At 34.8% G+C, this 144,179-nt stretch overlaps 9 protein-coding genes and 5 pseudogenes across 11 annotated transcripts; 5 read left to right on the top strand and 9 right to left on the bottom strand.

Annotated features, from left to right (window-relative positions):
• Nucleotides 1-25,396: 25,396 nt before the first annotated feature.
• On the bottom strand, nt 25,397-29,412 carry LOC120218825 (annotated as a pseudogene).
• A 7,652-nt stretch (nt 29,413-37,064) lies between these two features.
• On the top strand, nt 37,065-39,446 carry LOC120218815 (annotated as a pseudogene).
• A 3,539-nt stretch (nt 39,447-42,985) lies between these two features.
• On the bottom strand, nt 42,986-58,226 carry LOC120114424. Its single transcript, XM_039135354.1, has 11 exons — nt 58,078-58,226; nt 55,574-57,944; nt 54,575-54,704; nt 54,373-54,461; nt 53,953-54,191; nt 53,421-53,507; nt 53,094-53,193; nt 52,747-52,960; nt 52,096-52,665; nt 43,350-43,386; nt 42,986-43,286 (listed from the first exon to the last, which is right to left on the bottom strand). Exons 2-11 carry the CDS (start codon nt 57,821-57,823, stop codon nt 43,178-43,180), a joined length of 3,825 nt encoding a protein of 1,274 aa, XP_038991285.1. The 5' UTR covers nt 57,824-57,944; nt 58,078-58,226; the 3' UTR covers nt 42,986-43,177.
• A 3,653-nt stretch (nt 58,227-61,879) lies between these two features.
• Nucleotides 61,880-66,920, bottom strand: LOC120114417 (DEAD-box ATP-dependent RNA helicase 16-like). The gene is made up of 15 exons (XM_039135349.1): nt 66,569-66,920; nt 66,308-66,469; nt 66,069-66,158; nt 65,851-65,979; nt 65,468-65,568; nt 65,033-65,147; nt 64,712-64,843; nt 64,201-64,266; nt 63,815-63,994; nt 63,564-63,659; nt 62,826-62,957; nt 62,593-62,675; nt 62,445-62,482; nt 62,140-62,354; nt 61,880-62,043 (listed from the first exon to the last, which is right to left on the bottom strand). The coding sequence occupies exons 1-15, from the start codon at nt 66,782-66,784 to the stop codon at nt 61,957-61,959; spliced, it is 1,842 nt and encodes a 613-aa protein (XP_038991280.1). The 5' UTR covers nt 66,785-66,920; the 3' UTR covers nt 61,880-61,956.
• A 6,103-nt stretch (nt 66,921-73,023) lies between these two features.
• LOC120218809 lies at nt 73,024-73,958 on the bottom strand (annotated as a pseudogene).
• Nucleotides 73,959-74,009: 51 nt separating this feature from the next.
• On the bottom strand, nt 74,010-78,125 carry LOC120114406 (TVP38/TMEM64 family membrane protein slr0305-like). The gene is made up of 9 exons (XM_039135344.1): nt 77,751-78,125; nt 77,186-77,247; nt 76,905-76,959; nt 76,080-76,178; nt 75,794-75,880; nt 75,177-75,293; nt 74,981-75,073; nt 74,672-74,702; nt 74,010-74,377 (listed from the first exon to the last, which is right to left on the bottom strand). The coding sequence occupies exons 1-9, from the start codon at nt 77,844-77,846 to the stop codon at nt 74,187-74,189; spliced, it is 831 nt and encodes a 276-aa protein (XP_038991275.1). The 5' UTR covers nt 77,847-78,125; the 3' UTR covers nt 74,010-74,186.
• Nucleotides 78,126-80,032: 1,907 nt separating this feature from the next.
• LOC120114390 (vacuole membrane protein KMS1-like) lies at nt 80,033-84,962 on the bottom strand. Of its 2 annotated transcripts, XM_039135332.1 has the most exons (8): nt 84,579-84,962; nt 83,890-84,101; nt 83,192-83,270; nt 82,375-82,674; nt 81,517-81,674; nt 80,898-81,014; nt 80,470-80,649; nt 80,033-80,372 (listed from the first exon to the last, which is right to left on the bottom strand). In XM_039135332.1, the coding sequence occupies exons 1-8, from the start codon at nt 84,634-84,636 to the stop codon at nt 80,208-80,210; spliced, it is 1,269 nt and encodes a 422-aa protein (XP_038991263.1). In that variant the 5' UTR covers nt 84,637-84,962; the 3' UTR covers nt 80,033-80,207. The 2 variants fall into 2 exon arrangements, with proteins under 2 accessions (XP_038991263.1, XP_038991271.1); XM_039135340.1 differs by lacking the exon at nt 80,898-81,014.
• A 1,556-nt stretch (nt 84,963-86,518) lies between these two features.
• LOC120218800 lies at nt 86,519-87,139 on the bottom strand. The gene has a single exon (XM_039215699.1). The coding sequence runs from the start codon at nt 87,137-87,139 to the stop codon at nt 86,519-86,521; it is 621 nt and encodes a 206-aa protein (XP_039071630.1).
• Nucleotides 87,140-87,628: 489 nt separating this feature from the next.
• LOC120114380 (endo-1,3;1,4-beta-D-glucanase-like) lies at nt 87,629-91,002 on the bottom strand. Its single transcript, XM_039135322.1, has 7 exons — nt 90,835-91,002; nt 90,094-90,115; nt 89,203-89,329; nt 89,018-89,108; nt 88,759-88,848; nt 88,197-88,294; nt 87,629-87,810 (listed from the first exon to the last, which is right to left on the bottom strand). Exons 1-7 carry the CDS (start codon nt 90,980-90,982, stop codon nt 87,670-87,672), a joined length of 717 nt encoding a protein of 238 aa, XP_038991253.1. The 5' UTR covers nt 90,983-91,002; the 3' UTR covers nt 87,629-87,669.
• A 1,780-nt stretch (nt 91,003-92,782) lies between these two features.
• LOC120218793 lies at nt 92,783-96,286 on the top strand (annotated as a pseudogene).
• A 6,982-nt stretch (nt 96,287-103,268) lies between these two features.
• LOC120114370 (ribonucleoside-diphosphate reductase small chain A-like) lies at nt 103,269-108,287 on the top strand. The gene is made up of 9 exons (XM_039135312.1): nt 103,269-103,637; nt 104,562-104,722; nt 105,146-105,194; nt 105,650-105,776; nt 106,203-106,268; nt 106,397-106,513; nt 106,655-106,817; nt 107,321-107,391; nt 107,930-108,287. Exons 1-9 carry the CDS (start codon nt 103,466-103,468, stop codon nt 108,042-108,044), a joined length of 1,041 nt encoding a protein of 346 aa, XP_038991243.1. The 5' UTR covers nt 103,269-103,465; the 3' UTR covers nt 108,045-108,287.
• A 4,571-nt stretch (nt 108,288-112,858) lies between these two features.
• LOC120114362 lies at nt 112,859-122,045 on the top strand (annotated as a pseudogene).
• Nucleotides 122,046-130,873: 8,828 nt separating this feature from the next.
• On the top strand, nt 130,874-131,602 carry LOC120218784. Its single transcript, XM_039215677.1, has 2 exons — nt 130,874-130,967; nt 131,130-131,602. The coding sequence occupies exons 1-2, from the start codon at nt 130,874-130,876 to the stop codon at nt 131,600-131,602; spliced, it is 567 nt and encodes a 188-aa protein (XP_039071608.1).
• A 7,115-nt stretch (nt 131,603-138,717) lies between these two features.
• On the bottom strand, nt 138,718-143,456 carry LOC120114305 (stem-specific protein TSJT1-like). 2 transcript variants are annotated; one of them, XM_039135270.1, is made up of 6 exons: nt 143,403-143,456; nt 143,137-143,361; nt 139,817-140,057; nt 139,591-139,711; nt 139,400-139,509; nt 138,718-138,768 (listed from the first exon to the last, which is right to left on the bottom strand). In XM_039135270.1, exons 2-6 carry the CDS (start codon nt 143,337-143,339, stop codon nt 138,724-138,726), a joined length of 720 nt encoding a protein of 239 aa, XP_038991201.1. In that variant the 5' UTR covers nt 143,340-143,361; nt 143,403-143,456; the 3' UTR covers nt 138,718-138,723. The 2 variants fall into 2 exon arrangements, with proteins under 2 accessions (XP_038991201.1, XP_038991198.1); XM_039135267.1 differs by lacking the exon at nt 143,403-143,456 and having other exon boundaries at nt 143,137-143,395.
• Between the last annotated feature and the right edge of the window lie 723 nt (nt 143,457-144,179).

The raw sequence follows: 144,179 nt of genomic DNA, 5'->3' as shown, positions 1-144,179 counted from the left end.
TTACAATGATATATCCAAATTTAATTAGGCGTTACTGACGGGATACCATTTTAATTTAAAATCGTCAAAACAACTTTCCTGTAAGTTAAGAAAAGGCATTCTGATAATTTTAGATTAAAAGGGCATTACCCTTAATTCCGATTATGCGATTAGATCGAGTCATGCCCGTAAGGCCAACAGGCGTAAACGCTACAACTAAATATATATGTATTAACGACATGCTTGAAATAATATGTACATGCATACATTCAAAATAAATCTAAATTAGCTCTACAACATGCATGGAATATTGAACAAGTGGCTAAGATATAAAGAAATAAACAATGAGCTCTTTTCATAAATCTCATTTCCAAGTGCTGCAACCATAATATAACCAAACGCTATATAGGATCAAAATGCAAGTTTCTAAAACTGTGCATCTAATGTAAAAACAACAGAAAAATGGCCCCAACATGAATTTGGACTACCCCTTTTCCTAAAACGCACAGTTTTCCCCTCAGCTATCAAAACGCTACCGTTTTGGACATAAACGAAACGATGCCGTTCTGCGTTCTGTTATATGGTTATTAGGGTAAAATCTGAAACCCTAATCACTTCTCTTCAGCCAGACCAAACCAAGCCCCGCCGTTTTCCTTCTTCTCTCCCTCAAACTCTCTCCTAACCCTCGACGAAGCCCAAACAAAGCCTAGCCTCCACAGCCACCGTGGCCTCCACCGCCTAACGCTCCGATGAGGAGCCGCAGGCGTGAAACCTACCCGTAAACCTGAATCTCTCATGACAGAACCCAAAACCAAAGGGCTAAAACAACCCCCAACCCTCACCACCGAACCGCGCAACCACCGTGTGTTCGCCTCTGTCAGAGCCCCGATGAGACCGCAACCTCACAATCTCACTCTTCCCTCTCTACAGAACCAAAGTCTCACAAGCCCGAACCTAAACTCTACCGAGACCCCTCCTAAATCCCTGAAACACACCACATATCCAAGGTTAAAGGGAGTTACCTTAGGTGACTCTGGATGGCTTTTGGTTCCAGGCGACGAGGGTGAGTTTTCACTGACAGGGAAGGCAAAGGGTTTTCTCCCTTTTGTTTTACTCTTCTGGTTTCTTTTGGGTAATAGACTACACGGTGTGGTATGCTAATGGATCTCCTCTCCGTTTTTTGCTGGTTTTTCTGTTCCAATTTTTTTTTAAAATATTGATATTATTGCTTTTTTCTCTGAAAAAATATCTGAGGGTCAAACCCCTTACAAACATTTTGGTTCTGGTCTATATAGAACCAGATTTTACAATATTTTTGCTTTCTGATTTCTTTCAAAATCCCGTGTCTACTGCAATTTATCTTCGTTGACTTGGGTTTTGCTGCCTTGAAACTTGGTTTGAGTCTTCTGTCGTGTTTCTCTTGATATTGCAGGTTGTTAAGGTTCACGTGGGATGGTCGACCGTCGTAATTGGGTCCGGCGGGGCAACTTAGTGATCGAGATGGGTTGGCAGCAGAACGTGATCTCGACCGTTGGATGGGTCTAGATCCGAAGGTTGCGCTTCAAGGTGGCGGCTGAAGGGTCCTAAAACCCTAATGACTAAATATGCATACCGTTGGATCTCCCTGAATCCACGATCCTGATGCGCAACATTAGAGGGTTATGGAAACCTTATCAAAATTAGGGTTTCCCTTAGGCTTGGATCAGTTCTGGCCCCAAACGGGTCTTGGGTTGGGTTGGGAATGCTGGATCAAATGACCCTTTGTAATTTGGACCTGTAAAAATCAAAGACAATGTTTAGTGCATTTTTAATTGTTTAATTATTTACTTATTTTAGCCTATATCTATATATATATATTTAATTATATAATATCACACTTAATAATATTAATATAATAAACTCGAATTAACTTTGAATAAGACCCCGGACAAATTGAATATCACAGCTGCCCTCTTTGCTCATTGTCGTGTAACGAGAATAGAGCAAAGATCAATAGATGGACAATTTGTCTGGTCATGAAATATCAAAAGATTAATCCGTTTCACCGCAACTTCAGGATAGTGGGACTTGAAAAATATTCGGAAACGGTTCGCTCCCTCTTTTTAGGGAGCGGGAACTTGAAGAATCTTCATCAATCGTGTCTGCTCCCCCTTCCTTCAGAGAGTATAAGACTTGAACAATCTTCATCAATCGTGTCTGCTCCCTATTTCCTCAGAGAGTATAAGACCCAAACAATCTTCAACCAATCTTATCTGCTCCCTATTTCTTCAGAGAGTATAAGACCCGAACAATCTTCATCAATCGTGTCTACTCCCCATTCCTTCAGAGAGTATAAGACTCGAACAATCTTCATCAATCGTGTCTGCTCCCTATTTCTGCAGAGAGTATAAGACTCGAACAATCTTCAACAGTCGCGTCTGCTCCCTATTTCTTCAGAGAGTATAAGACTCGAACAATCTTCAACGATCGCTGGGAAACCTGTAAATATTTAAGTCATCATGCAATGTCATGATCCTATTCATGCCTAAAATGTATGCAAATGTGCAATTTAACACATTTTCTTCTTCGAAGGAACCTCATATCTTTTGATTTCAATAGAACTCGATTTCGTTTCGGGTACATAGCATTTGACCAGTTCACCCCAGCTAACACTCTCAATACCATATCTTTTGGCTCGACCAGACTTTGACTTCTTTCTTTCTTGAAACCTGCCGGTACACGTGACCAACTTCTCGATAAATGACAATTTCTTTGGGTCATCTATTAATGGCTAAGATTGTCTTTGAATTCCAAAGTTTTAGCTTTTCGCAACCATACAAGCTTATGGGTAAAACCATTGCTAGCTTCAGAATACATGCATTTCCAGAACCTTTTGCATAATATACAAATGATCTCATGTACCACAAGTTAAGCTATGCGTTTTAACTTTCTCAAAATTAGATGCTTGTAAAAGGGAAATTAAGAAGGGAAATATCTCTTTATTTATAAATGGCGAAGAATTTTTAGGCAACTACATGACAAACTTTTAATCGGAAAAGAACAAAAGGATAGGTGTCTTCAAATCAATACACAAATGTTTTTGAACTGGCATGCCGTCAGAATGACTCGAGTGTAGCTTCTGTCAAAAGGACCTCCAAAATGGTGATGACACCTAAGAGTGCGAAACCCTTTCTGGACCCCAAAATCTCCCATTATTGGATGCCATAAACCAATATTGAATCTCACGTGCATCAATTCCTCCTGGTTGTCCCCATCGAGACTCATTGATCTTTGGTCTCAACCCCAATGGCCGTTGTCGTTACCCATCAGGAGATCTTCCTACTCCCCAAAAACAATTCAGATCCTCCCATACACGAACTCTGAATTTAAACTCAAATCGCCCTTTGCGGGTTTTCGACTCGACCTCCTTTGGTTTCAAGACACCCTTTTTCGAGTTTTCATCTTGAACCCTCATTTTTTTCATTTTTTCATTCATTTTTTATTTTTTTATTTTTTTCATTTTTTCATTTTCACTCATTTTTTCTTCTTCTTTTTTCTTCAAGCAAAATACTTTCTTAACTGCGTCAGAATTCACTGGATGAGGTAATTCAGACCCATCCATCTCAGTTAAGACCAGAGCTCCCCCAGAGAAAGCTTTCTTGACAACATAGGGTCCTTCCCACTTGGGCATTTCCCTCGGAATCTTTTTGAATGGGCAATATCCTCCTGAGCACCAAATCTCCTTCGGATTTCTCGAGGCGAACTTTCTTATCATGTGCTTGTATCATCCGCTTCTGGTATATCTGACCGTGACAAATAGCCTTCAATCTCTTTTCTTCATCAGATTCAATTGGTCATATCTGGCCTGTACCCATTCTGCCTCATTTAGCTTCACCTCTGATAAAACCCGGAGCGAGGGAATTTCCACTTCAATAGGGAGGACAGCTTCCATCCCATAAACTAGAGAAAACGAGTTGCCCCAGTAGACGTACAGAAGTCTGATAGGCAAACAGAGCAAATGGCAACTTCTCATGCCAATCTTTATAAGTTTCAGTCATTTCTCTCTAAGCCTCTTAATGTTCTTATTAGCCGCCTCCACTGCCCTATTCATCTTTGGGCGATAAACGGAATTATGATGCTTTATTTTGAATTGCTCACATACAGATTTCATCATCTTGTTGTTTAAGTTCAACGCATTGCCAGAGATAATTCTCTCTGGTAAGACATATCTGCAGATGATTTCTTTCTTCAAGAACCTACATATCGTTGACTGGGTAACACTTGCATAGGAAGCTGCTTCTACCCACTTGGTGAAGTAATCTATTGCTACCAGAATGAAGCGATGACCATTTGACGCTTTTGGAAAAATTTGCCCAATAACATCCATGCCCCACATAGAAAACGACCACGGAGCTGTCATCACATGCAACGGATGAGGAGGGGTGTGCATTATATCCCCATAAATCTGACACTTGTGACACTTTCGGGCATAATTGATGCAATCAGTTTCCATAGTTGACCAATAATACCCAAATCTCATAATCTGTCTGGCCATTACATGCCCATTAGCATGGGTGCCACATATTCCTTCATGTCTTCTTCAAGAATCATTTTCACTTCTTTAGTGTCCACACACCTTAATAAGACCTGATCCATGCTTTTCTTATATAAGATCTCACCATTAAGCACATACCCTGCTGCCATTCTTCTAATGGTCCTTTTTCTCATTCTCAGTTGCCTGATCGGGGTAACTTTGATATCTTATATACTGGAAGATATCATAGTACCAAGGTCCTTCATCATCTTCTTCTTCAATTTTAAAGCAGTGGGCTGGATACTCATAAGCCTTCATCTCAATAGGCATCATATTTGAATGCTCGTTCATCTTAAAGGCTGCTGCCAAAGTAGCCAAGGCGTCCGCCATTTGATTTTCTTCTCTGGGGAGGTAATTGAAAGTCACTTCTTCAAATTCTTCAATAAGTCCCAGAACTAATTTACGATATTCCACAAGTTTGGGATCCTTGGTTTCCCACCTCTGAGCTGGTAAATTACCAAAGCTGAATCCCCATATACCCTCAGCATTTTTGCTTTGAGTTCAATAGCTGCTCTAAGACACATAACACAAGCCTCATATTCAGCCATATTGTTTGTACAATCAAAATTGAGCCGACTGGTAAAAGGATAATGCTCTTCACTTGGTGAGACCAAGATTGCCCCAATCCCATGCCCCAAGGCGTTTGAAGCACCATCAAAGTTCATCTTTCAGTATTTACCGGTGAGAGCAATTGTTTCTTCCTCCGAGATAGCCATTAAATCCTCATCCGGGAAATCGAAGTTCAACTGTTCATATTCTTCTGAAGCCCTACTCGCAATGAATTCTGCTATGGCGCTCCCTTTAACTGCCTTCTGGCTTACATACTGGATATCAAATTCGGACAACAGGATTTGCCAACGGGCTAACCTTCCAGACAATGCAGGTACCCCCATTAGATACTTTAAAGGGTCCAGCTTAGATATGAGCCAGGTAGTATGATACAACATATACTGTCTAAGTCTTCTGGTAGCCCACACTAAAGCGCAACACAATTTTTCAATTGGTGAGTATCTGGCCTCACACTCAGTGAACTTCTTACTGAGATAGTAGATAGCCCTCTCCCTCTTCTCAGTTTGATCATGTTGCCCCAACACACATCCCATTGAATTGTCATAAACGGACAAGTAAAGAATTAAAGGCTTTCCTGGGATAGGTGGTGCTAGGATCGGAGTATTCGAAAAATATCTCTTTACTGCCTCAAAAGCCTCTCGGCAATCTTCACTCCATTCTCCTGAATCATTCTTACGAAGAAGGCGGAATATGGGATCACATCTTTCGGTCAGCTGCGAGATAAACCGAGCGATGTAATTTAATCTCCCCAAAATCCTCGAACCTCTTTTTGCGTTCTTGGGGCTGGCAAATCTTGAATGGCTTTTACTTTATCGGGATCTATTTCGATTCCCTTTCGGCTCACTACGAATCCCAACAGTTTTCCCGATGTCACCTCAAAAGTACACTTATTTGGGTTAAGTTTTAGTTGGCACTTCTTTAATCTTTGAAAGAGCTTCCTCAAATTCTCGATATGTTCCTCCTCCGTCTTGGCTTTGACAATCATATCATCGACATAGACTTCAATTTCTTTATGCATCATGTCATGAAACAACGTCACCATGGCCCTCTGATAGGTTGCCCCTGCATTCTTTAATCCAAACGGCATGACTTTATAGCAAAACGTCCCCCACATAGTGACAAACGTTGTTTTCTCCATATCTTCAGGGTATATTTTAATTTGATTATAGCCGGAGAAACCATCCATAAATGAGAATAGGAATTTCCAGCAGTATTGTCCACTAACGTATCTATATGTGGTAAAGGAAAATTATCCTTTGGACTAGCTCTATTCAGATCTCTATAGTCGACACACATTCGTACCTTCCCATCATTCTTTGGCACTGGGACAATATTTGCTACCCACTCAGGATATTTGGCCACTGTGAGAAACCCAGCATCAAATTGTTTCTTCACTTCTTCTTTAATCTTGAGCAGCATCTCGGGTCTCATCCTTCTCAGTTTCTGTTGTACGGGCTTGCAATCAGGCTTTATTGGTAATTTATGGACAACCAATTCTGTATCCAGCCTGGCATGTCTCGTATGACAAGCAAATACATCCTTGAATTCTTGAAGTAATTCTATCAAGCTTTGCCTTCCTTCAGCAGACAGGGTGGTACCAATCTTTATTTCCTTTCTATCTCATCTGTACCCAGATTCAAGATCTCTGTCTCTTCGTGAGGCAGGATCTGCTCATCTTCCTGTTCCACCATCTTTAGTAATTCTGAGGGTGGTTCACATCCCTCATCATCATCACAACCTTCGATTTCCCCTTGACATATGGGCATCTCGAAATCAATCTCCGGGTCAGAGTCATTAGCATTCGTATTATTGATATCTGAGTTCCTGAAAGGATAACGAAAAAGAAGATATACATATATACATACATATATACATATATACATAGGGGAGAATCTTTTCCCATATAAACAAATAGAAAGAAATAATATATGCGTATATTCAAACAAAAATGCATGAGGAAATGTTTGCCATTTGGGAATTAACAAAACACATCTTTTATTGAAAGCAAGTAAAGACACACAACTTAACCCTTTACATCAAATCACCTACTGTCCCAGGGTATGAACAATAGGGAAGAGTTCTAGTGTATTACTCTGCAAAAGATTTGTAAACTACAGGCAATTCCTCTGCAGTCCAGTTGTTCAACACAAAGCCCGGTGGCGCAGGGTAGATGCCCATAGCTCTCATTTCTTTGAAATCCTCATCGGTTATGACATTAATGCCCAAGTCCTCCAAGGCATTCTCAACTATCACCTTACTGCTTTCCAAAGTCCCTTGAAACATATATCCTCCTGATACGAAAATGCTGCTCAATGGCGGGAATGTCATGGGCTCCCAGCTTGGGTCCTCACCAGTTAATCTTGCCTTTCTCAATTCCTGAATCTTCTTGATGCTTCTCAGTTTTTCTTTTAAAGTCGGCTGATACCCTAAACCAAACCTGTCTCTTTTAGTTACAGGGTATATTGGGCCCACCAGTCCTTGCAACCGATGTCCAAACCATTTGCCAGTTTTTGCTCCTCTTCCAAGAGTCAGCTTAAGCCCCATTTTGGTGCAGTTTGACAATCTAGGCTTCGGGATCTTCTTTCCTTCTGCCACAAACATGGCATTGACGTATTCCAACGATCTGAAAGAACATTCAACAGCTTGCTCTTCCACTTCAACGTATGGAGCAGTAGTAGAAACCGAAGCAATAATGTCTTCCTCATCATGAATGCATATAAGCCTCCCATCAATTGCAAATTTTATCCTTTGGTGCAACGTTGACGGAACCGCACCGGCCTGATGAATCCAGGGCCTTCCCAATAAACAGTTGTATGTAGGCATGATGTCCATCACAAGAAACTCCACTTCGTATATCGCCGGGCCAATAGTCAAAGGGATATCAATCTTGCCTAGAACTTCTCTCTTCGTTCCATCAAAAGCTCGAACCACACTTTGACAGCTTCTCATCAAGGTACTGTCCACTGGCAGTTTTTTCAGGGTCACCAAGGGCATCACATTTAACGCCGAACCGTTATCTATCAGTACTCTGGATAGAACATGCCCTTTGCACCTAACTGTGATGTGTAGAGCTTTATGATTTCCAATCATCCCAGAAGGGATCTCGTCCTCAGAAAAAGATAAAAAATTATCGGCCTGGATGTTGGCAACTAGTCGGTCCAGCTTTTCCGTGGGTATCTCCTTCGGGACAAAGGTTTGGTTTAAAACTTTTAATAGGGCGTTACGATGAGCCTCTGAACTCAGAAGAAGTGATATGATAGAAATACGGGCAGGCAGCTTGTGCATTTGCTCAACAATACTGTATTCATTATGTTTCAAAAATCTTAAAAATTCCATCGCTTCATTCTCCGTTACTGGCTCATTGACGATGGGTTCATCTTCTTTTATCTGCACATCGATACTTTTTCCTTTCCCGACAGCAATCTTCTTCTCAGGTTCTTTGTGATAACATCTACCACTCCTGGTCATGTGTCCCACTTCATCTACCTCTTCCTGTTGCTTTGCCACCTCTCCTATTTGACAAGTATATCTCCAGGGTACCTGTTTATTGTCTTTGTACGGGAACGGAGAGGGAGGTGTAATAATCACCTTTGGAGCTACCTTCTCAGCCACTCGATTCTTGGGAGTGATGACGAGGGGACAACTAGCACTATAGACCCCTTTGGATGATCCCTCAGAGGCGTAAACTTCCGCTTCTTCTTTCTCAGCCACTCGATTTCCTTACTATCCATCATCTCTTGTACCAGCCCCAAGAAATCAGAACACTGTTGCAGACTGTGTTTTGTGCAGTTATGGTAGTGGCACATCTCTTCATTGTTGAAATGTTCACATGGCAGATTAGTCTTTAATAGTCCTACCTTGACCATTTGGCACCACACCCAAGACATGGGTGACATCACCTCCCTAACATTTTTTACAGTCGTTCTTCCTTTCTCTTCAGCGACTGCATTAATCCCGGCACCTGCATGGTTTGGAAATGGATTCTGGGCTATGTTTGGCTGTTCACTGTCACCAAAATTGATGACGTTTCTTCTTCTCAGAGCTTGGACGACCTTTTTGAAAGCGGGACAATTTTCAATAGAATGTCCGGAAACCCCTACATGGTATTCGCACTTAGCACTAGCATCATACCACTTGGGATACGGGGGTTGTATAGGGTCCACATGATAAGGTGAGACTACATGTCGATCATATAATTCGTGGAATAACTCCTTATAAGTCATAGGAATCGGATCAAATTGAGGCCTCTCTCTCCTTGGATCTCTTGCCCCTTGCCTATTGTCAATTTGGGGTGATGCTACCGTTCCCTGTGGTCGGGACATTGTGATATTATGGGAATCATACTGCCTTATTTTGTTGACTTCGTTTTCCTTCTTCCTCATCGGCTGTTTCTTGCTGGAATCTCCTCCCTCAAGCTTCCCGCTTTTAATCGCCATTTCAATCATTTCTCCCGCCGTAACTATATCAGCAAAACTTCGAGAAGGATTACCAAAAAAATGTGAGAAAAATGGATCCTTCAAGGTATTAACAAAAAGTAGGTTCGTTTCCTCCTCTACCAACGGTGGGTGGACTTGTACTGCTACCTCTCTCCACCTCTGAGCATATTGTCTGAAACTTTCATTATGCTTCTTCTCCATTGCTTGCAGCACCATTCTGTTAGGCCTGACGTCCTTCACATGCTTATACTGGTCGAGAAAAGATTTGGCCAGGTCTTTCCATGTCCTGACATCAACTCTCCTTAGTTGATTATACCATCGCAATGCTGAGCCTACTAAGCTTTCCTGGAAACAGGGATCAACAGCTGGTCGTCCCCTACGTAACCAGTCATTTCCTGCAGAACATTGTGATATGGGCAGAAGGGCATTGGGTACCGTCGTATTTCTCGAAGTCAGGGTTTTGAACTTGGGAGGTAGGACCAGATCAGGAACTAAACTCAGTTCCTTAGCGTCGAGACCATACAAGCTGGTATCTTCTTTCATAGCTTGTACTTCATTTGCTAGCTGCTTATATTGCTCCTGCAACAACTTGTTTTCGCTCTTCTTTGCTTCTTCATAGAGGTCCGGGACCTGGTGATATGGGCTTTCTTCGGGATACGAACAAGATCCAGGTTGCGGATTAACTGCAATGCCGTCAGGATTTATGTGTACTTTGGTATGGATAGATGTTCCTTGGATATTCGGAGACTGTACCGGGGTGAACCCTGGAGGGTAAGTGGTTCTTCACTTGTTTGCTCATGGGCCTTTCCGTGCTCTGGATTTCTCCCTCCCAGCATATTTGCCAACTTAGACAATATCCTCTTGAGCCTTAAGCATATCTTCTTGCATTTTTCTCAGATCATCTTGCAACTGCAATGAGTTCTTTCTATTTGAGCAATCTTATCATCCATGGCCTTCCTTGTGTTATAGTGATGCTTGAAATTTCCCAGTATTCTGTAATGTATCCCTTATTGTTAATTTTAATGCTTTGAGGATGAATGCAAATTATGTAAAGTGTGATAAAAAATGCAACACAAAACTTAAATTGCAAATAAAATGCAAATGCATGCAGAAAGGCATTGATTCATAAGACGCGATCAGTCTTAGAACAACTTTCATTTAGGACAAAAGCATCATCTTTACAAGAAAAGTCCATTACAGAAATGGCCTAGCTCTCATGTTCAGCTCTACTATCTGATTGACAAGCCAATCGACCCCTCTCCTACACCTGATAGATTGGTATAGCTCTGGATGACTTTTGCTTGGAGGTCCATCTCTCCCAACTGCCTCGCACGCCGCTTAACTGATTCATGGTCTCTCGGATCACGTGATTCACGTTTGTCTTCCAGTCTCTAAAGTGATCGTTTGAGTTTTGCCATTGCAGTCTGGTGCCTTGGACGGTGCGCTCGAGACCAGCGATTTGTGTCTGGCAGCTTCGTAAGGCAGCCTCTAAATCATGAATCTTCTTTTGCAAAGTAGTGTTCTCCTCGAGGCTAACCCTTTGATCCACTGGGCAACGCTGACTGTTTTCTGCAGATAAGGAACTTTCAAGTTGCATAACGTAGGCACTGTACTCTTCATTCTTTGCCTTGGCTCGAGCTAACTCTTCCTCATGCCTTGATTCCATTTCATGAATCTCTTGATTGAGTACCTCTATCCGTTCGTTCTTTGCTCCGCACCTCTGTATCCAGAGGAATACTTCATCCTGTTTGCCTTGGAGCACACTCTCCCGATGTTGCCTTTCTAATTTTAGCTCTTCTTTGCTTTGCCTCTTCTCAGTTTCGAGCTCGTCGATTCTTTGCTTTCTAACCTAAAGTTCAAGTTGCATGTTATTTGCCTTCATTCTGAGTTCTTCAATATTAGCATGCAATTCTTCTTCTCGCTTCTTGCTCAAGGTGTACCTTTGTCTTAACTCTTTAGCCTCTGTCCTTTCGCTCTTCAGTGCCCTAACCCAGGACCTTCTCTCAGACTCAAGTTCTTGATTTCTTTTCTTCTTCTCTGTCTCTACTTCTCTGACTCGGTGCTCTCTCTCGGCTCTGACGTCTCTAACTCGACGATCCGTCTCAGCCCGGAGCTCTAACCGCCACTGCTCTGAAGTTCTCCCGAGGCCAGAAATTGCCCGTGCTCGACTCATTTTTTGGTAATCGCTCTGTAAACTAGTGAGATTGGCCTCCACTTCATCCTTTCTCTTGCGCATAAGCTCAAATTGTGTATTATAGAACCCCCTATCGATGTCCAACATGAAATTCTTTTGTCTAAGGGCCTCACACTATGCTTCCTTCCTGGCGATTTCCGCTTCGAATTCACTCTTTAGTATCTCCAACTTAGACGGTACGTATTTAAACTGTACTTCCAAAGGAATTGTTTGGTCACGATCCGCCATTGGAAGGATATCATTCTTTCGCACCGCCCTCCATGCCACGTAATCTGGTGTCAGCATGACCTCAGCTGCTATGAAATCAGTTCTAAAGGTTGACTTCCACGCCTCTGACATTGCACGAGCAGTCTTCTTGTAGTGATCTCCACAGTACACAAATTCAGATGCCTTCAGACCGGATGTAGCTGGGATGAATTGGCGTGCCCCAAATTGCCTCAGTACCATCAGTGGCGCATAACCTACTCCACCCCATAACCCTAATAGGGTTACCCAATCGGAATCCCCGCATTTGTACAACACATCCACAAAAGCTAACCAGGGGACACGCCACACTATATCATGCTCTTGTAAATTTCTGAAGAGTGAGACCCAATCCTTCCTGGTGAGATGCTCTGGCCACTCTTTAGTGAGGAAATCTTTTAAGGGTGAATAGGCCGTAGAAAACCGTCGACTATACTCTCGGTCAATTTTCCAGAAGTGACTGCGTATCCAAACAGTAAGCAACTGGACACACCCGGTGAAGCGGCTACTCTCAGCTCTTCTGCAACTGCTAAGTGCTCTGAATGTTTCAGCCAAAACTGTAGGAACAGGGTTTACCTTCCTTTCCAAACGCTCGAATAAATCGACCACTGCGGCTTCCACGTGATAAAGAACTTTCGGGAAAATCATCAAACCATAAATTCCCAAGGCGAACATCTCCATGCTCTTCTCGATATCGCTATGCTTGACAATGAGCTCCTTGAGGCATGACCAAGGGAAGCAATCGGACTCTCCCTTCTTTTGGATTCGATCAGCAACCCACTTCTCTCCCATCCCAGTAATCCTTGCGAGCTTGCTCTTAAAGGATTGTGTCCTTGAGGCTTTTGAGTAGATTCGATCCAAGTGTATCGTCTCGAAATGAAACAAGGAGGTGTATTCTTCTAACGTGGGAGTCATGTCTTCCTTGTTAAAAGTGAAGCAGCTATATGCGGGATTCCAAAACTGGACGAGAGCTTTGATTAGGGGTTCGTTTACTTTTACGTACAACAGAAGGGCGATGTCACCATACTTTTGCCAGAAAGAGTATTTCACACCAGAATTCCAACTTTCCCAAATTTCGCGTAACTCTTGCAAATCGTTTTGCTTTAGACTGACCGGAGCAACCTCTGGTAGTACTGATATGTAATCTTCAGTCAAACTGTCACCTTTCTTCCTCTGATTTTCCTCGGACCACGACCTCACTTCTGCGTTATCCACTTCCTTGTTATGAAAGCTCTTGTCCATTTTATGACCGCCTTATACTTTTATGACCACCTTGTGAATCAACACATTTCTTCATGAATGATGATGCAATGCAGCAGTAATAAATAAAACACAAAACACAAACAAAATAAAACTGTGTTAGTATACAATGAATAGTCGAAGAATACATAAACAACATGAAGATAGAAAATATATACATCTTAAACCTTATTCACATGATATCTACCCAACATGATATCTACCCAATCATGCTTTAGTAGATCCTACCCAACATGGTATCTACTCTCAGGTTTCGTTATTCATAAAAAATCCTAACCGCATGGTATCTAATTCACATGCCTGTTCGAAAAATAAACCTAACCACATGATCTCTAGTTCACATACTTTTTTGCAACAAATAAATTCGAGAGAAAAGTTAGAATGAGTTTCCCCTTTGTGTCTGCGGACAGAGATTCGACATAAAATGGGCAGAGTTTCAGTATTTCTAAAAGGGTCCTCGAATTGTCCTTTCCTGGTGCCACCTTGGGCTTGCCAGACCCTCGATCCTCGCCCATTATAGGCTTAAAACGGATCAAGTTCAATTTCGAGAGGATACATTTCCCTATGTCCATGCGAGGAAACTCAATGTTTCACTCGTAAACATAAGGCATGTACCCCAGAGGTTACTAGCTAAAGCCCATGCGGAGAAAAGTAATTTTCCTCACGTAAGCGTAGCTTTCACCCCTACCTAACGGGACAGAGCACAGTTAGAGTGCTCTAAATGTTAAAGGTTTACAGCAACAGTGGGGAAACTCATAATCCTTTGCCTCGATCCAAGAGAAACAATAGACTAAAGTGAAAGTCAGAAAACTGAAAACCATGTAGATCACACATTAGTACAACTATTTACTCATTAACCCAAATTACAAATTAAGATGCACACAAAATAATTCAAACAAATAAGGGATCAACAACCAAATCAAAGCGAACTTATAACTTTCGTTTGCAAAGACAATTAATTAATCGACTATAGGCCTGACTCTCTAAAAGTGTCCCCAGCGGAGTCGCCAAGCTGTCGAAACGATTTTTAAACGGCGGGGTGATTTTGGAAACCGCGTCATTTTTAATTATTTATCTTTTCAATCGAATTTTAATTAAAAACAATGCAATTTTAGAAAATCTCTCGTTTCGAGAAATTGGAAATTCCTTTACGGTCAAAATATATGGTTCGAGGAGTCGCCACCAATCTTTGATTAGGGTGTGATTGGGCACCCAAAAATGTTGTCATTTTAAATAAAAATTAATTTTAATTAAAACGACAAATTTACGGTCTACATTACCAAAATCCGAGTTCGGAAGTCGGTTACGTGTGGGGAAGGATTAGCACCCCCACAACGCCCTAAATCGGTACCTAGTCGATTAATTAATTTCTTTGCAACGAATTTCACAAGTTCAAATTTGATTTGATTAATGATCCCTTTAAACAACAAACATGCAAATTTGCAACATTCAAAGCAACAAAATAGATTTAATTTAAAATTACCAAGTCATTAGAAAGATAAAGAATATTCGATTATTTAAAAATATCGAGACCAGATCTTTAGTTCAGTTCTAACAACCTTTTCTCGAAAAGTTTAAATAGTCGAATATTTCTTTTTCTTTCGCTCCCAAATTTTACAATGATATATCCAAATTTAATTAGGCGTTACTGACGGGATACCATTTTAATTTAAAATCGTCAAAACAACTTTCATGTAAGTTAAGAAAAGCCATTCTGATAATTTTAGATTAAAAGGGCATTATTCTTAATTCCGATTATGCGATTAGATCGAGTCATGCCCGTGAGGCCAACAGGCGTAAACGCTACAACTAAATATATATGTACTAACGACATGCTTGAAATAATATGTACATGCATACATTCAAAATAAATCTAAATTAGCTCTACAAACATGCATGGAATATTGAACAAGTGGCTAAGATATAAAGAAAATAAACAATGAGCTCTTTTCATAAAATCTCATTTCCAAGTGCTGCAACCATAATATAACCAAAACGCTATATAGGATCAAAATGCAAGTTTCTAAAACTGTGCATCTAATGTAAAAACAACAGAAAAATGGCCCCAACATGAATTTGGACTATCATGAAAAACGCTGAAAATCATGCAACAAAATCAAAAGATAATAAAGTTCAGTATAGGGACCAAATCGGAATGAAACAAGGTTGGGATGGCCACGCCAGACATTAACCCCTTTTCCTAAAACGCACAGTTTTCCCCTCAGCTATCAAAACGCTACCGTTTTGGACATAAACGAAACAACGCCGTTCTGGCGTTCTGTTATATAGGTTATTAGGGTAAAATCTGAAACCCTAAATCACTTCTCTTCAGCCAGACCAAACCAAGCCCCGCCGTTTTCCTTCTTCTCTCCCTCAAACTCTCTCTTAACCCTCGACGAAGCCCAAACAAAGCCCTAGCCTCCACAGCCACCGTGGCCTCCACCGCCTAAACTCCGATGAGGAGCCACGCAGGCGTGAAACCTACCCCGTAAACCTTGAATCTCTCATGACAGAACCCAAAACCAAAGGGGCTAAAACAAACCCCCAACCCTCACCACCGAACCGCGCAACCACCGTGTGTTCGCCTCTGTCAGAGCCCCGATGGGAGACCGCAACCTCACAATCTCACTCTTCCCTCTCTACAGAACCAAAGTCTCACAAGCCCGAACCTAAACTCTACCGAGACCCCCTCCTAAATCCCTGAAACAGACCACATATCCAAGGTTAAATGGAGTTACCTTAGGTGACTCTGGATGGCTTTTGGTTCCAGGCGACGAGGGTGAGTTTCCACTGACAGGGAAGGTAAAGGGGTTTTCTCCCTTTTTGTTTTTACTCTCTGGTTTCTTCCGGTGGGTAATAGACTACACGGTTGTGGTATGCTAATGGATCTTCCTCTCCGTTTTTTGCTGGTTTTGCTGTTCCAATTTTTTTTTAAAATATTTGATATTTATTGCTTTTTCTTCTCTGGAAAAATATCTGAGGGTCCAACCCCTTACAACATTTTGGTTCTGGTCTATATAGAACCAGATTTTACAATATTTTTTGCTTTCTGATTTCTCTTTCAAAATCCCGTGAGTCTACTGCAAGTTTATCTTCGTTGACTTGGGTTTTGCTGCCTTGAAACTTGGTTCTGAGTCTTCTGTCGTGTTTCTCTTGATATTGCAGGTTGTTAAGGTTCACGTGGGATGGTCGACCGTCGTAATTGGGTCCAACGGGTGGAAACTTAGTGATCGAGATGGGTTGGCAGCAGAACGTGATCTGGACCGTTGGATGGGTCCAGATCCGAAGGTTGCGCTTCAAGGTGGCGGCTGAAGGGTCCTAAAACCCTAATGACTAAAGCATGCATACCGTTGGATCTCCCTGAATCCAACGACTCCTGATGCGCAACATTAGAGGGTTATGGAAACCTTATCAAAATTTAGGGTTTCCCTTAGGCTTGGATCAGTTCTGGCCCCAAACGGGTCTTGGGTTGGGTTGCTGGAATTGGATCAAATGACCCTTTGTAATTTGGGCCTGTAAAAATCAAAGACAATGTTTAGTGCATTTTTAATTGTTTAATTGTTTACTTATTAACTGCCTATATATATATATATATTAATAATTATATAATATCACACTTATAATAATATTAATAATAATAAACTCGAATTAACTTTGAATAAGACCCCGGACAAATTGAATATCTACAACTGCCGCAATAGGTTGGCCATTTAGTGGCGTTTTTAGGGGGAAACACCACCAAATATGCACTCCGTTAGTGGCATTTTGCCCCTAAAACGCCGTTAATCGAAACTGATTTTCAACATATCTTCTATTTGTATTACCCAAATTTAACCTTAACAATATCCAATAACCATCTTAAATTCATTACGATTCGAATTAAGTAATAATACATAAAAACATAAATAAATCAAAGTTTACAAACATCCAAGTTAAATATAATGTAGTTCAACATTTTTTAATAACATAAACAAAGCATTAACCTAGAAAACACCTAGTATGATGAAGTCATCATTTGATTCTGCTGCATCATATGCTACACAGCTTCAATTTTATTTTGAAGTTCTGCATATTTTTTTCTAAAATGTTGCTTCTCTCTCTGCTTCTCTCGATGCTCTCTTTGCTTCTGTCTCTGCTTCTCTCGCTTCAGCTTCAGCTTTCATTTGAGTAATTTTTCATCAAATTGACTCAATTGTTGTTTTAAATCAATTAAATTCTTGTTGAGAAGACTGACTGTGTGATGACATGTACTAAGACGAGTTGGATCCAAAATATTGTTGGAGTAACGAATGATCCCTGACAACGAACTCGACCATATCTTTCAGAACCAAAAACTTTAGCAATAACTGATTTTCAATCTCGTCCGCATTAATAGAAGCATGGGACGAAGACGTACCTTCATACTCTACCCTTTTATCGCTCAATTTTTCCTGATAATCAGTTAAGAATTTAGAACAAATTCAAACATTATTTAAAATAAAAATTCTACATTCTACTCGATAATAAAAAAAGTTCCAATAATATCCACATCAAGATGCAATGCATTACCCTTACTAACTACCCGCCTATCCGATGAATTAACGAAGAAGATCCTATGAGGATATCGAATTCCCTTTCAACATCTAAATTAATTTCAATCCCCGCCGTGTTTTTTCATACTTTCCGATGCGATCCGATCAACTTCTCTCTCTCTCCCGTTGTATTTTCAATTCAACACGCGCCTTCGATTCTGCAGGTCCAACGATCTTTTTCCTTCGTTGTTTTGTCTTCGTAGGATTAACAATTTTTGATTTGTTCAACGTCTATTGGGCTTTGAAAATAGTCTCTAAACTATAGAAGTTGAGAACAATAATGAAATTACAAAATTGAGTTTAAAAATCAAATTGGAAATGCAAAGAAAACATGGTGAAAGCGAGATAACAAGTTTATTTATTACATACATATTTTAGAGAGTTTTCATCCTTAATAATGTTTTTTGAAGAGTCGAATCGTATAAGAATGTACAAGTAAAACATTGTTTCATTGATGATAACACAACATAGAAATATTCACTATTTTCAACCGACTCGAAAACTAATCGGTCTGATATTAACTCGACTCGAAAATCAACTGACCTGGTATTGATCCGACTCGAAAAACAATCGATCCAATTATCACCCGACCCGAAAATTGACCCGACCTGAAAATTGACTCGACTCGACCCGACCCGATTTACCATACACCCGAACAAAATTAAACCATATCTTATACAACCTTATTTATCATACAACATACAGACTTTGCTATGTCAACATTTCATCCTACTTGACTCTCTTAAGTTAGTTTTGTGTTAATTGTTAGTTAACTAATAGTTGTCATCTAAAAGTGCTTATTTTGGGGGGAAATAAAATGTTATGGATAAAATAATTCAAAATAATATGGATTAAAATGGCTATTTGTTTAAACATTAAGGTTAAATTTGATTAGAACGATTTTGATGATAATATTCTTGAGACTTCCATGTTTACTTTCTTGGAGAAATAAATACTGGTTCTCTTATTCATGTTCTAAAAAGGGTTTATCACTATAAATTTATAGAGTGATGCTAAAAGAAAATTATCAAAAAGGTTCAAAGAAGATCGAACAAAAAATCAAATCTTCAATTGATATCGAATTTGATCTCTAAATAAACTCGATCCCTTTCCCTTGTGACGATTATGATTATGATGATAATGATACTGATAATAGTATCAAATCTTCGATTGATATCGAATTTGAGGGGTCGAATTATATAAGAATGTACAAGTAAAAAACAATGTTTCATTGATGATAATACAACATTGAAATATTCATTATTTTCTTTTTACATGGTAAATATGTTTCTAATCATAAAGCCGTTGCAAAAGTATAATGTCTAGTGAAAAAATGTTCCAATAAGGTCCACGTCAAGATACAATGCATTATCCTTACGAACTACCCACCTATCCTATGCATTAAGGAAGAAGAAGATCCTATGAGAATATTGAATTCCCTTTCAGCCTCTAAATTAATTTCAATCCCCGCTGTGTTTTTCTTGCTTTCCAATGCCATCCGAGCAGCTTCTCTATCTTTCCGATGGATTAAGGAAGAAGAAGATCCTACGAGGAAATTGAATTCCCTTTCAGAATCTAAATTAATTTCAATTCCAGCTGTGTTTTTCATACTTTCCACTGCGATCCGAGCAGCTTCTCTAATTCTCTTCCTTTGTTCAGTTCAACACGCGTCTTCGGTCTGCGTTTCGATGATCTTTTTCCTTTGTTGTTTTGTCTTCAGGGGATTAACAGTTTTCGATCTGTTCAACGTCTGTTGAGCTTTGGAAATAGTGTCTGCAAATCGGCTTTTCAACATCGCAGCACGACTATCTGCGTAAGATCAAAACCGACATTCTTGAAGTTGCTGATTGTATCCTCAACACTAATGTAAGATCAGCCATATTATTATTACGTAAAGTTATCGCTCTAAAATCAGCCGTAAACTCTATTGAAACAACTACGTACCTTCGATTCTCGTCTCTTCTTTTCGCACCGTCGAACACTGTGGAGTCGAAGTAGTGTCCGCCACCACCTTGGGTTTCTTCTTCAACGACCACCGACTCCATCCACCGCCTCTGGTCTGCGCTTGGAATTCTTGAAGTCGGAAGATTGTGTATCGACAATTGCTTTCATCTTCTGCATGGCAATAATTAACTTTCTGACGATGTAGGGTTTAATGATTTTTCGATGACAATTAGGATTTTAGGTTTATAAAATATTTCAAGAAACCCTTTTAAAATACTTTTTTTCTTCAAGCTCAAGAAAATACATTTTCATTCGAACTATTTCAATTTGTTTAAAACTGTATTGCTTTAAATTTTAGATAAAATGTCAATTAACCCTCAATAATTAATTAAATAATTATTTATTTTTTGAATATTTGAATTTTTAATTAACAAGACTCATTTGTTTAGATTTGAAAATTTGATCCGAACCCGATTTACTTGAAATGATATATAGACTCGAATATGATAACTAATTTTGATCCTAATCCAAACCATACATGAACTGAACCAAAATTGATCCAAATTTAGTTGGACCAATTGTTCCATATACAATTTGACTCGAGCCGAAAATAACACAAACTAAAAGTAACTCGAACTGAAAGTAACCCGAACTAAATAAAACCGATCCAAAGTAACCTGGATGATGTTAACCTGAACCGAAAAAAATCAAACTTAAAATAATATAAATTCTATCCAAATCGAACATTAACCCGATAAATAGGTAAAAGTGAATGAATAATTTATTACTATTATAATTATATATATTTTTAGCAATGTGATGAATAATAAAATGATACATGTTTTATTCCCTTTTATGTTATACTACTAGTTAATTACAATCTTTGGTAATAGTTTAATGACCACTAGTATCACCTTTAATAATCATTAATGGTTAAATATTTTCTCTCGTTTAACAGATCATTCATTATTTAATCAAATAATTTGTAAAATATAAAAATATTTGATATGAAAGATTATAAAGAATATATTATTATTATTATATTGATATATAATTTTTTTTATATAAATGAAATTATACTTCAATATAATTGGTACAAATACGTTGAAAATACACCATCATTTGACAAAAAAAAAAATTAACTCCTAGCCGTATTGAAAAATTCAAGCGGACTCACCACACACATAATAACAACAACAATCAGAACTCAAACCACAAAGCATCGAAAGACAATTATATAAAACAACAAGGCAGCCTAGACACCAAAATTAAAGAAAACTCCTCATGAACACGTATAAAAGAAAGCTTACTTTAATTCAAACGATGAAAATTCTTTTTGAATAATAAATTAAATTAAATTAAATTAAATTGAAAAATAATAAAATTATTATATTTATAATAAAAACATTAAAACGTTCACTTATCTATTATATTTATAATAGAAAATTTTATTTCTTTACAAATAGTTCCCACTATAAAACCTTTCGAACCATCAATAGAAATTCAGATCATAAATTCTAATATCTTTATAGGAGTGAGTTTGGGTTAAGTTGTCGTCTCTAAATGATAACTTAATTCAAAATAATCAATGATTGAGTGTTAAAATTGAGTCAAATGATAAGATTGACGAATAAAAAGACATATTCTTTACAAGAATATATCAATAATTCTATATAAACTCGATTAGATTCATACAATCCAAATTGAGTCGATCCAAAGGTTGACACAAACCAATCCTAAAATCAACCAATATGATATTGATTCAACCCGAAAACTAAACGATTTGATATTAATATGACCCGAAAATTAATCGATTTGATATTGACCTAACCTGAAAAAATCTGATATGATAATCACCTGACTCGAAAGTTGACCCGACCGAAAAATTAACCTAATCCCTTTCCCTTGTGACGATTACGATGATAATGATAAAGATATTATAACGAGAGAAGTTGAGAACAACAATAAAATTACAAAATTCAATTTAGAAATTAAATTGGAAATATAAGGATACCATATTTTACGAGAAAAGTTGAACATTGTGAAAGCGGGATAACAAGTTTATTACACATATAACATAAAAGAAACCTAACAAATTTTTAAATAATTTTCATCTTTAATTTTACGCAAATCGGGAGAAAAGGAGAAAAAAAAGAGAAAATGAAAAAAAAGGAATTTAAATATTACCTTAAAACTACGTCGTTTTGGGTAACTGAGAGCCTATAAAATGGTGTTATTTTGATCTTGAGCCGCTAGGGATTGGACAATTCAGATTGGATTCGTGCATTGTTTAAATAAATTGGGTAATTATGTTGTCGGTCCTCCTTAGTTTAATTATATTCTTTGTTTCAAAATTTAAAGTTAAATTTTTTATTTTGACATCATTAGTTTTTAGTTTTAACAACTTAATCCATGAATTATCTTTTGATGATTCTCACCTTTAACTAATGTTTTTTGAGGGGTCGAATTGTATAAGAATGTACAAGTAAAAAACATGTTCATTGATGATAATACAACATAGAAATATTATTTTTTTTTACTTGGTAAATATAATTTCTATTAATATAATCATAAAGCCATGACCAAACTTAAGTGGAGGAAAAGATTACATAACACCTTACAATACAGAAAAAATGTTCCAATAAGGTCCACGTCAAGATACAATGCATTACCCTTACTAACTACCCACCTATCCTATGCATTAAGGAAGAAGAAGATCCTATGAGAATATTGAATTCCCTTTCAGCTTCTAAATTAATTTCAATCCCCGCTGTGTTTTCATACTTTCCAATGATATCCGAGCAGATTCTCTATCTCTTCCGATGGATTAAGGAAGAAGAAGACCCTACGAGGAAATTGAATTCCCTTTCAGCATCTAAATTAATTTCAACTCCAGCTGTGTTTTTCATACTTTCCACTGCGATCCGAGCAGCTTCTCTATCTCTCTCCCTTTGTTTCAGTTCAACACGCGTCTTCGGTTATCCAGTTTCGATGATCTTTTTCCTTTGTTGTTTTGTCTTCAGGGGATTAACAGTTTTCGATCTGTTCAACGTCTGTTGAGCTTTGGAAATAGTGTCTGCAAATCGGCTTTTCAACATCGCAGCACGACTATCTGCGTAACATCAAAACCGACATTCTTGAAGTTGCAGATTGTATCATCAACACTAATGTAAGATCAGCCATATATTATTATTACGTGAAGTTATCGTTCTAAAATCAGCCATAAACGCTATTGAAACAACTACGTACCTGCGATTCTCGTCTCTTCTTTTCGCACCGTCGAACACTGTGGAGTCGAAGTAGTGTGCGCCACCACCTTGGGTTTCTTCTTCAACGAGCCACCGACTCCATCCACCGCCTCTGGTCTGCGCTTGGAATTCTTGAAGTCGGAAGATTGTGCATCGACAATTGCTTTCATCTTCTGCATGGCAATAACTTTCTGACGATGTAGGGTTCAATGATTTTTCGATGACAATTAGGATTTTAGGTTTATATAATATTTCAAGAAACGCTTTTAAAATATTTTTTTTCTTCAAGCTCAAGAAATACATTTTCATTCGAACTATTTCAATTTGTTTAAAACATGTATTGCTTAGATTTTCGCGCATCACAACCCTTTGTTTCTTCCATCAGGGTCGCATTATCATTAATCCAACGACTGCCGATGACTAGGCGGTGAAACAAATGACGCTTAGGGTTAGTGACCGAGGAAAGAAGAGTTTTGATTTGAATCTTTTTTAATTAATGTAAAAAACATAAATGTAATTTGTGTTAATTAAAAACTGAATTCAAGCCAAATTTGACTCGAAAACTCAAATTTTATTTTTTAATTTTGAGTTGCTCCAGTTACATTATTTGAATCAACACAAATTAGTGATTCAGTTTTTGAGTTCGAGTCGAGTTGAAATTTGAAATTTTTGAGCTAAACCAAAAATAAAAAATTTGACCAAGTATTTTGACAATTTTCTAATTTAATCCATAATTTCATTATTCCTTCAATTCCTCCTTCATTTTAAGCCTACTTTTTTTTATCAAATTTGAACCACATTCTTCTAAATCATTGTAAAATACACATGTACTTTCAATTTCTATTTTTGATAACAAGTTTTCTATTTTCCAATTTGGCCCATAAATTTTTCATGATTTCCTTGTTTCTTCAATTCATCTTTTATTTTAAGTCCGTTTTTTACTAAAATTGAATCACATGCTCATACAACACTATAGAATACCTATGTAACTCTAATCCTTTTTACTAAAAATGTAATCATATTTTTATCTAGTCCATTAACTTTACATTTTACTCAATTTGGTCTTTTGATTGTAATTATTTGCAAATTCTTTTGACTGCAATTATAATATGTTAATATATTTTAGAATTTTAGATTGTATTTGATATATTAAATAACATTATAATGTGAAAATAATATAATATATATATATATATATATATTAGAGAAAGTTGAAAAATAGGAATTAATTCTTACCATAATATAATTAGAGTATGCCCAAGCATCTATTGAGATAAGTTTAAGCTTCATGAAGTGGTTATATTCAAACTTTGACATTAATTGTGACGCAATGAATTTCTTGGGGTAAAGGAAAGAAACGAGAGGGGAAAAACAAAAAAGAAAAAAGAAAGGAGAAGAGAAAGAAACGATTATGAGTTTATGTAGTTCAATAAAGGTGGTAATGCCTAAGGCTTAAATTAAGAATGAGTTTAGGTGGAAGATGGACTAAGGGAGTTGATAAACACTTGTTATAGTCAACTTCACACAAACACTCAAAAATTTTATTTTTTGATCGGTATTTCTACACTACCTATGCTGAAGAAGTCTATGAAACTTGAACAAATGGAAGATTTCAAAAAACTGAAATAGAAGTGTTCTAAAAGGTCTATCAATTGATTATACTAGTTGCTTCATTTTGTCTGCATTCGATTCAAATGCCAAGATGAGAAAAAAGGGCATGTCACAATGTTCACACTGATAGAGGAAAAAAAAGTGACATCTCGATGGCTGAAAACTTAGAAAAAGGATTATAACTTTGAAAATTTAAAGAGCGTGATTCTTTTTATATTTAGTGAACTCATGTTTTGAGATTTGCTTTAATTGTAAGCCTAAAAGGGAGCATTATTTTGTTTCTTCAATAAACGTAACTGTGTCGTCGAATTCAATTTTGATTTTCGTAGACCTAAACATTTTTGGTGTTTTAATTTCACCTTAAATTTATTGGTGGCGACTCGTAATCTTTTCAAAAGTCGTACCATTAAATTTTTATTTTGTTTATAAAACGGTGTCGACAATATCCAAATGTTATTTTTTTCCAAAATCATACCTAATGTTTAGTTTAGGTTTCATTTTGATATCCCTTCGTTAAAAATTTAACGACAATATTAACGTGTCACAATAAGATAATGTCACATCATCATTGAAAAAAAAATTAAAAAAATATCACGTCATCAATTTTATTAATTCATTAACAATGGAGTATAAAAATGAAACTCAACTAAATATTAGATATGGTTTTGAAAAAAAAAATAAAAAGATTAGATGCCAAAACGAAACAAAAGCAATAGTTTAGATACTACATATTTAATTTACCCAAGTTTATTACAAAGTTACAGCCTAAAAGAAAACATAACAAAGATTTTAAAGAATTTTCATTTTTAATTTTATGGAAACGAGAAGGTTTCCATTTTAATGCTTAGGAGTAAGAGAAGGAAACGAGGGTATCGACTGCAATATCAACTTCCTGCCACTCCGACCACCACCCGGGGGTCGACCCTAACTCACATTGAGGAGGAGAGATCCTCTTACTGTTGGGGGATGAAGTTTTAATGCCGGGTCCTGGAGAAGAATTGCCTCGTAGAATCTCGAGTGTTTCGTCTTCTGCAACAGATTGGAAATGCTTTTTGATAATGTTCGGTGGTCGGATAATATTAGGCTTTCCATATCTGTGTCCGGTATACAGTGCGGAAGACGATCCAATGGCGATAAAGGACCGTGGCGGTTTACCCTTAGATGAAAATGCCAGTTGAACCAAAGGTCTGTGGAGAAGAATAATATTGACTCTATAGCAATAATATATATTGTTTTTATCATGGAAAAAACTTCAAACAGTTCAAGGAAGAAACCTGCAAAGCTGTGATGGAGTTGTTGGGAGAGCAGCTGGATTTTGCTCTTCGTTATTCAAGATGTCGGTTTCTTCGAATCTTTTGTTTGTTGCATTCTTATCGGAATGATCTGTTTCTTCTTCTTCTTCGGGCTCTCCTTCAGCTTCCAAAATAGAAGATCCTGTGTTTCGAAGTAATCGAGATGAATAAGAACTTGAATAACATAGACCGGTCAAGAACAAAACATCAAATAGATTCTTACCTTCTTTCCGACCAAATGCATTCTTACAGCCTTCGCATCTGCAGTTAATGGAACATCCAACGCCACCCTTTAAGACAAGAAAACGACTTCTAAATCAGTTTATGTAGAACAACATCAACAGAGGGTTTTTTTTTCTTCTTAGGAGGAACACTTGAAAGCATTCACAATATTTCTTCAGGCAGTTTGATTTCTTGCAGTTACATCCTCGTTTATGTCGAGCTGAAGCCGGTGTTGTGATCAAGTCATCCTGCGAGAATAAATGGCGGTTAGGCTATGTGACAATTTGCAGTTGACCAACTAGATAGAGAATAGCTATTCCGTACCCCAACTTCGGGTATCGGATCAGAGGTTATGATCACTTTGGGAGCAAATGCAAGTGGGTTTCGAGACTCGATCTGCTTGCGAGTTGCAAGTACAGTATCTTCATGGATAGGCTTATTAAAGCAGTCTTGACAAGAACATGGCTCGATGCAGTATACACCGGCAGCAAAGCATTCACAGTAGCTGAGAAAGAAGGTTCCGATATCCAATGAGAACATAAACAAAACAATCATAAACCATAGTAGATCACAGTGATAAGCAGGAATACGGAGAAGCATGTCCTGTAATTTAAAGCAAAACTAGAAGAACTTACAGTTTCAGACACTTTGATTTCTTGCAGTTGCATCTTTTACAGGCCTCACTCTCTCCGGCTTGTTCCAATCTCCGCCTGAAAATCCGTAAGACGACGATGATAAAACAAACGTTAAGACATGTACATTAGATAGAAATAACTAATAAACCAATCAACAACACTCGAGTTATCATACCTCTTCTTTTTCGGACTATTTTGATAGAACTCTTCATTAACTAAATAGACAGAAGCCTGAGAAGCATCTTCTGCAAGCTGAACCCCATTTTCAACATCATCCGTGTCTCTTTCAGTCGAGGCAGAAGCCAATAAAGATTCATGAGTAGTTTCGTTATCTGCTGTGGGTGAATTGGATGTTGTGGTGCAAGGGAGAATTAGCTTTTGTGTCTCGGACGATAAAGTTTCAAGCTTTGAATTATTGTTATCCCTCGAGGCTATCGCTAGAGCATTTAGGTGCAAACCAATTCCTGGTACAATGCACCTTGAGGAATCACCGCCAGCCTTACTGGGCTCCAATTTGTTATCTCCAAAAGAGTTAGTATTTGAACCACCATCTAAGCTCTTCCTCCGTGCTGCCAGCATCTCAAAGTCTAAGCAGCGCCGTCTGAACCCACGATGCAAATTAGAATCAGGCTGTGCACAAACATATATAAAAGCATCATCAGTAAAGGCAGATCAAGATAGATGACTTTCATGATAATTTTCTGCATAACCAGCTAAACAAACTCGTCAAACTGAAACTAGTAAAAGAACAAACATGTTTGGAGTTTTCTACTTTTCTGCAACTCTTTCAAATATACAGCATTTTTTAACTGAATTGAATATGGGGTGGACATGCGATTTTCCATATAATCAGTCAGACTGCCGGACGCGAAGTTTGTCACATCATTATCCTCCAAACTTTCATTGAAATGATTTATTTCGCTGAGCCCACCAGTTCCTTCAGTTTGAACTTGATAATCACCGATATCATCTTGTGGGAACTGCGAAACAAGAGTAGAACAAAATGTAGTACCAGGGTCCAATGATTTCTGAATTACACCCCTAAAAGCCTCAGAATCATTGGGGGAACTAAAAATCAATAGGTCAGATGTCTCAGGAATCAAACTCTCCCACTCAGATCCAATAGTTTCCCTTTTTCGCTCAATCTGGAAAGTGGCTGCTACTTCCACGCCATCAGATAAACCTTTTTCAGAGGACTCTTGAACTTCCTCTGATAAACCTTTTTGAGAGGCCCTCTTGAACGAACGGAACAATTGCGCGAGATTTGAAGGTTGATTGAGAGACGCAATTCATTTCTATTACACAAGGTGTTGGATCACAGCCAGGGCTACCACAATCATATTTTAAGGTCTGTGGCAGCTCGATTGCAATCCTTGATGGTTCATTATCCAGCTCAAAAGAAACCTCACCCAGGGAAACTCCTGGATCAAAATTCTCCTGGACATCCACACACGCCTCCTCAATCGTACTAACTTTAGTCCCATCCGCAGAAGACAACTTGGGTTTCGATGGATCTGTAGAGCTATACCAACAAGCAAATAAAAAAGAAAAGAAAAAGAGACTATAAAGCATGAAACTAAACAAAATCAAGAATGTATAATAATAGTTGCTTACCACTTGAACTCTGTTGGTGTGCAATCAATTTTTCATATAATTGTCGTAACCATCATTTGGGTGGGCCCAGAATTAAGCTTCGACTTAAATAAATGTGTTAGAACCGCCATCAATTATTAAGTTGACCAGATATCTTAATTTACCATCTTATATGATCTGTGTTTTATCAGAAATAAATTGGATTCGGAAGTCGATTATAGTCAAGGAATGATTAGAACCCTTGTACTGCCCTTTCGGTACCAATTTAATTTCTCGGTTATCTTAGTTGCGAAAGCTCAAAGTTAAATTAAAATTTAAAATTCGATCCAAATTACTTACCTTTGATCAATTAAAACTTCCCTAAAAAGTAAAAAAAATGTTAGATCGTAAAATAAAATAAATAAATGTTAAATAAATCAAAGAGAAAAAGATTTAACAAAAAAATATTAAATTAAGAAATAAGAAAAAATAAAGTTAAAATAAAAAGAAACAATAATAAAGTAAAATAATATTAAAAGAGAAATAAATAAAAAATGAAGAAAATGTTAAATTTTAAAAGAATTTAAAATAAATAAAAAATGAAGCAAATATTAAATTTTAAAAGAAATAAAATGAAAAGAGAAAGAAATATAAATTTTAGAAGAAATAAAAATAATATAAATTTTTAAAAAAAATGAAGAAAGTGTTAAAGGATCAAATTGGAACAAATTAAAATTTATGGATCAAATGGATGTTAAAAATGAGCTGCAAGAGAAAAATGAAATGAAAGGGGTCTAAATTGCGAAATGTAAGAAATTTAAACAAGGATTAAATTGAATATATTCAAAATTCAATGGTAAATTCACAACAAGTGACCAAAATAAATTATGCATCAAAACTACAGGGACTGCAAAATAATTTAAGAATTTTATAATTACAATAAGGCCTTCTCTATAAATAACCCTTAAAACGAAAAAATCATTTTAACCCAACTTAAAAAAAACACTCCCTTTCTTCAAAAAAACCTCTCAACCCAAGCCAATCGGCTGAATGACCCGCCATAGTTCCTAGCCACGCACCGTCGCCGCGCTGGCAGTGGCAGAAAAAACTAAGTTTACCTTCCCGTCTCCTCTCGAACCCGTAAACTCGAATCCACCCCCCAAAAATAAAAAAAATACCTAGATCGAAGTAGATCTAGATCCCAAGGTTTTCAACTTTTACCTTGATTTCCGATAAGATTATTTGCTCTCCGACGACCCTTGCCTTCCCGACGTAGACTTTACACTTTCCCGGTAGCTTTCGACGAAGGCTTTGATTTTTTTTTTTTTTGCTATATTCAAATGGTTTTTTGTGTTTGGTTTGATTGATATTTGTTGCTTGGTTTTGCTCGATCTTCTCTCTGTTAATTGTTGCCTTGTGTTGCTCCACCGGTGGCCTTTTATAGCCTCTCGAAATGAGTTGTAATCCCGATTCCGTCGGGATTTGGGTGTGGCCGATTCTTCTCGGCATGTTGTTCATGGTTGTTTGTGACCGAAAATAGGGGAGAATATCTTCCCTTTTTGCTTTAGTTTTGTCCCGATTTTGTCTCGCCTTATTCGGTTTTGTTCTGATTTTGCTTCGAGATGGTTTGTTGACAGAAATCCCAGGATGGTTCAGTCCCGGGTTGTCCGATTTACTTCAATTCGTGCACTGTTTGTTCTTGTCGGGCGTTTTGCATGTTTGGCTCTTGACCTCATTCATTGTGCGACGCCCTTGACTATGTGTAGAAACCCTAATTTGATTTGGGCTTTGAATCGAGTCTGCTGTATCAGGCTACCCGATTTAGCTCTTTATTGAACCCAAATTTGGATCTGGACAAAAAAAACAAAAATAAGACAATAAATAAATAATATATATATATAAATACAAATAATAATAAATAATATTAATATAATATATAAATAATAATATATAAAATAAATAATATTAACATTATATAATATATAGTATATATGTTTCTTAAAGATCGTTTTTAAAAACTATATATATATATATATATATATATATTCAAAACTATATTATATACCTTTTAAAAAATCGTTTTTTAAAACTATATATTATACGTTTTCGAAAACGTGTTTTCAAAACTATATAATATATGTTTTTTTAAAAACGTATTTTTAATATTATATATTTTCAAAAACTGATTTTTAAAAAAATATATATTATACACTTTCAAAAACGTTTCTACAACTATATATTATATGTTTTTAAAAAATATTTTCAAAAATAATCTCCAGATAAAAATGAGTGACTACAATAATGTATATTATAGAAAATTTTGAACAAATATTACATTATACTCACCCTAAACTATTCTCTCTCTATATATATATATTATAGAAAAATGCGTTTTTGGTGCGAGGAAATTGATTACGGTAAAATTATGGTATGTCACGAAGTGGAATGAAAAGGTAGTGATGTGGGTATTAAATTGACACCGTTTACTTAGAGAGAACATGGCTTCCCCGAGAGTCCATAATGAAGAAAATAAATTATAATTATTTACTTATTTTATAACTAAAGTTTAACCCTTTTTAAACCAAAATATAAATAAAATTCTAATGATATTTTCTTTAAAAATTAATATTATATTAAGTTTTTTATATAAAAAATAACCGTGTGAATTATCGGGTTAAACTCGGATTCATCCTCCAGTGCTTGTATTGATATTAATGTGGCATATGGTCCAAAGAGGCTACGATATAACAGTGAAAACGAAGGCAAATAACAAACAAAGTAAAGGCTTAATACCAAAAATAGCTCCCAAAGGTTTACTAAAATGATCATTTTGGTCCCTATTATATTTTTAGCAGTTTGTCCCAACGTTCCGCTTTGGGACAAAAAGATCCATCTGTAGATGAAAACAATTAGTTAACATATTATTAACGCTCTAAAATATGAGCTTTTTTAACCTAAAATGAAATGTAGAGGCTAAAATACCTTAAAAAAATAAGGGATAAATTGATTATTCTACCAAATATTAAGGGTCTTTTTGCCTTAAAATGAAACATTGTGGGGGCCAAAATGCTTCAAAAAATAGAATATGAGGTAAAATGACCATTTTGGTAACCGTTGGGGGGTTAATTTTGGTATTATGCCTAAAATAAAGGCTTAATATAAAAATAAATGTTCAAACTACACTTAAAGTTTTTTTTTGCAAAGAATTTTTGTTAATATAGATGTCTAACATTTTCTCCTTTACACTTTTAGGCGCCAAGCGTTAAAAAATTACTAAGTGGCACATGTCACGTTTATATTTTTTTATTTTTTTAAAAATAAAATATTTTTTAAAAACATTTTTAAAAAATCTAAATGCGACGCATGTCACTTAACATTTTTTTAATGGTAGACACCTAAAGTGTAATGAGAAAATATTAGGTACCTATTTTTAACAAAAAAAAAAATCTTTACATACCAAAAGTTTACTTTCAAGTATAATTTGGACACTTGTTTTTACATTAAGCCTAAAATAAATATCAAATTAGGTATATGTTGATGAAATGATAAATAATTCGATATTCTTTAAATAGATTTCAAGTTGAAGATAAGATTTGAAATCTATTTTAGAGAGTGAAGTACAATTTCGGTATTGTATTAATTTATAATTTCAAAAATTATGGAGGAGGCGAAGGAAAATTTCCCATTTGTGAATCGGAGAGGGATAATAACACAAATAATATTATATATATATGTAAAAAAATATTATAAGTAGATTCAAATATATACAAAGCCCAATCAGACTTCAAATAAATTTGGTTGAAAGAATTACTTTATAATTTTAATAATATTACAAATTTTTACAGTAATTTATCTAACTCAATAAATTAATAAATTAAATGTTAATATTTATATAGATAATAATAATAAATTGAGCCATGAAATTGACAAGGAGCTCCGTGATCAAGAACAAACCTTAATTTGCACATCTTCATCAAATTAGGTTTGAAAATCCCATTTTTTAGGGTTTATAGTTTCACATCAACTAATCCACCCATCATGACATGTAATGGTTTTGATCCAATTTTTTTTATTAATCTGGGTAAGTACAGGGTAATATCTGATCAAAGATAGACTTAATACAAAAATAAGTATCTAAACTACACTGTTTTTCCCATTTGGGTGTCTAGACTTTTTTTTCCAGTCAATCCAGGTACTTAACATTTTCAACGTTACACTTTTAGGTGCCTCGACTATAACGGGCATTAAATTTCATCATTAAGTCGTGTCCATTCAGGGAATTTTGATTTTTTTAATAAAAAATATAAAATTTATAAAGGTGGCACGTGTCATTTAACGGTAAAACTTAACGGCGATAATAGTCCATATACCTAAAAGTGTAACGTTAGAAACGTTAACCACTTGAATTGATCAAAAAAATAATTTAGGCACCTAAATGAAAAAAAATGTATAGCTTCAAATATAACTACGAGAGGTTAAAATCAAAGTCTAGGACAACACAATTACCTATTTCTCATTTTCATCCAAGTCAACCTTTTTTGGTACTTTTCCAAAACTTTTGTAGAGGCATTATTGGACTGGAATGGTCTCTGGGGATGGGGAAAGGGGTGACCTTCACTAGGGTACTTAACCATAACCCTGGTCCATGCACTCATAAAAGTAACGTCGGATTTAAAATATATATATATATATATAATGAAAAAATTTAGATATAAGATTTATAAAAATAAAATTTAAAAGTGAACGCTAAATCACGTTATAACAATCATTGGTATTTAAATATGTGACCTACAAATAATAATATTTCTTTTAACCAGCGAAAAAATTAATTTGTGCAGCTATACTTATTTAATATACTAAAAATAATTTATTTAATAACTATTTTATCACAAATAATATGTTAATTAAATTTAAAGTAAGATCTAAAATTACAGCAATAATAATACTCTTTCCCAATTCACCCAGAATTCCTTGCTATCAAACTTCATGCCAAAATCATTGTGTCGACTCCTCCATGCCTGCTTTTAGCACGTGCCACGTCAACAACCGAGACAATAAATCACTAATTCTTAGAAATAAATAAATAAACTGTAACCTGTACTAATTATAGTGATTAATTTATATTGGAACTATTACAATATTTTTATTACATTAGATAATATTTTAATTCAATTATCAACTTAATCGAAAATATAAAAATATCTTTAATGAAATATAAACATTATAATAATATTTTATATAATTTAAAAAATAAATTATAATTATAGGTGATGTGATAAAAGATTTGTATATAAATTGTAAAAAACCTATACTGAAATTTAAAAAATAGAGTATATAATATATAAAATTATTTGAAACTTTAAGTAAATTCAATTTGCTTATTTTTTTTTTACAAATTTTAATCAACTCAATATATAAAATAAATTCAAAATTTTATGTAAACGAGAATATGATTATATTATTGCACAAATCAATTTATCTCGGTAGTTAAATGAATTGTTATTATTCGTAGAAGTTACATGAATTGTTGTTATTCGTAGAAGTTACAGGTTCATGTTTAGATAAATTTGGGGATTTTTGCTTCCGATCTAGGGGAATTGGTATTAATTATTCATAAAATGGGAAAATTCAGGGTTAAATCCTAAAGTTCTTAGATTTTTGAAACTACCCCAAAAATTTCAAAAACTTACAATTTGATCCTAATTTTTTTCCTTATTACAACTTTAATTCGATACTTTAAAACTAGCCCCTAAAATGGGGTGTGACAATATTATTGCACAAATCAAATTACCTTGGTGGTTTAAGGAATTGTTATTATTCGCAGAAGTTACATGTTCGAACACCAACAACTATAGACCTGCAGTAAAGTGATTGAACATTCATTATCAAATGACTAAAGCCTTTTCAACAAATACTATTTCGTAATCGTATTAATTTAATAAAGTAAAATATGATTATACTATTAAACCCTACAATCTATTCAATAAAGTATTAATAATATAATAAAATAAATAATTAATAATTACAATACCAATGTGCATTAGTCCTTATGCATATGTATCTTTGGAACCTAGATATAAGCAAAAGTGTTGGAAGTCTATATCTGAATGTCGGATTGTGTGTTCATATAATAATTAATGACTTTAATTAGCTGACTAAATTACTTAGGATTAAATAAAAAATTAATTAATTCCTGGATGCTTTGCTGCAGGAAAGTGAACAGAGAAGTCATACATTAATTCCTTCTGAGAATGATCCATGTCATGTCTGGACAAATTATTTTCTTACAGGTTATTGTTCGATCCTGTTTGCTTGGTGTGTTACTGTTATGAAAACTTTGATTTTTTCTGGGATTTTGGGAACTATATGCTTTTTAGGGTTTATTTCATGTTATTTTGTTTGTTTGTTGATTTTTAGGGTTTATTTTCATGTTAATCGAATAATATTTAATAGTCATAATCAGGGCGTTTGTACCCAAAAATCACAGGAATTAATTACTTATCAGGTACCGTTTCAAAAAATTTTATCGATTAACACCCTTTCTATCAAGGCGCAGATGATGTTGGGATTCTGACAGGTGCCAGTAAGGCCCGATGGTGATCCGCGCCTTTTATTATTGGTTTCGAATTTCTCGGCCTTTAAACTCTCCCATCGCCTATAAATAACACCCCTTTTAACCGTAAACATTACCACATCAATTCTTCCTATATTTGTTTCACCAATTCGTTCGATCTTTTGTTGTAAGGTAATTTTTTAATATATTATATTTATTTTATATATGATTATTTGAAAAAAAAATTATTGTACTAATTATTTTCTATTATTTTTTTGGATGTAAAATTGGAAAGTACGTGGGATCATACGTCGATATATTTTTGCCGATACGATAACAATATAAAATTATATTATTTAAATTATTATTAATATTTTTAAATTTTTTATTAGGTTATATTTTAATTCATATACTATTTATTTAATTAGGCGTATTTCAACTATTGTTTTTGCAGATATAAGACTCTCAATCTTTCAAAATCTCATAATGACGTGTATTTTAGCTATTGTTTACTATGATAGAGAAATTCGAGAAGATAAAACGGCATCGTGTTCGCATCAAATCATTCTGTCAAAATATCCTTCGAGAGAAAGATAATTCTTGAGGAACTGATAACAAAGATTTCAAGAAAGGTTCATGTTGGAAGTACTAGAAGATTGTCCTCGCTTCGGTACAGATTTCCAACATCGGTGTTTCCGTTAACTTATACAGCGTTCGAACTATCGAACGATAACGATGTTGCAATGATGGTTGATTCTCAAAATCATTATTCAGATGTCGATGCAGAGATGTATGCGAAATTTGTTGAAGTGCGTGTTGTTCGTGGTATGCCATTATGCTCCTACTATGGACTGACTCAACAACCTGATCAAGTTGACAGCCCAACTACAGTAATATGTAATGATTTTAACGTCATAATAGAAATTCATCATCATTGTGTCATCCCATCAAGTTCAATGGGGAGACATTCATCAGCAACTTCTTACGATCTGTACTGAGGTGGATCTACAAACAATCTGTATGGCAACATCGCATCCAGTTCAAGGGAAGACATTCATCTGCCAATTTCTTTGACCTGAATATGGAGATGCCCTCGACGCAATAATGTGCAGTACCCATTTGACACGATGCCTTCAAGCTCCAGTGGAGGCATTCAACTGCAAGCTTCTTCGACCTCAATGTCGAGATGCCTTCAAGTTCAAGGGGAAGACATGCAACTACCAGCTTGTTCGACCTAAATGTTGACAGCGTGGAGGAACCTCATTTCCACAAGAAGAACCTCTTCGTGAGCCAGGTGTGGATGGTGTTGAGACTGGACTATTCGTTCACTCAGAATCACTACAGAATCATCTGCGCTTGTCAGAAAAGGTGTTAAATTCGTAAAAAAAAATTGAAACAGTGCCTAACAGGTAATTAATTCCTATCAGGCACTTTTTGGGTAAAAACGTCCATAATCAGACTTTTAAGAAAAAATAGAGAAATGTTTTTTTGTTGAAGATAGACGAAAATTATCATCTTATCTATAGAATAATAGTCCAAAATATAAGATAAATAAGAATTAATAGATTTCCCGATCTCGCCTGATATTATTGTTACGGTATAACAAAAAGGTTTTTTTAATTAATTCATAATTTGGTTATAATTTATAGGGTAAATACAAATGGTCCCCGACTATAAGGTATAAGTCCCTCAACTATTAAAAATTACAAAATGATCCTCCGACCATAGCGTGTTGTTTTGTTAAATCCCTCGACTATTAAAAGTTAAAAAATTGTCACCTGACAAATTGATGGCATTTTGAGTTGAACGTTAACATGCTGATTGTGATATGATAAAATATGATCCTAAAATCTCAGACAACTATCATCTTTTAATTATCATGTTAATTCTCAACTTAGACAACGGTCGATTTTTTTTAAAAAAATGACAAGTTTGGAATATAATGAATAATCGAGTGATTATTTTGTAACTTTTAATAGTTGAGGGACTCAACAAAGCAACACTCTATAGTCAAATGATCATTTTGTAATTCTTAATAGTCGATAGACTTAATAAACAATATTATATAGTCGGGAGACCACTTTTATACTTTATCCTAATTTATATTATTTTAGACAACACCTTAACTGCTAGTTAGTGTTAACTGTGATTTCGTTGCGCAGTGGGCATGGGATTGAAACTTGGAGAGGAAGGTGGTGGTGTTACCGTTTCAGATGAAAATCCAAAGATGAAAGCTTCAGGCATTAATGCTAATGATATGATTTTCAGAGCTGATAAAATTGATTTTAAAACCCTAGACATGCAGCTTGAGAAGCATCTCAACTTGGTTTGGTCCAAAAACGTCGACGAACATAAGCCCACCGTTGAATGGGACATCGATTTGGCTAAGTTGGAGCTGCGGTATGCCGTCGCTCGCGGCACCTACGGCACCGTCTACCGTGCGACATACGATAACAAAGATGTTGCAGGTACACTCTCACCATCTCTTTTTGCACTACGTACAATGAGGATTCTAGTCTTATGTAATGTTGAATGTTGTAGTCAAGGTGTTGGACTGGAGTGGCGGCGGCGCATCAGAAACCGCGGCGATACATGCGGCGTTTAAGCAAGAGGTCGCGGTTTGGCATAAGCTTAACCACCCGAATGTTACGAAGGTCCTGAATTTTGCTTCTACTTTGTATGTGAACCATGACATAATGTGACAGTTAAAGCCTTATCGTACATCGTGGCATTGTTACAGTTTGTTGGAGCCTCAATGGGAGCTTCCAACCTTAAGATTCAGTTGAAATATCCATCGATTGAAGGTCGTAATTCCCTTCCTTCTAGAGCATGTTGTGTCGTTGTCGAGTATCTCCCCGGTGGCACATTGAAGCAGCACTTGATACGGAATAGGCGAAAGAAACACGCCTTGAAGGTCGTCGTCCAACTTGCTTTGAACCTCTCTAGAGGGTCAGTGAATGCCCTGTTTCCTCTGTTTTTTTTAGAGTCGTAACATAAAACTTTGGCGATAATGATCGTACTTCTTTCCAAATTCGTCGCAGTCTCAGCTACCTTAACTCAAAAAGGATCGTACACCGCGATGTCAAGACGGAAAACCTGTTACTTGACGCTAAAAAAACGTCAAGATCACCGATTTTGGCGTTGCTCGAGTCGAAGCTTGGAATCCATGTGAGATGACCGGTGAAACCGGAACTCTTGGATACATGGCCCCAGAGGTAAGCATCTGTTTCATTCATTTACGTATCATGGACTCAAGTCTGAGTAACATAGTCGGAAAATTACGATAGGTTCTTAACGGAAAGCCCTACAATAGGAAGTGCGACGTCTACAGCTTCGGCATTTGCTTGTGGGAAATTTATTGCTGCGACATGCCTTATCCGGATCTTAGCTTCATCGAGATATCATCCGCAGTTGTTGGAGAGGTTAGTTAGGACCTTATGTTATTGTTACTATATGTGTTGTGACTTAAACTCGACATTCTATCGGCAGAACTTACGACCGGAGATCCCACGGTGCTGCCCGAGTTCCTTAGCGAACATCATGCGGAAATGCTGGGACGCAAACCCGACAAACCGTCCCGAGATGGAGGAGGTAGTGACGATTCTGGAAGCAGTTAATGCAAGCCAAGGGGGAGGGATGATACCGGAAGACCGTTCACCGGGTTGCTTCTGCCTTGCTCCTCGTATGGTTAAAAAAATAGTTAGGCCTGCAAGAATTAAATGACTAGTGATTAACGTATTTGTTGTTATTCATTGAAGTCTCGAGTTCGAGCACCACACATATAGAAGTATGAGCATTCATTATCAAAGAGTTGAGAGTCTAAATAAATCAATTTTGAATCAAATTAAACGATAATCGAACTTTAAAAACTTTCTTAACCGTTAGCCGACCTAAAATTTAATTATCGATTGATTAATCAAATTAAATTTCAATTTTGTCAAAACTAAATAATGAGTACCCTTTCTCTCATGTATTCATTTTACAATTAATATTTAATGTTTGTCAAAGGATAAAGACTTGATTTTAGGTTAAAATCACTGCGGTTTCTCCGATGGTAACAGCCGAAATGAACGCGACACTCACTACAGGGTACACACCCGGCGAGATACATCACAAAGCCCCGGGAATAGCTAGCTTGCCAAGGAGTTTCTTTAGATCATTCTGGCCTATTGTAGGCGATGATATCATTAACCTTTGCATGGACCTGCTTGCTGGTCGAGAGAGAATGGAAAATGTGAATCATACTGTGCTGGTTTTAATTTCTAAATTAGCATAATCGACTTTGATGTCTCAATTTAGGGCCATTGCTTTATGTACTGTGATTTACAAAGTTGATTCTAAGGTCCTGGTTAATCGACTGGGTCTATTGCTTCCCAACTGTATTGATGATAACCAAAGCGCTTTCATCTCTGGTCGCATGATCACAGATAATGTCATTATTGCACATGAATTTTTTCATTACCTTAAGCAAGGTCAATCGAACTCCTCTCGGGGTGCTACTCTCAAGTTGGACATGGAAAAGACTTACGATAGAGTGGAATGATCTTTTCTTCATGCGGTGCTCCTTCGTCTGGGGGTCGCTGAATAGTGGGTATCTTTGATTATGAAGTATGTTTCTAGTGTTTCATACCAAGTTCGCATCAATGGTTGTTTATCTGAAAGTTTCTATCTTACGTATAGTCTCCGACAGGGAGATCCCTTATCTTCATTTCTCTTTGTTCTCTGTGCTCAAGGATTGTCTTCGGTGTTGCATTCAGAACAACTCCACAACCGTATTTCGGGCCTTAGAATCAGTCGTCACGGGCTGAGTATTACTCATTTTTTTTACGCAGAATTTCAAAGGATTCGGGAGGTACTTGACCAATATGAGATTTATTCTGGGAAAAAGGTTCGTATGTTCGGATGGAGGGCAGCTCGTGAGGCTCTCCTCGTTGGCTGTCGGCTCTCCCATGTTGATGCCCCGAATGTTCGATGTTGTTGGTGTTGTGCTCTGGATGAGACAGTTGCTCATGCTTTGATGCCGCTCTTGGTGATCGTCCCTCGTTTGCTTGGCGTAGTATCTATTCAACGCTACAAGAATTACGACCGGGTTTTCCTTGGCGTATTGGTATGAACAGCTCAGTGCCCGCCCACCAGGAGCGATGGGGCGGAATTCACCCGGTTCATCTCTCTTCCTCTTATGCCGATGGTGGTTCACAACCGGTCCTTTGTGGGGAGTTCATGATTCGTCATTCTTCCCACTGAAATCATGCTTTTGTTCAGAGCGTGTTCGCCTTTGAGGATGCTCGGGAAATTACGAACTGTCCTATATCTCCCATTTAAAATTAATTATTAACGTAATATATAAAACAAACATGATCGTATCAGCATAAAAATGCAGGGTAAACTACATATTTAGTACCAAAATTATCAGTTTTGGTTTGTTTTAGTACCTAAACTTTTAATTTTTTAAAACCATACGTAACGTTTAGTTTTTGTTTCATTTTAGTACCATAACATTACAAATTTAACACGTTTAATACCTAAACTATCAGCTTTGATCCGTTTTAATTGGTAACTAAACTTTCAATTTTTTAAGAACTTAACGTTAAATTTTGAATGGTTTACTAAAATGAAAAAATGACTAAACTTTAATATGATTTTGAAAATATTGAAAGTTTAAGTACTAAAACGAACCAAAACGGATAGTTTAAGTACTAAATGCTCAAGAATAAAAACAAAATCAGCTAATTTTGGGACGAGATGAGCCAACGATGAAAGGCATTTGTTGTGCCAATATGGATTTCACTAAGTATTCTTATCTTTTTTAATATTTATTATCATTTTCAAGTCACCTCAATTAACAATCATTATATTTGTTTTAAGGGTAAAGTATAAAAATGGTCCCTTGATTATAGGGTGATATTTTGTTAAGTTCTTTTATTATTAAAAATTATAAAATGATCTCTTGATTATAGGACGTTGCTTTGTTGAGTCTCTGACTATTAAAAGTTATAAAATAATCACTTGACTATTCATATGTTTCAAATCATCCTTTTCTGTTAAAAATTGATGGTCGTCTAAGCTGGATGTTAATCTATATATTAACTGAGATATGATAAAATTTGATTCTAGAACCGTTTGAGCTATATTTTGTGAATGGATTCTCAGTTTACATTATTTTGTCAAGCTAGTTCTTCAAATATTATGTTGTCAAGCCAGTGCTTGAAAACAACAACGGTATAGATTAACATAATTAAAATATGATTTTATTATATCTCAGTTAACAAGTTAACGTCCAACTCAGACGACAATTAACTTTTTAACGAAAAATGATGAATTTGGAACATATGAATAGCCATGCTATCATTTTATAACTTTTAATAGTCGAATGACTCAACAGAACAATACCTTATAGTCAGAAGACTATTACTTTTTATAATCGGAAGACTCAACAGAACAATGACGGGACTTGATACTTCTTGTCGGCCAATTACATCTAACTTTATATTATACATGGAATAAAATCTATTTATAATGTATAAAACTCATTAGTTTTATACGAAAATATTAAATGAATTTAAATGGACGACTATAATTAAAATTGTATTCAAATGCCATCTTTTTTCTTCCTATTTTTTTAGAAAAATATAATAATAATAATTATATTTTAGAGTTAATTGCATCATGTGTTCTCAAAGTATAACTCTCATTTTAAATTGGTCTCTTAACCTTTAAGTGTTTTAATTTTACCCCTAAACTATGACTATAATTATAAATTAGACCTCAAACTTTTGGACATTTTAATATCATCCCTAAATTATGACCTTTATTCTAAATTGGTGCCAAACTTTTAGAACATTCCAATTTCATTCCAAACTATATGTATATATTAATCACACCCCTTGTTAATAAATTTGTTATGCCAAGTTATATTATTATATGTTTGAAAAAACAAAAATTTAGGTTAAGTTATGGTTGAAACTAATTATATATTTGGATGAATTTGGGAAATTGGAATGTTAAAAAAATTTTGGGGACTAATTTAGAAAGAGGATCATAGTTTAGGGATAAAATTGAAATGTTTAAAAGTTTAAGGATTAATCTAGAATGAGATTCATAATTTAGGGATGAAATTAAAACATTCAACAGTTTAAGGACCAATTTAAAGTGAGAGTTATAATGCTGACTCAATCGAAATGATGAAATAGCCAAGAGGGGGTGAATTGGCAATTAAAAAATTTGGTGGAAGCTTGAAAAAAAATAAACAAACGAACACAAGAATTTAGAGTGGTTCGACTTTATCAACAAAACTCTACATCCACAACCTTAGCTATCCACACTAAGGATTTCCATAAATTCACTAATTTGTATCTACCTTTGAGGATAAGGTGTAACCTTACAAATCCCTCAAGAATTATGCCCCAAATTATTGAGACACTCTCTCAAAGAGAAAATTACAAATTGCAAACTTATAAAATCTTCACTGTGAATGTGTTTGCACAATTCAAAAACAAATAAGAACACTTGAGAAATGAATACAAATGAGTACAAGAAGTGTTATTTGAAAGCAAAAAGAATATTGAAGAATGTTGACTTGATTTGGCTTAAATTTGTTGTTTATGACTTTCTCTTTTGTCTCTTATCTTCACAAATGGATTTTGATCTTGTTTATATACTCCCTCAATCAATTTCAACCGTTTGAATTATTGTGGGAGTGAATAGAGTCGTTGGGGGGCAATTTCCCACATTAAATGTTGTTCAAAAGCTTGTAGTATCGATACTCCTTGCATTAAATACAAAAATTTGATCGTTGGGAAACTATGGTATCAATACTGTCACAAGAATATCGGTACTACTATATTCTGTAGTATTGATATTGTACATAATATCAGTACCATTTTAAAACCTCCATTATTGGTTTAAATATCATTATGTTGTTATTTATATTTATCCCCAAAAATTGTAGCTTAAATCTTAATTCAGTTCCTGCATGTCAATACAAATATCAATTTAAGAATTTTTAAGTTTAAATATTAATTATATAACCCATTTGTATATGAAAGTAGTTAAGTACTATTAAATATAGTTTATTCTAATAATTTAAGACGAAAGAAACAACTTATTCTTTCACCCAAAGAAGAAATTATACATAAGTATTTGTTCTCCATAAAGAAAGGATTTCATTGGGACTGTGGGCAGCTGCCCTCTATGTAAATCCGATTCTTGAACACATACATTGTGCACCTCGCAAAAACCCGAAACGCCTTTGAGACGATACAATTTCGAGTTAGCCTACATCTCGGGGGAAGCCGGCTTTGCTAATTTGTCCCCGGACTCGTAGTCGACAAGTGTGTTTTCCTTGACCAACACTCTTGCTTCGAGTTCATCGGAACAGCTAAGTTAACTTGATGAACATCATCACTCATTGTATCACTCCCTTTTAGAGGATTGACTGTATTGTTCATCAGGAGAACCTGGTGCTTTTTTCATTTCCATCTCTGTAGTCTCTTCAACAGCAAGCTTAGTTTTGACATCAACGTTGTTTCCTGCATCGACAGCTTCCATTTCACGTTCTTCACGGGATCGAATATTTTTCTCGATAGCAAAGTCTGATGCTGTTTTATTTCCTTGGTCTACTTCATTATTGTCCATAGAGGTAGTGACGTTTTCACTGTCCGAAGCAGGTTCGATTGCCTTATTCCCTGACCGTGAATCAGGCCTATCATCGGATTGATTATCTTCAGCAGGATAATCCAGTCCTGCCTTATTCTGCATCTCATGCGTGTCATGGCTTGGGCTAGGGTGAGCATCATATTTTATATCTGCCCTAGATACATTCCTCGTGTCCGTTTGATTATTCATAAGTGTAGTTTCGTCATTAGGTTCCGGGGATGCATCTGAAGAACCTCTGGTTCCACAAGTATCATTTACAGACACGTTTGGACATTGGGAATTCGAGTCTGTAACTCTAGTTTCACCATTTATCCTACCCGAATGATTCAAATCACCATCCGTATCATTCCCAGATGATGAACCGGGTTTAGATCCGTTAGCCACCTCGGGTGTGATTTGCTCATTAGATATTGGCTCAGTTAGCTTAGCACCTAAAGGAACAGATTTTGAGAAGGTTAAGAACAGTAAATAAAACACAATGGAAAACAATTGACAACAATTGCACTAATTAAAACCTGCGTCAGATGTCGTGTTTTCAAGCTTCAGCAGAAACTTCTGCAGCATATCTATACCCGGGAAGACCAACATATTCATGGACCTCATTTCTTGCTTAACCGAATCCTCCAGAGCAGTGAAACCAAAAACCCCAGTCCATGTAGGCGTAACTTCAGCAATTGCAGGGATGACTAGTTTGTGAACCTTGAGAGAACGGAGAGCCTTCAGAAAAACAAAAGAACGAACAAAATCAGTGATGCAAGGAACAATCGAGTTATGCGTAAGGCTAACAAGATATACACACACAAACATAAACATATAAATACAATCCTTCCTCACAGCTTACCGACTCAATAGCACAGAAAAGCCATCGGAACATTCCCTGATGCCTGTATGCGTGGCGTGTGCCAATGAATGGCATCTCTGCTAGTTGAATTCCATGGAACCTACACACGGCAATAAGATATCAAATTAGTTGGCATTTATTTAAATGATAGATAATCCAGATGAGTGCACCAAATCCAGACAACCAGTAATATCTACAGGAAGAAGTTAAGTGAGCGTGTTTTGTTAGGTAATTCTGGTCTTCACTATGTTTGTCCTACATAATTATTGATCCAACCAAAGATAACCAACTGCACGAGGGGGAAAAGGCACAGCATATCGATCCCTAAATGTTATTTACCTGATCGATGCTGCAGAAATTATTTCATCGCCTCTCTCCAAAATAACCGTGTAAAAGCCACCATAATTCAGCCGGTTGAAGTTTGATCTTTAAAGAAAAAACAGCATATTGCAACCAGTTAAGACATGTTCAAAAGAGAATATTACGCCACGGTAACTACAAGTATAATCCAGGAAAGGAATAGAGAACAGAAGAATCACCAAGCAGAAAATGATAATGGATAAAAAGATTAACCTATATCATAACAAAGCAAGAGTTCAATATATATATATTTAAAAATGTGTACAATCACTATCGAACAGTTCTCTAAAAGCATATCATGACAAGAAAGTAATAAAAATATATATCAAACATAGTCTAAATACTTTAAAACTCAGTGCGATCTGCTATACAAGGACTACTATGGAGAAACTAATAAGACCAACATCCTTTAAAACTCAGCAACCAAAATGCTTACCCGCAATTATAAACGACATTATTTACTATGTTGATCCCACTCCTCCTGTCAACAATGGGCAAAAAGCATTCATCCATCACAGTCAGAGCAACAGCTAGTTTAGAATTGCATTCTACCCTTTGTGGAAGTCCTCTGGCACATATATCTGATTCTGATTCTGTTCTTCGAATAAGAGACCATGAAAATCCTCCTTCTAGTTCATGTTTGACCCCTAGATACTTCTGTAAATGCTCAAAGAGCTGTAGAAACAACAAAGGCATTTCTCAATGTTTCACATGTCAAATGGCATAATCTACGATCTAGCAGAAAATCCATATGCAAACGGCAAACCTTGATGAACTATTTATGTTTAACAACATCATGGTTAAAGAGTGAATGCCACATACAAATAAAGTTCCATTGCCAACAGGATTCATAGTAATATTTTAGTTAGCTACAACAATAGCAACAAATGCCAACACCATCATACAAAGGGCATGATTGCTTCTATAGTAGATTTTTCTCATTTTCTTGGTTTACATCAAATCACAATATTCAGCATTCCAACAAAAGAAGAAAAAAAAAATCTTACCTCTCTGCATGTTTTCCCACAAAAAGGAATAACTAAAAGGTTGGAATCAATATGAATCTCATTTGTCACTTTGATGCATGATTCATGGTCTGCAAAAGTGAAAGGATCAGAATTTTCTGAAAAGAAATCAAGAAGAGGAAACTACACAGCAACTTCAAACTTTAGGAACACCAAAAAGAAGAGAATGAATACATCTTTTCTCGCATAGGCTGCAAGTGAGAAGCACACAAACAGTTACATCATCCTCTTGAGCAATGCTGCTGTCGTTACCACAAAATTTGCATATACAATTTGGACAGTGCCAATCACCAGCTGGTAGAAACTGTAAAAGTGTATATAAGAAAGCTACGTGAAGCCATTAAGCAGAATTGTTAACAAATTCAAAATATATATTTTTCAGATAATAAATATTCTAACCAGAACAAACTTCATCTTTTGGAAGGCAATTAAAAGCCAATGGTTTCAGGTCATCAAAACATAAGTCAAAGCAATTAATATATCTAACAATCATAGTTGAAAATTTCTTGATGGAGGCCGCATTAAGCCACTGAAAAATCATTTCTAATAGTAAATCCAAAACACTGCTGATATTATCTCAGGGAGCAGGTCCTAAGAACAGTCGACAAGGAGAAACATTCGGGAAAAGTAGTGTCTTCTAAAAGTTACAGAAAGGAAATTGGCACAAGCCTTCATTTGTCAAACAAATTACATGTCCAACATATTTAGGGATCCCAATCCATAAATCAATAGTTAATACCTTTAAAAGAACATAACCATATGCTGAAAGGAAGAAATTGTATCGCCTAACAACATATTTCGGGTCACTAAAGTATTCCCTAAATTCTAAACACTAAGAACAATCTAATTAAAACATGCATAACCTGAATAACTGGCCAGAGGTCTACAAGGAAAACTTATAGGAAAAGAAGCAAACAAGAGAGACTCAAGTCACAGCCATTTATAAATGTAAAAATTATGCAGAAGTACCTCTATATTTAGGCAACTCTGATGAAATGTTGAGGGGCAACTGTCACAACAAATCAGATCCCCCCCATCTCCACAAATGCCACAGGTATCATCATTCGGGTCATCACCATTTACATCTACAGAATGAAAACCAATCTGCTCAGACTCTACTTGTCTGTTCCATGCATCTATTTGGCACTGAAGGAGAGAAACACCAGTATCCAAATATATATTCTGAAATGGCTGTCGCAATTTGCTTCCAGCATGAATCTCAAATTTGGAAACTGTAAGGATTTTACTACAACAAACACAGTGGATTCCATCCCCTGTGATCCAGCCCTCTAGCATCACTTTTGTCCGCCTACGGTTCATATACCGCACCTTTTGGCTCAATTGCACAACCTCAGAATCAATCAGCCAGGCAAGAAGTGTTCTTTTCCCATAATATGGAACAAAGTCATCACCCACTGAACTCGCAGCCACATTAGAACCACGAACCAACAAGGTGCATCTGCCAAGTTTTCTACTTTTTCTTCCATGAATATGACGATAATTGGATATAGAGGATGTTTTTTCATAGCTATCATGCACCTGGAGAGACTTTTGACCTTTTGCATATCCACTGAAGGCATGATTATAATTCATCCTACGTTTCATTGACTTACTCTTCATTAAGGAACTTAGTTTCTCCTCATGACTCAAGCTATCCATACTCTCATCTTCATGCCTGGTACTTGAAGATTTCTTACAGTCAGGTTCTTGAGCATCCTCACTGCCACTTTCATCTTTTCGCTTATTTTTCACCTCTCTTTTCATCTTCTTTCCAGTTTTCCTTGTTAATTGGCTGAGTACTTCATCTGATAATGGTGTAAATGCAGGACCATCGCCAGATGGTTTGCGCAGATTGCCCTCATCTAGCTGCTTTTGAAGTGCATCATATGCCTTGATGATGGACCAGTACGCGGTTCCAGCTGGGTTGATGTACACTGCATCCAAGTAATCCCTGTTCCTCCTTGGTCTATAATCTATTGTCCAGCCTGCTTCCTGAAGCATCTCCCGTATTCTTTCACGTAATTTCTGTTTCTCTGTGCCACATCCACGCCTATTTTTTCCTTCTTTGATTCTGGTAGGCTGAAGCTGCTCAACTTGATCTTTCTCCTCTTTGCTTCTTACCTTCTTTTTCCTGTTAGAAGTTTCTTTACCCTTTGGTCGTAGCTTCAGAAACGTATCACTGTCCTCAGAATCAGAGTCAGTGACCATATTCTTCATAGTTGTTGGTGTCGTTAGCATATTCGTTTTCCTTTTCTCTTTCCTACCAAATGAAACAGGCTTCTCAAGAACTTCGGTATCAGAGTACAACGATGAACAGGCATGCAAGTTTCTCCGAATTCTATCATCAATCCTTGAACCCCTCTGGCCTTCCTCAGCTTCCAAGTGATCAACATTTTTCAAAGTCTCGAAAACCTTTTTTTTCTTGTTCACCATTACCTTCAAAACACCATTTTTGCCTTGAACCCTGATGGGTTCATCTGAATCAGCCATATACCTCTCCCTCAATAACGGATAATGCATCAGAGTGCCATCCCTATCCTTCCTAAACCTGTTTCTATCATCATGATCACCCCAACTCATCCCTTCACTTTTATCGAAGTACAAATTCTCGTTCTTCTTCTTCTTCTCATGAAAAGCATGCCTACTAGGACCACTCTCATATTCTCTCTCAATACTCATCCGACCAACTGCAGGCATCGAACCAGACAGTCTCCTCCCGCCAACCTCTTCCCCACCATAATTAAATCTGCTCCTTCTCATAATCATATCCTTTTCAAGTCCGTCATACTCATCAAAGTCAAACACCTCTAACCTACTCCTCTTACTCTCACTCAAATCCTCCCCATTCCAACCAAATAAACCTTTGTCACTTGGCCTCACCCTCTCCTCCCTACTCCTCTTCCTACCAATTTCACTCTCTTCATAAGCAGCTAAACCATTACAAACTTGAATTGTTTCCATCCCAGCACGACTTCGAGGTGGCATAACTAGTTCATCGCTAGAACCCGAATCACACATAATCATCCTAGACCTCCTCTTATATGTTTTAGGCTCGTGAATCTCGCGGGTCCCTGCGGACCCGGCTCCACCAGAACCATCCCCTTTCTTCCTCACAATCAAACACCCCGAATGGATCCTATTCTTCACCACACCCGAATGCTCACCAGATCTCAATCGCTCTTCCATCAAAATGGAACCGAAAAAAGAAAAACCTAAATTCCAATTATTTTCCTCAAATAATCACAAATTCAAAACATAATCCGTTAAAGACAGAAGAACAAAACCCAAATCTCTCTGATCAACCAGATCTGTACTGAAAAACTCCCAGAATAAAAAAAAGATAGATAAAAACCAGACTGAATTAATATCTTTTTTTTAAAAAAATTGTTTAAATGATTCAAACGAGATAATGTCTTGGATGAAAAGTGATAACTCGCTGTAGACAAAACGGGGTTACCTTTTCCGGCAATTCACCGTCGTTAACTGACGCAATTCTCCGACGAAGAAAACGAGAGGAGAAAAGGTTGAGAAAGAATCCAAGGGGCAGAGAGAGACAGAGGGAAACACATATATACTTCGGCTTTTGATTATATAAAATTAAAAGAAATAACAGAGGAAACAAATCCCAAAGCTGCTGTGAAATTAATTATAACTAATTAAATTATGATGATTAATTTATTTGTCTTTATTTCTTTTTTCATCTTTTACATTTCCTTGTTAGAATAAGAACTCTATGAATTTAATAAAATTTTAATTTAGTCCCAAATTAATTTTAAAAATCCATGACTTTTTAATTAAATTTATAAATTTAGATTTAATTTTCAAATAATGAAACACGCTCCAAAATTAAACAACATCATTATCTAAATATTAAAAAATTATATAATTTTAAAATAAAATAAAATATAAAAATATTTTATTTTTTAGATGATGATGTCACATAATTTAGAATATTATAGCATTCTATTTTAATGGAACCCTATATTAATAAAATAAATAAATTCAAAGATCAAAGTGAGAAAAGTTAAAAGTTCCAAAAGAAAAAAAAAATTGATGACCCTTATTACATACCCATATGTAATAAGGTAAGGGGGAGGTAAGATAGTAGGTTACCCCCAACGCCGGGTTGAGAGCAGTTTCCGTGGGAGACCTCCAAATTATGAAATACCCTCCGTGGGACTCGATCCCACGACCTCAAGGTTAAGAACCTTGTGCTCTACCAACTGAGCTTGATGGTCATTTCTAAAAGTTCCAAAAGAAGCGTGTGAAAATTTTAGAGACCAATCTGAAATATATTGTCTAATTCAAGGACTAAATGTCTTTTTATCCCTTTCATTTTGGTTGTTTAAGAGAAGAGTGGGGTAGGGATGGCAACTCAACCCGAATCCGACGGGTTCCGACCCGATCGAGTCGGATTTTTTTTAAAAAATTTCGGGTTCGGGTCGGGTCGGGTTTTTTTTAAATGTACTGTTCGGGTCAGGTTTAGGGTGAAAAAAATCCGACCCGACCCGACCCGAAAAATATATAAAATTTTATCCTATATATTTAGGGATAATTACAATAATGTCCCTCCATATATAATTTTTTTCAATTAAGTCACTGTTTTCATTGAATAAAATTTTTTTTATTATTATTTCGGGTCGGGTCGGGTCGGGTCGGGTTTCTAAGTCATATATTCGGGTCGGGTCGGGTCACGGGTGAAAAACCCTTTCTTCTCGAGTCGGGTGGCCCAAAAACCCGACCCGACCCGACCCATTGCCATCCCTAGTGGGGGGCCTCGGGGCAGTAAGGTACGACACCGTTTTTGCACATGTCAGATAGGGCCCACCATTTCCGTCTGCTTACATGATAACTCTCGTTACTCACTTTCACCGTTTTTAGTTTTACCGTTCGACAGTTTTCAAGACCTTTTTTTCAGATTATTCAAATCATTATTTATTTGGTTTAATATAAGAATAACTGTATAAATTAATTTTTTATATTTATTTTATTAAATATACGTGTCTAATATTTTTTCGTTCTATTTTTAGGTTCTTATCGTTAAAAAATTCGTCAAGTGACATATATCATGTTTATATTTTTTTACTCCTTTTAAATAAAATATTATTTTAAAAAATTTAGAAAATCTAAACATGACACGTGTCACTTAACGGTTTTTAAATGTAAACACTTAAAAGTGTAACATACAAAATATTAGAAACTTATTTTTAACAAAAAAAAATAAGTAGATACCAAAATTTAATTTTAAGTATAGTATGGGTACTTATTTTTATATTAAACATGTGGTTTTTTTATTTTTTTATAAAAGTTTATATTGGTTAAAGAAATATTGTAAAGCAATATATTTAATATATTTATTTTATTAAATAAAATAAATGTTAATAATTCCTATACTTTTATAAGTTGGGCTGGAAAAAAAATCATAATTTTAAACTTCAGTTGAAGAAAAAAATAGTTAATTGTATCATATACATTTTTTTAAATATTTTAATTTTTTTCTAAAATACAACTCGCATTCTAAATTAATCTTTAAATTTTTTAATATTATAATTTTATTTTCAGATTATGATTTTTATTCTAAATTAATCCTCATTTTTTTAAAATTTCTCAATTTAATCCATCCAAATATATAATTAATTTCAATCATGATTGAACTTAATTTTTCCAAGCATATAACAATATAATTTGATCTAACGAACTGAAGATGTATTAATATATATTGATATTTTGGGAGAAAATCAAAACATTCAAAAACTTGTAAACCAATTTAGAATAAGTCATAATTTAAGGATAAAATTAAAAACATTGAAAAGTTTGAGAATTGATTTAGAAAGAGTCGTAAATTGAAAATAAAATTAACTCGTTCAAAAGTTTATATACCAGGTCATACGATCAAATTAACTCAAAAAGTTAATTTTTTTTTCTAGTCACTTGCGGTAATTACATCATACAATCAAAAGTAAAGGATTACAGTGATTCGACTTCGACTCTTGATCATTCATACATACTATGCTCCTCGGAATAAACCCGAATGATCTCTGTGAAGATCCAATCTTGATTTAGTTTCCATCTCTATTGCATCAGGATTTCTTGGGGGAAGCCGGGTTTACTAATCCGTCCCCGGAATCAGAATCCGCAAGTTCATTCTCTTTAATCGAGACTCGAACTTCAAACTTCATCGGACGCATCTGCACTGTCTACTCGATGAACGTAAGTACTCGTATCACTTCCTTTAGAACATTGACTGTTATGTTCATCAGGGGAATCGAAAACTGTATCGCTTCATTTAGAAAGTTGACTGGTATGTTCTGCAGTCTCTTCAACTGCATGCTTAGTTTTGGAATCAGAAGCAGCACCAATATTGTTATCTTCTTTGACAGCTTCCGGATCACCGTCTTCTCGAAATCGAGTATTTTTATTGATGGCAGAATCTGATATTGTTGTGTTTCCCACGTTATAGTTCGTAGAGGTATTTTCACTGTCAGAAGCAGATTCAGTTTCCTTGTCCCCTGACCGTGAATCGGTCCCATCATCGGACTGATTATCTTCAGCAAGATAATCCCATCCTGCATTATTCTGCATCTCAAGCCTAGATTCATTCCTCGAGTCTGCTGTTTGATAGTCGGCGAGTGTAGTTTCGCCATTAGGTTCCGGGGATTTATCAAAAGAACCACTGTTTCCACAAGTATCGTTTACAGAAACATTTGGAAATTCGGAATCTGAATCAGCGGCTGCGGTTTCACCATTTATTCGACTAGAATGATGCAAAACACCAACATCGCATTCTTGAGTATCAATCCCAGATGACGAACCGGGTTCAGATCCGCTAGCCACCTCGGGTGTGATATTTCCATTAGATCTTGGTGCAGCTTGCTTAACACCTAAAGGAGCAAATTTTGTGAAGTTAAGAACAGTAAATAAACATAATGAAAACAAATGGCAACAATTGTATTAACTAAAACCTGCGTCGGTCATCAAGTTCGCATCCGTGTTTTCTAACTTCAGCAGAACCTTCTGCAGCATAGGTATACCCGGGAAGACCAACATATTCAAGGACCTCATTTCTTGCCTAACTGATTCCCCTAGAGCAGTGAAGCCAAAAACAGCAATCCATGTATGTGTAAGTTCAGCAGTTGCAGGGATGACTAGTTTGTGAACATTGAGAGAACAAAGAGCCTTCAGAGAAACAAAAAGAACGAACCAAGTCAATAATGCAAGGAACAATAGAGTTAAGCATGAGGTTGACATGATATATATGTATATGTACATGAAGGCACTTAAATTAAATGAATCCCTCCTAACAGCTTACCGACTCAATAGCACTGAAAAGCCGTCGGAACATTCCCTGATGCCTGTATATGTGGCGTGTGCCAATGAACGGCATCTCTGCTAGCTGAGTTCCATGGAACCTACATACGGAAATACAATACCAAATTGGTAAACAGTAACTTGAATGATAGATAACCAGATGCATTCATCAAATTCACCCGACCGGTAAAATTTACTCCAAGAAGTCGGGTGAGTATGTTTGTTTAGTTATTCTGGCCTTCACTATGTTTGGCAATTTAATAGATCCTACCAAAGATAAATAACACCGAGGAAAGGTGCAGCATACAGATGCCAGAATGTTAATTACCTGATTGATGCTGCAGAAATTATTTCATCGCCTCTCTCCAGAATAGCAGTGTAGAATCCAGAATAATTTAGACGGTTGAAGTTTGATCTTTAAAGATAAAAGCAGAAAAATTAAAAAAAGTTGAATAAAATAATATAAAAAATTGCTTAATAAGATATATATCCCTCAGATCCTTTAGAAAACTGTTATATAATATATAGAACTAGAGCATACAATCACGATCCAACAGTTCTCTGAAAGCATAACCATAATCTGACCAGAAAAATCATAATGTGCATACTGAAACATTCTGTTGACCCAAACCCAGAAATACCTCTTCATACTAAATATCAAACATAATCCAGATAAACGTAGTGGGAAAATTCAAAAATGAAAGGATAAAATAAATAAAATCCATTTCACAAATTAGAACAAGACTAATGATTAACATCATCGAGAGACGGAAAAAATAGCATGATCTGCTAAACAAGCACTACTATGGAGAAACTAATGAGACAAACATCCTTCAAAATTCAGCAACCAAAATGCTTACCCACAGTTATAAAGGACATTATTTACTAAGTTGATCCCACTTCTCTTGTCAAGGATTGGCAAAAAGCATTCGTCCAGCACAGTCATTGCAACAGCTAGTTTAGAATTGCATTCCACCCTTTGTGGAAGCCCTCTGGCAAATATATCTGAATCTGCATCTGTTCTTCGAATAAGAGACCATGAAAATCCTCCTCCTAGTTCATGTTTGACCCCTAGACACTTCTGTAAATGCTCAAAGAGCTGTAGAAACAACAAAAACATTTCTTAAGAAAGTGTGCCTTCACATGTTTAAACATAGTGCTTTCATAGAGTAGCCGTGAACCAGAACAAAACCATGAATGCTTCCTCGATCGATTTCCCATTTTCTTGGTTTACATCTAATCACAATATTCAGAATTCCAACAGGAGAAAAATATATTACCTCACTACATGTCTGCCCACAGAAGGGAAGAGTCAAACTGCTGGATACAGTATGAATCTCTTCTGTCACTTTGATGCAAGATTTGTGGTCTGCAATAGCGGAAAGGATCAGATTATTTTTGAAAATAAACCAAGGAGAGGAAACTACAAAGGAAATTAAAACTTAAAAGAATAGAGAACGCCAAAAAGAAGAGAAAAGGTACATCTTTTCTCGCACAGGTAGCAAGTGAGAAGGGGACAATCTGTTATAGCATCCTCTTGAGCAATGCCGCTGCAATTACCACAAAATTTGCATATACAATATGGACATTCCCATTCAACCTCTGGTAGAAACTGCAAAAGTGTATATATAAAAGCTAAGTGAAGCGACTAAGCAGCATTGCTAACAAGAACAATCCAAGTTTGTGTTCGACCACTAAGCAATATAAGTCAACAGGCAGAAAAGGCCAAAAACGCAAACTTTCAATCAGGAGTACAAATTCAACTTTCTTTCTAAAATAGTAATGCTGTAAGAAGGATAAACTATTTTCACCTCATCTTTTGGAAGGAAATTAAAAACCAATGGTGTTCTGGTCATCAAAACATAAGACAAAAAGCAATTAATATATTTAACAGTCAATGTTGATTTTTATTTTTATGGAGCAGCATTACGCCACTGATAAACATTTCTTGCATTAAATCCAAAACATTGCTGATACAAACTCAGGGAGCAGGTCCTAAGAACAGACAGCTAGGAGAAAACATTCAAAAGAGGGCATGTCTTCAAAAAATTGTAGAAAAGAAAGAGACCCATGCATTCACATGTAACATAAATTACATGTCCAACTGCTAATCAGAGGACACTTCAGAATGCCCTTCAATTCTGTTTGGCTCTAATAGAATTTAGGAATCCCTAAACATAAGATCAATAGTTAAAGCCTTCAAAAGAAGGTAATGTTCTGCTTAAACAAAGAAATTGTATTAACAAACAACGTATTTAGACTAAGCTCTGGTCATTTACTCCATTCAATTAACACAACCGCTATTTCTCATGAGGAAGCAAGAAGAGAGTTGGCCTCAGGTCGGTTTTTTTTTTTTGGGGGGGGAGGATTGACCCAGAAGTCTGAGGAAAACTTACAAGGGGAAAAAAACCAAGAAGAAAGCTGACCACCGTTTATAAATGTAAAACACTATACAGCAGGGCAAAAATTATGCAGAAGTACCTCTATATTGAGGCAGTTCTGATGAAATGTTGAGGGACAAGTGTCGCAACATATCAGATCCCCACCATCTCCACAAATGCCACAAACATCATCACCGAGGTCATCACCATTTACATCTACAGAATGAAAACCAATCTGCTCAGACTCCACTTGTCTGTTCCATGCATCTATTTGGCAATGAAGGAGAGAAACACCAGTATCCAAATATATATTCTGAAATGGTTGTCGCAATTTGCTTCCAGCATGAATCTCAAATTTTGAAGCTGTTAGGATTTTACTACAACAACCACAGTGGATTCCATCCCTTGTGATCCAGCCTTCTAGCATCACTCTTGCTCGTCTACGCTTCATATACTGCACCTTTTGGCTCAAGTGCACAGCCCCAGAATCAATCAGCCAGGCAAGCAGTGTTCGTTTCCCATAATATGGAACAAAGTTATCACCCTCCGAACTCGCACCCACATTTGAACCACGAACCAACAAGGTGCATCTGCCAAGTTTTCTACTTTTTCTTCCATGAAGAAGATGAGAATTTGATATAGAGGATGGTTTTTCGTAGCTATTATGCACATGGAGAGAACTTTGAACTTTTGCATTTCCACTGAAGGCATCATTGTCATTCATCCTAGATTTAGATGACTCGCCCTTCATGAAGGAACCTAATTTCTCTTCATGACTCAAGCTATCCATACTCTCTTCTTCATGCCTGATACTTGAAGATTTCCTAGCAACAGGTTCTAGAGCATTCTCACTGCCACTTTCATCTTTTCGCTTATTTTTCATCTCCCTTTTCATCTTCTTTCCTGTTTTCCTTGTTAATTGGCCGAGTACTTCATCTGATAATGGGGTAAATGCAGGACCATCGCCTAAGGGTTTGCGCTCATTGTCCTCATCTAGCTGCTTTTGAAGTGCATCATATGCCTTGATGATGGACCAGTACGCAGTTCCAGCAGGGTTGATGTACACTGCATCCAAGTAATCCCTGTTCCTCCTTGGCCTATAATCTATGGTCCAACCTGCTTCCTGAAGCATCCCCCTTATTCGTTCCCGTAATTTCTGTTTTTCTGTGCCACATCCACGCCTAACTTTTCCTTCTTTGCTTCTGGTAGGCTGAAGCTGCTCAACTTGAGCTTTCTCCTCTTTGCTATTAACCCTCTTTGTTGGATTAGAAGCTTCGGTATCCTTTGGTAACAGCTTCGGAGATGTACCACTGTTCTCTGAATCAGAATCAGATACCTTATTCTTCTTAGTTGTTGGTATCCTTAGCAAACTCTTTTTCTTTTTCTTTTTCCCGCCAAAAGAAACAGGCTTCACAAGAACTTCTGTCTCAGAGCACAATGATGGATTGACATGCAAGTTCTTCCTAATTGCATAATCAATCCTTGAACCAATCTGGCCTCCCTCATCTTCCAAGTGATCAAAATTTTTCAAAGGCTCACCAAACTTCTTTCTCTTGTTCACCATTACCTTCAAAACACCATTTTTTCCCTGAACCCTGATGATTTCATCTGAATCAGCCATATACCTCTCCCTCAACAACTGATAATGCATCGAAGTGCCATCCCTATCCTTCCTAAACCTGTTTCTATCATCATGATCACCCTGACTAATCCCTTCACTTTTATCATAGTACAATTTCTTCTTCTTCTTCTTCTTCTTCTTCTTCTTCTTCTTCTTCTTCTTCTTCTCATTAAAAGCATGCATGCTTGGACCACTACCGTATTCCCTCTCAAAACTCATTTGAGTAAACGCAGGCATTGAACCCAACAATCGCCTCCCGGTTAAATTGTCTCCACCATAATCAATTCTGTTCCTTTTCATAATCATATCCTCATCATATCCATCATATTCATTAACGTCAAAAACATCTAACCTATTCCTCGTACTCTCACTCAAATCCTCATCATTCCAACCAATGAAACCTTCCTCACATGACGCTATCCTCTCCTCCCTGTTCCTCTTCCTACCAATTTCACTCGCTTCATAAAAAGCTAAACCATTAGAAACCTGAAATGCTTCCGGCCCAACCCTCCTCCGAGGTGGCATTAGTAGCTCATCGCTAGAACCTGAATCACTCGTAATCATCCTAGGCCTCTTCTCATCTGTTTTAGACCCATAAATCCAACGGGCCCCTGTGGACCCGGCTCCAACCGAACCATCCCCTTTCTTTCTCACGATCAAACACCCCGATTGGCTCCTATTCTTCACCACAATCCCCGAATGCTCACCAAATCTCAATCGTTCATCCATCAAAACCAGACATGCAAAAAAAAAACTAAATTCCTATTATTTTCCTCAAATTCATCAAAAATTAAAACAAAATCCGTTTAAAAAAGAAGAATGAAACCTAAATCTAGCTCTACCACCAGATCTGTGCTGAAAATTTCCCAGAAAAAAAAATAAAAGAAAAAAGTAAAAAACCAGACTGAATAAATACAATTAATTTTATTTAAAAAATGTCTAAAATTTTCAAACGAGATAATGTCTTGCGCTAAGAGTGATACCTCGATGTTGATAAAATACAGTTTCCTTTAACCGGCAATTCGCCGGCGATAACTGACGCAATTCTCCGGCGAAGAAAACTAGGGGAGAAAATTGGGGGGGGGTGAATCAAAGGGGCAGAGAAACAGAGAAAAAATAGATTATATATAATCTGGTAGTATTTGTTATGAATCAAAGCCAGCAGAGCAAAATCCAACGAGGAATGCCAGCTCGTAAGATGAGTCAGCCAAATTTTGTTATTGAATATGCAATGAGGCAATGACGTTGAAAGACTACAATCGTTTTAATGCATCGGCTTGCTTATATAAACGGTAAATTATAAATATTTACCACTCAATTTTTTTATTTCTATTTAGATCAATAAAGTTTTAAAAAATATTAAGGGTAAACTACTCCAATGGTCATTAATATTTAGGTTAGTTTTCATTTTCACTACTGATGTTTCAAAAGTTACAAATTGGTCACTAACGTTCTCGTTTGTTACTTTTATCGATACTTCTCGTTTCATGGAACATGTGTTTGTATTTACAGTAAACCATTTATGTTGGTGCCAATACTTTTTGTCATTGATCAATGCAGGTTTTCAAATCCTATGGTTGGACGCTGCCTCCGATTTTAATTTCGTTGTTGTTTGCCACTGGCCCGAAAGCTTTCCTCATGGCACTAGCACTTCCACTTGGGCAGTCGACGATAACTTTGGCCTTCAAAACGATCTCGGGAAAGCCACGAAGCAAGCAGAAGCGTAATGCCAGGGTGAGGAAAGTGAAAAAATACGCACCGTGAGAAATGTTAAAAGGGAGAGAGAACATGAAGGCTCGAAGGATAGAAAGGGAATGAATGAGGGTTATCAATCATGGACTGTCGATAACGATTATCTCAACGAGAGTGACCAAGGCACGAGTAGCTTTGGTGGATGGGACGAGCTCGATGGCATGGGATCGATGAGAACACCGTCAGCAGTTGAAAATGGACGACAACAGACCGCAAAGGTGAAGGACAAGTCTAGTATGGAACAAAGCAAAAGCAATGAACCTTTTCTGTTGAGATTGTAGATTGTTGTGCTCCCATTTTTAAGTTCGTGGACTAAGTTGTTTTGGTGACTACGTTTACTGCAAGCCTAGTGGTGGAACATGACATCTTTGATTTCTTGTGTGCAGCATATTTGCTCGTTTCGGTTCCGGTTCCGGTTCTCAGCCGTGTTTGAGGCCAGAATCACACGTGTATGCGTCTGAATAATACTTATTGAAAATTGATTCAAACCACACTATTTAATTCCATTTTCTTAAATTCGATTTGACTTTCAGCATTTTTAGATTGATTCATAAATCCACGACAGTTAGATGAACAATTAAATGTACATTGACACATGGATTAATTAAAGAACACTTTAGGTATTCTTTCAATTAAAATGTATACATAAAGTATTTTTTATATCAAAATACATACTTCAAATATTCAATTTTTTCCATCTAAGTTCTGACAAAGTTGACACATGGATTAATTAAAGCATAAATTAGCTACTTAAATCAAAAGGATAGTATAATTTAGGTACCTATTTTGACCAAAATGGTAATTTTAGGTGCTTAAATGAAAAATATAATATACTTTAAGTAATTATTTATGATATAAGCCTAAAAATATATTTCTCAAGTTTCTTGGAACACAAGCTACTTTACTTATAAATACCGTTCACAATTTGGAAAAAAAAGAACCCTGCGATTTTTGTTTTCCTTTTCAAATTTCAATGACAGTGCAAGCTACGATGACAAAAAGAAGAAAGGAATCGCCATTAGCATCAAGGGTTGATGAACTTCCTGCGCATATCTTGAGATCAATCTTCAACAGGTTAAGTTTCAATGATCTTGTTCAAGCCAAATCCGTTTGTCGTTCATGAACTTACTTGGAGATGAGCTTACTTCAAAGATGCCGTGACTCGTGATGATATCATCGGTGAATAATCCGAGAGCTTTGTAGATTGGGTAGCTAATGGAGATTTTCTTCTTCCGATAATCGTCAAGTCAAACTAGTTCGTTATAGATCCGTGATAGAATTCATTTCAACCACAAGAAGAAAAAATTGAATCCATCCGAATGATAGATTCGAGATAATAAAAATAAATCGGTCGAAGGTCTGGCTTCTACTAGAGGAAAAGCAAATTTTCAGCTCATGTTATATCCGATGATACGACCGCATTTGCTTTAATCATGATGAATTCATTAGGTGGTGTAAATTGGTGCCTATAGCTAATTCATTTTGTAGCTCTGATTGCCTCTATCTGGAAAAAAAAAAAGCCATAGGGATTTCGATTCCTAATGCTTGTAAATATTTCATAAATAGATTTATGTCATCTTATTGAGATCCCCTTAACATTATTGGTATTCATGTGTTTCTTCGTGCTTCGGTATAGCATCTTTTTGGGAAATACATAAATGTGCATTCACAAATTTATCATTTCATGTTATGGAACTTTTGTCTCGTATATTATTATTAGTTTAAATATTGAAATTTTATATTTTTAGATCACTTCAAGTAATATTAAATTAAAATTTTGGACAAAAATTTACTTGGAAATTAAGTTTTTTTTTCTTGAATCATAGAAGAGGGAGGGGCTTCAAAAATTTACTTGGTGCCAATGATATCATCACGAGTCACTTTGGATGCAGTTCAGTCCATTCTCTAAAAAAATTCACGACCTATGTGCTTATTAATTTTTCATCATATCAATAATAATAATATCATCGCGTTAACTTTTTTGTATTTATAACTAAACAAACATTTAATTATTTTGTACAAAAATATATCATTATTTATAAGAATTAAAAATAAATGTATTTTAATTTATTAAAACTAGGATCAAATTGAAAGAATATATAAATAACATGGACTATTTGTGTAATTATAGCATCCAGGTAAGCCTGTTAATTGTTGTTAACAGGCCACGTGTGTTTTCTTCACGCCTGTTAACGGCGAGTGACCAATTTATAACAAACGATAATGTTAGTGACTGATTTGTAACTTTTGAAACATCAGTGGTGAAAATGAAAACTTACTCAAACATTACATTAATGACCATTGGAGTAATTTACCCTTTTATTAAAAGATTGGCAAAAGGTTGAGTTTTATATATAATATATTGTTTGAGATTCTAGGATCAAATCTTATCATATAACAGACAATAAATTAACATCCAGCTCAGATTATTGTCAATTTTTTAACATAAAGCCGAGTTTAAAACATAATGAATAGTCGAGTGACTATTTTGTAACTTTTAATATTCTATTGACCCAACAAAGGAGCAACATATTATAGTCAGGGTTGTTTTATAACTTTCGATAGTTGATAGACTCGTTAAAGCAACGTCCTATAATCGATGATCATTTGTATACTTTATCCTCTAGTTTTTCGTTCGAGTTGGCGAGAATTTTCATCTAAAAACCGCCTTCTTTAGGATCATGCGTAAATCTAGACTCGAGTCTATATATCACGTTTGTAAGGAAAGAAAATGTCCACGCTTATCCCTAATCAAGATGATTTTATTGTTAACTTAAAATATTATGTACCTATTTTGCTATATTAGGATCATTTCTCATCGAAAATGGATTGAAAAATATTAAGAGAAGATCACATCTTTAAATATTTTAAATTATCGTACAATTTAATATTTTATATTTTCTATCAATACTATGATTGTCTTAAAATTTTATAATTTCATATCTCTAATATTTTAATATAACTTTCTAAAAGTTATTGAATAAAAATAATATTTTTCATAAATATATCCAAATCAAACTTGAAAAAATGGATTCCTAATAAATGAAAAGAACAAAATTTTTGTCTCCAGTAATGGGCAGACATTGTTCTACAGAGCTGCAACTGAATAATCAGACAGGCTTTTGCCTTTTGGATTTATGGGTAAAATCCAAACCTTTTCCCTCTCCCTTCTTATCTTTGCTAGCTCCCTTGGGTGCCTGAGACAGAATGATCGGAAAGATGTTCCGATTAAAACGGTAAACATGGCAATGCACAACATTCTCAGATAAACATAAAACTGGTGTTGGTTTTACCTCGGCAGAGAAACTCTTGAGAGGATCTCTGCTTCTTCTGTTTCTTTTCTTGGCACCCTGGCGTCGACCTGATTTGTTCTCTCCCATTGCAGCCCTGGTCAGCTTGACCATTTTGCTGGCGTCACGTGTTTTTTGGTCTAATAGATAGTCGGGCACATCACGAAGATGGGGAGCGGGAGGGTCCTTGCTCAGAACCTTGTCGTGCTTCAATAAATCTGGCACGGTAAAATACACGAGACATAAGGATTCAGGACGTCGTAACAAGAGTAGAAACAACGAAAGCATTGGCCTACTGTGTTTGTTACCTAGATCTCTTGGATTCACTTCAAAATGAGCCTTCAACCTAAACAAACAAAAGGAACCAACTCAAAAAAAAAAACGAAAGACAAACTCGACAACAAGGCTAAATTACAGGCTCGCTTTTGATATCTTCGACAAACAATAGTGACTCACTTTTCAGAGTTGAGAATTTCATTCCTTAAATCCTGAGCTCGTGATTCTCTAACAGCAATTCTTGTCACACTCCTTGCCACATCCTGCAACATTTCCCCTCTCAAAATAAGCAACATGCACGTAATCCATAAACCACTAAGCACTGAAACAGATGGCTATTTAATGAAGCTATCCACCCAGATTTATAAAAGAAATATGGATTAAATATGAAAACAACGAATTTGTAACAACACCTCAGCCCTGTATCGTAAAGACTCCACCGCATCCTTGGTCAACAATGAAAATGGCATGATTATATTTGAGTCATTGTCTTCACCCAAGAAGGATTTAATTTCTTCGAAAATCTCCATCTCATCTGGCGAAACCTGTTAATGAAAAAAATGATTAATTGGCAAGAACTACGAGTAATGAATTGAAACAAAATGAATTTCACTACAATCAGAAATGTCATTCAACATTCATCACATCATTATTAGACGAATCTAGCCTATATACAGACAATATTAGGTGATGTAGTTTAAGGGGGAATACCAACAATTGAAAGAAATAACGCTGAAAGAACGAGTTTGGAAAGAATTAAAAGAATAATTGTTTTGCTGTAAAGCCTACAACTTATATATATAGGCTTGCTTTCTACCAAGCAAAGTTTTGGTCCTAACCTTAAAAAAGTACTTTGTAGCCCCAACCTTCGCTGTCTATCATATGTTTATTAATCAATATAAAATAAAACAGAAATAATAAAATATAATAAAATAGATAAAGCTCCAGCGTCATTAGGGTTCTCTAATCAAAGCCTGAATGACGTGATATCACAAACTATACTGTGACCACACCAAATCTAAAATGTATTATAAATAGTAAAAAGGAGCACAGAGTATACTCCCATGCAGCTATGTACGGTAACTAATGAATCATTTAGCCAACATTGTGGCCTTACAAAAGTTATTTACAATTTTTTGGGACAAACTCACAAGAGAAACAGAAGCACCAGCACTATATGCTCTTCCAGTGCGTCCAATACGGTGTACATATCCCGAAACACTTGAAGGCATATCAAAATTTATAACCTGTGAAAGAAAGAAACATGAAAACAACATTAAAACCAAAGGCCAGTTAATATACTACACAGCAAACCTTAAAGATGAAAAAGACTAATCCTAATAAACACTAACAGCTGACCATAAGTTTTGAAGCTTAGCTAATATTTTTTTAATTGGCTTACCGTGTGCACATTTTTGAAGTCAATTCCCCTCACAACACCAAATTCAGAGTCAATTTTTGACTTAGCACCCTTTCTGGACTTCTTTGAGTCCACATCTTTGTCCCTAATAGCTTGTTCCTTCTCTTTTGTTTGGCTGTCATCAGTTGCAATCAAATAATCAAAAAGTCCGGCATTGAATTCCTGATAAAAGGGGAAAATGCAGATAGTAAGCAACTAAACTGAAAACTGTTAGTCAATATTAGTATGGCAAACAATCACAACATACATCGCAAATGGTATTATAAAAACTTTCATCTTTCAGCTCCAGCATTGCATAAATAACAATGCATAGAAATTAGTCTTTTAAATCTAAATCAAATTCATTGAAACAGGACTACTTAGTATACCTCCAGTATATGTAGACGAGAGTTCTGAGGCAACTCAGCATTCAAGATAGCAGACCTGATTCCAAACTGCACACAGTAAATGATATGAGAAATAACAGGAGAGGCTGTCTCTACTTAATTGTGTAAGAACAAAACGTATTAAAAAGTGCTTGAGCCTCAGTAGCTAAAATTGATAGCCAATGTTATGAAGCCGAAATAACATACTAAAAAATGAATCATTATGTCATAATCATGGTAATTTCCAAGAGAAGCATAAAATTTACAATTCCCAAACTAGGCCTAATCTATGATAGAGGTTACATACAATGGAACACTTTGAAAAGGATGACATATATCTACATTGCTCATGTGACATACTTTAAAACTATGCAAGTTGGCAATTGCTTTTAACTTTATGCTAGGGCCTAGGAACTCAAATAGAAAGCATGCAAGAAAATATTAATTAAGCTAATTAGTGAATACTGAATAGCAAGTGTGAGGAAGCATTGAATTTATGATGACAACTGAATACCTTTTCGAAGAATAGTTTCAATCTGAAACCAGCATCAATTGTGTTGGTAAAAATCAAAACTTTCTTCAACACCAACTCTAACTTTATGAGAGCAAGAACATAAAGTAACTTATCACTTGTATTGCATGAAATCTGAAAAAACATAAGATAAAGGGGTAAAAGATCAGGAAGCTTATTACTTAAAACTTCAAATAAGTTTTGCAATCCATCAAAGATCACAGGAGACGAATTTAGGTAAACCACTGTTCTAAAATAGATCAAAATCAACCAACTAAACACAATAGCCTTGAAAATTTCCTATTATAGGTTATAGATTCTTACCCAAAACTGCTGAACACTTTTAGGGATTACCTCATCCTTAACATCTTCTGCTTCTGACAAAGTCAAAACGAATGGATTGTGCAAAATCAACTTTTTAAGCTGGTCAACATCGGGGCTGCCATGTATCAAATGCCAAAGTAGATTGATCAGCAGGGCTTGGCAATCTTACATGTGTCTGTTACTCTGTTATATTTATTTATTTATTTTCTAAATGGTTTTGATCCTATGATGGGAAGAAGTGGGAAAAGGTCAAAAGGGAAGGAAAAAAAAAGAGAAAGGGAAGGAACTGGAACTGGAAATGGAAGGAAAGAATAAAAATAAAATTCTTTTTGTGATTATAAATTTATGTGTATTTTGATATTTTCATGTATTTATATATTTTTATTTTTTAAAAATTTCCATGCAATTTACAAAACATACAAACTCATAACAAACCTAGAAGTAGCAGACAGAAGAAGACATTGACAACGTCTAGGAATGGCAGGAGTAAGAGCTTTAAGATCATCTCCAAAACCAAATTGCAATAAAAGATCTGCCTGTACACAAATATCTATCGATGAGTTCCTTTTGAAATAATGAGGAATATGTTCCATTAGTATAAAATGGACAAAGACAGCACATGCAATATAGATAGCAGATTTATTCGATATATGCTAAGTTGGAAAGGAATGAGCATTTAAGGTATGCAGTTCCATTGCAGACAACAGTATAAGATGTTTGAAGAATGGCTTGCAAATCATATGAGTACATACTCCATTCATAAAATCACCTATGATAAAACTTTAGAAAGTTTAACTAAATTTAACTCAATTTCTTACCTCATCAAGGACAAGAATTTCTAGTGATTCACTGATAGAAGCCGGCTGAAGCAATCCAGCAGACAAGCAATCCCTTATGCACTTTGGCGTAGTTACCAAAAGATCCGGAGGCCCTGCCAATGCAGTTCGCTGCAAATTTAACAGTACAAGAAAAATGTCAGCAAAGGTGGTTCAATGCTAAAGCATTACAAGAATGATACATAAATAATCAAACCAACCAAATCAGAAGCTGGCATTCCACTGGTCAACTGCACAATTTTCAATTGAACCCTACATAGTTCAACCAATGAAACGGCCTCTTTATATACCTGGAAACCACTTATACAAACGAACGCCAAAAAGTTAATAAAAAGTATAATGCCCAAACTACCAGCTATTTGCTAATCATGAAAATTAAAATTTTCTTTATATCAAATGCATTTCAACAACCAAAACGAGTTCAAAAAATATAACTTGCCTGTTGACATAATTCACGCGAGGGAACGAGAATGAACCCGCCCGGAGCAAGCCGGGACTTCGAACTGGAATCCGACGGAAAAAGCTTCTGAAGCAACGGAAGTAGATATGCCAAGGTTTTTCCGGTGCCTGTTCTAGCTTGAGCTACCACGTCTTTGCCTTGCTAATAACACGCGTGTTTTCCATTCAACAAGTAAATAAAAATTAAACAAGGGGAAAAATCTACAAAAATAAAGAATTAGGCATGATTTTTCAGGCTTACTAGAATGAGAGGGATCGCAACTCGTTGAATTGGAAAAGGCTTGTCAACACCTTTTTTGAGAAGAGCTCGGATCAAGCGATGGTCCAGACCTAATTCTTCGAAGCTTTTCTCCCCTTCTTCTTCGTCTTCCTCTTCATTGCGTTCTACTTGTTTATTCTCTTCTTCTGAAGTAGGTTGAGGGTCTTGTTGAGGCTTCTGCTTGTTCTTTTTAGCCATTCTTTTGATGGATAGCTTAGGCTTGGAGTCTTTTAGCTTAGTTGGCAGATTTGGTATTGCAATCGGCGACGAAGGCGGCGAGTAGTAGCAGCGGCGGTAAACGTTAAAGAAATAAGTGAAATTTAAAGCCTGAGCAAAGCAAACGGCGGCAAATATTCGAGTATTTAGGTTTTCTTCATTGTTATTTTTGTTTTGGGTTCAAAACGGATCAAACCAAAATCTAATTGGGCTCAGAAATGGGCCATTAAACAAGATTTTGTAGCTCTACGTTAAAATATTTGAATTCGACGAGTTTCGATTTAATTTAATCTTTTAATTTGAGTTTGAGATAAATTATGAAGAATTTTGTGAAGGAAAAAGTCGAGATCAAGAAAAAATCAAATCTATGATAAAAAATCTTTAATTCGACTCGAATAATTATTATAATAATTTTATATATTTATTAATAAAATTAGTATACCTCATTTCGTGCCCATCCCTACTTTATACATTATCTCACCACCTCGTGCATTGATATTCTTGACGGCAGAGCCCCAATTGCTGATGTTAATAAGACAGTCTTGATCTTTGTCCCGAAAATGACACTGTTAAGGTAGCGTTTGGTTCGCTATAATGTTTATGAGGGAATTGGAATCTGTGAAGAAATTAGAATCTGTCAGGAATTGGAATCTGTGAATGAATTGGAATCCAATTTCATATTTTGTTTGGTTGGCAGGAAATTGAATTGGAATCCAATTCCATATTCTGTTTGGTTCGCAAACATATCATATGAATTTGATTTCAGTAATGTAAAATGATAGGATTGTCCTTCTTGTTTGTTTTTGCTTAATTTTAGTTTGTTTTATAAATTATATATAGCAATATATTATAAAAAAAATTAAAAAATAAATTTTAATTTTATTGATTGATTATTCATTTCAATAAATTATAAAAACCATGTTAATAAACATCATAAGTTAAAATCATCCCAATTAGGGATGGCCATGGGTCGGGTTGGGTTGGGTTTTTGGTCCACCCGACCTGACCTGAGAACAAGGGAACCTCCATTCGAGACCCGACCCGACCCAAATAAATGAATTAGAAACTCGACCCGACCCGAAATAATGAAAAAAATATTTTTATTCAATAAAAATAGTGACTTAATTGAAGAAAAAAATATAGAGGGGTATTATTGTAATTATTCCTAAATATATAAGGTAAAATTATATATTTTTTGGGTCGGATATTTTTCACCCTAAACCCGAACCCGACCCGAATATCACACTTTAAAAAACCGACCGACCGACCAAAATAAAGTTTCACCCGACCCGACCCGACCCGAATATATGAATTAGAAATCCGACTCAACCCGAAATAATAAAAAAATATTTTTATTCAATATATTAATAAATTACCAAAAGATTGATGAGGATAGTATGATCAAATTTCAATTCCCTCCAACAAGGGAATTGAATTCTATCATAGAATGGATGAAATTCACTTTCCCTCATTTGATGGAAAGTTGAAGCCATAAGGGATTCCAATTCCCTTGAAAAACTTGAACCAAACATGGGAAAGTGGTGGAATTGGATTTCAATTCTCCCTAATTCTAAGGGATTCATACGAACCAAACGCCACCTAAGAGAATTTGAAGAAATGTCGCATGATTACATTGTGTACTGTTTATCCATAAGACGATCTCCAAAGTGATTGTGAATCGCCTCGGACTGGTCCTGGTCACTTGTGTTGATTCGCAGCAAGGTGCTTTTGTCCTAGGGATGTACATATTGGACAACGTCCTCATAACCCATGAGATGATTCATTATATGGAAACGGCGCCTCCGACAGTAAACCTGGGGACCGTCGTGAAACTGGATATGGAGAAAAACTTACGATATGCTAACTCATCTTGGATTTGTTTTAGAATGGATTAATCTGGTCATGAATTATGTCACGTCGGTATTATGTTGCGTGCCAGTGAATGGCAGTCTCACCGAGTGTTTCAAACCGGGACGTGGCATCCGGCAAGGTGACCCGTTGTCCTTATTCTTATTTATTTTCTGCTCGCAAGGATTATCGTATCTTCTACATTACGAACAGTGTGCCAACATCATCAGGGGACTCTGTATTTGTAGACATGGTCCCCGTATCACCCATCTGTTATACGTAGATGACTGCCTCTTATTCCTGCGTAATACGCCTGATGAGTTTCATTCTACAACTATATGGCGCTGCGTAATACGTGCCTTGGGTGATCTTAATGGCGTGACTCCTACTGCAGATCTGGGACGTTGCTCGGGCACTCCTTTGCTGGTTGGTCGAAACAAATCAACAGCTTTTGGATGGCTTAGAGATGAGTTTGTTACTCGGGTTCGTGGATGGACAAAGAATATATTATCCTTTAATGGTCGAGCAGTGTATATTTAGTCAGATCGACCAGTCTATCGCTACATACATTATGGGTTGTTCCCTTCTTCCGGATGGGATTATTTCAGATATGGAGAGCATTCTCCGCTCGTATTGGCGGGTAGGCAGTCCTAATAGGAAAGGATGGTCGATGCTCGCATGGAAGAATATATGCAAACCGAAGCGTCTTGGAGGTCTCGAGTTTCAGAATTTTCGTTAATTTAACATCTCCTTCTCGGTAAGCAAGTGTGGCGGTGCCTCAATTATCCGAACTGTTTAATGGCAAGAGTGCTCGGGGACAAATATTTTACGCTTGGAGATATTCTCTTAGTAATGGCAACGGGGCCGGTTTTGCTCTCCCGTCCTCGTCTCCGAAATAAATCCCCGTCCCTGCCCCGTTCTCCATCGGGGATTTTTTTACCCCGTCCCCGAACCCGATCCAAAATATTGCACTCAAACCCGAACCCGAACCCAAAATGTTTTGTTTGTATTATATATAATTAATATATAAAATATATAAAATATTATATATATATATATATATATATATATATATATATATAATCGGGGCGGGGCGGGGATACCTGAACCCGAATCCGAAAAAATCCTCGAATTTTACCCCGATTACCTGACCCGATATTATTCAAACCGACCCGACCCGAACTTAGTCGGGTTTCGGGTTTCCCCATCGGGTTCAGGTCGTTCTGCCGTTCCTATATTCTCTTCGTTCAACTCGGTGATCGACATCCTTTGCTTTGGTAAGGCATGTTCTCGGCCATGCTTTCTCTGAGAGGAAATTTCATGTTTAGTTTCTTATGTAACGGAGGTTTGAATCTTTTTTGTCACAATTTGCTTTTCTTTGTTTTCTTTCAACCAGAGGGTGACATATGTCACTCTTTGGTTGGTAGAAATAAATATATATTAAATTAAAATAAAGTTAGTCATCTAACCGAATTGTTACACATGACATGACATGTGACATCATTCAATTGAAGGATTGATTTTATTTTAATTTGTTAAAAGTATGACTAAATTGTGAGAATATGTAAATAACAAGGACCAAATGCGTGATTCTATCAAAATATTTAACTTTTATTAACAGCGGTTAACTCGAGGTGACCACGTCTTAATCAAATAAAAACGAAAGGGACAATTTCTTATGTATTTTAAAATCATTGACCAAAGATTGACAAAACACAAACATAAGTGATTATATGTGTAATTAACCATTTAATTTAAATTTGGGTACTCTTTTCTCCTCCTGATGTCTTGATTCGAGCTTGATTCGATGAAATTATAAGTGAGTTTTTAACAAGTAATAATCTTTCAAAAAAAAATGTGAAGCTCGCTTACACTTTATTTAAAATAGAAATGTATGAGATTTTTAACTCTTAACGTTTTACAATTCTTTTCAATTTGGTCCCTAAATCAAATTCCAGTTCACAATACTCTTGTATTTAGAAGTATTTCTATTATTTTAGTTACATGTCACCTTGATATGGTTTTGTGGGGTAGGAGTGTTCAAAAATACTCAATCCGGATGATCTGGCCTATCGATCCGTTAACCCAAATCTAAAAAAACCGGGTAATTTTTTTAAAAAATTACACGATCTGGCCTGGTATCTAACATGTTAATATTGGGCGCTACCTAAAATGTTATTTTTTCTATTGGAAATTAGGTAACGAAATTAACATTTCCGGTAAAAAATAATGTTTTAGGTAGCGCTTTACATTTTAGAATACAACGTTTCATTTTAAGTGAAAAAGACTCTTTATTTTAGAGTGTTAATAATGTGTTAACTAATATTTTTCGTTTGCAGAGAGCTTTTTACTCCAAAATAAAACATTCAGGTCAAAATGCTTCAAAATAAAAAAATCAAAATGATCATTTTGTAACTTTATCTATATTAGCAGCTATCGATGATTTTGATAATCCTTATTAAAAGATGATTTTACCGAAATCAGAAACATTTGAAAAAAATTGACAATTATTATACAAAATACATCTTTTTTTCTAAAGGATTAAGGATATTTTGTTCATGTAGTAGACCTAATTTATCATTTCCGTTCTTATGGTATTTTTTGCTTTAATTTAGTCCTCAAAGCTATTTAATCGCATCATCTTATACTCTATCCCTAACTTAAAAACCTAAACACTAAATTTTAACCCCTAAACTCTATACCATAAACCTTAACTTAAAACCTTAATTACAACGGTAAATATTTTAAACATTGATGCAATTGAACAACTTCGAGACTAAATTGATGCGAAAATATCATAGCGGCGAAAATAATAAATTGGATCTACACAATGACAAAAGTGACCCTTAAGTTTTTTTTTTAAAAAAAATCAAGAACTTAATTTTACCGATTTTGTTTAATTCACACACACTCAATTTTTTTGAACAATGACAACTGAATTTTATTAATAATGGAATGAATCAAAATTATAACACATCAAAATATAGAGAGAAATTTGAAGACACTATTCACCAAAATACTCATACAAAAGTAAAATATTAAACCTAAAGATACAAAGAAAAATAAAATCTTCCATTGAGAATGACGACCGACATCAAAACTCAGTAACTTTCATAAAAACTTCTTGTCTCCGTCGAATGAGACGTTTTACGCAGTGATAAAGGAGTGGTGAGCGAACCAAACAATATGGCAGGCTGCTTCGCTACACAATTCTGATTACATTGGCAAACGACCTTTTACCAAAAGAGTGGATCTGACTATACATGACCGCCGACAAACCAATCAGAAAATAAATGTCGTGATGGTTTTTTTGCGAGAACCAAAACGACTGCACATGTATTAGAAAAATGTATCAAAAACCATAAGGATCATATCACAAGAACAGAGAAAACGCATGCACAAGATATTATTATTCAAAATTAAAAAGACTTAAAAGAAGAAGAAAAAGATGTTGAACCACAAGCTTTACTCACGATATATTAAACTTCCTATATTTGACCTAATAGATGATGGCATATATACGAGGATAAAACTATATTTTTAATCCATTATTTTGATAATTTTAAAATTTGACCCTTGATTTTTTTATTTATTTATAATAATAGTTGAATATGATCTTTTTGATTGCATAATACTCTGAGAGCGTGTCATGGACTAAAAATAGGCCAAAATCCGATTTCAAGATTAGTGTGGACCAAAAATGCAAGGATCTAATTAAGAAAAAATGACAAATTGAGGGAGCAAAAGTCCATTATCCCTATCTATCTATATATATTATCATGCATTGGTTTCATCGTTGGCAGAAACGGGTCGGATTTGTGTGGATTCTTTTTGTTATTTGGTAGTGAGAAGTCAAATGCTCTAATTATGTACTATGAGAGAAAATCTGAGTAATAAAAGAATTTGAAAACAGCAACAAAACGTACTAGAGAGATGCGTTTTGTCGTGTATGCGATGTCGTTTAGGACACAAAAGGTCGGCTTCTGTTTGGAATTTTTATGGCGAACTTTGATCAACACAGTTCTGAATATTATTGAGCATAATATTCATGATTCATGGAAGTGGCGAAATATGTATTCAGATTCGATTCGGTGAAAGTTTAATCGATATTTAAATCGAATAGACTTAACTTGAATTTAAATTTAATTTGAATTCGAAATGAACTATTTGAGATCCGATTTAAAAAAAAAAATCGCGGATAATTAAGAAAACAATATATTAATTTCTTTTAAACCATAATTTCAGTGGTTTCATCTTGTTCTATAAAAATATTATTGGAATATGTGAAAAGTATATACATATTATCATATGTAAGTCTGACCTTCCCCACATATGTGAAAAGTACATACATATTATTATATATAAGTCTGCGCTCATTTTCTTCTGCAGACATAGACCTGCTTGCTAATGAACTCGACCTCAATAGGGCTAACATTCTTCCCAATGCTCCTAAAGTTCTGCCCAACGCCTTGTTTGTCGACCAGGGTTCACTTTCTCAGGGTACACACCATCTTTGGGGTGCAAATATTGGACCTCCCCATTAGGGAATACCCTATAGCATTGGTACTTGATCTTGTATTGGACCTTAGCCTAGTCCCCAGAGCCAAGCATTGCTCTTTCCTAGCCAGCTTGAGGAGGTTCAGACCTTGGCTCATGATCGCCACACCACCCGTCGGCATCTCGAATATTTGTTCCTTGGGTGACTCCCATGTGATCACATAGAACTCTTCTGCTTGTGCCTTACGTAAACTGTGCTGCCCCTGAAGATCGGTGACGGAGTTTTCGGGCCTAGCTTGGGTGGGGTGAAGCCGACCGGGGCTTCCTTTGTCACAGCCGTCGACTTGGATTTCTCTTTGGTTGCTTTGGCCTTGATGATGGTCTTCGGGGATTTGAAGGTGGGGAGTTTTATGAGTGGTGATTGCTTCCATGGCACAGAGACTTGGTTGCCGGTTTTCAGAGCACGGAAGGGTGTGAGAGTGAAGAGGGAGGCTTAGGTATTTGATGAGTTTAAATTGTTGACTTTTTATGATTGAATCACATATTATGCCATTTTAGGTTTCGATTTATTGGACTTGTTTCCGAGTTCGAATCAAAATTGACAAGTCTATTTGGAAGTGACAATTCGAATTGCAGATTTAGCTTTTATGAACTCGAATATTAAAAATACTACTATCTCGAATTCAGCACGGATGCGGATACACACCCCTAAACATTATTATATCTTCGTTGCTTCATTCTCGAATGGCCAATGCTTAATGTCATGGACAAGACTCTAAGAACTCGGAATCTCTAAACAAGCAAAATCCATGTCATGGATAAAAGCATTGCGTGCTCCACAAGAAAGGTTGAAAGGAAAAGGAAAAGAAAAACAGTTGTTTCCATTGATTTTCAATCACCAAACAAATAATCAGTGATCATCTATTTCTGTGGAGAGCTAAAGTTTTGTCACTATGACTATATGTACAAAGCACCAAATGGCATGGTAAAGCAATGGTAATGAGGTAGGGAGAATAATTTACAGCTGATATACCGGGTTTTACTTTTCACGAGTGCTGCTGTCGCTGGGGCCTATCTTTAATATAAAAGGCCGGTGAAGATCCAGAGGTTCTTCGGCAGAAACCGGCAATTCCGGCGTTGAGCCTACAATGCCATCTACATCCTCACCTTCAGCCAATGCTTTGTCCAGAGCCGTTTTCGCGACTTTAGTCACACAAACCATTAAAACCACTGCATATAATATTATCACATAAGATTCCATCTCATTTTCTTAAAACTTGATTACAAAAATATAGTGAATATAGGTTATTCGGGTCGGTATGTGCCTCCCCCAAATGGGCTTGGAAAAAGGACTTCTAGAAATTCTAGGACACGCCCGACTCAATCTGGCACATGGATACCTCCACTGAATATGCATCATGGATTTGAAAAACAATCATGAATGGTTTTATACGTGTTTTATCACACAGCTTGCACTAATTCGAAATCCAAGTTTGCATGCATTCACAAATGGTTGCTACTTACCGGATGCAACAAGGCTCAACATGAGAAATGCCTGCATTCATAAAAAAAGTAAAACATGGATAAGAATACATAACAAAAATGACATGAAGCAAGTTGAGTATATCTTTATTATCCTAATCGAGATCGCCAAATACTAACACGAAAAATGTACCAAGGTTCATTTCGATGTCTGTCAAAGGAAAGAGTCCCTACAGAAAAGTAACTAGAAGTAATTTTCCTGGCTTCAAATATACCTCACTCCAAATCTTTCTAAATAAAAGAAAAAAAAGGTGACATGGTATATAAACTATAAAGAATAGCATAACATACCCAATGAGAGGTTGAAAACTCATTCCATCCATGTGTCACATCAGAAAGATCCTTAACTGTTGTTCCGACGTAAACTAAAGCAAGAGTTATTGGCTGTAACAAAACATGAATCTCGATGTTGAATCCCAAGTATAACAAAATACCGTAAACAAATATTATTGGAAAGAATGTTAGGAAGGTTATATAGATGCAGTACCACCATCCCTAACCAAGAGGCCAGCATGTATTCTCCAAATGAGATGGGGGTCACAGACAACAGATAATTCAACACACTGAAAGGCACTAAAGGCGCAAGTCGAAGCAGCAAAACAATCTGTCCAATAACAGAAGAAGGAAGTTTAGAAATCTGATACAAATTTCAGCGGTTAATGAAACAATCAATCCGAATAGCTGGACCTCCTATCTTGGGAGTTGTAATGTTAAAAAAAACTTGGTAAAAAAGTGTTGTCATAGAGACCATCAACGAAAACATAAATAATGTCATCGGACTGTGACAATACTTTCGGACCAAGTATTTTTAATGTCTACTGTCGTATATTCAGCCTTTTTAATCAGACTGCTGTTATCAGTTCCAAACATATGAAAAAACAGAAAAGAGAATAACTCTCTTTTTCAGAAAACACTCCGTTATAAAATTTACACGTAGCATAAGTGTTAATACTCATGTAACCAAATATAGCGTAAGCGTTATTTACACCAAAAACCAACAAATCATATAAATTTAGGAAATGCTAGGTGGTGCCTTAAAACAAGGCCTTTATACAACTTATATACCAGGAATCATCTTTAAAAATTAATATGAAGCATGCAAACCTTGAAGCCAGATCTTTGTATTGCAATTGCTGCTAACCTGAACTGAGGATAATCTCTCAGCTTTGAAAGAACCAAAGATTTCCCAATCTGTACAAGAGCATCACAATTCTAATAAGATGAAAACTAAATAAGACACACCAAAATTAATTAAAAAGGGAAGAAATACAAAGCAGGATAAGAAGATTAGTGAAAAGAGATATTTAACAAATCAATGAGTTGTTTTTTTCCAATGAAAGGTAAAGCGGTAAGTTACACTGAGAGTTCCATAAGAAATCAATGAGCGTACTGTTTTGCCTAGAAGGAATGCTGCTCCTGCACCAAGAGTTGAACCAATAGAATCTGCAATGAAGCCCACAGGCAATCCAAAAAGATAACCACCACCGAGCTGAAGGATAAAACACAATGCCTTGTGATGTTAAAACCTTATTTATTTCTCATTTAAAGTTTGGAAGGAGATTTTTCAATGCAGAGGAACATGGCAGAGTAAAATACGTCAAAATACAAGAAGAAATCACATAAGAAATGTCACAAATAAATAAGAAAACAAGTTAAAAGATCAAAGGGATAGTTTAATTTACATTGATTGTAACAATGCAAGTCGAACATAATTCAAAGGTTACTTTCCTCTAATTAATGAGTACAAAATTATAAGGTGAGAAATGTTGCTCTTTTAATTGTCCAATAGGTAGAATAGGTTTTAACAAGTGTCAACTTAACAATTAGTTATCAGATTCAGATACTTAGAGATGGCACTAAACCGGGTTTATTAACAGGTAACTATAGCATGTTGATCAAAGGCTGCCCAAAAGAGCCGCACATAATAATGTGCATAAACAATTAACTGGAATTAGAACATGCTTTGCATCCAAAATTAGTAGATAAAGATAATTTACACCGCTTGAAGCATTGGACACCATGTCCACTGCACATCAGACAACTACTAAGAACGAATGCAATTATTTTAGGATCATTACTCCAGATACCACAAAGACGTACAAACCAATCAGTAAGTTAAAAGGGAAAATGGAAAAGGATAGAAATTTGCTTGATGTTACAAAATGGTAATAAATTTGACTATACTAAAGCATTGTGCAAGGAGTTTAAAACTTACACTCAGTACTGAAGCTGGAACAGCCAAGATTGTCAGAGGAATATAAGCAATAGCCCTGAACATCAAGTAGGCAAAATGAATTGAAAGGCAAAAAAATCCTAATACATCGCATTCCGGTCATTTAGATATTACAACAATTTAAATTACTTTGTAGATTAAATATTACAACAATTAGCACAAAAAATGAATTCCATAGTAAAGAACTAAGCAAACAAAAATTCTTGATGCTAATTAAATTATTGAAAACAGAAAGATATTTAGGTAGGGTTCAACTGACTTACAGCGCAAGTGGACCCCAAGTTCCAAGATCATTATCAACCCATAGAAAAAAATCCTGCAGAATCTGCAAGGAAAACTTATTTTTAGCAATACACATAATGCAGCAAAATAACAACCAGGCTTATTTTAAGATGAACATTTTAACATTCGGAAATCGAGTAGAACCGAAATCCAATTGCTAAGAATTCATAACCCTGGATAATTTTGTAGTAATTTCAGCAATGGAATACATTTAGGAATATAAATTGTGTTCATATTCTAATGTCCTAAAAGTCAATAGATAGGAAGTCATACAAAAACAGTTCACAAAACGAGTAAGAAATATAATTCATTGAACTAGAACAAACACCCAAACATTCACAATTTGCCACTAGAATGTAATAACAAGAAAAAACATATTAAAAATACCAACATAACCATAGAAACAAGAAAGAACAATCAAAAGAAGAAAGAAAAAAGAAAACCAAGATGAGAAAACGCAAAATTTAAGCAAAATTATGAATAAGAAAAGAGAACAGAATACACTCAGATAAAAAAAATTGTAAATAGCTTGAAAAAGGAGCAAACCGCTTCCATGGGGAGGGTGAAACAAGCATAAACAAGAGCAGCAAGAAGAAGGACAAGAAGGAAGATCCTGAGAGCAGAACCCCATGTGAAAGCCATTGACAATCTACGGCGTCAAGGCCGACACACCTTCGTTACAAGATTTCTTTTAAAAAGAAAAAAGAATGTTAAAGGAAACAACAACGATATACAACAACCCTTTTTGCCTTGTGTTTGAAGCTTGTTTATTTCGAGGGTTTAGGCTAAAAACACACAAAAATTTCTGGGTTTTTGCCTGATTGCTTATATATTTTAATTGGTTTCTGGGATTTTATGAGGGGTATTGGAACAGTTGAGAATGATTTGGATGGATGGATAGGCTTTACCAGCTTGTAGGAAGCATCGTTTTGTTCGATTGTGGGAAATTTAAAACTATTTTGTTCCTGCAAAATTGGAATCCACACCTTGAAAACAAAATCTAACAAGATCCAAATGAATACTACTCTTAAATTTGAAGCTTGGATTTGATACTGTTAAGGGTGTATAATTCGGTTTAATTAAGTTTTAAGTTTTTTTTTTTCAATAACTTAATTGTGTTTATCAAATTTTTTTGATATTCAATTATAAAATAATTTTCTAATAATTAGTAAAAATATGTTATTTTACTATATTCTAATTCAAATAAAACATGTTACATAGAGGGATTATTGTTATCTCTAAAATTTCAGGATTCGAGCACAATATTTACACGATTGTTTTAACATTTATTATCAAATAATTAAGAGATTTTTGAACAAATACTACTATAGATGAAGCCAATATTGAACTATGAGGAAACAAGTTGGTTAACTTTAGAACAAATAAGGTCGTTAAAATTGAATAAATCATGAAATTTAAAAGAACTATAGTTTAATTTTATTAATTTTAAAATTAAAAAATCCTAAAAAATAATTAAATAAATAAAAATTGGAGGTCAATATATAATTTTATTTTGAAATTGAAAAGGTTCTACAAGACAATGAAATAACAAATTTTAAGAGAAAAACTAAATTATAATAATTTTAAAAATATTAGTGACTTAAAAATAATTAAATCATCAAAGTCGGAGGAGCAATTGTCCCTCTCACATAGGGATGGGCATAGGTCGGGTTGGGTCGGGTTTTTGGTCCGACCCGACCCGACCAAAATAAGTTTTCATCCGATCCGATATATAACTTAAAAACTCGATTCGACCCGAAAAACTAAAAAAAATATTTTTATTCAATAAAAATAGGGACTTAATTGAAAAAATAATATATAGAGGGTATTATTGTAATTATTCTTAAATATATAAGATAAAATTATATATTTTTTCGAGTCGGGTCGGGTATTTACCACCCTAAACTCGAACCCGACCCAAATATCACATTAAAAAAATTCGTCCCCAAACCAATTTTTTTTTAAAAAAATCCGACCCGATAATGTCGGGTCGAATCCCGTCGGTTTGGGTCCATGCCCATCCCTACTCTCACATATAATATAAATAATTTTAGTTAAATAAAAAAATGTTTTAATTTTATTTCAATAAATTAATTATGTTATTCCTAAATAATATGTTATTCACATATTCAAGAAACGATGTCCAGATTAAAACGTGGATAATATATTGTCTTAATTTTGGAAAACTCAAACCAAATAAACCGATTAAATTAAATATTCTTAAATAAATAAACCACTAATACATGTTTAATTAATTTAATTAAAATTTAAAATTTAAAAATCATATATGAAACACCTCAATCCAATATAAATACTTAATTTTACAATTAAAATCTTTTATGTTTTATAAATAAATGTTAGAAAGAAAAAATTATCAATTTGTTTATAAATAAAAAAACAACTATCTCATTAGTTGCACATTAATAAAATACTATCACATTAAGTAAATACAAAATAATATATGTTCAAAGATAACTTTTATCCACCTGACATTGAAGGCTCGTACTCCTGACATTCAATGTGTTCGAACCAAAACTTGCATTCAAGGTGTTCGAACCCAGAACTTTAAGGAATAACAATAATTTATTTATCATCAATTTCACTTGGTTCGTGTATCCCAGACTATTCTATATATATATATATATATATATATATCTTGTCTGATCAATGAATATCTCAATTTCCATCAAAATATAATATTAATATTAATCATAATAACTGAAAGCAAATGTAATGATTTCAAATCCAGAAGAAAAAGGAGCATTCATCCAAGTTTTGCAGTCAACAATGGGAGAAGAACAGCCCAAAACAAAGATTACACGTGAAGCATAAATAAAAATCTGTAGCTTCTGTTTGTATATGTTCCCCTTCTTCATATATACAAGCTTCTAAGAGGGGATAACTTCAATGGTAATTCATGTCGGAGAACTGAATTGCAGTTCGCTAACGCTAATTGTAAACGAGAAAAACGAAGAAAGGACGGTGAATACCTTCGTCGAATTCCTAATCGGAATGTGTCGAAGCAGAAAAATTCTCGGCAAGCTGCTTCTCCTGCTGTTTTTTCAGATACCTCTGAGCCGTCGCATTGATGATCTTGATAAAGAAGTTCATAAGCATAAGCCATACGATGGTGTTCCATATCGAAGTAAACGAGAAATCCCACTTCCCCTGCAGCGGCATTGTAGAACAGATTTGATTTAGCAGGCTAGTCGACTAAAACTCGGGATTAAAATGGATAGATTTATTGCAGGCTTAAGGGAAGTACCTTGATGTTTGAAGGAACAGGAGGCGGGGCAGCCAAGTACTTCTCTTTGACTGAATGAAGTTTTGCTGTGAGTGTGGGCAAGAAAGAACTGAATCCGGGTATGAGGCTGAGCACCCAGATCAATTCATTCTCTATCCAGTCCAGGAGTTGATTATTACAGACAGAGATTATAAATACTGTCTGCGAAAAAGGAATCGATAGATATATCTAAGAAGCTTGCGAAATCGGAATAAAAAAATTGAGCTTCATTAAGAGAAGTAGAAAGATAGGGATGTCATCTTTGTATGGTACAAGTTGATTCCACCAAAAAAGTTCAGGCATACTGGACAATGCCAATATCGAAAGAAAAACAACGAACACAGAAAGAGCATCACAATTGAGGTTCGTCTTGTATGTAAAACGCAACGAGAACATCACAATTTACAAACCTGTATGTGAGTTTTAATGATTGCCTTTCCAATCAATGTAGCAAGAAAGAACTTCCAAAATGGAATCCCAAATTGTCCACACATGATGCCAGCAAGGTCAAACAAAGGATTTGGGATCTGAACATGATTAAGTTCATCAGCAGCAGGCATACATAAGACATCAATCAAATTAGGCACAAATGGAATTTACAATCCGCAGTAAAACTTATATGATCTTCAAAATAAAACAAAATAAATAACGAGGGATGCTCGAACACAATTCAAGTTTCTATATCTTGGCCACAAAACATAATACCGCACTTCATAAATTGACGTGGAAATTTGCACATTAAATTTATCTTAGCAACACATGTTTCTAGCTTGAAAATTTTACCGGATTGATATAGATGAAGTCCTAAACAAGGAATTTTCTCTGAACAAAATGCAACAGAACATTGTTATTTTATGCCAGTGTGGTTGAAGGTCTAGGTGCGTATTTGTTCATGTGCATGTAGACAATAAAACATAGATAACAGTCAGACAACCAAATATGCACTAAAAATAAAACACCTTGTGCTGCATCCATATTTTGAATTATTCAGATTGATGTGCAACAAATGAAAAGGAAATCAGAACTGACCGAGGCGAGCACTAAAATGGTGAAGAAGTTCACGTGTTGAGAGTGGGATAACAGCCAGTGCTCGATGTGTCGCAGGCGGGTAGCTATGACTCCATTATCCTCACTTGAGGAAGAATCCAATTCTTCCAAGGCATCAATTCTATTGCCTGATACATTAGCTGGATACGGAAGAAATCAACAAAAGCTGGTTATTCTATCAGTATTGAGTGCTAGTAGGAAATCCAAATATAAGTCTTTGACAACCAAGAATTAGACAAAGAACAACCAAGGGCATGGAAAAAATGATAGAAATATTTTTATTTTGAGAAAAAAAGGGGGCAACTACAACGTTTGTGATGTACAAGTGGGGTGGTGATTCTCAGTGGTTCAGACAGTGGGAAAAAGGAGGATTTTGACGACGATGTGTGGTTCACCCCTTCTGATTTGGCCAAAGGGTCATTGATCGGCAAGGGTCTAGGTGAGAACCACCAACCCACTGTCTGAGCCACCCCACTTGTTGTACATCCAAAAACGTAACTCAAGCAAATTTGATTAATAAACAACATTTAAAACCTTAAACTTATTAATCAAAGTAAAACTTTAAACATGAAACCCCATTTTCAAAGAGCAATACAAAAGGAGGAAACAAAGGATGGGATTCATAATATGTTGAGATAAATGGGATCAAGGAGCTCCTTTGCACTGTCAATACTATACAATGTTAAGTTGCAAAGTTAGCATTATATCACTTATCAAACCCAACGAAAAAAGATTGGGGCATCTTCCAGAAATGCCCTCAGTCCAGCCTTCCATAAACAGATTCGTTGAGCAAAGCTTGTTATTGTGATAAGGTATATAGAGTAAAGATGGGGCTCCCACCTGCCCTTGAGATAAAGTAAGGAGGAAGCTCTCCAAGTGCAGTCCCAAGACCCCATAAGATAGCCTCCATCTGCACCTGAGGCAATATGCTGCTAATAGGAACCCTCGACCCATGTGATGATGAAAATAATGGGGGCCCAAACTCTCTGCAGGGTTTATCCAGCCATGAAGGACTTCTCTTCAACTGTATCGTATCATATGGAGCACTCTTCAGGTCTATTCGTCCACATTGCATTGCTTTTATAGTAAATAAGGCAATGTGAGGACCCAAATAAAGGACAAAAGTGTGCAGACCAGATCCTGGAATAAGAAAGGTGAATTAGAGAAGTATATGAATCCAATCTATTTCTTCTGGCATTCACAAAATTTCCTTTTGTATCAAAACAGTATAAAAATAAGCAGATGAGATTTCAGAGAAAATCATAGGCATATATCAAGTGTGAGTAGCAGAAAACACGGCCATACACAACAATCTTCAAAACAATCATTAAAGTGCTATTTCTAATACTCACATTATCCCAGTTTGCTAGTTTTGCAACTACATTTGGTAGAAACAGATTAAACAACCCGAGTCACTTTAATTCTTTTTTCCAAAAGAAAAGCAATAATTAGAAAGAAACCTATCTACAAGACTAGAACTACGCTACAATGCAGAATAAATTACATATTTCCACCACTTGACATCAGCATAAGTCAGCCAGTGTCGTAAGATAGAGCTTATATAATCTACAAAGCATGCTGGTATAACAGCAACAAATTATTCATTAAGCACACTCCTCCATACAACACGAAGATATTCTGAAAGCAATTTTCTTACCAAGACCAATTGAAGATGCAACGCCAAGTGTAATCCACCATAATCCAAATTGAACATACTGAGAAACTTCCTCAACATGCTGATGAAAGATATAATCAAGACATCAAGTGTTGATTATTGTTTCCATTAATCCGATATACAATAAATGATGAAAAACAAGAATGAAAAAATACTTCAGCTAAATACCGAGCCGAAGCTTACATATAAAACAAGATGTTTTAAAACAAATAATCATTAAGAGAAAGTAAGAACCAGTACGACCCCACCCCCTCCCCTAACCCCCACAGAGAAGGAAAATAAAACACAGTTAAAAGAAAAGAGAAAAAGGTAGTCTTTTTTGTCTATTACTTGATAAAATAATAGTGTAGCAGTAAATTTGTTTTACAGCTATCTATACGAGGGTTACAAATAGAGTTTTAATCCTAGCCCTAGATTGAAGCACCAAATGTAATTAATAATCCTAGCCATCTATCTTTACATCTAATAGTTAATAAATAAGACGAATAACAATAATAATAAAATCTCCTGAATCACATTTTAATCTCTCAATTGCATAGCTAAATGTAGCAGAAAATACAGAGCACTCACTCTAAACAAATAAAAACCTTTCCAACAGCATAAAGAAGTACGCTGCATATCAAAAGAAACCCATGACAAAGAACAATTGATATAATAGGTTAACCTGCAAATATGATTACCTTCTCATGAGGACCCTCAACAGTCACAAGCAAAATTCCAACAACAGCTATTAGAGTGCTTGAAAGCATAAGCCAACCACCCTTTTCCAAGAGATACGATACCGATTGTACGACATATTGAATGATAGCCAGAATGAAAAGCTTCAATGTTTTGAAGGGCTGCGTTGTCAATGTTAAATTTTCTAACTCCACCCGATGTCTCTCACGCATATCTGCAAAATTTAATAAGTCTATCAGTTATGGATCTTGAAAACTCCAGTGACTCGAAATTTTCTCTTTATACAGAAAATCAAAACAAAGCTAATATTATCCAAGCATGTCTACATAAGATAAGCAGCAATATTCTCCTCTAATTCACTAATCTATGATGTATAAAGTATCCAATTGATTATTACCTTTTTGTGTCTTCAAATCCAAAATCTACTTTATTTTTAATCTTTTTTCATACATTCAGCTCAATTTAATCGATCTAAATTCTAAAAATCAACCAGCATACTTTTCAGAGGAACTCGGCTAACATAATAGCTGATTTTTACAATAATTACAACAGTTTCGATATCTAGAAAAACCCAACTTCATTGAAGCTCGTGAAATAGAATCAAATGAGGGGAAACCCCTCAACGACACAAAATAATAAAAATAAATCGTAACGAAATTCAATTTTTCAGGAAGGGAAAAAGAAAACTTGCCTTCGATCGACGATTCCATTTCTTGAGCAGAAGAAGTCGCGCCTTTGCCTGAACCCATCTTCAAACTTACATACTACGATTCAACATTTTTTTTTCAATTTCTTCAATAAATTTGAAACTTTCCGTCACTGTCTAACGCTTTCTCGGTGATAAGAAAAGCTATGACTGGGCAAGAATCTGGCGGCTGTAATCGTATAATTAGGCAAAGGAGCCAACTATTTTTCCTTTTCAGTCACCAACGATAAATAACAAAGAATCTTCATTCGTGTAGTAATAGTGCAGATCTCTTAGATAAGATGAGGAAGAAGAAATCAAACGCTGAGGATAAAGCTGCTTTTGCGTGCGTATCTCTTCTGCAATTTAATCAGAACGCACTTTGAATTTTTTTATAATTTGATCCATTTCATAGGCCGAAAGTTACAGGTCAAATTTTGTAATTAGTCCATATATTCTACTCATCTTGTAGTACTAGTCCTTTTATTTTAATTTTGGTAGGTTTAATTTTGGGTAAACTAATTTTATTTCATCCAACTATTATATCTTTTTTATTTTGATCATCAAACAATTTTTTTCAAAAAATCTAATATTTGTTCAGAATCTTCCTCCATCATTGATAGTGAACACAAATATATTGCAGATGCGACCAGGGACGGAGTTATGTTGGGACTCAAAGGGGTCGACTCCTGTAAAAATCTATATGTTTAATAAATTTTAATTTAATAGTATTTTGATTCGTGTAAAGTAAATATTCAAATTTAAAAAAATACAAAAAATTATTAAATATTACTTAATTTAATTATTATTTTTAATAAAATAATTATAAATTAAGTATAGTTTTGTCAAAAATAAAATAAAATTTTAATTAATGATAAATTTTAAATAAATCTTTATATATTTTAATATTTACATAATAATAACAAATTTGCTTATATTGTGTTTCGGTACGTTGTTTTAGTGGTACGTTGCAGTATTCGACATGAGGTGTTGACTTTTCCACCGAACATAGTTCAGTTCGGTTTAATTTTTTTTAAATATTCAGTTTTGTTAACAGTTAAAGAAAAAAATCGGTTAATGAAATTTGGATAATTTTGAATTAACCGTTTGAACATCCCTATTTATAATTTGTTATTTTTATTTATTTTTTTATATAAAAAAATAATTTTATTCCTTTTTCTAGCGGATTCAATCTTCGATTCAACCATTGATATTTTTCTCGAATTTATAATTTCAAAACGTATTTCTATAATTTTAAAAATAAATTATAATTTTTTATTTTTAAAAAGTATTAAAGAATAGAATTATTGTTTAAAAATATTAAAAATACTGAAAACAATTCAGTTACAATTTAAGAACCGAATGAAATATTATTTATTAATTTCATATATCTCTCGATGACAGTTAACAGTGTGATGCTAATTTTATAACAAAATAAAAATTTAATATAACATCTTTAATTGTTGTAATTAAGTAGATAAGTTAAATTAATTATTATTATTTGGGAGAGAACGAAGAGTGCTGTAAATCATTAATATTTAGATTTTATGATTATCTTTTTTAACAACATTATCTCTAAGATACGATTTTAAATCTCTCATTCGAAAATATATTGTCTTATCATTACACTTAATACTTATTGATAACCGATTTTCTTCCGGAACAACTCGGGTCACAGTTTTAGTGGGTGAATCTCTCGGTAAAGATTTTTTACATACACAATAACTCGAATACAAGATATGTTTAAACAATATCAATCTACTTACTACTTGAACCAACACGTCGGTATTAATAACATATTTTGAACATAATTAATAAACATAGAATATTTTGGAGTATATATATATATAATCGGATTTAATTAGTATTATTTACTGTACAAAAGATCAAAAGTAAAAAAGTAAAAAAAAAAGATGGTATGGTGAATTGGGTTGACTTGCACCAGCTTACAGCTTTGACTTACTCTTGCACTTCTGGCTTTGGAGCTTGAGGGCTAAAACCTCTATGGTGAATTGGCATTCGGATGTAACAACCGCATGCTTCTTGAAAACCTTCAGGAACGTAACTCTGCCCGGAATCCGTGTTCGAGTATCCACGACCAGTTCACCGTCCAATACATCGTCGATCAAAGCTCTTATATTGGACGCCATCTCATCAAGCTGGAGTACAAGCCTGCTGGAAAACGTAGCTGAGCCCCTGGCGGGTATGTTACCCGGCGGGATGTCGGCCTCCCCGAATTGATCACCCCGATACGAAAGGACACTCTTTCCCTGGCCGTGCTTGAAGCTGGCATGGTTTGGGTTTTCAACAAGGAGTTGGAGGTCGAGCGTGACGTTCAGTTGAATATTAACAACAGGGAACGAGATGCGAGGGGAGACTCCATCAAGTGCTGCTGAAACGAGCTTGGTTTTAGGCTGCTTGGCTTTGAAGACAGTGAAGGCGAGGATGAGAACGACGATGGATATCAGCAGCAGTACGCCGAGAAGCATGCTGGCAACAGTTAGACACCGGCTTTTGTGGGCTCTTCGCCTCTGTTTCGTCACGGAGACTTGTTCGATTCCTTCCATGTCATTCTGAGTTCGGTGGTAAAGAAAGGGTCCAAGTATGGTAAAGTACCAAGATTCATGACATTAATATGCAAGTAGTTGGCTGGTATTAGCTAACAGTTGGGAAGAGAGGGCTTTAAATGTCTGAAGCCGACAGCTGAGACTTTCCTATGCAGCGTGATACTTGCGGCATTACACTATTGTTCTGTAGGTCTATTCGGTTTTATGTTTTCTCGCTTGTTTCGCTCATCGAGTGTGCGACCATTTAATGTACGGTCCGAGTTTTCAACCAAACAATCTTATCCGCCGTCCTTGGAATTTGTAACAGAGACCTTAATGCCAAACCACATAACTGAAATTTCAATGCATTTGGCTAAATGGTGCATCATAGACAACAAATATGTTCAAACTTTTCCAAAATACTACAGCGATCATTTTACGTGACAAGGCACAATGCATTAAAATTCACTCTTATTCGACTGAAACATGACCATTTTGTAAACATGATCCTAGACAATGCGCGTAAACTCCATCTTCATAGGATATTTTCCTCACTTGGCGTATTTGGTGAACCAATCCAGCATATCTTTATGAGCTTCGTTAGCGCAGGCCGCAGCTGTTGGATCATTGGCATCGTATCTGACCGTCCATCCATGAGAACATTTAGGAAATATCTTCACAAAGCTATCAACCTGCAAGAAAAAGATATTATTTGTAAGAAAGTGAATTCAACATTCGGGGAAGAACAGTTTAGCTGCGGATCAAAAGGGAGAGAAACATAAACTCTGGTGTATATATATATGTAAAGAAACTCGAATCCTATCTAAAGAAATAAATTGTCAGGTGAGGCATATAATATGGTATATAAGTCGCAATCAAATACAAAATATAAGCAATGTAGGGCTTTCAACACCTCATCTCGAAAGAACACATCCTACAGACACAGCTACTCGAGGTCGGGTCCTCTAGGGAGAACGACATTCTCTTTTATCATTGAGGCCACTCAATGGGTTTTAGGCTCATTCAGCAAGGATAACAGATGGAAAATAATATGAAACCAGTCATTGGGCCTTCTTACCTCATTGGCTTTTAAGATTTCACCAAACTGTTCTACAAGTTCTGGGGGAGACATTTTGTCAATCTCAGCTCCCAATATTGCAATAGGCACCTTCAAGCCTGCAAAAATTCGGCTCACAATCAATAGTAATAAGGTATATTTGCACCAACTATGGATACCTCAAAAAAACTGCTGAAAATGTTCCCTTAAAGAATCATCTAATAACATCAACCAAACCCGAAATTTCAATTTTTGCAAAAACATCATCAAAAACAGTTTCATACTACATATTATGGAAAAAGCACTGTTATACAGCATGGAAGAAGCCAAGTTTTCTCATCTCTAGACAGTTCCATGATTTTGATAAAGGACGCTTTTAGAAGCTACTCAGGTAACATAGCCCTCCTGAAAATGCGCCGAATCCTAATGTAAAAACCTAAGCAGAACATTCCCAGAGAGTTCAACCGGCAGTTTTGCCCCAAAGCTTAGGAGACCTCACCTTGAAGTCGTTAGATCCAAACCAATTTCTAATTAAACGAACATATCATTAACTGAAATATTAAAATATTCATATATACCATACCCTTGATATCATCCACTGTCACAAAGGAAGGATGTAACATCACAACTGCTTGGATAAGGGCAACCTTTGACAGTTCAACCACAACTTTAGCTGAGGTAATCAAAAGACTTAGTATTAGCCATCTAGTAAGTGATTGCAGAACTAAATGAAAAGATAATATATTGGAGTCATAAGTGGTGAAGACTGCAGAACATGCTTGTGAAAACACAGTAAATATCTGCTAAGACTGCTATGGTGGGGAAAAAAAATGAAAACTCACCACCCCAACAGAACCCAGCAGCTCCAATTGATGAAACCCCTTTACTTTTCAAAGCATCAATTATTGGCTTTGCATCCTCAAAACCTTTAACCTAAACAAGCAATTAAATGCATAAGGGCATAAAACTTCAAATGTGATGCATCATTCAGTGTTAGATACTTTTGTAGTTAAAAAAGGCCACTAACAGGTTCATGATCCTTTATCCAAGCAGTTAAAGGTCTATCAGGCTTGTCACTGAAGTAGGGATCTCCATAAAAGAAGTCGGGAACCACCACATAGAACCCAGCAGCGGCAACCTTGTCTGCGAGCTTTCCATACAATCAAAAGCAACTGAAATTAGGTTCAAGAAGTTGGTTCACTTCAACTCAAGAAGCTAGATAGAACAAACCGTGTAATTAAATTTAACTGGCTTCACACAACCACCATATCACAATCTCAAACAAATTAAAAGATAAAGGAAGGGCATAGCATTTGCAGTCATTCTGGATTAAGTACACTAGTTTGTCAATGGTTCAAGGCACACTCTAGGCGCCAGAATCCTTATATTGCCCAAGTTGTAAGAAGATTAAAAGGAAAAAAAAGCATTTGCTCTAGTGATGCAAGACTATGTATATGTGCACGTTTTTGTAAGTGTGTATATACACATGAAATAAGCTGAAGATATATAATTAAGTTAACAAACTCTAAAAAGGTAGTATATTTCGTTCTATAAAACATGCAAAATTTGATTTGCGGCGTTTTAGTTATATTCAGGAATTAGGAAGACATACCCAACATTAGTTGCTTTTGAGATTTAGGCTTATTTGATACTTGTTTTATATATGAGTGTTTTAACTTTTAAGTTGTTCATTCCTTTCGCTCTTCGCTTATTATCTAGCCCCATTACTAGCTTTTAATTTGAAATAAAAGTTTCTAGCATCTCAATATGTGTGTGTATGACAGTACGAGACCTGAAAAATAACATCTTCATTGTTCAGAGTTAAAACTCAACTTGCTAATAGTCATAGAAGAGATAATAAAAGTAAAACAACAGCAAAAACCGGTGTCACTATAGCCTTTATCACAACTATTCTTACCTCAAGTTTGGAGCCTCATATCCTGCAGAGCCATGGGAAGAACAGCGAAATTAGCAAAAACGATGGCAACGATTATCATCATCCAGGATAAAACAACTACATATACTTCATGGAACAGAGATAAATATTTGCATAAACAAATGCTCCATGAAAGCAAATAAATAGTAAACAAATTTCTATTCAGCTGCCCCTTATTGTTTTAGTTGTATTTAAGTTATATTCTTAGCAAAACAATGAAATCAATGTGTTTGACAAAGTTTACTTATGTTTCTATGGTTTATACAAAAAAATATTAAATTAATTATTCAAAACAATGGAATATGTTTTTGTTCTATAGGTCGTTTTTTATGAGTTCTCGCTCATGGCCCCAAAAAATATACGAGACGAATCTGATTCCATTATCGATGTAGTATGCTTATATCCATAATCAACACAAAACTCAGATATAATGTGTTAAAAAACATCCATAACCAATACAAAATTCCGATTACCCCAGCATCCTTCTGATCTAGTTTCAAACCCAAGGTTGCTTAAAATCCATAATCAAATATAAAACGCAGACACAATATGTTCAAAAAATGAAGCAAAAGAAACGCAGAAAACGGGTGAAAACAAAAGAACCCGAAGCTCTTCGATTCCTAAACAAACCCATTTCCTCATAAATTTCAGACAAAACAAAATCACAAAAAAAGCATCTTAAAGTCCGAGCAAAAATAAGTGAAGGGCTTGTGGATAAAGTACCGAAAACATCAGAGACAAGAAGAACAGCAAGCTTGGATTGGAGGGATCCAGAGACATAAGTGTTGAAGCCGGCAAGGTTCTCGACGTGACCAGCTCCACTTGCAGCGTCGAGTGTTGGTGGGCTTGAACAGCACTGAGGGCCTGACATGGTTCTTTTTTCTCTTCTCTTCTTCTTCTTCTAACTTAAAAGCTTTTCACTAGCTTCGTTTGAAGCACAGTATAAATAAAACGAACACCAAGAGGTTCTAAAAGTAGATACGAGAGGTTTCCAGGGGAAAATGAAAAATCTGGGCTCTTGCCAATGTGAGGCCTTGGAGTTTGGGATATGTAGTGGGTAAAGAAAAAAAAATATTTAGGGTAGGTATAAATTATATAAAAAATGTTTTTAAAATTTAAAAAGATAAATTACACATTTAATATTTAAACTATTAGTATCTAAACTTTATTTTTTAAAACTATACTTAACATTTATTTTTTTTATTTTAATATCAGTAGTTAAAAACTTAACGGATAGACTCATCGATCGTCGTGTCTACAGTCGTCGGTCATTGCATCCATCAACCGATAAAGCCCAAACTTTTCAGTCCGCATCTTTTCGATCCATTTAGCATGATTCTAACATCAGTGTCTCCGAAAAACGCCTCAATATCCCAAAATCAACGATGGATTCTTCGAATTTTCATCCTCTAATCTCCATCGCAGTCGTCCGATGGGCCTTAAACTAGACTACGTTGGTCGACTCGTCATTCTCTCGTGATTCACTGTTGGGTTTGGTGATCCGTTCACCGGAGATATGCCCCGTCAGCCTGTCTGTTAAGATTTTAACGATGGTACTAAAATGAAGCAAAAACTAAACGTTCGTTATGATTTTGAAAAAATTGAAACTTTAAGTACTAAAACAGATCAAAATTGATAATTTAGGTACTAAATGCATAATTTACCCTTTTAAAAATAAATTTCTTTTTAAAATATAAAATATTTTTATATTTTTAAATATTGTGGTAACGTGTCACATACAATAATTTTACGATAAACTACTTATTTGTGACACTCATCTATTATATATTTTTTGTTTTAGTCACTCAACTATTATGTTTTAAAAAAATCATACTTAATGTTATATTTTAGTTCTATTTTGGTCATCCTCTGGTATTTTTTAATGTTGACGTTGATGTGAAATTTTTAATTATTTTTATGTTGATGTGGGATTATCATCTAATAATACATTAATATTAACGTTAATTTTTCAACGATAGATAATCAAAATAGAACTAAAATATATTGTTAAGTATGACTTTAAAAGACATAATAGATAAGTGACAAAAGAACTATAAAATAAATATGTAACCAGATAAATATTTTACCCATAATTTTATTAATCATTTCATTTTACTTTAATGACATCACAAAATTAAATTAATAAAATATATAATAAATGTCAACCTTGTAAATTTGAATTTTGATGTTATAAATAAAATAAAATAAGTTAAAATCATATTTAAAATGTATCTTTATTGTATAGGATTTAAATTAATATTAAAAAGTCAAATGTAAATGATTAAAAAAAAGTTAAAGTATCATCACAAAAACAGTGACTTTAAATTTTAGGGTAAAGTATATAAAAAATACTTGAACTTTTAGGGTGCTTACATTTTGGTCACTTAAGTTTTGAAACTTACAATATAGTCGTCGAACTCTTAGTTTATTTTTATTTTTATCTATGTCGTTATCTCCGGTTAGTTTTTACTGACATGACACTTAACTCCCATTAATCCATCGATTCTTCTTTTCCATGTTATTTCTTCTTCTTTCTTCTTCTTCTTATTATTATTCTTCTCCTCGTCCTCCTAAAATCCTACATCTCCGAACACTACTCAAACGAGACTTCACTCTCACACTCAAATCTATCAACCAACTCAGTAAACGTAAGCTTGAAATGGCATCTATAATGGCAGAGAAAGCTAGAGAAGTGAATGAGTTTGAAGATTCAAGCTCGAAAATGATTTCTAATGATAGATATATCGAAGAGCTTAGGAAAGAAATTGAGGCAGCTAATGAGGAACATGTTCTGGTTGAACTGGCCAAGATCGAGGCATTAAAAGAAGCTGCAGATATCAAAGCTCAAAAAGATAAGAAGCTGGTGAATTTTCGTATATGAATGAGGAAATGAATAAGAAGATGGATAACACGATCGAAGAGATCGATCGGACTGAAGAGTTGTAACAAAGAGTGAATGTCACTTTGTCTGATATTAATCTCTTACAATATGAACTCAAGCAAGTTAATGATAAAAAATGTTATAATATCGGAACGATGATTATCGGCAAATAAATAAACATGATTAAAAAGGAAAAACAAAGAACACCAGGATTTACGTAGAAAACCCAAAAGGGAAAAACCACGGGCAGAGGAGAAGAATTTTACTAATATGAAGGAAGAAAATACAAGGGATTTTGGTGAAAGAAAAGAACTTGATATCTAACTCTGACTCTTAGTATCTATTTATAGGGATATGTACTTGATTACAAAAGAAAACTAAATAAAGTAGAAATCTACTTTAATAAAGTTTTCTACTTTTAACCAAACTTGGTTTCATACTTTCCCAATAGTTATATATTAATTAATTTGTGCCACTTTGAATTCGAGTCAAACTCTAACAAATCTCCACCTTGACACAAATTTTGAAAGTGCAAAGGTTTCGAGACAAAACACCCAAATTCGATGTGACACCCAAACTCAACAAAAAACAATTATTCACTTCAACGAACAAGTTCTCCACCTCTTCCACAGCACCCCTTAAAGGGGTAATCTTCAATAGCGGACACCGATCAAGTCCAAGTTTTTTCTAGGCTTGGATTTAGTCTTCACATCGACATGGTTATCCTAAATGTCAACTTTGCTCACAAATGTTTCACCACGAGCAATATCATGCACAACACGATCCCGATCATCAATGATAGTTCTATCTTTAAATTCATTATGTTCACGAAATTAAACTTTTTTCTGCTTCACATAACTATTCTGCCATAGTTATTTTGTTCAACGACATTATTTGACATTGTGGATGAAACACCAACTGCTTTATCTAAAACTGTTGAACCCTGTAGAACATAAAACTTGATAGTCTTTCTCTGCCCTTTCAACACAACAAGAAAGTCCTTGCAAATTTTCATAGCTCCACATTCATTGGATAATTTACACCCATTTGAATCTAGAGTACCTAACGAAATTAGATTTCTACTCAAATCTAGAACATGTCTTACATTACCAAGTGTTCGAACAATCCCATCGATCATCTTAATCTTGATTGTGCCAATACATGCAACTTTACAAGGGACATTATTTCCCAAAAATACATCACATGTATAAACAGCTTCATACGTCACAAACCAGTCACGATTAGGACTCATATGAAAACTACTACCAGAGTCAAGTATTTACTCATCACTTAATGTAAAGTTGTCGTTAGCCGCAATTAGGAGTTCTCCATCATCGTACTCCTCTACTATACCGACCTCACCAGATTTCCTAAAGTTATGCTTTTCAGCTTCTCTTTTGATTTTATTTTGCAACTCGTAACACTCCGATTTAACATGACCTTTCTTTTTACAATAATGACAAGTTTTACATTGGTTGGAAGATTTTGATCTACCTCTTCCAATATTATCAGAAGAAACGCTCGCATTTTCTCCCACTGTCTGAGCTAGCTGATTCATGCATCATAGACAATCCGTCTGGGGCTCAAAACCATATAAAAGATGTTTTATCTTGTCAAACGAGTACAACCCATTGTAAACTTCTTCAAGAGTGAGTGTTTCATGACTGAACAAGATTGTATCTCTGAAAGATGAGTATGAAAGAGCCATCAAACATAAGAGGATCAGTCTTAAGTCTTCTTGATCATACTTTATCTCTAAAGTCTCTAGATCAGAGGTGGTTTCCTTGAATGTGGTTAGGTGCTCTTCAAGAGATAAACATTCCGTCAACTTGAGCGAATAAAGATGTTGATCTAGGTGCAACTTGCTTGTCAATGATTTTTGCATGCAAAGTTGCTCTAATTTCGCCCACAAAGATGTAGTTATTTTTTATTTCAATACAACCTATAAAATTTGATTTGATAAGTGCAAACGAACCTGAGAAATAGCTTTATGATCCTTATGTTTTTCCTCATTCGTCCATTGTGTTATCGGTTTCTCATCAAATCATTCTATTATATCGTCGAGATCTAACTGTGCAAGAACATCACGAATCTTCACCTGCCATAGAGAGAACCTGGTGTTTCGATCCAACAACGAAATATCATACTTCATTGTTTCCATAATCTTTAACCCGAAGCTCTGATACCAGTTTGTTATAATATCATAAAGATGATTATCAACAAATAAATCTATCGAAAATGAAAAAAACAAAGAATACCAGGATTTACGTGGAAAAGCCAAAAACGAAAAACCACGGGCAGAAGAAAATAATTTTACTAATATGAAGGATGAAAATACAATAAGATTTTGGTGAAAGAAAAGAACTTGATGTCTAACCCTGACCCTTAATATCTATTTATAGGAATATATACTTGATTACAAAGGAAAACTAAATAAAGTATAAATGTACTTTAATAAAGTTTTTTACTTTTAACCAAACTTGGTTTCCTACTTTATCAATATTTATAAATTACTTAATTTGTGGCACTTTGAATTCGAGTCAAACTCTAACAAAAACCTTCACCAGAGTCAATCAATAAGGAGTTGTTGGAAGCTAAGAACGAATCGGCTTCAATTAGAGAATAGGGTTTTAGGTATATATAACCAATCGATGTTATCCGAAATGAGTTGAAATGTGTTACTAAAGAAACAAAAAGTGAAAAAAAAACAGAAGAAATGTCAGATTTGAGAGTTAAAAGTCTAAACTTAAAGCTCTTAAGAGCCAAATCAAAGTTGGAAGTAGTGACAACAACAGAAGGAAAGGCTAAATCAATTGCGACCAATCTTTCCTTTACACCTGAACGGTTAAAAACTGAAGTTGAAGAGTCAAAGAAATAAAGGCTCTTATAACATAATATATCATGAAAACTGAAGAAGAAATCCGTAAAATAAAGTTCGAAATAGACTCAATCGAGGGAAAACTGTAGGCAGCTGTAGAGGAACTTGAAGCAATCAAGTTAGCGGAGACATCAACTCTAGAGAAGTTGAGATATCTCATAGAGACCACAATGCAATCTAGAGCTTTAGTATCTAATCAGAGATCCACGATTACCATATCTGAATTTGAGTACGAGTACTTAACCGAACGTGTAGTTTGAGCCAAAGAGATTGTTGATAAGAAAGTTGTTGCAGCAGAGGCATGGACTGAAGCTCTCAAGGCTAGTGAAAGGGAAATATTGATGAAAATCGAAATGGTTCAAAGAAGAAGAAGAAGTAACCAGGAGAAGAAGAATGGGTGGGTTAACGGGAGTTAAGTGTCATGTCAGCAAAAACTAACGGGAGGTAACGACAGGAACAAAAATGAAAATGAAATAAAAGTTTGGTGATTGTATTGTTAGTTTCAAAAGTAAGTGACCAAAATGCAAGCACACTATAAGTTTGGGGACTATTTATACACTTTATCCTAAATTTTAATTCAAAACTTAAACAAATTTGATAAATACTTGAAATATGAATTTATTTTGGTTCAATTCCTTATTTTATCATGCAGATTGATTAATTTTTGTTATTAAAAATATAAGATCAATTAGATAAAAAAGCAAATGACATCTTTTGATTAGTTGATTTTTTTTTAAATGTCTATTGTTTTTTGGATTAAAAATTATAACAAGTGTATATTTTAGATACTAGAATGGGATAAAAAAATAATTTAGATACCAAATAGAAAAAGTACTTACTTTCTGGGTTAAGTTGTTTATTAAGACTGATGATTTATTATGAATGAAAAATCAAATAAAAAATGGGTAAAGTATAGTAATGGTTACTGAACTTTTCTAAAACTTTCATTTAGGTCCCTTAACTTTTAAAACTTGCAATACATTCCCCCAATGTTTAGTCCGTTTGTAATATGGTCCCTGACGTAACTGTTGGGGACCATATTGCAAATGAACTAAATGTTTGGAGACTGTGTTGCAAGTTTTAAAAGTTGGGGGACCTAAATGAAAGCTTTAGAAAAGTTCAGTGACCATTACTATACTTTATCCTTATTCTTATTAAAAAATTAAAAAAGAAACAAAGAAAAAAAAGAACCAACAGTCTGCAACAAACATCAAAACCGTTACCGCCACCAACTAAACAAAATTAAAAAAAAAATTGATTTGATCTATAAAAAAACAACACAAATCTTTAAGGGAAAAAAAGGAAGAGAGGCTTGGGTTCATGTAAAAAATATTTGTAGATATCTAATTTACCTTTTCGGTATTCAAATAATATTTAGAGCATATTCTAAATATTATTTAGATCCACTTTATTTTTGATTAGATTTGATAGTTGCAAATCCGGGTAGGCATTTCTTCATCACTGAAGGCCTCCAACGTATAGTACCTGAAAAAAAAATAAAAAAAACATATGTATGTGTGTGGCAAAAGCTGATAAAAGCATGACAACATTTTTCCACTCCCCTTGCAAGGCTCCGGACTGGAATTTAATTTAGTAATCAGAAGCCTTGACAGGAGAGTGAAAAAAGGGTAGCATGTCAGCTCAAAAACCTTTTTGCTCCTCCGTAGGGTCGTGGCTAGGTTGTCGGGGTCCTATACAAATTCTTAAAAGGAGCCCCTATTTTCAAGATATATTCGATTTCGGGATAATAATAGTGGTGTTTTTTTGACAAACGCTGCAATAGATCAATTTATAGTAGCGTTTTTCAATAAAAGCCGTACAATAGTGGCGTTTCTTGAAAAACGCTGCAATAAGTCCATATATAGTGACGTTTATTGAAAAAACGCCACTATAGATATACTTTTTTGGGCCCTATTTTTTTGAGGCCCTGCGCCGTCGCCCATCTCGTACCGCCCCAACCACGGCACTGCTCCTCCGCACAAAACACTGCCAAAGGTGGCAACTGTTGTAAGCCGGGCCCCTAGTCTCCGAAGACTGGAGATGTTTCCAAAGGGCTCAGCTTGAGTAAGGAATGAGCTAATGAGGCCCTTTTTATAGACCACATATCGGATGTATTCCCCCATTAATTTCATCCATCTCAACTCTCAACCTTTGGTTACCTAAGTTTACAATCGATGTGGTAGCTAATCAATGCCAGAATTTGATCCCAGACACATTTTCGTAAGGGCATCTCTCTTATTTTGCATTTCCTTTTATGAATTTACAAACGAAATCATAATTAAAAACCAGATTAACATATAATAAAACACGTGTAAAAACGAAATTTAAATGTCATCTAATTTTACTTATCTTCACATATAAACAATAATCTATTGTTTCTTACAAAACTTAAGATTCAATGAATTCTAAAAACTGGTTTCCAAAAACTTTCAATGTCGTTATAAAATTTATATCTATAGCGCTATAGATGATCCCTAAAAAAATGTCGCTAAATTACTATTTTATTGCGGTATTTATCGAAAAAATGCCATTATAGATGATACCTATTACGGCGTTTGTAAAGAAACGCCGCTAAAATTATCATTTTCTGGCATTTGAAATATAAACGCCGCTATATGTTTAAATTTAGTGACGTTTACTCTCAAAACGCCGTTAAAGAACATAGACTCAATAGTTACAAAAATAATATATATATATATATATATATATATATATCTAATAATCTAATAATCATTAATTATTAATTTATATTTAAATAGAAAAAGGGACCCGAAAAATCATAAAGTTTCATCCGTCCATCTCAAAAAAGAATAAAGCGGTGTGGCCATTTATTTGCTTGTCAAATCCACGCAAGAATAATAAAAATTTTCTTTATCTTTGTAACATCAGCTTTCCTAAAATATAAATTAAATTAGCTGACCCTATTCTCATATGGAATGAGTTAAAGAGAAGGTAGGATAGTAGGTTGCTCCTAACGTCAGGTTGAGAGCAGTTTCCGTGGGAGACCTCCGACAGTCAGAATTATGAATTACCCACCGTATGACTCGATCCCACGACCACAATGTTAAGACCTCCGGCATTCAGCTTTCCTAAAATGAATCTATTAAATAAACGAATTATGAGAACAAAAGAAACCAACCTTATTGGAGTGTTAAACTGTTACCTATATATTTGTTTATTTAATGATACTTTAAATTACAAACAAGATATACCTAGCCAGGTTAAATACATATAAGTTTAATTAAAGGGTAAAGTATAGTAATGATCACTAAATTTTTCTAAAGCTTTCATTTAGGTCCCTTAACTTTTAAAACTTGCAATATAGTCCCCCAACATTTAGTCCGTTTGCAATATAGTCCCTGACGTAACTGTTAAGGGACTATATTGCAAATGGACTAAATGTTGAGAGACTGTATTGTAAGTTTTAAAAGTTAAAGGACCTAAATAAAAGCTTTAGAAAAGTTCAGTGACCATTATTATACTTTACCCTAAAAAATTTGTGAACCTAACAGCACCGACTTTTAAACGAAGTAGGGTCCGTGGGGATGCATGCGGCACGCCATTTTGTGGTTCTAGATTTCACAACGTTGTGGACTAATAAATACCATTGATGTTGAACAAAAGGTAAGGGTAAATTAATAGTTGGTCACCAAACTCTCATAAATATTTGTTTTGGTCACTGAATAAAGTTTGCGAATTAAGCATTTTAATAACTTATGTTAGACTTCATTTTCATTTTAGGCACTATTTTTGTACTTAGAGGCTGCGTGTTGCTTAAAAGGGTGTTGGGGGTTTTCTTATGGCCTAAGGAAGTCAAATCATGTTTTTAGGTATTGATGATTGTGTTAAATAATATAACCGTTAAGTTCTAATGACAAATTTCCCAAAAAAATCACCCTATCAATCTTTATTTTCCTGTCAGACACCCTTCTAGGTTTATTTCTCGATCTAACACCTTTGCAGAAAGACATGCACCGCGCCTTATGCTGACTTGGCGCCACGCTGGGTAAGGCACGGTGCATGGGTCGCGCCTTCTGCCACGTAAGGTATGGAGCGGTGCATGGGTCGCACCTTCCTGACATTCTGACACGCGTCAGAATGACGCGGTGCATGAGTCGCGTCTTTGCTTTAAATTCGCCCCCACCCGACCGTTCACACTCTCATCCCTCCCTATAAATACCTCTATTCTCAATTATGATTACCATATCAACAAAATGTCTAGATATATGATTTCCATCCAAACGAAGCAAAAATTAATGGTCACCAGTATAATTTGATGCAATTAAATAACTTTAAGGGTTAAATTGATGCGAAAATACGATATATACGAAATTGATAAATTTGGTCTACTAAAGGGGTAACTCTGATCCTTAAGCTTTATAATTTTTTTACTATGGTAACAATGAATTATTAAAAATATTAATACATTTTTTTTTGATAAATATGGAGTGAATATAATGTAGTATTTGTTCAACAACTCTCAACTAATTGACAATAAACACTCATATTCCTGTCGGTATCAAACCCATGACCTCTAAGAAGAATAATAAAATTTTTAACCGAAGTCGTTTGATTCGTACAGTACAAAAATTATTTAATATTGTTAGTTCAATTTTTGTACTTTTTATATAACTTGATTATACATGCAACATGAAAAAATTAAAATACAACACAACAAAAAGAAAATATATAAAAAAAAGGTATAAATGTGACAAATTGCACATAAAACAACTTTATTTTATATATATATATATATATATATATATTCGTTTATAGCACAAAAACATAATAAAAGCACAACACAAATAATAAAAAACGATTTAATTGTTTCAAAATTTTATAATATATATATATATATATAGATATACAGATCTGTATAATTTAAATAACGAGTAAGGTTGACTGTGAACTAAAAAATGATTCGTAAATTTTTACTTTCTAAAATTATTCTAAATTTATGTTTGTTGGATCTGATAAAAGCAAATTCGATTTTTAAATTCAAATTTAAATATCACATCGTTCATAATTTTTTTGGCAAAAAGGCATTCAAGGCCCTCCAACTTAAAAAAAATGTGACCCCTATCGTGTTTTTGTTCAATGTGTCCCTCTAACTATTAAAAAGAACTCAATGTGACCCTTTGACCAATGATTTCCGTTATGGACCAAGATTCTGTTAATTCCTACTGTTATTAAAAGGGTAAACACACATTTATTAAACTATTTAGAATTTAAATAATATTAAATTGATATAATTTATAAATATCCTTGTATTGAAAATTTTTAGAATTTAGTGACCGAAATAGAAGATAAGAAAATAGTTGAGTGATGAAAAGTATGATTTACCCATTTTATAACAACAAGAATCTTAGTTAATGACGGAAAATGTTTGTCAAATGGCACATTGAACAAAAAAAAAATAATAGGGGGGAATATTGTTTTTTTAAGTTGGAGGGCCTTGGATGCCTTTTTGTCTATTTTTTAATCAATTTAAGGCACACAGAGATCAAATAAGAAAAAAATTAAAAATCTAATCAAGAAACTCGAACAAAGATAGATAAAAACATATCTGGTCGTATAGGCAAACGAACCACAAAATAAGATCAAACTATTGAGAGACCACCAAGCGATGTGAAAATCTATCCACAAACAAAAATCGGGTATCCACATCCAATATAAGAGTCCAAATCAGGAAAGATCAATATGATATTATATAAACGTCATCTTAATCATACATAGCAATGTCAAATCAACCCTTAAAAAATAAATGAAAAAAAGGCCAACAATCCATAAAACATGCAACAAAAAAAAACGTGTCATAAAGACAAATGAAAACGTGTCATATCAACAAACTTATTGAAAAAAAATAAAAGAAAATAGAGATACAATAAAAAGAGAGTCCAAATTAGGGAAGATCAATATGATATCAGATAAACGTCATCTTAATCATACGTGGCAATGTCAAATCAACACTTAAAAAATATAAATGAAAAAAATGCCAAATAACCATAAAACATGCTAAAAAAATAAGAAAACATGTCATAAAGACAAATGAAAACGTGTCATACCAACAGACTTATTGAAAATAAAAAAAAATAAAAGAAAATAGAGATACATTATAAAGAAAAGAAAAAATAACGAATATCAGCGACCGACAACCAACATTAAAATTTATTCAACAAAGACCAAAAAGAAAAAGAGATGAGCGATATACCAACGAGAGAAAATCAGGGTTTTACTTTTTTTCTTAATTTTTTAGGAAGTATCATGTAATAGAATTGTAATATATCACATTATAATAAAATAAAAAGTAATAAAATTTAATGGATGTATATATATTAAATAATCTAGAGTGATTATAAGATAATGTCTATTCATTTTTTAATAGAAACTGCTAGTATGATTAAAAAGAGAAAATATCTAAAATTACAATAAGAATCTACAATTATCATCGTAAACTAAATACATAATTTGTATATTTTCTTATAACGTCGAAACTAACAAATTTAGATCATATAAGGACATGCATGGAAAAAGTTAAAGATCTAACAAAAAAACTCGAACAAAAATATATACGAACAAATTTGATTGCATCGGCAAGCGAATCACAAAAGGAAATTAAACTATTGAAAGACTACCGATAACCACAAATCAGAGCTGAGCATCATTAGAAATTATCCACGAAAACAAAATTGCGTATCCAAATTCAATATGAAGGTCCATAGTAGGGAAGAACAACAAGATTCCAAATAAACACCATCTTTATCAGTTATAGCATCGTCAAATCCAACCCTGAGAATACATAAATAAAAGAACGATCAAACCGAAGGGAAAAACAAAAAAATGTCACAAATGTAGAATTATTCTTATTAAAAATAAAAAAAATAAAGAAAAAAGAGAACTGACGATCAACAACTAGCAACAAAATCGATATCACCACCAGCTAAACAAAATCAAAAAAGGAAACATTGATATGATCTGTAAAAAAACGACACACACTCAAAACAAAAAGAAAAAAGAGGGAAGGAGAGAACACTTAAAGGTTCATTTTATTCTAAATTTTTTATTCATAATTTTTTCTATCGAAAAATCACGAAAACCCTACCGACATTAAACTCTATAGACAAAGATATTTGAAGTCATATTTTATGAAAAAATAACATTATATGATGATCCTACACGTTATGATCAATAAATATACATCAAACTCACAAAACATTAAATTTGCAAATATATAATTCTCACAACACTTTGTAATTAGTGGATAATCATGTACACTAAATTGAAATTTGTGATTGTAATTTCATGACGTGGCAGAGGTTTCACCTTCCGATGAAAACAAACGGCGCCGTTTTGTACATGAACGAATAAATACAAACCATGCAACCGAAGGTACCCAAAACGAAAAAGAAAATAACAAAAAGCAAGAAGATCTCCTTTTTCCCTTCCCAATATCACACCAATCATCCAAAAACCCGTCTTTTTCACTTCGAAGAAAGGGTTTTTGTAGGGTTTTTCATATCTTTTATATCTTTCCCCACTTCCTCCATTCAATTTCTCAGCAAAAACAACGATAAAAAGGCAAAGGAAAAAGAGAAATGGGTTCGTTGAGAGACGAACAGGGTGAGGAAGATAGAGTAAGGGCGAGAGAAGAGAAGGAAGAGGAAGAGCCCATACTGAAACAACAAAACCAGAGGTTTTGCATGTTTCCCATTAGATATCAACCGCTTTGGGAGATGTATAAGAAGGCTGAGGCTAGTTTTTGGACTGGTACTGCGTACTTCTATTTTTTACCCTTATTTTCTCTGTTTTCAGTTTTTTTCTGGTCATTTTTGTGTTATTATTGTTTTCTCAATTGGGGTTTTTGATGTTTTGTCTGTTCGCAATTGGGTTTGCTTTAGAATTTTATAAAATTGGGGTTTTATGGATGAAATGTGAAGTCAAGTTACTAGTTTGAGGCAGACGTTAAAAGAAAATTGGGTTGTATGCTTAATTGAATTTGGAAATTGATTGTTGCATTGGGGATTTCGGTATCGATATATCGTCGTTGTTATACGTTTGTTCATAAGGTGCAGTGGCGATTAATGTTTTGAATTTTCTGTTTTTAAAATTTCTGTTGGCTGGCGGTTATGAGAATAAGCATTCAAACCATTAATTAGCTATCCAAAGAAAATGCAAGCAAAACTACCTTCTTAAAATATTGATATAGGCAACACCTTATCATGTTATTGAACTGTTTTTTTCCCTTATCACTCTCCTTCGTATTTATGTTAAGTTTATTAATGCAGAAGGACGGATGCATGATTTTATGTCAGGGGCGAACTCATAAAATTTTAGTGGAGGGCAAACTTATACGATCTTAGGGGAGGGTGAAAACAAATTATGAATAAAAAATACAAAGAACATAGTTAAATTATACGACAATTTGAAATTTTCAGTGGGTGACCTGCCGGTCCATCCCTGGTCATGCTGTAGGGATTATTGGTTAATGGCAATCTTTAACGTTTGCAATTTTGGTGTGCGATATCAACATGTGTTCGGACTTTTGAACAATTATAGTCCTTTTCTGAATGATATAAACTATTTTTGAAATTTTAGGTTTGCCTTTTCCCTTCCTTTTCTGTAAGATTTTCACCCGTAATTTCCTGCCCTTGGTTTGACCTCATTATCATAATTTTTTTAATGTTATTCCAGCTGAGGAGGTTGATCTCTCACAAGATGTTCAGCACTGGGAAACCTTGTCTGATTCAGAAAAACACTTCATAAGCCATGTGCTGGCCTTTTTTGCTGCATCTGATGGGATAGTTTTAGAGAACTTGGCTGCAAGGTTCCTAAATGATGTTCAAATTCCAGAGGTAGGTATTAGTTAAGTTGTTTTCAGGCTATTTTATTAATAACTTTAAGCATCAACTGGATAATATTTTAATTCTATTTATTACGTTTGGTTTTGCAATTTAGGTAACTGCATATTTATAAGCACTATAATAGGAGAATCATATTGCGACAGGTTTAGGTCTGGTGGGGGTAATATCAGGCCAATGTTCCCTGGACTGGGGGAGCCACCCCTGACCTAAACTTTTTGTAACCAAAAAAATATCAGGCCAATGTTCTGTTTAGCTTGTAAAGACTTTGCCTGCTTAGTTAGTCCTAGACTCAAAGGTCGTTAATGGCCAGTTTTGTTTTAAATAAAGGAAGGGGTTCTTGCGTATTAGAAACCAGTACATAGCCTGGTTCTTTCAAGTTTTTGATCTAACATCAGATTTCCCTTATTCTCTCAGGCTCGCGCATTCTATGGATTCCAAATTGCCATGGAGAATATTCATTCTGGTAGAAAATTGATCATTTACTATATTTGTTGATCTTCACGTCTAATGTGTGCCACCATTTCATTTAGTAAAAGAAAATTCTTGGCCAATTTAACCTATCAGGCCTGATGATTTTGGCATAATCTAGCTTACAGCTGCACTTCAAATTTCTGGACTGGCCTTTCAAATTATTTTTGGTGCTTGAAAAGTAAAGATGAGTCCTGCCTCTGGTTCAGTCCTAGCTCCAGTAAATCTCTATTGAGGTTGTCAAACTTGTCTGTTTTTAGGTAATTTTAGGGCTGGGTTTAACCTTCAGGAGTCGGCTGTTAGTTGGGCTAGATTGTCAGACTTATTTGTGCCTTAACAACCAACACAAGATGGTGGCTAGCAAGCATTTACTAAGTTGTAGTCTTCTGCTGATTTCCCATCCTGAATTAACGTTATCTGATTGTGTATATTTTCTGATGCCAATGCTAGAAATGTACAGCTTGCTTTTGGAGACATATATCAAGGATTCTAAAGAAAAACATAGATTGTTCAATGCTATCGAAAGCATCCCTTGTGTCAGTAAGAAGGCTAAATGGGCTATGGATTGGATTCAGAGGTATTATTTTTTAGTCCTGCTCTTTGGCGACTTATTATTTGAAGCCAAATAAGCAATTTGATTAAAGAATTCTCAACGCGTAGGACTAAAAGTTTGGTTGAGCATTTTTACGAAGGTTTTTCTAACTTGGATTGAACATTTCACATGTTTGATTCCTTAATGCAGAACTTACAGCCTAAATATGATAGAACTTGAGTTGGAAAATTGATGCATATATGTTTGCAGTTCTTTACTTTATATCACATTTTACACCAATTTATTTATCAAATATTGATCTCAGTAGCATCGACTCCTTTCTGTACCATTGAATGTATGGACTTTGTTTGGCCAGCATCATTATGGTTGTCAAGTTGATTTACACTTTAAACTAATCAAAGCAGTACCTTTCTTTCTTTAAAAGGACTCTTTTGTTGTGTCTGTATGCAGTTCCACTTCGTTTGCCGAGAGACTTGTGGCTTTTGCATGTATTGAAGGAATCTTCTTTTCTGGAAGGTAATATTCTTTTTCCGGTGGGTCTCTATATTTTGTAGAGTTTGTATTTCTTGTACTTTTCTACTAAGAAGTTCGATTTATTTTTGTAATTTTCTTCCTTTTCACTGATTATTCATCGATGATTTCAGCTTTTGTGCCATTTTCTGGCTTAAAAAGAGGGGTTTGATGCCTGGTTTGACATTCTCAAATGAGCTTATATCTAGAGATGAGGGGCTTCACTGTGAATTCGCTTGCCTTCTTTATGGGTAGCTTTCTATTTTTAAATTTTTATTAAAATATATTTGGAAACAATTGAACTTTTGTTTGTGCATTTTATTTGTCAATGGCTGGATATGTGGGTTAGACTAGGAAATTTTTAGATGTGAAAATTTTGCACCTGCTTACAGGTTGCTCCGGAAGCAACTTAATTGGCAAAATGTCCATCATATTGTGAACGAAGCAGTGAAAATCGAGACTGAGTTTGTGTGTGAGGCTCTTCCTTGTGCACTTATTGGCATGAACTCAACACTCATGAGCCAGTACATAAAGTTTGTGGCTGATCGTCTTCTGGTATACGTCTGTTAATTTGTTTATCTTTTAAGAGTTATATTGACTTACCTTGAACGAAAATATATCTTACAAATCCATGGCATACAGATACACCAAAATACACATTAATATATATTCCATGAAACTTATAATTTGTTTCTTAATCCTGAACTGATATATACTTATCCAAAATAAGAAGAAACCTTTCAATACATTTGTAATAGATCATCTGACTTTTGAATTTGATCATCGATGCTTGATTGTAATACACTGCAATCCAAAAAATGAGTTAAAACGATCATAAAATGTTACTACTATCATCAATAGAAGAGACTAAATATTTGTTTTAAAATTAGATTTGATAGGCAAAGGTGGATTGGATTGTAAATTATACGATTTTGCATGAAGACTTTCTCCATTTTAATTGATTTTGGAAGCTTAAAAGGTGTCTCTAGTAGTTGAAGACAGTTCTTTTTTTGGATGAAAAGAAACAAACCAGTGACTCATTTCTCATTTATTTACAGGTTGCATTGGGCTGTCAAAGAAAGTACAACGTGGAAAATCCTTTTGATTGGATGGAATTTATATCTTTACAGTAAGTATTAATGGCCTTGCTGCCTTCTTTGCAGTGGTTTTAAGTTATGCTGATTGTTACATTTTCTTTAAGCTGACGTCCAGAATGTGGACTCTTCAACGTCTACTTAAGACACATATACCCTTTTGCCTGTGACATTCGTTCTACTTATTTTGTCCACTTCCTAAACTTTTTGAATGATTCTCGCTTTTGGCGGGACTGTCCCAAACAAATTATTTCGGAGATTAGACATGTATGTGAAATGTGAGAGTTCATTGAAGTCTTCCCTTGTAACATCACCATAATAAATATAGGGAGGAAATTTGTGTTGCAAGGGGTTGTAAAATTTGACTTCTTTGAGTCTTGATTATCAAGGATGGTTTATTGTCAAGCTTAGCTGTGTGAGTAAGGATAGTAGTTAAGTTGTTGATGATCATACCGTTGATTCGACACATTTTGTATTCTCTAAGCTAGCATTTACCCGGCATGTACGTAAGCTATATCATTTATGACATCTCTAGACCGTATTCCTTGTTTAAACGTGTATTCGACTTTGCAGAGGAAAAGCCAACTTCTTCGAGAGGAGGGTCGGTGAATATCAGAAAGCATCTGTTATGTCGAGCCTTCAAAACGGAGGTAAAAACTACGTTTTCAAACTAGACGAAGACTTCTAAGTCCCCCCCATTGGTCTAGTTTCCATTTTGTTTTTTTCACCTAGAGTATTATATAGATGCCACCAAACTAGATTGAGACTTCTAAATCGCCCCATTGATTCTATAGATGCTGCCAGTGAGTATCAAAACATTCTTTGTGGCAACTCTTCTTGTCTATAATATCGTTTCGTCTTGCGGTAAATTCCGAAACACCGGTTCGATGCCTGCAGCAATAAAGCTTAAATTACATATTATGTAAATATATTATGCCATGGCATCATTAATCTTGGACTATGTACAACAATAATTTATTCCCATATTTGCTGTCATGTGGTGAAAAGTCTACATAATCATCACCTAGTTTGCACTTTGCACTTGCTTGTCTTACTTTCCCTTCAATCCACTAAATTATTTATTCTGTACGTTTCAAATTAGATAAGTTACATAATACATATGTGGCTGCCAATTACATACTATATGAGTCAATATATATATATATATATATATATATATATATATATATATATATATATATTATGAATGCTGAAGGGTTCAATCATTGATTTAAACGGTTTATTTTTCTATTCGCCCTTTTAGAGTGTTGTGCAAGGCTCAACTTTGATTTGGAAGGAAAATTCTTCCAACATAGTAAGAGATGGCGTGAGACGGGTTTTCCGTCGTCTTGAACCTGACCCGACCCGAAAATGAAAGGCTTTTACACGACTCCAAACTGTTCCAATACCCGGTGATTTTCCACCTGTTTTGAATCCGTCTTAAAATTTAGATCAAAATCACCGTCTATCTTGAACACGTCTCAAAATTTAGATGAAAAAACTTGTCTGATCCGATTTGAATAACTTTTTTATTTTTATCTAGTAAGTAGGGGAGATAATTGAAAAAATATATATACAAAGAGACATTATAATGATTAATTTAAAATATATATCACGGGTATTATAGTAATTATCTCGAGTTTCATAGGATCAAGATTTTTTTTATTCTAAATCTGACTCGGTTTTGACTATGACTCCCTTGACAAAATTCGTCTTGAATCGAAATTTCAAAAAAAAAAATCAATCTTATAACACCGGAACTCATTTAAATATTTGTGATAACAAGAATGAAAAGCAAGTAGGGTCTTGCTTTTCTTCTAGGGTTTAATATTTGATATCTAAACCTAAGAGTTTGGCAACCTAACGACCTAACCAGCAAATTCCAACTGATCAAGTAACTCATTTGCTTTTAGTTTTCTCTCTCTTTAGATTGAGTAAAAAGAATGAAATTTTGGAGTGCAAGAAATGTATACTATTGCAGTTATCTACGTTAGGTTAATAATATTTCGAGTTTAAATCTTGTGAATGAAAAAGAACAGTGTTGGGAATGAGATTTAATTCGATTTTATTTTGAATTTAATCGAGATTTTAGTGATTATCGGATTTCCGAGTCTAACACCCAAAAATGAAAAAGAAAGTTTATGCATGTTGGAGCTTTGAGTTATGGTTGCTTTGCTTGCCGCATTGGTGCTTTTGGTTACATTTGACCTATCAGAATTTAAATTGTGTTGCAATTATACATTCATTTACGATACATTTATCGTGATTACAAACATAATAGGTGTTACTGTGATAGTTATGGACATTGTACTCATGCAGTAACAGCTTTGAACGACACCATTAGATATATAACGGGTGTTATTATGATAGCGGACCGTTATTTAAATCCCCAGATATGAAGATGCTAAATGGATGGACCATTTCACCTAACTTTAGGATCCGGTGCTTTTATGATAGCAGACCGTTATTTAAATCCCTAATGACACCTGGTAGATGATTTATGATATTAAACATGCATTCATTATATTATATAATAAATTTTCTGGGAAATTGCATGTAGAAACATGGCAAAGTCAGATTTCTTCATATAAACAATTACTATATCTTCATCTCTAGGGAATCATATGATACCATGCTCACAAACCAAACCAGACCAAAGTGGAGGATTTTTCTTTTTTGGATCTAGCATTGCCACCTCTGTCATTTCTTGTTTATTTTTTGCCTACTGAATATTTTATGTAGATATGTAAATAGGACGTGTCAGATGAGGTTTCAATCAAGTTAATCTAGATCAGGTCAATTCGAGTTCGAATGCCCATAAGAAATGGATGTCCCTTGTTTCCATATGTAATGGGGTAAGGGGAGGTAAGATAGTAGAGCCTCTAACACCAGTTGAACAACTTACGTAGAAGACCTCCGAATTTGTTGAGGCTCAAAATAATTATTTATGACCTCAACTAGAGGTTCAGATTAAATCGGATCGGATCGGATAGGGTAAATTCAAGTTGTAGGGTGGTGGTGGAGGGAGTTCAACCATATTTGTTGAGGCTTGGGATAATGATGTGTGGCCCCAACAAATCATTTTCCCCTAACTAATAAGCTCTAACAGATAAAGCCAATGCCACTTGAGCTTTTACCTACCACCTTTTATCATGGAATCATAAACACTATAAATATACAAATATATTAAAATATAGGGTAAAGTATATAAATGGTCCCTCAACTATAAGATTAGTTTGTTAAGTCTCTTGACTATTAAAAAATTAAAAAATGATCATTTAACTATAGGGTATTACTTTATTATGTTCACTCGACTATTAAAAGTTATAAAATTATCACTTTACTATTCATATATTCCAAACTCTTCACTTTCTATTAAAATATTAACAAACAACTAAACTGAACGTTAACATGTTAATTGATATATGATAGTTTTTGAGATTCAATGATCATATTTTATTATCATCAAGTTTACGTCCAGTTCTGACTACTTTCATTTTTTAACATAAATAGATAGTTTAAAACATGTGAATAATCGATGGACTCAACAAAGAAATGTCTTATAATTAGAGGATCTTTATATATTTTACATAATATATAAATATTATTTTAATATAAATATGATAAATTAAAAAAAAGGGTTTTCCATTTGCACCTTCCACTTCCTTTTCCTCCGGTTGATATATGCCAATGTCATGATTATCATCACTTAAGGAGTAGGACTTGGGGGGCCAATCTCACCCCCTGTCATCATCTTCACCTACCCTAACCACTATATATATATATATATAATTATAAGTATTATATATATATTTATAAGTATTATTTTTATAATTATCAAATTCTCTGCATTGAAAATGACAACATGCTGGTGTAAGGTTGAAGAATGCATACATACATTTATTTTATAAAGGTGAGATCAGACCATCTCATATCAAAGTTATTTTAAATCAATGAGTAAAGTAGATAATTTTGTAAAATCGTTTTAAAACATCCAAAGACTAGGTCAAACCATCACAAATTGTTCACACTTATCACGAGCAACAACTCCGATGGTAGATAGTTATGTGTTCCTATTGGTTTGGTGAGTGGTGGGCCATATAGGTTTGTGGAGTTCCCATGATTTCTTAACTTAATTTTTTTTGCATAACAAAGAAATATCATACATTTAATAATTTATTGTAATTATTAAATAATTTTAGTAATAAATGATTTTTTTGAGGTATTGAATTCGAATAACGGGAATTCAAAATATGAGTGTTTAATATTAAATAGTTGAGAGTTATGTTTGAATAAATACTACCTTATACTTACCTCATATTAACAAAAAAATATTATATTTTTAAATAAAAAGTAATAATTTAAATTTTAACATTATTAGTAGAAAACTAAATTAATAAGGTTACTTTTATGATAAATTATTATTGATTAATCGATTAACGTATTAAATATTGGTAGAATTAGAAAATATTTAACACTATAAAAATCCATGCCAACTAAACCTTCCAATTGCCTTCTCTCAATTTATCAATTAAATTTATGTTTAAGGTTGAGATAAGATTATAAAATTTAGGTTAAATTATACAGATGGACATTCCACTTTAGAGTATTGTTTTATTGAATCGTATGATTATTAAAAGTTACAAAATAATCTCTTGACTATATTTTGTTGCTATTTTAAGTTTCCGATTATTAAAAATTACAAAATGGTCACCCGAATATTCTTACGTTCTAAAATTGTCATTTTTATTTAAAAAATTGATGGTAGTTTGAGCTGGACGTTAACCTAATGACTAGGATATGATAGTCGTTTGAGATTATGAGATCATATTATATCATGTATTAGCCAACAGATTAACGTCTAACTCAAATTACCATCAACTTTTTAACGGAAAATGACGATTTATAACACAATGAATAGTAGGATGGTCATTTTATAACTTTTAATTGTATGATCGCTCAATAGTTTATCCAAAAATTTAATAGTAAAAAAATAAGTGATTGATCCACTCAATTTTAAAAAGTTGATTTAATCAATTTTTTCTTAATTTTTCATAACTAATAAAAAATTAAGTAATTAGTTGATATAATTGTTTAGATACATAAAAAACTATACATAAAATGATTAGATTACGGCAATATTATTCTCTTACTCAAATTAGATCATATTATCAACTTTTTTATGGAAAAACTATTTACTATTTAATTAAATAATAAACAATGGACTTAAAAAAATTATTATGTGATATGATCTGAATGAAAATATAATTAATGAAATTATATAATTATAATCAATTCTTATACACAAAAAACAAATTATTAGAAATGTTTTATGTATAAAATTCAAAGTTTTGGATTAAAGAAATGTTGTTATCTATGCTAACAACCACTGCTCCTCTTCTCCTTCTTCTTCCATCGTTTACTTTTCTCAATTTTATGTCAAATTTATTTCCAAAATCCATTTTTTTATATTAAAAAAGATCCAAAAAAGAGAAAAAATTACTCCAAAAATCATAAACAAAAGAAGGGTCTCCGTTTGAAGCCTCACTCGCAAACTCTCGCCATTCTTTTCCTCAAAACTGTGACTTCTTCTTCTTGTTGTTTTTCATTGCAAAACGATAAAGGAAAACAAAGGTGGCTGCTTGCTGTGGAGCTTTAGACCAATGGAGTTGAGCTTGCAAAACAGCAGGCTATGGGAAGAGGTCATAGAACAGACAAAGGTGGCGAAAGAGAAGGGTATCGATCCTTTGTTCTGGGCTTTACAAGTGTCTTCCAGTTTGAGTTCCTCTGGAGTTGCTTTGCCTTCAACTGATTTTGCCCACGTGCTGGTTAACTACATTTGTTGGGATAATAATATCCCGATTCTGTGGAAGTTTTTGGATAAAGCTTTGATGATGAAGATGGTCCCTCCTTTACTTGTTATTGCTCTGCTTTCACAAAGGTGGTCTTTTTTCAATCTACTTGTGGTTTTTGGGAGATTTTAGATTCTGGGTTTTTGTTGAAGGTGTGGTATTTGTTCATTGGTGATGAATAGATTTGATGAAGTTAAATTTGATTCATTTCAAGTTCCTCACAAGTGTTATAATTGGGGTTTTCACTTAATTTTGTTTGTTTGTTTTTGTTTTGGAGATTTAGGGAGATTTGGAAAAATATTTTACCCATTTCCTTTGAAAAGCTGAAAGATTTATCCTTTTTCTATTTCTTGAAATGCAAATCTTCATTCATTTTGTACTTCAATCTGAAGATGATATTGATAATAGTCTATATTTTTTTTTCTTTCAAATTTCTTTATTTATAATTATGTAGCTTCCTTATCTGTTATTCATGGTAGTGAGAGATTGGACAGAAATGAGGGAGGAGAACTGGATAAGAAAGCATTGGTCTTAAGTCACATTTAGTCTACTAAAGTGATGAAAGAAAAGCTGCAAATATTTTGATTCAGCTGATTTTAGGCTTTACTTCAATAATTTTAGGACGTGTATGACTTTTCTTTTCATTCTTTTTTTCTCAGCCATTGAATGGTTGCCATGATAGTGCCTGAATTTTTTTTCTTTGTTCTACTTATCTTCAACTTATTTCCTAATATTTAGGATAGGAGATGTAAATTGAGTTTCAGGTTGGTAATACCGACAGTGTCGCTTGGGAAATTCGATACAGATAGTGTTGTTTCAACTTGTGGTATAGATGCTATCATCCCAACATATCTAATTCCCTCACTTTCTTGGTATCTTTCTTTCTACAGAGTATTGCCGAATCGGCGTTCCCATCCAGCTGCGTACAGGCTTTACTTGGAATTTCTTAAAAGACATGCATTTGCACTTAAGTGTCAAATTAGTGGACCAGGTTATGAAAAGTGAGTACTTTGATCCTTATTGCGTGCGTTAGTTGACACACACACACACTCGCAAAATGGACAAAAGACTCGAAACATATATATAAATATCAGCCTGCAAAATGTGGGACAAAGAGAAGGAAAAATATTGTCTAGCTTGCAGCTTTGAGCATTATATTACAAAAATGGTCTTCACATATGAGTATGGGGTCTACAGTTTTTGTTACAACATATTATTTCATGTCAGTATATCTGTATCGAAATTATCTAATGTTGTTTCATATGCTTTATAATAACCATTTTCTGTCTTCAACATGATCATTGTGCTTCAATTGTAATATCTGAAGATGTGTTAGCATCATAACCAACTCCTAAGAACTCATTAGGCTACAATTGCTAGTTAGCCTTGCTAAACTACACAGCTTACTAGCATTTCATGGTTGTCCTGGTAAATTTAAGGGATTGTGTTTTTAATTTATAAAAACGCTATTTCCATTTCGTACTCATTGCATGTTTAAAGTATGGCATTACAGAAAATACTGCAACCATGAATACCTTTTACTATCTTGTCGACTTGGACCTTTTTAAAATATTTTAGACTGTAATCTATTGAATTTTGATTAAAATGACAATTGTAGACTGTTCTGATTATTATCAAGTCCATGATGAGCTTTGGACCCTCAACACCATTCAAGTGCTTTTGATTAAAATGACCGTTGTAGATTGTTCTGATTATTGTCAATTTTCCATTTCTAATTTCCGTGCTTTCTCTCCACACAGGGTCATGAAATCAATAGATGCTACTCTTCATCTTTCTGAGATTTTTGATCTCCAAACAACAGAATCTGCCATTCTGGTGGTTGAGTTCATCTTTTCAATTGTGTGGCAGTTGTTAGACGCATCATTAGATGACGAGGGGTTGCTGGAACTTACTGAGGAAAAGGTTTCTAGATGGGCAATTAAACCTCAGGAAATGGAAATCGATCGTAATGATGTTTATGATGAGAAAAAGATTGCATATCTTGAGTGGTTGCAGAATTTCAATACTACAATGGCTATTGAGATAATTGGACAATTTCTGCAAAATAAAGTGACTTCTAGGATTCTTTACCTGGCCCGGCGAAACATGTATGTATCTTTTTAACTCACGATACCTTCCTAACCTTTATGTGTTCTTTTTTATGTAACACTTTTAGTTATTTCCCCATGCATTTTGGTTTTCTGAGCAGTGAAATGGTAAGCTCTTTTATCCTAGTTAATAACAAAGTAAAAAAAAAGGATACCATTTACACATTGTTTTATCTTTAAGTGCATACATACAATGAATGGTTTGTATGCATGCTTCTGCATGTGTATCAATAAAGTTCTTCCCTTTTTTTGGTAAATTTATGTTAATTCTACCTTCAGGATTGTTTCTGTTTAGCATGTTCTACTTGAACAACCCATAGCCACTTTTCGGGTATGATAATTGCGTAACAATCTTACACCACTTTCCAGGTCTTCTCACTGGGTGAATTTCATTCAGAGTTTGCGGCTTCTTGGCGCAAATTCAGCAGCACTGAAAAATTCAAAGGCTTTAACATCTGAGGATCTTTAGAGTTGACATCAGATAGTCGTATTGTCTTGTCTAGAAAATGCAAAACAAGTTCGGTGCAAAAGTTCCATGCTGTTATGGCATTTGAATCTCTGGCTTCTTCAGCTGGTTTATGCCATGGAGCTAGTCGTTCTGATCTTTGGCTCCCTCTTGATCTAGTATTAGAAGATGCTATGGATGGTTATCTAGTTAACACGACAAGTGCAGTTGAAATTATAACTGGTAAAGTTAGACATCTTCTTTGGTTGAATGATATTTTCAGTTGAAAATTTTCGGTAGACTGTTGTAGCAAACTGATATGCAAGAAAGTGAACAATTAAGTTTAATACTGTGCAGGTCTGATCAAAACTCTTCAAGCAATAAATGGGACCAGCTGGCATGACACCTTTTTAGGCCTTTGGATCTCATCTCTTCGGCTTGTTCAAAGGGTTAGAATTTCTTATAACGTTCAGAAGCTTTCTGTTCTGTTTTCTCTAAATGGTAACTACGTTCAACAGGGGATCTGATGAATTCTTAAAGCATTCAAAATTTACCAAGACTTCTGTTCCTGTGACTTCTTCAGCTCTGAAACGGACTTAAATTTTCACTCTTAGAGTTGTAACAGTAATATTTGGTGTTGGTACTTAAAATTCATGATAGTGATACGGCCAATTCAATAGAAAAATTATGCATACACACATAAAGATATATAAAAGGAAAATGTTCTTGCTTTGCTTTACCAAGTTCTTTCTTTTATAACAAGCATTACATTCACTTTGGATGAACTATAGGTCTATTATTTTTTTATAACGAGTACGCCGACTGCTATACCTTACCTTTAGTTCTTAATTAACTGTTAGGAAAGAGATCCCATTGAAGGTCCGCTTCCCCGGCTGGATACACGTTTGTGCATGCTACTGTCTATTATAATTCTTGTGGTTGCTGATCTTATTGAGGAGGATGAAGGTGCACCAAGTGATGAAAAAGAATATGGCTCAACTACCACTAATCACTGGAAAGAAATGAAGTTTTCCAGGAAACGTCGTGATGATCTAGTCTCCAGCCTACAAGTACTTGGTGATTATCAAGGCTTGTTAGCTCCTCCAAAGTCTGTTGTTTCTGCTGCAAATCAGGCTGCTGCCAGAGCAATGTTGTTTGTCTCGGGAATCAATGTTGGGAGTGCATACTTCGAGTGCATCAATATCAAAGACATGCCTATCAGTTGTTGTAAGTTATGTCTTGTTCTATCGATCAATATCACTTATCACTTATCCTTTTTCACAAGTATTGAAATGTAAACCATGTGCATATGTTTATGGGGTAGTGGATAAATCCATAGGTGGTTTCCTTTTGTTTTAGAATTTGACCAGAGAAGTTTATTTTGGGTTCTAAATACATACTGAAATGGCATTCAGCCAAGATAAATTGGGAAGCCAGATCTTTTGGAGGGATGGGGGCAGAAAATTCTAGGAATGATGCAAATGTTGAGATATTTTTTGGGGTGGAAAATTCTACAAATGGTGCAGCTGTTGAAATATTTGTAATGCATCCAACACGGATATGGTTAGATTTTTCTAAGTTTTTTCATATATTTGGGGATCCTTGAAGGTCATATCGCCATATCTAAATGTCGGATATGAGTGTCTGACTCGAGTACTTAATGAAAATGAAGAGTCCAACCAACATAGCTTTCCCAATTGGTATTTCCATTCCATAGAATTATTTCAAAACCATTTTATTTGTTTTTTGCAAGGCCCCAACCAAAACCTTAGAAAACCTATTAAAATGAAGAGACTGATCTGACTAGCTTGTGGTTCAACTTCTTGCTTCAAGTTACTCCCAAATCCTTGCCGATTTTATAATCTGCATCTGTCTGCACTCTTGTATGACCTAAAATGAAAAGCATAGAAGAGTATAATCTTGTAACTTCAAAGTGAACCATCAGAAGTAAAGAAGCACCGAGCTTCACGATGAAGTGGTGATTCCAAAAGGGTTTCTTAATTCTTGGGGCTTTATTCCGGCTTCTATTAAACACATAAGAGAGAAGAAATAATCTCCTTCTTCTTCCTTTCTTTTAGTAGGAAAAGATTTGCATTGGATGGGAAGACATATGTGTAATGCACCCATTTAAAGGAAATATAGTCAAGAATTACCATTTGCTCTGGTTTGTGCTGCACCAGAACACATTTTTGAAATTTTCTTTAGTTGATTTCCAATTTGTTATACCACCAAAATCCTTCATGAATTTTGATTATTTTCTATAATTCTCACATTTTTAACACTTTATAATCTTGTGTTCTGATCTTTTTTGCAGCTGGAAACATGCGTCATCTGATTGTTGAGGCTTGCATTGTAAGAAATCTACTAGATACATCGGCATATTTTTGGCCAGGTTATGTGAATGGACGCATTAACCAATTACCTTATAGTGTTCCAGCTCAGGCGTCGGGTTGGTCATCATTCATGAAGGGGGCCCCGCTTACTTCATTAATGATTAATGCTCTTGTTTCAAGCCCTGCTTCCAGGTATACATATTTATCTCTTAAATTTGCTTCCTCCCTTTTTTTAGTACTGTATTTACAAAAAGCTTCTGTGAGTGATAAAATTCTCAAAATATACGAATCAAGCTGGAGGAAAGACCTGGCATGCAGAACACATAATAACGTTAAAACAAAATTTTGGCTATTTTGACTCATTGGGTGCACTATGTTGATCCAAGTGATCTTGATACATATAAGTTTTCAAATATCTTTAGTGTTTTGTTGATTTGGCCTGGTCTTCAGTTATTCCTTTTTCTTTCCTGAAGCCAGGTATATCAGTTGCTCTTTTTTGTAAATTTATCAAGGGTAAAGCAACTGAATTTAAGCTCATGGATTTGATGGAAGCTTAGCAGAGCTGGAGAAAATATTTGAGATTGCGGTCAATGGATCAGAAGATGAGAAGATATCTGCAGCTACAATTCTTTGTGGGGCTTCTCTAATTCGTGGTTGGAATATACAGGTAATAAGATGGATGTTCCATTTTATGTTACCATATTTCATTTGTGACCCTTAGCAATAATTTTGATGCAACTGCATTATCGTAACATTGAATGGTTCTTCCCATTTAACCTTTGGGTTTTTCCTTGGCTTTTTTGTTTTCTTTATCTCGTCTTTTTATTATCCTTGCTTTCTAATTATGTTTGAATATATATCCATGCAGGAATATACAGTTCAATTTATAACTAGATTGATGTCTCCTCCGATTCCTGCTGATTTTTCTGGGAGTGACAACCATTTGATAGATTATGCTCCTATGTTGAATGTACTAATTTGTGGAATAGCATCTGTCGACTGTGTTCAGATTTTCTCCTTTCATGGCCTGGTATGATTTGCTAACTTTCCTAAGCATATCCAGTTCACTGATAATGAGTGATATTGCTTCACGACCTTTCATGGATGAACAATTATGTATAGTTATTCTTTATCATCCACATTGATATAGTTTCTGTACCCCGGTAACTTTGGATTCAAAGATATATCAAATTTCCCATTAATGTAAGCTACAGACAAATTTTGTAAGACAAATGTCATGTATGATTCATATATTTATTTTTTTCATGACTGTGAGTTGTTTATTGACGAAGACCTCTATGCAAACTTTTCGGTAAATTTTATTGCTTTCTTTTTTTCCTGCCAGGTCCCACAGCTTGCTTGTTCATTGATGCCAATATGTGAAGTTTTCGGGTCATGTGTGCCCAATGTCTCATGGAATCTCCCCTCAGGGGAAGAAATCTCTCCCCATGCAGTTTTTTCTAATGCATTTGCTCTTCTTCTGAAGCTATGGAGATTTAATCATCCTCCTATTGAACACGGAGTTGGTGATGTACCCACAGTTGGATCCCAGCTGACTCCTGAATACCTTTTATTAGTCCGAAACTCCCATCTTTTGTCTTCTGAAAACACCCATAAGGATCGTAACAAAAGGAGACTCTCTGAAGTTGCAAGTTCATCATCCCCAGAACCTGTATTTCTGGACTCATTTCCTAAGTTAAAAGTATGGTATCGACAACATCAAAGATGTATAGCTGCAACACTCTCTGGTCTCGTTCATGGAACTACTGTTCACCAGACAGTGGATGGACTTCTTAACATGATATTCCGAAAAATTCATAAAGGAAGCCAGTCAATAACTTCTGTTACTTCTGGAAGTAGTAGTTCATCTGGAGCTGGAATCAAGGACAACTCCCTGAAACCTAACTTGCCTGCCTGGGATATCCTAGAAGCCGTTCCATATGTTGTTGATGCTGCTTTAACAGCATGTGCTCATGGAAGACTTTCTCCACGGGAACTGGCCACAGGTTAGTCTGGTGTGCTTATCTTATTTATAATTAGGAAGAGGAGAATCATACATTTGCAATAAGTCATTTCTGTTAGAGGAAAATGATAATGTTCAAGGCCAGTGACCTTTGGGCCAAATGTCACCCCTCCATCTATTTGTTTTGATCGAATTTATGTGACACCTATATATGATGCTTAGTTCTGATAAAATAGATACTGTTATAACCAGGATCTTGGATTATTTCAGGGCTAAAAGATTTAGCTGATTTTCTGCCTGCATCTTTGGCGACCATCGCTAGCTACTTCTCCGCTGAAGTAAGTCGATGTGTATGGAAACCCGTTGTTATGAATGGTATGGACTGGCCAAGCCCTGCTTCAAATTTGTCCAATGTTGAGGAACATATAAAGAAAATCCTAGCAGCCACCGGTGTTGATGTCCCTAGACTTTCTGCAGGTTTTTAGCTTTTGCCATCTTAAATTCTGAATGTTTACGTCTTTAAAGTTTACTGTGAAAGTATGCATGCTATCATACACAGATTGCATTTTGGACTGCATTTCTAGTTTCCACATTTCTATCTCTTAACCAAATGGCAATAGCATGTTTTGTTTTTGTTCTCGAAACCCGTATAGTGATTATATGACTGATGCATAATGTAATTACAGGTGGTAGCTCTCTAGCCACTCTTCCGTTACCGTTGGCTGCTTTTTTAAGTCTCACTATTACTTATAAAATTGACAAAGCCTCGGAAAGATTTCTGAATTTGGCTGGCCCAGCGTTGGAGTCCCTTGCAGCAGACTGTCCATGGCCTTGCATGCCGATTGTGGCTTCCCTATGGACCCAAAAGGCAAAGCGGTGGTTTGACTTCCTTGTCTTCTCTGCATCTCGTACTGTTTTTCTCCATAACAGTGATGCTACTGTCCAGCTTCTTAAAAGCTGTTTCACTGCTACACTTGGCTTGAACATTGCACCAATCTCCAGCAACGGTGGTGTTGGAGCTCTTCTTGGCCATGGATTCGGGTCGCATTTCTGTGGTGGTCTTTCACCTGTTGCTCCAGGGATTCTCTATCTACGCATTTACCGTTCCATGAGAGATATCGTGTTCATAACTGAGGAGGTGGTATCTCTCTTGATGCATTCTGTGAAAGAGATAGCATGTAGTGGCATGCTAAAACAGAAATTAGAGAAGCTGAAGACAAGCAAGAACGGGCTGAAATACGGGCAGGTTTCTCTTGCTGCAGCAATGAACAGGGTGAAACTTGCAGCCTCCCTAGCTGCATCTTTAGTATGGTTGTCCGGTGGCCATGGTCTCGTTCAGTCACTTATAAAGGAAACTCTTCCTTCTTGGTTTATATCTGTTCATAGGTCTGACCGAGAAGAAGGATCAGGTCTCGTGGCAATGCTCGGGGGATACGCACTCGCATATTTCACAGTGCTTTGTGGTGCGTTTGCTTGGGGAGTTGATTCTTCATCATCAGCATCGAAGCGGAGACCCAAAATCCTCGGTTCACACATGGAGTTCCTCGCAAGTGCACTCGACGGGAAAATATCACTCGGTTGCGATGGAGCCACGTGGCACGCCTATGTGTCGGGATTGGTGAGCCTAATGGTCGGTTGCACCCCGAGTTGGGTCCTAGAGGTGGATGTAGATGTGCTGAGGAGGTTAAGTAAGGGACTGAGACAAAGGGATGAAGAGGAGCTTGCTTTGGCCTTGCTTGGCATTGGAGGGGTTGGCACAATGGGTGCAGCTGCTGAACTTATAATTGAACATTGTGACCCCTAACTTTAACATCCCCACTTTTGTACATTAGTATTTCATTAACACAATAGTTCATTTTGTATTGAAAGCCTTGATTTTCTTTTCCGATACAGTGGAAATCGTCTCAGAAGTTAAGATTCGAATCTCAGACATGTCGAATGTTACATTTTAAGCTTAGTCTTATAAATCAATCAAGTTAAGTTTTGAATTTTGTTTTTTGGATGATGAATATTTTCTTTTGATGGAAGATTTTTTTTTTGTTGCCCTTTCAGTGTTTTAGGTTTTGTCTTGACTAATCCGGACCGATCCGGATCGTACATCTAGTTTTGGTGGGTGAGTATCTTAACAGAAATTTCTTGCATACCCGAAGACTCGAACTCGAAGCCTACTTAAACGATATCAAATTGCTTACGACTTTCGGTATAGATTTCTTTTATTAATCTTTTTTTTTGGTATGTGGTTCTACGAAATTTCTTGGTTGCTTGCTTTCAAGATGTCTGATTTCTTAATTCGTTTGTACATGACATTTTGTTGGTTTTCGAATATATACGTTAGATGAGACTGCAACTAAGAATGTATTAGTTTTTCATTCTTTTGCTTTGGATTTTCTCCAAGTTTTTCTCTTATATGTCTGTGGTGCTCGGAGATGTCATAACACTCTTACTCATCAATTTATCGTTGGTCGTTCACCATTATATTTTATTTATGATAGTTATAAATATATTTTCCAAATATCTAATATAAAAAGACGTTGATAGATGTTTTATTTAACCGATGAATATATCATTGAACTACTTTTAAAAAAAATACATTTCTACATTATGGTTGAAGAAAATGAAGAGAGTTTATTTTTCTCTAAAGGCTCATATAGAGAGGAATCTATTTTATAATAATCATTTTGTGTTTATACATTCATCATGCTGATTTTATATGCAGAGACAACAAATAAACATTTTAAAATTTGTTAGTTTAAGCGATAAGCAGTTTGATATCACCTAAGTAAACTCGGAGTTCGAGTTTTTGAGTATGTAGAAAATTCTCACTGGGAGACCTACTCACCAAAGTCATATGTACAACCCGAGTCGATCCGAATTAATTAAGGCGAATATAATTATAATTCAATCACTAAAATTTTAATTCATTAAATTAAATTCATTGTTTCCCTTTAAAGAGACAATTTTTGAAAGTTTACGTTTCAACCTTTATACTTTCATTTCTTATAATTTGATCTCAAAATTATAAAAAAAATTAGTAAAATCGTCGTCATCTATCGATAATTTTATCAAAATTATATTAAATTATCGATAAATTTATCATATACAATAACATTCATCCTATATCTTTAAATATTTTTTTTAATTATTTTTATTCACAAATACCCCTAATTTAACCCCTATTTGAAATGTCTAGTGGGTGGGGCACTAAAGTTATTTCTATAATTTTTCTTTATATAAAATATGTACATTCGACCTTCCTATTACAATGTTGTTCATTGAGAGAAACTACTTGCCTCCTATTATTGACTTCCCAAGTCTCCCAACAAAATGGAACACAAAAAAAAAATACTTTTCCACCCATAATATTTTGAAACTTTTGACATGAGAGAGAGAGAGAGAAAACTTTTAAGCCCTAAACACGTGTAATTATAATATAATATTTTAATTAGTCTGTGTGACTATAATACATTATCTGTTCAAAAGACTCTCGATCATTCGACAATGAACTCTCAAACACCTTTGCAGATGTCATGCTCGAACCTAAAATTATTTAGGATAACAATCATCTCTTTAACCATTGAAGTGACTTGATTTGTGCTATAATATAATATTTGAATACATGTTATTCGTTGGTTTGGTAGAATGTAATCTTAAGTCTTTGATTTGATATTATAAATAGAATAAATTAGGGTAAAGTATATAAATGGTCCCCTGATTACATGATGATATTTTATTAAGTCTCTTGACTATTAAAGTTACAAAATGATTCTTCGATTATAGGGAGTTGTTTTTTTAGTCTATTGACTATTAAAAGTTACAAAATGATCACTCGATTATTTATTATGTTCCAAACTCCTACTTTTTCGTTAAAAAATAACAGTCATTTGAGTTGGATGTTAGCATGCTGACTTTGATATGATAGTCGTTTTAGATTATGAGATCAAATTTTATCATATCTCAATCAACAAGTTAACATACAACATAGACAACCGTCAATTTTTTTTAATGAAAAATGATATTTAGAATATAATGAATAGTCGAATGATCATTTAGTAACTTTTAATAGTCAAGGGATGACAACATGTCGTTTTGATGTCAAATAAAGTTTAGCCTTAATCTTAATAAAAATAAAAATAATAGTATAAAGAGTGTAAGGGTTTATCCACAGAGACTAATGAAGATGCTGAAACGGTTATTCTTGATATTTGATCTTTGCGAAAAAAATGCAAGTAAAGCAAAAGGGGATGTGTTTGATAGAAAGATTTGTAAAGAAAATAAAAGAATTAAAGAAAAAAAAAATTTAGATTTAAAACCAATATGATGAAATCAACCTCAGGCTTTTGCATTACTCATATTCCAATCGATCACTGAATAAGATTTTTCCTCCGGTTAAATGTCGGTTTGAGTCCTTAAGGTTCAATCCTTGTAGCTCATTTTTTTCTCTTTGGTGATTGATTTTCCCAAATCTATTTTAAGATTCACAATCCTTGTTCAAATTAACTTCAACTATCGCTGTTAATTCAAAACATCTTAAAAGCGCTAGGAAAAACCCAACTCGAATTATGCTTTCTCTATGAAAGTCGAACTCGATCCCGATTTCTCTTAGCGTGCCATCACTAAGTGTGTTCAAGGGAATTCAATCAATTGATTCTATAAGTTCAACGTTAAACCATAAAAACATCCAAGCCAAAGTCTATTTTTGAAGTGAAATCGTTTTGATCTTAAGAAAAACCGATCACCAATCTAGTTTCCTAAAAATTCAGAATTTAATATGAGGTGCTTTTCAATTCTCACGAAAGGAATTGAGTCATCGCTTAAGCCCTTGGCTTTGGAAAACTTAGCTAAGCATGGTATAAACCATACTTAGCATTTTAAAAGAAAATAAAGTAAACTTGAAAGTAAAATAAAACAAAATATAGATTTTTATAAATCTAAAGAAAGAAAGAAACAAGAGAGTTCAAGAGTGAATGATCTCAACGATGAATTGAAGCTTACCCCAATGAAGTATTTGTAGTCCTCAAAAACCCTAAAAGATACATTTAAAATTAAAAAGATAATTTTAAAATAAAAATAAAAAATAAAATAAATCCTAATTTGAATTCAAAAAATTCGGTTGAGTCTTTGGTCTTCATGCCACTACTGACTGGACCTTCTAGAAGCTGTTGACTAGATGCCACATCAGAAAAGTCATGCCCCAAACCATGCCCACTAATCTAATCATGATTCCAGAAAATAAAAAATTGCACAATTTCACCAGTTTTAGCAACGTTTCTGAAATCTACTGCCCTGCATTGAAAATGAATGAAAATGTCAAAGTTAGCAACTTAAAATAGCTAATTAAGGAGTAATTAATCACAAAATAATGTATAATTTAAGCACTAATCAAGACTTAATAAAATAATATTCTAGTCAAGGGACCATTTATTTACTTTATTCAATAAATTAAGTTAAAAAGATCATCCTATTAATAAAGTTGTATAATATATAATCTAAATTAATTAACCTATAAATAAGATATTGGTATAAGATGTGCTTAAATTTTATTTTAAGTATAACATGTTAATGTTTGGTGTCCATTGTCCCCATCCTACTAGCATAGTGCCCTAACATAGTCAAACTGTTGTAAACAAAAGGGCCACATTGATCTATAAGGTATCATTATTAGAGATCTTATCTTGGATATACTTTGGGTTTTAAGATAAGGTGTTGGGGTTTCCCTTTGCTAACCTTTTGCATGGCAATGGGACATGATTTGACTATTGAGATGTGACCCTAAATCTCCAACTTTACAATCATTATCGGAAGCTTTGGGATAAACACTTATGGACCAATTGATTTCAAACAACATGTCCCTTTTATTCCTTTTTCTTGATGTAAAAATAGGATAGGAAAAAGGAAGTGGCAAGTAGCATTGACAATCCACCTTGAGCTTGACATTAGGATATAAAGCAAGTATCATATGGGTTACCATGGCCGTGATTGAATCTATCTTCAACAATGTTATGTGTCTTTATGTGAAATTGACATTTAGCATACCATATTCCCATGTCTTTGCTTTTTATAAATATATAGTTTTATCGTATTAAATTTGAGTTGTTTATACGATAAGTATACACATATTATAAAATCGATCGATGTGTTTTAAATATGTTTATGATAGATTTAATTGATATGACGATTAGATTGATGGAATGATTTAATTGATATGATACATATTCTTTAATAACTTATCATCGCTAAAATGGTCCAACAACATTCTACCAGATACAATATTAATCTTGTGATAACTATCACCCTCCAATTCTGAAATGAAACTACAACTCCCCATACCCTTAGTGTGGTCCAAGAAAGAGCTACGTTCATATACTCAAAATCATAATATATGTTATTAGCCACATTTGGGGGTTGAGTAACCTTACTTTGGGGGAGAGGGGGTCAATGGGGTCCCCTACAAGTATTGTCTTAGTCCTTTTGAGCATCGAAGAAATGGGGTGGAAAATGGTGACTCAAAAAAGGATAAGGAGAAGTGGGGTTTGGGTAAACTATGCCAGATAAAGTTTGGTGTCTGATGTGCTTTAAATGGAACTGGTTTCAAAAGCTTGGCAAATCACCCATCAATGGCCGGCAAGATTGTAACTTGATAAAGGGCTGTACTGTTCAATTTGAATCAATGAAGAACGAGGCAACTGCGCACGTGATACTGATGTGTTCCATGGTAGAAACTAGAAGGTGGACCCTTGGTGTCAATGGAACCCTAGGGTACGAATGGGGATGATCGAATAATCAGAATTTATCGAGTTTCGATCGATCAGATGTTATAAGACAGTTATTTTGATGAAAAGTCAAGCTTAGGGTCAGCTAGATAACGAGTTTAAATTGAAAAATTGAAGATTTAAGAGTAAGAACCTTAAGAAATTGATCACAATAAAATTTTCTCTTTGATACATTAAATCATATAGTATATGTTCTAAAGACTCTTAATCATTTGACATTGAATGTTTAAATATCCAACTCGAATCTAAAACCGTTAATATTATAAATAAAGAAACCAAAACCATAAAATAATGATTAATGGCAGGTCTACTTATGTTCAGTTACAAACAGTATGTGGGACAAATAATTCTTATATTGACGGGCAGCATAGCCGGAGCCATATGCTTTAGGAGACATGCCTAAGATATTTATGAATCGGATGGGTTAAATTTGAATAAATTTTTTTATTGAATCAATATGTAAATTCTAATTATTAATAAGTTCATTTATGTTCGTCTGTCACGTCATCATTTATATGTAGATGATCGTTTCAGTATCGTAATAATCAATAATAATTTTCATCGATAAAAGTTTCTAATGATTAATTTCATAGGTTTAAGAGCTACATTGAATGAGAAAAAAAATCAAGGGGTCATATTATTCTTTAAGAAAAGTTGGAGGTCTTCAAGAACTATTAAATCGGAAATTTAAATAATTAATGTAAAAGGTCAATATTTGGTCAAACCCCTTTTACACTCGATGGATTAAGGAAAATCAAATGTTGAAATTAATTTTTTATTTTTTATTTTTCAGTAAATATCTTCTAATTTACTATTTTTAATATCAACCTTTGATTTTTCATCATTCAATGATCCTAAAGTGATGTAAAATAATTTAATTTTATAGTATATAATTAAAAAATAGCCCCAAGCACGCACACACGCGCACAATAGGTCGAGTTGAGTTCAAATTTTTATCTAAAAGTCAGGTCAAGTTTCGAGTTGAGTGGAACTTTTCAAACTCTAAATTGAATCGAATAACAAAAGAGGAGATATTGTACTTAAATAAAATTGATCCACATACTTGAATAACATAAAATTAAAAATTATCTAATCCAAACCAACCGAAAAATTTAAGAATGTCGAATTGATGTAAACAAGATTCACCCAAAATCGAGGTAAGCTGATGTACAAATAAGTGCATGCTCCAGGGTTGATTTGTCAGGCAGACAAGCAGAGATCGAAGGGGGCCTCCTCCATGTTAACCCGCATTTCATCAAACACTTGTCACTCTCATTCACCAATCACCCATTCATCATCCCTCCCAAATCCCATCTACCCCTCTATATATAATCCCATTCTCCCACAAGAACAAACCATCTTCAGAACCCATACAAAGCACCATAAACCCAGTTTTTTGTTGTTGTTGTTGTTGTTGTTTACCTTGGCGTGTAATGTCGATCTTCTGCTTGAACATGAAATCAACAGGGATCCCAAAGCTCCGGCTATGGCAGAGATGCTCGAGGCTCGTGAAGGAGCAGCGAACCCGGTTTTACATTATATGGAGATGCACCGTGTTGCTCCTGTGCTGGGAGGAGTAGCCGTGTTGAAAGCTCGAATTATGTATGGCTAAAGTGTAGCTTTGGTGGAGGTGAATTTTGGGTAGGTCAAAAATTGTATACAGATTCTTGTAAAATATGTTGTCAAGGTATGGTGGGTTTTCTTTGTTGGCCTCAAATTTTGTTTTTCCAGCTCTTTTTACTTGCTTCAACAATCCTCCTCCTCCTGGGAAAATTCTGAAACAAAAATGATTGGCATTCACTAATTTGGGTGCTGTAAAAATTTATAGGTTAGATCTTGAGATTTCGAATTTTTCGACTCCTTACAAAACAATTTATAAAGTATCGTCAATAAGATAATCGATCGAACATCTAATTTAATTATTGACTTTCAAGTAATAAGCAGTTTGATATCAGATCTCGAGTTAAAGTCTTTATGAAAGTAGAAAATTTCTGTTAAAAATTCAGCTAAAGTCAATTATACGATCTGAGTTGGTCCAAATTAATCAAAGTAAAATCTTAGAACCGACATTATCTATGGATCAAAGTTCTATCTCTACTATATTTAGATTCTTTCGTGCATGAACATAAATATTTTTTTATTAATAACTAAAAAACAGATTTTTTGTATTTTTTAAATTTTGTCAAGTAATAAACAAGGAAAAAAATATTTTTAAAATTTTTAAAATTTTCCTGTAAAAGAATCAGAATAGAGAGAGAGAGGTTATTTTCTACCCTGAATTTTCAATTTACTAAGCAGCAAGTGCTCCACTCTTACTTTTGATTTCGGTAACGACAATTCCTCTTGGAATGTTGTCATTTTGTGGTGGTAATTTTAAGGTGACGGTGTCAGTCATTCTAATACTATTTTTGACCAAGCAAACTTTGTCGGGGGGGGGGGGATTTTGGCTTGACTAAAAAAATAAAAATAAAGTAAAAAGTCAATAGAGGTCCCTATACTTTTAAAAATAATTAATGTGATCATCGTATTATTTTTCTCTCAATGTGTTTATCCAACTCAAAAAATAAGCCCAACATGGCTCTTGGCCAACACTTTTCGTCGTTTGATCGTTACAGTTACGGGTGCTGATATGACGATCCACGGTGTTGATGTGGCAACCCATCTGTCATGTTTGGGTTACTAATTTAGTATATCTGTCGTGTTATCTGCCATGTTATCAACCACCGTGGACTGTCATGTTAACATCGTAGACCACAATGTCAGCACCGTAAACTATCACATTAGCATTGTAACAATCAAACGTCGAAAAATATTGATCAAATGGTCACATTAAACTTATTTTCTGAGTTGGAGGACCATATTGAAGAAAATAATAATATGAGAATCACATTGATTTTTTCCAAAAGTATAAGGAATTCTAATGTCTTTTTACCTATGTATTTTTAAGTGTTTAATATTTTGATTAAAATTTATATTTATCATTTTATTTTGTTATTACTTTAGCGTCGAATTATAAACGTTCGTAAAATAAAAAAAAAGCAATCACCTAAATTTAAAAAAAAAGTAAACTAAATGCTTACTTGTTGAACTTTACTCTCTCTCTTATTTCACTCATTGTGTTTTTCAATTTTTTTAACGTTGACCTAAACTAAAAAGCAACCGATCCGATATTGATCGGACCGGAAATCTAAACGATCCGGTGTTAGCCCAACCCAAAAAATCAACTGATCCGATATTGACCAAACCCGATATTGACCCACCCAAAAATCAATCAATCCAAACCGAAAAACAACTGATCCGATAATCACCCGACCCGAAATTGACCCAACCCGATTTACCGTACACCCGAACTAGATCCGAACCAAATCCGATCCGACCCGTACAAGATTAAACCGAATATAATCTAGACCCGAAATAACACGATCCGAATGAATTGTTTGCCACCTCTAGATTGATTGCAAGAAGAAAATATCATTGAAATAATTAATCAAAAAATTAGGCAATAAAAGATAAGATTAGGTAAAAGAAATTGTATAATATATTCTATGTTGCGATAATAACAACAATACTTGTACAACTAACTGAATTGCCTTCTTGAAGCTAATACATGTACTCTCTATGAAATATTTATATGATCAATAGTCAATCTTTCAAGATTTTTAAGTGTTTCTTTCTAATTTGAAATATTTTCTTATTTATTTCTCGAGTTTTATGGATTAATATCTAAAAAGTTAAGATTGTGATCTTGCTTTCTGGGAATTTTATGGCTTGATTGAGTAATAATTTGTAGAGTTGGCTTTCCCAATTTTGCAAAGCTTCCGGTCAAAAGGTTAGTGTAATATACAGTTACAGAAGGTAGACCAGAGACCATTCGAGCTTCACATAGTTCCAAACTTTGGACAGGGTTAGCATGTAAATGGTCTGACATGAGCAAACGAGTTTCATGGTGCATCGTAAATGGGCGGGATGTTGATTTCTGGTTCGATGCGTGATTGGATGACTTTGGCCCGCTTATAAACCATGTCACAACGACGGGAGCTATAGGAATGCAAAGAGTAACCGTTGCTGATATGGCCGACGATGAAGGCAACTGGAAATGGTCACAATTCAAACAGCATCTTCCGATAAAGGTGAATCTATGTTTGGCTGAAAAAAGGGACTAAAACCACAGTTTGGGCCAGATGTGATAGGATGGAGTCTAAGGGAGGATCGTCGATTCACAGTTAAATCGGAATGCTCTCACAAAATTCCGGGGCCTGCAGAAGGTAAGAATGTTTCTTTGACTGGTGTGTTGTGACCAAGTGTTGACAAATGCGGAACGCAAGAGACGGAATCTCACAATGAACATCGGCTTCCCCTTATGTGCGAACCCGGTGGAAGATATTGATCATCTTCTACGCAAATGCCCGTCGACAAGGACCTGGAGTGCAGTTGTAAAACGGGAACGGCTGGTAGACTTGTTAAGTACGGATATGAAAGCCTGGATCACCATGAATATCCCGAATGCAAGAGATTTTGTTGGGACGATTGAGAACTGGGATATTCTTTTCGTTGCAATAATATGGAACATTTGGCTCCAACGTAATGTGATAGCCTTGGATAATCCATTAGAAGATGAATGTCCAATATTGGAGAAAAGTAAACATTGGGTGGAGGTAATAAGCAAAACATTGGCGAAGGCTGCGATTCGGACCATTTTAGTGCAACGAGAGAACTCTAACAGCATTAGATGGCAACCTCTACCCAGTGGGTGGATCAAAATTAATTCGAACTAAGCTAGACACAAGGTCTTAGGTCTTGCGTCGTGTGGAGGTGTGATCAGGGACAATGAGGGGAAGTGGTTAATGGGTTATTCCAAATTTATTGGAGTATGTTCAGTTTTAGAGACTGGGCTCTAGGGGGTATACTTAGGCCTGAACTGTGCGTGGCAGCTGGGTAGGAAACAAATCCTATTGAAATCAGATAGTTTAGAAGCAATCAAGGCTGTAGAGAGAGCACGATTAGGAGAAACTCGAGTTACTATCTTGAGTCATATCGGATCCCTACTACAACAAGACTGGGATGTGAAGACCCAACATATTATGAGATAAAGGAATACCGTAGCAGATTGCATGTCCAAAAACGCAGACAGGAACAACCATGATTACATCAGATTTGTCGAACCTCATGCTGAAGCAAGAAGGATGCTGCTCGTGGAAGCTGGCAATGGAGTTGTTTAATTATCTAGTTTGTTTTTCATTCTTCACCAACAAAAAAAATAATTTGTAGAGTTTTTTATATCAATCCTTGGAAAAACATGATTATTTTTCTTTATATATATATATATATATATATATCAGGTCAAAATTTTATATATTTAACCCCTTAAAGATTTAGTCTTTAACTTTAATTGGTCATTTATAAGTTATATACTTGTTAAATTTTGATCTTGAATCCTGACTCAAATAATAGTTATGAAATTTGTTAAATTAAATACCATTTAGTCCCTGTATTAGCCATTGTGCTCTCAGTTTAATAATTTTTAGTACTTGTAATTTAGTTATATTACATGTGTACTATCTGAGGCAAGATTGAATTTAAAAATTAAAGGATTAAAATTGTTTAAATTAGAGTATAATGACTGAATCCACAACTTATATATAGTGCATGGACTAATTAAAAATTTAACAATTATTCGGGGGGCTGTATAGAATACAAAAGAATTATTTTTTACCTCCAAAAGTTTTGTAAAATTGTTTAAATCCGTAATAAAATGTCAGAGTGTACTGTATAGAATACTTAGCGTGTTCCCATCAATGAAGAAATGAATTATTCTTGAAATTGTGAATTGGAAGTTGTTGCCTTTACACAACTTATGCATATATACTTTACCGAAGAAATGAATTCTTCTAAAGTATAGTTTTGGAGGCAACATGTATGTATGTATGTATGTGTTTTCCCTCACATGACAGATCAATTGCCTTCATTGCCATTCTCCATTGTCCCATCAAACTCTTTCTTTTTACATCAATTTCCACATTTTCTATCTTTTGTGTCCTTTGAGATGGGTTTCGGACTTTTACGTGAATGTGATCACTATTCCTGCGAGTATGTTGAGAAGGTTGAAGGGAAATGTTGTGGAGAATGTGGAGGGAAGATCTCGGTCTCCCATGGTGCCTTTGCTTGTCAAGACTGCGACGTTTGCCTGCACATCTCATGCGCGGTTAAGGAGCATCGTCGTCTGTCTCATACGATTAAGCACCCCCTCCACCAGCACCAGCTTGAACTAGAATGGCTTCATAAGGATTTCGTTTGTGAGAAATGTTTGTATATATCTACTGGCTACGGATACAGATGTTATTCCTGCGATTTCAGTCTTGATTTCGCCTGTGCTTCTTCGGCCGGTGGTGAAGATGGGAAGAAAAAGACAATCCAGCATTACAGCCATCGTCACAGGCTGAGCTTCTTCAAATATAGGAAGATACACGAAGAAGATTTGGATTGTTTCTGGTGTGAAAAGCATCTATCGGGAGTGTGCTATGGTTGTACGAGGTGCGCCTTCTATCTTCATCTGGTGTGCAGTGATAAGATACCCAGGACACTTGCTCATCCTTTTCATCCTGTTGGTCACCCTCTTCGCTTATGCTATGTCGATGGGAAGCTGAATTGCAATGCCTGTAAAAGACAGGGTTTTACTTTTGATGATATTGGGTATATGTGCCAGAAGTGCAGCTTCTGCCTTGAAATGAGCTGTGCTAAACTCTTGCCCACTCTAAAACTTGCCTGCCACCCTCACATTCTCACTTATTTCAGAGACTGCACTTCTTTGTTGCATTGCCGTACCTGTGGCAAGTATAGCAGTGGTGCTGATAGTATTTGTCGATGTGTGCAATGCGATATTAGTTTCCATCTCAAATGTGTTGTACCATCCGAAGCTACATCAAAGTATCACAGGCATCCACTTATCCTAACCGAACCGGTCAAAGAAGACGATTCTGATGAATTTTGTTGCGATGTTTGCGAGGAGGAAAGGGATCCGAAGCATCCTGTGTATTACTGTCAAAGTTGCACATTTGTGGCTCATATTCAATGCCTACTCCCTCATGATGATAATGAGGTAATGCTTCTTTTCACCATTCTATTTAATTTTTACAATCAAAAGGGGAAATGTATAATTCCAATTTGTTAATGTCTATGCTATTTTCAAATGATTTTTCATAAAAAAATACAAATAAATAGAAGAAGTATGAATTAAATTAGTGAAATTCATTGGCTTTGATTAGACTCTCATGATTAATATTTGTTTGATGAATAGGATAAAATTACATCCTCCATGGAAAACGAGGAAGCTTTGTCTGAGAAGGAAATGGAGCAGAATGAAGGGACTAATGGCATCCACACTCTGGTTTGCAACTATTCAATATATTAAACTCAACATTCTTTGGTCTCATTCAAGAAGAAATATGTGATGAAATTGTTATCTACTTATAATATATAAATCATTCTGCCTATGCAAAATCAAGAAATATATATAAAATTCTCAAGAAATGAGTTTGTTCATCCTTTGATATTATTGTTTCTTGTATGCAGTTTCAACCTATCGTCCACCAACACCAAATGTATGAGGTAACCAAAGAGTTGAAAGACAAAAAATATTGCGTCGGTTGTCGTCTGGTACTTAAGGGTGCAAGCTACTTCTGTAAAGAATGCAGTAGTGACTTTTACCTGCATGAAGAATGCACTAAATTGCCATACGAGATACGACACCCTTCTCATTCTAGCCATCCTCTTTACCTCTATACTTCATATTGGAGAGACAGATTCGTTACATGTGATGTGTGTAAAGACATTTGTCCTGGCTTCAAATATTCTTGCGAGCAGTGTAATTTCATTCTTGATGTGAAATGCGCTGCTCTAACTGCTCATAAAATTGGGGTTTCAAAGGAAAAAAAGATGGATAGAGTAACGGAGTTGCACCATTTCAGCCACGAGCATAAGCTTGTCCTTGGCTACTGTAGTGACCCTATAAAAGAAACAAGATGCACAATTTGTGAATTGTCAATCTTTGGTCCATCCTATTTTTGCCCCAAGTCTTGCAAATTTATAGTTCACGAGTCTTGCCTTAGCCTACCACAAAAGATTCAAGTCCCATTTCATCCAAAACACATGTTGGTTATCCAACAACCATGGGAACATTTAAACCCACAATGTTATGCCTGCCCTTTGCCCATATCAAGACATAAGTTTGCATATAGTTGTGAAGATTGTCAACTTGACCTCCATCCTGTATGTGCTAATTACATAAAGAGACCCTTGAAATGTGAGTCCCACCTAGATGACCTTTATTATTTCGGGACAAATTATCAGTTACTCTTTGCAAATTACTCCTATACATCATGGGAAACAAATTTTGCTTGTCATAAATGTGAAAATATTTGTAGAGGAGAACCCTTTTATCGTTGTCTACAGTGTTCCATCAACTTTCATTTGAAATGCGTTCCCATACCAGACGTTGTTCAATCCAAATATCATCGTCATCCTTTAACCTTGAAGAATTCTTTTGTTGAAGATGATTCTGGGAAGTATTATTGTGATTTTTGTGAGGAAGACAGAAACTCAAATGATCATGTATATTATTGTAAAGAATGTAACGGCCAGACAATCGCTCATATAGGATGTGTTCTGACTAGAGAAGTAAGTTAATTACATCTAAAACTTCTCAATATAAAGATACGATGCTTTTCTGCTATGACAAGCGGGTAACATGATTTGCTCTTGCTGTTAGGTAAAGGACGTCAGCTATGAAGAGAGTTTGCAGAAGAAGCGACTAGAAGCGGTCCGACCACAACCGAGCCAGATGCAAAAAGTTCCTGCCATGGTTATTGGCGTTTGGACAGATGATCGGAATTTGCAACTTAAGGCAATCACGCAGTTTAGGGAATTGCTTTCAATTGGTTAGAAAATTATTCTGAAATATATTTCATTTGATAATGAAATAAAACTTATTCCTTTGTTATTATTTATCATAGAAAAATGTCCACCTATTGACCAAGTGGTACAAGTTGGAGTTGTTCCTCGCCTTGTTGAGTTCCTTGCGAAGGAAAATTTCCCACAACTTCAGGTTGGATTTGTTGAGTTCCTTTGTTATTTATCATGTTTTGTATATTTCAATATTGTTTCTAATTTGATAATTATTTAGTTTGAGGCAGCCTGGGCTCTCACAATTATAGTTTCCGGGACATCTGAGAACACAAAGGTGGTAATTGATCATGGAGCTGTTCCAATATTCGTCAAGTTACTTGGTTCCCCAAGTGCTGATGTTAGCGAGCAGGTATGCATGTGGAATGAATTCATTGAAGTTTTATAATCTTACTTAGTATATATGAAATGTTATATATATATATTGTTTTGAAATCCAGTCTATGAGAGCTTTGGGAAATATTTCTGGTGATTCCCCTACAACTCGTGATGTTGTCCTTGAACATGGTGCTTTGCTGCCTTTGTTGGCTCATTTGAATGAGAATGCTAAACTTTCAGTGTTGAGAATTGCCACATGGACCCTGTCAATGTTTTTACGGGGCAAACCCCGACCCAGCTTTCATCAGGTTAGACCCTACTTCCCTTGTTTTTTGGGGTGAAACTGTTGTTGGTTTGGCAAGTTATAAAACAGAATCACTGTCTTATATCTTTGGATTCTAAGATGGTGGTGGCTTATTTGTCTGATTAAATTGTGCATTCCATTCAACTGCTAACATTAAACTAGAAAGTGATGTGTATAATCTTACTAATTGTCAAGGTTAAGCCTGCACTTCCTACATTGGCACATCTTATTCATTCAAAAGATGAACAAGTCTTATGCGATGCATGTTGGGCACTCTCGTATCTTTCTGACGGCACAAATGACGAGATCCAAGCTGTTATTGAAGTGGGTGTATGCGGGCGTCTGGTGGAACTTCTGCTGTGAGTTAGACTATTTCTGTTGATCGATCTTGAGAGATTCTATTTTGATCATTTTGTTTGTTTTCATTACCAAAATCATAAATTATTTTGCTTCCATAGGCACCCATCTCTTTCGGTACAAAAGCCTGCTCTTCGCACGGTTGGAAATATTGCCTCTGGAGATGATGTGCAAACCCAGGTCATCAGTCATCAGGCATTGCCATGTCTTTTGAAACTTTTGTCAAATAATTATGCAACGAGCGTCAAGCAGGAAGCTTGTCGGACAATCTCAAATATCACATCCGGAAACAGGGAGCAAAAACAGGTAACATTTTGACCTCTAAGATTTGCTTTCATTGATTTGTACAGTGAAACGATATTCGATGGCATGAATTTCACAGGCTGTGATTGAAGCTGATCTTATTGCTCCTCTTCTTCATCTGCTTCAAAATGCTGAATTTGATATTAAAGGAGAAGCTGCACGAGCCATCTCAAATGCGACATCTGGTGGGACTCATGATCAGATCAGGTATGAAAATGGTTTCTAATATATATTAATTGTTTGGAATCATGTCTTGACAGGCTATCAATGATAAATTACCTCATCTGGAGTGGTATATGTCACAAACATTGTAGGTTCCTTGTAAGCCAAGGTTGCATTAAGCCGTTGTGTGATCTTCTCTTATGCCGCGACCCGAATATAGTTAAAGTTTGCTTGAAAGGCCTTGAAAATATTCTCAAGGTAGGAGAAGATGATAAAACTATGGGCACAACCGGAGCAGTGAATCTCTACGCACAAATGATTAGTGACGCCAGGGGTCTAGAAAAGATTAAGTATTTACGTTTTCTTTACAGCAATAATGATATTTATGACAAGTGTAGAGACATTCTTAAGACATATTGGTCGGAGTAAGATGCTCCATGTCCTTTAGGGGAATCAGATTCAGCTATAGTGGAACCATTTGTGTTTACTTTTATAAGCTGTTTGTATTCAAGTTCTTATGAAGATGGGCGTGCTTGCTATAGAACTAAGGAATGAGTCTGTATTTGTCTGTGCTGAAACAACAATAAAACACATTTTAATTTTCGAGCATTTCGAGTTATTTGAGATGTTCGAGTTATTTGAGTCAACTCAAATTTTCGGTCAAATTTATGGTCTTCTTTTTCTCTCCCCTCCTCATAACCCCCAGATCCAGCACCTACATTGGATGCTCATGTTCTGAATGTGCTGCAAGTTGAACTCAATCTTGATATTTTTCAACATTGATGCTATGGACATAAATCCGAACGGTTCACGACGAGTACACCGACTAAATGCATCATATAAAGAAAAACTATGGAAAGGAAACTATATAGAGCAAGCTTATAAACAGTAAACACTTGAGCTAACATAATATTATGAAAAGGAAACAGCTAAGAGCATTCTGAGTTCAATGAAACAAAACTATAGCCTATACAGCAGGAGTAGAGAGTTCAATTGAGCAATTACCACGTAAAATCCATTAAAAATCAGTCATGCATCTATTAAAGATCCTTTTAACATACAAATTGTATGTTGGTTCTTTGATTTTTCTTATCAACAAAAAAAAATCTTAATCACTATAAAATTGTTTGCACTCCATCAGTATTGGTATAAATTTAGTGATTTATTAATGGTGTAGTGTCAAAATTAATCTCTAACATTTACTAAAATGAGGCCAAAATGATAATTTTGGTAAACAGTGGGGGCTATTTTTTGAATTATGCCTTTATTAAATTATTACAATTCCTTTGTAATAATCTTGTTCAACAAGGTCTGCAGAAAATACACACATTACATATATATATATATATACCAAATTTAGGACACACAAACTTTCATAACACTAGACTTGAGCTATAAACAAGATGAAACTGGAAACCAAAGCTAGATTTGAGAGAAGAGTATTTACAGACAACTTAACTCCCATTTATCATACACATACACTTGTGCCCATCTTCAAATACTCACAGAGAAGTTCTTATACACTGCTGGCCCTTCCACCTGAAATTACAATTCCGCGAACAAGACCATTAATATTCGTTTGGGAATTAGGGTTTTAGGAATTTAAATTTTAAAAGTAAAGTAAATAATATTTACATAACAAAGTGGAAATCTAGGAATTGTCTGTCCAGCTCAGTTGGTAGAGTGCAAGGCTCTTAACCTTGTGGTCGTAGGATTGAGTCCCACGGTGGGCAATTCATAATTTGGATGTCTCCCACGGAAGCTGCTCTCAACCTGACGTTGGGGGCAGCCTACTATCCTAGCTCCCTCTTACCCCGTTACATATGTGAATAAGTATCAGCTAAAGTGGAAATCTAGGTATAGAGGTGTCTTATACTTGGTTGACTTGGTTATAGAATGAGTTGTAGGTATCTCTCATCATTGATTCTTGAAATTGTAAATAATTTGTTGATCCACATAAATGCAAAAGGATATTGATATAAATATATATGATTCTTAATAAAATTTATGTATTATTATTGTGATAAGACGCTATTCTCTTGAGAGTTGAAAAATACAAGACAAAATTTGATGAAAGAGTTTGGGGGCTAATTAAAGTTGAGGGACTAACTACTAATTTTTTTTAAAAAAAATAGGGCTAATTATATATATATATATATAATCATGTTACCTTAAATTTAGCTCCCCAAATCTCCTCCTCTTCAGCAGGAACAGCAGTGATCTTGTTCTTGGGATTCTCATAGCTCTTAAGTTCTCCAATTGCTGTGGAGAAGAAACACCCTGTGGAAAAATGAATTCACTGCTTGTCAAATTCACTGTAAATGCTAAAAAAACATAAACGACTTGTTTTACTGAACTCACCTTGAGGGAAAGAAGCAAGAGATTTGCCACAGGCACCTTTAAGCAAATCAGCATTATCGGCAAAGGCCACGTATCCGTCGGCCGTGATTCCCCAATAAAGAGGTACCTTGCCAGTTTGATCCTGTCAAAATCATTCCATCACATGTTCGTTCTCGAGTTACTTGTTCGGGTCATTTCGGGTTCGAATCATTTTAAATTCGGATCGCTTTTGGGTGGCGGAACTTACCGAAGCCACAAACAAGGTGGAGGTGGCGTTGTCGAAGACGATGAAAGAGAAGCATCCGTCGAGATGCGCAACCATATGGTTGGGAGGGTAAGGTGCTCGGTCACGAAGAGCCTTGTAAGCTTCGATGACCAGCATCACCTCATTTGCTGATTTTGCAAGCCCGTATTCCTGCTTTAAGCTCCCCAAGTTATCGAGTGCACCCTCAAACAAGCAGAAGATTTCGTCTTTCACAGCGAATGATCTGCCATTAACCAACACGGCCAAAAACACAAAAGATTACCAACATGCAACCTACGCAATTTACATGTAGTATGTATACATGCAGAACATGCGAACTTAAAGAGTTATATTAAAATATTTTCCGGTGCGAGGTTGTTAAATTACAAGGGGTATATAAAATAAAAAATAAAAAACATAAAATATCACAGAATTTAAAATTTTTAAAGAATGTTACCGTACTTTCCTCGAAACATCCCTTTATTTATATATGTTTAGTTATTAATTATACACATGATAATCATCTAATCCACTTTTTCAAATAACAATAATTACCTATCCAAGTTCAACAACAGTATTCAAATAATTTTCCACTCCATTAATTATTATAACTACCAACACTAGCCCATACCAGATGGTCAATCAAAAACTATGGGCTCTTTTTGCAATTTCAACTCAATCTCAATCTCAATCAGAGCGAATAATATTCTATTGAATTTGAAAAATTAATTTTTTATTAGACTCAATACTAAAATAACTTATAATTTCATAAATTCGACTCGACTAAAAAAAATTCAAATAAATTTTAGGTTATAAAATAAAACTTCAATAACTCAATTTTTTTTGTAGTTGTTATATTGATTTTTTGTTCGATTAAAATCACTCAACTCTACATGATATATGTTTATTACATATATATATATATGATTATAGAAAAGTGTGTAATTTACATTCAGTTAGTGTCATTACATTATATATATTTACATTTAAATTGAAACTCAACTTGACTTTAAAAAATCCAATAAATTTAAATTATAAAATAAAAATTATTGATTCGATTAACTTAATATTCCAATAAATTTAAATTATAAAATAAAAAATTATTAATTCGATTAACTTAATTTTTTAACTTAATTCGACAAAATCAAACATTATCTTTGATCCCAAACATCAACATGGGTCCCAATCCAAATAGGCAATCCTTATCCTTCTACTATTATTAGTGGGATATTTTCCACCAACCCTATATACTAATCCTCCGGCCAAGGAGAAAGATACTAATCCAAACCTTAGGCCCATTGAAAATGAGGTTGTCTACTTTTCAATAGCACTAGGGTAGTGGACTACACTAACAAGTTACCATCATTCTCCTGGATGTTAGACACGTGTATGGCTAAACAGAATCTAGAGATTCCCATATTTGAAAGGAATGAGAACCTTTCCATCTGGATTCAATTAAAGTCGTGTTAAAATAGCCACACATACACCAATCACCGGACCCCACATAAAAAGGTTAAAAAGACAACACGACTTTTACGTGAGATGGGGTCATTATCTTGTTTGGTCCCCCCAAGAACAAAAAATCAAACCTGAATGTGCAATCACAGCCATGTTATCTCCCACGCTTCCCAATTCCATTATAAGAATTTAAAACTTCTCGATTTAACTAATCGTCTATTATAAGATATTTCTTAATTTGACTATTCAATTTTAAAGATATAAGAATATTAAATATTTTAAACGATCTCAGTAATTAAAGAGAATGTTTATCTCGAAATTCTTGATTTGAGTAACGATGCATACAAAATGTGTGTGCATCCATTGTCTCTAGTTAGATAATTTTGAACAGATATTACTTTATAATCACCCTAGACTAATTAGAAAAAGATATAAGATTATTGAAAATAATTCAAATCTAAATGTTAAGCTATTAATTTATCAAATTTCGAAATTAAAACAGGCCAAAAGAATAATTGTATCAAAAAATTAGAAGTTGAAATTTAAATAATCTAATTTTTAAATTAAGAAATCAAAAAATCAGTTAAATCTAAAAAATAGGCAATTGATTAAACTAAGAAAATCTAAAATTAATTAAACTAAAAAAATAATGACTTTCACAACTCATGTATTATGCTTTATCTGTCACTAAAAATTACAGTCGACATTTTTTTATTTTAATTTTTTAGTTTTAAATTTTTTAGTTTTAAATATTTTAGATATTTAAATTATTTAATTAATGTATTTAAAAACTATTTATTTTATAAATTTTAAAATGTATTTTTCATTAATGATATATTTAACATAATAAGAAATTAAATTTAAAAAGTTTTAACCACAAAAATTAAAATATGATAAATTTTTAACATGGAATTAATATTTGAAGTTATACAATATTATAGTTTTAAAATTTTAAAATATAAATAAATAATTAATCATTGAATATATATGAATATCAATTTAAAAGTTATAAATAATTTCATTATTATATAGAAATGAAAATTTAAAAAGGGGTAAATTACAGCAAATACTACCAAACATTAGATATTGTATCATTTATACCATTAGAAACTTTGATATTTGTTTTAATTATATCACTTAACCATTAAATCGTTAACAGTCTGATCAAAACGGCATCGTTTTGGTGATATATCTACATCAACAGTCATGTCATCGTGTCGTTAACAATTCAGTGGTATAATTAAAAAGAAAATCAAAACTCAATGCTATAATTAACAAAAAATGAAAATTAAGTGATATAGTTTGATGATATATGACGTAGTTTACCCTTAAAAAATAACCCGTTCAATTTCTATGGAAAAGTGTTAAAATTTTAATCTCAAGCACGTGATTGGTCGTTGATTCAGTTTTTCTTTCTTCAGGAAATGGATAAACACTACCTAATGCAGCTCATAAATCCGTTAATCTGATTAAATTAATCACAGTGATTCCCTCAGATCCTCGGTAAAGATCGGACTTAGAAGCTTGAGATTAAGTGAAAACAAAAGCCTACAAGCTTTTCAATTAGAACAACTTATTTTTCTTTTAAGTAATATATGCGAATAATATTATCCAAACAGATGAACACTTTTGATCAAATTAAGAAAACTCGAAGCTAGAGATGATGATGATAATCAAAGAAATTAAAGTTTTAAATTCGAATCGTTTTCATCGTGAACAAATTCGCAAGAAATGAAAAACACGCACACAACGATTTGTTAACCACTTGATATCAAATGATCCAGATCCAATAGCGAGAAGCCATATTTGCAGAAATCCAAATCTTAAATACGTCCATTTAATTTTAAAATTGAATGACATTTTACCTGGGCTGTAAAGCAGATTCGTTATGGTGCGAGTAAGCGAACTGGACATGGTCTCCGATCTGCATGGACACGGCGGAGGAGTTCGTCTCGAGGAACCGTTTCACAAGCGCGTCCGCCGATATCTTGGGCGACGGAGTCCGGCATCCGGCCGCCACCAGCTCGTCCGGTGGGGACACTATCGTGCTGCTAAACACTCCTAACATCTTTTTTTTTCTCTCCAAACGAAAATACTCCGAAGAAAAGGATCAGCACTATTTTAATGGTATTTTTTGGTCGGAACTAGAAGGAATCTATAAAGAGCTTGAGTAAAGGAACGAAAAATCAAAAAGGATAAATTACACCCTCCAGATCGTCCAATTATTAATAATATTATAAATTGATCACTACTTTTTAAAAGTTACAAACAAGACATATAATTGATCAATTATTACAAATAAGTCATTCTTTCGTCAAATATGCAATGGACAATAGCTTTATGGGTAAAATTGAGTGACCTGATTATAATAATAAACAAATCTAATGACCTAATCATTACGCAATAAATAGAGTGATTTAATTACAACTAAAGAGTTAACGTTCATTTCATTCCAACGATAACATGATTTGTTTATAATAATCGATTAATTTATAGCTTTTTAAATTTTAATAACTTATTTATAATGTTAATAATAAATAAGTGATATAAAATGTAATTTATCCAAAGCAAAAATACTATGGAGTTAGGACTCAATTCTATATATATCACAATCCATATTCTATTTGTGTGTATGTATATATATATATAACGAGGGCGTTATTGTAAAAACAAATACTCTTGTTCTTATTTTTAAACATTATCCTTTTTTTTCCTTGTCCCTTTTTTAATTATTACATTTCTTTGAACCTATTATTAGATTTCGTGATAAAAAATAGGGTTAAGTACACAAATATTATTTGATGATAGGATACTATTTTATTAAGTTTATTGACTATTAAAAGTTATAAAATGGTCACTAGACTATTAATTATGTTCTAAACTCGTCATTTTTTGTTAAAATGAATCA

This window comes from Hibiscus syriacus, unplaced genomic scaffold (genome assembly GCF_006381635.1).
Source record: "Hibiscus syriacus cultivar Baekdansim isolate YM2019G1 unplaced genomic scaffold, ASM638163v2 tig00000778_pilon, whole genome shotgun sequence".
NCBI lineage: Eukaryota > Viridiplantae > Streptophyta > Magnoliopsida > Malvales > Malvaceae > Hibiscus > Hibiscus syriacus.
Note: the sequence above shows the minus strand (reverse complement) of the source record. Positions and strands in the feature narration are given on the sequence as shown.

Bases quoted from the DNA above. Each gene is read 5' to 3' on its own strand.
- LOC120114424 (XM_039135354.1), bottom strand. From the start codon at position 57,823: ATGGATGAACGATTGAGATTTGGTGAGCATTCGGGGATTGTGGTGAAG. The intron at 53,508-53,952 runs GTAAGCATTTTG...TTATCTTTAAAG, and splicing joins AATGTCCTTTATAACTGTGG to ATCAAACTTCAACCGTCTAA. The intron at 43,287-43,349 runs TGAACAATACAG...TTCATCAAGTTA, and splicing joins AAAGCACCAGGTTCTCCTGA to ACTTAGCTGTTCCGATGAAC.
- LOC120114417 (XM_039135349.1), bottom strand. From the start codon at position 66,784: ATGGCTAAAAAGAACAAGCAGAAGCCTCAACAAGACCCTCAACCTACT. The intron at 66,159-66,307 runs GCAAGTTATATT...AGTGGTTTCCAG, and splicing joins CGCGTGAATTATGTCAACAG to GTATATAAAGAGGCCGTTTC. The intron at 62,483-62,592 runs GTGAGTCACTAT...TTGTTTGTTTAG, and splicing joins GAAATTCTCAACTCTGAAAA to GTTGAAGGCTCATTTTGAAG.
- LOC120114406 (XM_039135344.1), bottom strand. From the start codon at position 77,846: ATGGCTTTCACATGGGGTTCTGCTCTCAGGATCTTCCTTCTTGTCCTT. The intron at 75,881-76,079 runs GTACGCTCATTG...GCTCTTGTACAG, and splicing joins CATTCCTTCTAGGCAAAACA to ATTGGGAAATCTTTGGTTCT. The intron at 75,074-75,176 runs GTACTGCATCTA...GTTTTGTTACAG, and splicing joins CCTCTTGGTTAGGGATGGTG to CCAATAACTCTTGCTTTAGT.
- LOC120114390 (XM_039135332.1), bottom strand. From the start codon at position 84,636: ATGGGTTCAGGCAAAGGCGCGACTTCTTCTGCTCAAGAAATGGAATCG. The intron at 83,271-83,889 runs GTAATCATATTT...ATCTTTCATCAG, and splicing joins TTGAGGGTCCTCATGAGAAG to CATGTTGAGGAAGTTTCTCA. The intron at 81,015-81,516 runs GTCAGTTCTGAT...AATCATGTTCAG, and splicing joins CCATTTTAGTGCTCGCCTCG to ATCCCAAATCCTTTGTTTGA.
- LOC120218800 (XM_039215699.1), bottom strand. From the start codon at position 87,139: ATGGAAGGAATCGAACAAGTCTCCGTGACGAAACAGAGGCGAAGAGCC.
- LOC120114380 (XM_039135322.1), bottom strand. From the start codon at position 90,982: ATGTCAGGCCCTCAGTGCTGTTCAAGCCCACCAACACTCGACGCTGCA. The intron at 89,330-90,093 runs GTAAGAATAGTT...TTGATTGTATGG, and splicing joins TATGAGGCTCCAAACTTGAG to AAAGCTCGCAGACAAGGTTG. The intron at 87,811-88,196 runs GTAAGAAGGCCC...TTTTTCTTGCAG, and splicing joins AAATCTTAAAAGCCAATGAG to GTTGATAGCTTTGTGAAGAT.
- LOC120114370 (XM_039135312.1), top strand. From the start codon at position 103,466: ATGGGTTCGTTGAGAGACGAACAGGGTGAGGAAGATAGAGTAAGGGCG. The intron at 106,818-107,320 runs GTATACGTCTGT...ATTTATTTACAG, and splicing joins TTGTGGCTGATCGTCTTCTG to GTTGCATTGGGCTGTCAAAG. The intron at 107,392-107,929 runs GTAAGTATTAAT...TCGACTTTGCAG, and splicing joins ATGGAATTTATATCTTTACA to AGGAAAAGCCAACTTCTTCG.
- LOC120218784 (XM_039215677.1), top strand. From the start codon at position 130,874: ATGCAAAGAGTAACCGTTGCTGATATGGCCGACGATGAAGGCAACTGG. The intron at 130,968-131,129 runs GTTTGGCTGAAA...GTTGTGACCAAG, and splicing joins TCCGATAAAGGTGAATCTAT to TGTTGACAAATGCGGAACGC.
- LOC120114305 (XM_039135270.1), bottom strand. From the start codon at position 143,339: ATGTTAGGAGTGTTTAGCAGCACGATAGTGTCCCCACCGGACGAGCTG. The intron at 140,058-143,136 runs GTAAAATGTCAT...GGTTAATGGCAG, and splicing joins GAATCTGCTTTACAGCCCAG to ATCATTCGCTGTGAAAGACG. The intron at 139,510-139,590 runs GTGAGTTCAGTA...ATTTTTCCACAG, and splicing joins TCTTGCTTCTTTCCCTCAAG to GGTGTTTCTTCTCCACAGCA.